Source organism: Acomys minous (assembly GCF_964271855.1).
Source record: "Acomys minous genome assembly, chromosome: 10".
In the NCBI taxonomy this organism is placed as follows: Eukaryota; Metazoa; Chordata; class Mammalia; order Rodentia; family Muridae; genus Acomys; species Acomys minous.
The window spans coordinates 73,183,964-73,327,332 of NC_140491.1; the positions used below are offsets into that span (position 1 = coordinate 73,183,964).

A 143,369-nucleotide genomic window follows, 5' to 3' on the forward strand; every position below is an offset into this window, starting at 1 on the left:
GCTATAAGATAATAGACCCTTAGTTCTGTTTCTCCAAGCCATGCTTTGTACCCCTTATATGATAGACTTTATGTTTATCCAGACCTGCTTCAAGATTGGAACAGTTACAAGAAGAAGGGGGGAAATAAAGGAATCCGGCCCCCTACTGGAGAACCTCCATTAAGGTTTCTAAATTTCCACTGCTGCAGGCTGTTTCAACTTCCCCTCCCTACCAGTAAGTAGAATGTTAAAAACAATTCCAGGAAAAAACCACACTAATAACTGACCCCGACCACCCACCCCCAGGGCAAAAAGCCCCAGAGCAAGTCCCTGTCTTAGAGATTTAGAAATGCACTCTTTAGACTAGCCAATAGATTTTTAAAAAAGATTTATTTACTTATTCACTTACTTACTTATTGTATATGAGTGCTTTATCTGCAGAAGAGGGCACCAGATCCCATTGTAGATGGCTGATGAGCCACCATGTGGTTGCTGGGAACTGAACTCAGGACCTCTGTAAGAGCAGGCAGTGCTCTTAACCTCTGAGCCATCTCTCCAGCCCCCTAGCCAATAGATTTAAAAGTCAACCTGACCTATCAATAACAACGTGATGACTCGCTGATGCTTACACACTGCTGCTTAAGTCTGTCTGTCTGTAAAAGTATAAAAACTGTGCAACTTTGCTGTTCAGGAGTCGCTTCTCCTTAGGGTGCAGGACAACCCCAATGCATTGGAACAATAAAGCCCCTTGTTTTTGCATTGATCCAGTCTCCGTCGCTCATCTGGGGCTTCCAAGAATAGACTCTCCCGACTAGAGCCTTACAGTCACCATGCCTAATGTGTTGGCTGGTTTTGTGTCAACTTTACACGAGCTACAGTCACTTGGGAAGATGGAAGCTCAACTAAGAAAATGCCTTAGCCAAAACCACCTGTGAGCAAGCAAGCCTGTGGGGCAGTTTCTTGGCGGATGGTTGATATGGAATGGCTCAGTCCACTGTGGGTAGGTACCCCTCCTGGGCTGGTGGCCCTGAGTGGTATAAGAAAGCAAGCTGAGCAATCCATAGAGAGCAAGCCACTAAACATCACTCCTCCATGGCCTGTGCTCCAGTTCCTGCCTACCTTGAGTTCATGCCATGACCTCCGCCAATGATGCGTGACATGGAACTATAAGATGAAATAAACCTTTCTCTCTCCAAGTTGTTTTGGCCATGGTGTTTGTCACAGCAATAGAAACCCCAACTGAAGTCTAAGACATTACATCTCAATGTTTCTGCTTCGCGAAGGCTCCAGTTGGCCCGCTCTGGTGGAGGTGGGCATCTATGCTGCAGGTGGCTGCGTCTGTATATGGCAGTCACTTATGCTATCAGCAAGCACGGGTAAAGGACCTGTGAATTGCTGCAGGATATTTGATCCCATTCTGATCCCCGAGATTGAGCTGTAAATCCCTGTTTCTTGTGGTTGAGCCCTAACATATCTTTAATCCAAGAACTTTCAGTTCATTATAAGCAGGTGATTAAGGTGTGGCTCAGCCAGCCTTACACACACCTTTAAGCGAAGAGCTATCTGTACACAGGATTTAGTAAAATTAGCCCTAGGTTAAAAAGTGGAGCAAGAAACCAGCTGACAGGGATTAAAGCATAGGACAGACTTTGAGTTGAGGAGTATTTAAGACAGCATGGAGAAGGAGAAGGGGGCCTTTGGTACTTCGCTGGGCTTGGAATTTTAGCTTGAGCTTTTTAAGCTCTTGAACTCATTGGCCTTTGGTTTTTTGGGGGGGCTTTGAGCTAGCAAGCCTTTGGCCTTGGGTTTGTTTTTTTGGACTTCTCCTCCCGGGCTGTCAGTTGAGCTAGTGAGCCTTTTGGGACATGAGCTGAGTAGGAAGGTCAACTGGGTGCTTTCTCTGCCTCTCTGAGCTAGCAGGTTTTTAATCCACAACATCTGGCTCCTGTGTTTTTATTGGTAAAATAGAAAAATCTGGGATTTTTCAATTAAAACTACAGTGGATGGGCAATAACAATGTCTCTGGATGAACCTGGCCGCAGGATGTGATGGTTACAGTGCCACACAGGGTTAGGATGTGAGTGCGTGCAGAGACCACCCCTGCAAGATTCTCTAGTGCACTTATCCCTCCATCGTCCTGACTAGGAAGATTCTCAGTGGTCCATCCCGCATTGCTCTGGATCACCATGTAACTAGACGGCACACAAATTGCTCGCCCCTAACTAACAGTGGCTGTGTAAGAGGACCCAAAATTTTCTCCTGCGTGTGCAAGGTCATTGATACTCAATAATTAAATCCTTTCAAAATTATCTGTCCATAAACAGTTCTCTCTTTAAGTGAAGTCTGAACGTTTCAGTGCCCTGACAGATTGAGGCACCGATGCCAGAAGTGGAGGCATAGACAACGTAGAGATAGAATTGCTTGCCAGGCCTGGCTTACATCTAGACGTAACTAAAATACAATGTCAGCACTCAGGAATAGGCATTTAGCACCCTGTGGAATATAGCAGAAAGGAGCTGATTAGATTAGCTCTGAGACAGGGGGGCCTACACAAACTACTGTACCAACCAAGGACAGTGCATGCAGTAAACCTAGACCCCCCCTATTCAGATCTAGCCAATGGACAGCGCGTACATTCTCCACAGTTGTGTGGAGAGTGGGGACTGACTCTGTCATGAACTCTGGCGCCCCCTATTTGACTACTTCCCCTTGGTGGGGAGGCCTGGTGGCACTCAGAGGAAGGGGAAGCAGGCATTCCGGATGAGACCTGATAGGCTGTGATCACATGGTAGGGGAGGAGGTCCCCTTCTGTCACAGACCTAGGAGAGAGGAATGGGGTGAAAGAGGGAGGGAGGGGGGAATGGGAGGATACAATGAGGGATAACAATCAAGACATAATCTGAATAAATTGTTTTTTAAAACTTAGCTCTAAGAAGCTATATGTGGTAGCGCATACCTGTAATCCAATCCCAGCACTTGCAAGGTTGAGGCAGAAGGGTTGCTGCAGTAATTTAAGGCAAGCCTGGACTACAATTATGAATTGTAGGCTAGTCTGGCTACAGAGTAAGTCTCTGTCTTTAAAAAAAAAAAAAGACATCTTTGAAATCACAGAATAAATTGCAATTGGAAGCCAAAGATCTTGAGAGTAATTTGGGCTCCCACAGTGAAAATGCACAGTAGTGATGAGGACATACTGATGACGGTGACAGTCACTCTTCCTGTGACATTTTGCATGTGCCAGGCACTGCTCTCAGCACTCTCTATAATGAAATAAATATTATAAAGAAAGCAAGGAGCAGGGCTGGAGCACTTGTTTTCCTAGAGGACCTGGAGGGCATGGTAGCTACCAACTGACTGGAATTCCACTTCCAGAGGATCCAACAGCCTCTTCTGGCCTCTTTTGGCACTCAATGAACATGGTGCACATACGTACATGCAGGCAAAATGCCTATGTACATAAAACAAGAACAAATCTTTTAAAAAAGGTAAACAGATAGGCTGGCAGTTTAAACGGTATGCTATACTGGAACGCTTAAAGAAAAACTCAAATCTGAAATCAAGTCTTCCTTGTGAGTCTAGCTTGCACTGGGCAGCTTTGGTCCTTAGGACAGTGAGTTATCACTGGTGGCCCTGCATTCTGACCCTTTTGTGCCTCTTAAATTTGTGGTCCACCATAGCATCAGTGTCTTTGATATTATTGCAGTAATTTCATCATCTTTGTAATCAATCGTAGCCTAGAAACTCCTTGTTTTAAAGACCCAGATGCCGTGATTAGCTCCTAATACACTAAATAAACAATACAAAATTTAAAAATAAAGGCAGGCTGCAGGGGCTATCCTCTCTCACCTCTGTTCTCTCCTTGCCCCCCTCTCCGTGTTCGCTGAAAAGCCAGAGGGCAAGGCCGACAGCAACATCTTCATGCCTTCTTCCTATTGTAACCCCTCCTTCATGCAAGCAAGGTCAGCCTCAGTCACACCCAGCAGAGGCCATGTAATGGCGGCCACAGCTGTTTATCCTCTCATCCCATATGTGCTATTTTGATATATTCTTTAGATCATCAGCCACTTTAGGGGCATCCCCGTATTCTCATAGCCAGCCCCCTTCATCAAGAAGCCATGCCATCTGCATCACATAAAGATGTTCACTCTGGAATCTCTCCCCAGAGTCATGGGCACTCCTCCTCTGTCTCAGCTGTATATCTTATTATCTACAGTAGGGGACAGCAAAAAGGCAGATCACCATATACTGCCTACCACATGGAAGTTGGATATATATATATATATATATATATATATATATATATATATATATATATATATATATATATATCAGAATAGTCCCTGAAGACACTCCACTCTCAGATGGCTCAGCCTCAGCTGCATGTATTAGCCGCCATAACAGAAGCCACACAACTGCCCCTCCAAGGCCCATCCTTGGTTCTGTTGTATCTCTGTCACAGAACCAAGTATTATATGACTTTTCCTACAAAATCTGTGTGTATGCGTCCCAGATAAAGGAGGCAAGAACAGACCAAAGAAATGTCTTTCTTAGTGAGTCGAAGAGTTTATTGTTGTTACTTATAGATGTGTGGGTAACTTACACTGACAAAAAGCCTCTTTTATTTTCAGCAATCATTAACCATTTATGTACCTTCAGGGAGGCTGGGGGCGCCTCATGACTCTAGGGCAGCCTTCCTTCCTCCTAAGAGGGAGTGTTGATGGGCCCTATTTTGTGAGGGTCTCAAAAATGACCATAGCTTCTCTGATTCAAGATAGCAATGACAAGCCAAGCATGGTGGCGCACGCCTTTAATCCCAGCACTCAGGAGGCAGAGGTAGGTGGATCACTGTGAGTTCGAGGCCAGCCTGGTCTACAAAGCGAGACCAGGACAGCCAAGGCTAACACAGAGAGATTCTGTCTCCAAAAGCCAACCCACCAACCAACCAAACAAGATAGCAATGACTACATTCAAACTGAAGAAAGTAACCCCAAGACATTCAGCTCTCATCACCTGGCATAGATAAGGTTTCCTTTTCTACTTCCGGAATCTATTCTCTCTGTGAGCTACCATTATATTTGCAACAGTCTCGTGCAAGATGTGAAATTCCCACCTGCCTATCTGCTTTCAGCGAACTCGCTGTGACCTGCAGCTCCTTTATTGCATCATTCGGAATGAACCGGAGGATGAGTTCTCCGCTGCTGGGCTTGCCACTTGGTAACGACTTGTTTATTGTTAAAACGTGCCAGGTGCTAGTTTTCCAAGGAAATTGATCCTCTTCAATTCAGAAACTCAAGGAAGGGCTAGAAACTTACACCGACCTTCTAAGAAGTTCATAATACTTAACCTCCCAAGAGAGTTTAACAGTCTGAATATCAGGAGTCTTATCCTGACGGGAATCCCAGCAGAACTCTGGCGACAAGAGTTTAGTGGGTCTATGGAGAAAGAAATACTTGTTTAAATGGCTCTCATCATGCCAAACAGCTTCAACGTTTTTTCTCTTGTCATTCATAATTCCTTCCGCACACTCCTTGGTAATCTTGAGGACCTCTGCGGGCGTACCTCCAAAAACAGCGGCATGGTAATAAAAATCCCCTTTGCCCTCTGGTATGTACGCCTCTGAGGATTCATTTCTCTCATAAGGTACAGTGTTTGGACTTTCCTTATACCAATAGGCATGTAACTGGGCTACAGAGTCTCCCAGAGTCTCCAAACCATAGTTGGCTTTGAATACTTGATCCACATCCATGCAGAAGACATAGTCGACCTCGTACCGTATGTGATCCACGATGTGCTCGCTGATGATCTTCATGCGCATCATGCTGATGTCTTGCCACCTCCTCTCTTGTTTAATTTTAAAAATCTTCACTGTCCGGTAGCGATTCAGATTTATCCATGGCACATAGTAGAAATCATCCAACATGATATAAATGATGACCCTCTGGTTGACCATGAAAAACGTGTTAGCAGAATTCAGGAAGTTACCCAAGTAGAGCCACAGGTACCTGCAAAATAAATAGGCAGCGGCTGAGTTCCAGCGTCCAGGTTCAGGGGAACACACACAGTCTCAACCGCCTGGGTATGGCTTCTCCGGCAACGCAACTCCGCAAGCAGAGAGCCGCTGTTGTCCTTGAGCAGAGCGGGAGAAAGTGAAGCCATCTACTCTCTTTTCCTTAGCAGGGTCTACAGATCGTGGAATGGAAAAGGGGCTCTTCGGGAAAAGGAATGGAAATTAGTGAGGTAAGGAGGCTCGTTTTTGAGCCCTGTGCAAAATGGAAGCCGGAGTTCGCGGTTGTCCAGGCAACCCAGGAGGAAAGGCAAGGGGCCTCTGTACAGGCTTCGGCTGCTGTTTGTGCGTTTTGGTGTAGTGGCTGGTACGGTTGCTTGAGTTGTTTTGTATTGTGAGCCTTATGATGGTAGCAGAACCGCTGGGCTGGAGATCCACATCTCCTCCTTGGAACCCAGTAAGAGATTCTCGGGGTAATGGATAGACTCAGGTGAAGTTTGAAAGAGGAAAGGGCGCGACTTCAATAGCGCTTATGTAATCCTTAGTGATAAGTCCTGGACGTTGACCTACATTTTGAGAAACAGGCTAATGATAAATCATAACTACTGGTCAGGAGAAAATGCTGTAATTCATCAAATCAAGTATTACTTGTGAATGATGCAAAGTTATCACTGAAGTCCTGGCTCTGAGCTGGATGCTGTCACTCGAATCCAAGGAAGTGAACGTTGCCGACATTTCTTTTTGTGGCATGTTTCAGAAATCTTTGTCTCCCTAGTGAAAATATTCTCTCACATCTTGTATTAGCTTTATTCTTTTGCCATTTGCCCATTATCTGTCTGCATTAAGTTTTACACATGAAATGGTACAGAACGTTTTTTAAAAAAGGGGGTCTGTTTAATTAATCATTAAAAAATTTGACATGGAACACATGAATTAAGAAGAAGTTGTAGTGGCCCAGTCTCATAAGTAACTACACACTGAAAGTGGAGTCACACAATTAGTGACAGTCTTGAGGTCACGTGTACATGATGTCGGCCCCGTCTCCCTGGGATCTTGGCCAGTGTGTTTTTTGATATCACTGCCTCATAGGAACCTCAAAAAAATTGTGTTTTTTTTTTCAGCAACCAAACTGTCTTTGTCATTTACGCCTACAGCCATATTAATTTTACCCCAGACACATCTTGTCCTCTCATATGTATATCTCCTCTCTTTGTATAACAAGTGGTTTTCAGTAAGGCAGGACTTTCTATTTTTTGAATGTTACTAAATTTACAGAACAGGTTCCCTGTGATACTAGAGCGCTCCCATGCATATGTCATCCAGCCACTGCCGGCATCCTCTGGAGGCAATGTGCTTTTGTCAAAGTGTGGAGACCGTAGGCTGTCACGTGCTACTAGCTAAACTAGAGATTTCATTTCGGTTTATCTCGAGTCACCTCAGTTGCCATGACTCAGCCCAGGATACACAATGGGCTTCGTCCTGGCTGACGCTTGCTCCCTTCCAGCCTGCATCAGCGTCTCTGTGACTCATGACACTGGCGGTTCTGAAGGGTCCTTATCAGGATGTTTCCTAATCTGTTTCTTTTTTTTTTTTTTTTTTTTCAGAGTTTGTCGATTTGATTGACCTTTTGTAAAGGATCAATTTTGGTTTTAATTTTATTTATCTTCACCCCAATGTTTTATTCATCTTGTTTGTCTTAGGTTGTTTGCTCTCCTCTATCCAGTCCCTTAAGATGAAGGTTAGGGTATGTATTCCTATCCACATGTGTGTGTGCATGTGTGCTATGTACATGAGGTGTGTGTGTGTGTGTGTGCATACGCGGTATGTATGTGCGCATGTGTGGTATGTATGTGTGCATATGTGGCGTATATGTGCACATGTGTGGCTCCAGAGTTCAAGCCCAAAGACTCACAAGAAGTAGAGAATCCCTCTTTTTTTTTTAAAACCTGAGATAGACTCACATGTAACCCAGGCTAGCCTCAAACTTGCTGTATAGCCAAGGATGACCTTGAACTTCGAATCTGTCTGTCTCCACATCCTCAGTACTGGGATGACAGCTGTGAGCCACCAGTGACCTGTTCCTGAAGTGCTGGAGGTCACCTAGGGCCTTGTGCCCTCCAGGTAAGCACACTGCTACCTGAGCAGCATCTCCAGTCTTGACCTATTGGGTGTTTAAGAGGGTGTCATTCGGGGCTGGAGAGATGGCTCAGCGGTTGAGAGCACTGAGTGCTCTTCCAAAGGACCCAGGTTCAATTCCCAGCACCCACATGGCAACTCACAACTGCCTGTAACACCAAGATCTGACGCCCTCACACAGACATACACGCAGGCAAAACACCAATGCACATAAAATAAAAATAAATAAAAATAATAAAAAAAAAGAATGTGCCATTCAGGTGAGTGAGTAAAGAAATGTAGTAAAGTTGGATATAGTGGTGCACACTTGAGACGATTTGGAAAGAACAGAAGGGCTAATGGGAGGAGAGAGGGGGAAAGAGGAGGGACAGTGGAGAGGAAAGATAAGTATGGCGTGTTTTATTTCACGCGCAGAATTAGAGTATAGTGGGGTAGGATGGCAAAATAGAATAATGAGATGTAACTATGAGCATAGGACAGTGTGGCGTACGTGTGTGAAAATGTCACAGCGAAATCCGTATTTTGTATGCTAAGTTTAAAAAAAAAAAGTTGTCCTGTTCAAAACAATGGTCACGTTTTCCTCGTTTTACCCTATAATTGATTTTTCTAATATTTATTTTAAATATGACCATAGAAGACATTTAGTTCAATTTCGGCTTTATCGTTTATCTCAACTCTTGTGACCTAAGCGTGGTCTACCACAGAGAATGATCCAGGCACATGGCGAGAACGTCTGGTGGGTGGACTGTGTGCTATGTGTGTTTCTGCGATGTTAAATGTGTACACCGGGAAAGCGCTGTATGAAGGCAGAGGGAGGCACCGCTAGTCACAGCACCGGTGAGAACCCTGCTGACGGGCCGTCTCCCATGCGCAGCCCTGACAGGGCCGAGTGGCGCAGCTCAGCAGCACAGCTCAGCGGCTACCTCTGCGCTCCCCTGGCAGCATCCAACTCTCCTCACATTTTGGATATTTGGAACACACTCTGAAGTCTGCAGATTGCATACATGTGCCCAACGTGATGTCTCCCTACACTTGGTTCACATTTTGTATCTGGCGAATAGTCTTCAAAGTTTCCTGTTTGATTTGCGATATGTCCTGATTGTACTGAACTCAGTGGTTTCTATCTCTTTTTTTGGGTCAATGTTCATTGTCTGCGGCATTTTAGAGGACAGAAAATCAGTGCAGTGTCCACCCCCTCTATCTTTAGGTGGAAATATTTTCCATTTGTTTCTCTTTTTGAATAGCTGACTTTTATGGTTTTGGCTTTCTATCCAATTAGGAATTCAGCATAGATTTACTATGGTTTTAAAAGTACTGGCTGATTTTTTTTTTTTTGGTTTTTTTTTTTTTTTTTTTTTTTTTGGTTTTTCGAGACAGGGTTTCTCTGTGTAGCCTTGGCCATCCTGGACTCACTTTGTAGACCAGGCTGGCCTCGAACTCACAGTGATCCGCCTGCCTCTGCCTCCCGAGTGCTAGGATTAAAGGCGTGCGCCACCACACCCAGCTCTGGCTGATTTTTATATGCTTGCTTTTTAAAAAAAAAATATTTGCTTGTTTATTTATTTATTTATTTAGTATTCTGTCTGCATGCCTGAAGAGGGCACCAGATCTCATGTGTAGATGGTTGTGAGGCACCCATGGTTGCTGGGAATTGAACTCAGGACCTTTGAAAGAGCAGCCAGTGCTCTTAACCTCTGAGACATCTCTCCAGTCCTGTATGCTCATTTCTTAACATTATGATTAATGGTCAGAAAATGTAGCGCATAAAAATCCTGCTGCATATAATTGCAGCTACCTTATTTTGTTATGTTCCTCTGACAGCCAATATGTATAGCTTAGTGGGATTTTTCTAAAAGCAGTTACTTATCACTTGGGGGGGCATGCATAGGAGGTAGAAAAATACCGGATTAAATACAGAAGTAATGAAGAGTGGTATACACTGTATTGATATGGTTAGGGAAAGACCCATGAAACGAAGTTAGTATTGGGGGGAAGACTGTGAAAATCAAATTATAGAATGACACTGAGAAACTGGGAGGTTTTTGTGGGCACCAAACGGGTGTTGCTACCTTGAATTATGGCAAGAAGCGGCTTAGGAAGAACAATTATAAAGCAGACTTGGTAGATTATCTATTTTCTGCAATGAAAAGCCCGAACTTAAAAGACACTCGACACCATTACCTACCTCCCCAGTGCAAACACAATCAACCCCACGGTAACGCGATGCCTTTCATAATACTTTGCCAAGACTGATGCGTTGTAAGTATCGCTCCACACAATTGGGGCCGACCAGCTAGTAGATCTCAGGCGCACGTGTGTTGAATCTGCTGCGTATCTGTAAGAAAGACAGAATTTTAAAGTAAAATGCATTATCCTACGCCATCAGGAGAAATGCCGCTGACGGGTCAAGCCTTGTCTTAAGGCAGCGTCCCATTACAGCCAACCCAAAGTCTTGACAGTTCTGCTAACCTAGGGAACCGTCGTATCAGAAAGGACCGTATCGAACAGTCGGGAAGGTGAGACAACTGTGAGTTCAAGGTCAGTGTAGACTAGGTTTTCTCAAGGAAATAAAGCCGAGCGTAGTGGCGCACGCCTTTAAATCCCACAGAGGCAGGCAGATCGCTGTGAGTTCGAGGCCAGCCTGGTCTATAAAGTGAGTCCAGGGCAGCCAAGGCTACACAGAGAAACCCTGTCTTGAAAAAAAAAAAAAACCAAAAGAGAGAGAGAGAGAGAGATAAGAAAGAAGCCAGCAAACAAATGTATGTCAATGAAAAAAAGGAAAGAAAGAAAAGAAAGGAGTAGAGCGATAGTTCAGCCATTAGGAGTGTACACTGCTCTTGCAGAGGACCGCCACTTAGTTTCCAGTACTAGGATGGATGTCTCACAGCCTTCACAACTCCAGCTCCAAGGGATCCAGCGCCCTCTTCAGGCCTTAATGGTTCCTGCACTCACATGTACAATTTGCATATAATTAAAAATTATATATATAATATATTCCATATATGTTAGGAAAGAATATTATATATTATAATTTACAAATATGTACATATATGTAAAAAATACAAAGTGTTTTCATTTCTTTCATTTTTAATTACTTCATTATCATTCTCCCCTTTATAGCCTCCCGGATTCCTCTTCTCACTTTCTCTAAATCATGGCCTCTTTTGCTATTAATTGTTTTTGCATACATATAAGTATCAAGATGCTTATATGTATTCATAACTACACAAATGTAACTTAATAATATATATATATATATATATATATATATATATATATATATATATATATTAGGGAAGAAGGCGGCAGGCCAGTCCGTTACATAAGTAGGCTCCTACAGGTAAGTAGAAAACATGGACGAAAAGCCAGGGAATGCTCATGCGCAGATTTACCCCCATCCTCAGGGTCAGAGCTGCATCTAAGCCCTTTTCCCTGGGGATGAAATCTTCCTCAGACTTAGAGCAGAATTTCCTGGTGACCCTAATCCTCTTCCTTGTTGGAGTACATGGCTTGGAGTACAAAGTCTTTGGACACATCAGGTTTCTTGTGCTCAGAACAAGGAACCCAGTATAAATAGCAACAGAGCCTTGGGCCTGAAAAAGGCCACTATTACTAATGATCATATTTTGGGTGACAACAGCTTGGTGTTTTCCTGGCTTTACATTTCAGGAGACTTGTACTCTGGAAGGACAGCAGCACGCAGGGAAGTGAGGAGTAACCAACCCAGGAGGCCTTCTATATGGTAGTTTCCCTTCTTGATGTAAAATTTGCATCTTTAATTTTTTTTAATTTTTTTTTTTAGTTAGACCTCTTAGAAGCTTAGGAAGCAGGATTAACGATCACAAATAGGCATATTACTCTATGTATAAGTGTGTTTCATATATACAGTAGCAAATATGTTTGTTTCAGTTGATGCAAACAGTTATTGGTCAAGTTTTAAATAGCAGGGTTGCCCAAAGTTGGGACTAGGGAGACGACGGCTCAGTGGTTAAGAGCACTTGAAGCTCCAGCCGAAGGGTCCAGTTCAGTTCCCAGCGCCCACATCGGTGTCACACAGCCATCTTTGACTCCAGTTCCTCAAGATTCAGTGCCCTCTTCTGGCCTCCTTGGCACCATGCATGCATGCACACACTCCCGACGGTGTCGCTGGTACCATCTGTCAGCATTCATGTAATTAACCCCACAGAGGGAGGAGCTGCATTCTTCTTACGTGGCATTAAACCAGGTTGGTAGCTGTAGTTCTGGCTGGTTTTTCAGAGACCTAAAAGAAAGACATAAGAAGATAGAAAATTCACAGTGAGCAATACTGATGAAAGCCGATGGTGAGAGCAAGGAAACGGCTACCCAGCAGCCTTCACGGCGTTTGTAGTTCCCTCACAGAGTCACCTGCTTCCGAGAGAATTGAAAGCTCCTGAGACTTTCCTGCCATCTCAATCTCCCTTCCAAATGTACTGTGGATTCTTTGGTGTTTTGTTCGAGACAGGGGCTTTCCATGTAGCTCTGGCTAGCCTCGAACTCACAGAAATCTGGCTGCCTCAGCCTTGCCCTAGCTGTGTTTTTGTTTTGCTGTGTTTGTTGTAACAGTGGAAAGAGATGCTATTTTCTTTGCTAGGTGAGCATTAAATATCTTATTTGCCGAGGAGTCTTCATATGAGCTGTGGCAACAGCTTTTATGGGGGTTTCTCTGACACCCGTTTCTCCGCATTTTCTTAGCACTCTCCAGTGGCTAAACTCCCCAGGTTTTTTTCATACGATTTGGACTTCCCCAGGAATCCTTGAATATTCTACTGCTTTCTGCAGGTCTTGGGGTTTTAGATGCCACCGGGTGAAGGTGGTTAGTGCTGAAGTCATCATCTCACCTCCAAGTCCCTCCTCTCGTAGCTGCGTGCACTGACAAGGCACAGCAGTAGCCGCTCTCCCCTCGGGAGCCCCCTGGAAGCTCGGCATCAAACCCTATGGGCTTCAAAATGTCTCTCAAGTCTACTGCCTAACTCCACCCCCTGCTTCAAGCTGCCAGCATCTCTTTCTGGGTCATGGCGGCAGGTTCCTAATTGACCTCACTGTGTGTCTGTGCATGCATATGTGCGTGTGTGTGTGTGTGTGTGTGTGTGTGTGTGTGTGTGTCTGTGTGTGTGTGTGTGTGTGTGTGTCTGTCTGTCTGTCTGTCTGTCTGTCTGTCTGTCTGTGCACGCGTGTTTGGTTTAGTGCTGGGGAGTGTTCCCACGGCTGCATGCTTACTAAATAAGCACTCCCACTTGAGCTAGATCCCCAACCTGGAAGACTTAAAAGTCTTCATAGGATGAAAAGTTTAAAACTCTCAAAGGAAGCACATGGTCTTCTATGCACCCATCTCCCAGAATTGGCTCTTGGCGCCCTTTCCTGTCATTCTCCGGACTCCTGCTTGGCCTCTCATGTTGTGCGTCAGAAGCCCCGACCTTACCATGTCGTCATTGTTTCACAGTGTTCATGTCCGCACTCCTCAGACAGCCACACACTTCCCAGGATCCATTGTTTGTTTGTTTGTTTGTTTTTTGACACAGGGTCTCTCTGTGTAGCCTTGGCTGTCCTGAACTCACCTTGTAGTCCAGGCTGTCCTCGAACTCACAGCAATCCATCTGCCTCTGCTTCCCAATTGCTAGGATTAAAGGCACGGCCACCACCACCTCCTGGCTCCCGGATCCATCTTTTATACTGTTCCAGTCACATCTCTTATTTCCGTATAAGCTGCTGAAAGCTACTGTCCCCTAGTAGCCGTTGCTATTGAGATAGGTTATTGTATATCCCAGATTGGCCTTAAACTCACCATGAAGCAAGCACCACTGCGCACCAACTCAACTTTTTTGTTGTTGTTGTTGTTGTTGTTTGTTTTGTTTTGTTTTGTTTTTTGAGACAAGGTTTCTCTGTGTAATAGCTCTGGCTGTCCTGAAACTCACTCTATAGTCCAGGCTGGCCTCGAACTCATAGAGATCCGCCTGCCTCTGCCTCCCAAGTGCTGGGATTAAAGGCGTGCGCCACCACTGCCTGGCTCAACTCCTTTTTAATATATTACTTTCACACATGGCCCAGGTAGACCCAGTTCCTCTTGGGATGTTATAAGTGACAGAATCATCAGGAGACACAGCACCTGGGCCCAGAAAACATCAGAAAGTAAAGCTGCTGTTGGCCACCGTGGACTCCCACAACAATCTTCTCTGAAGCCATGATTGTGTGGCCACTGCAACCTCCTGACAGCCTTTGCTTGCTGCTTATTTTATTTTTGAGATTATATGATAATGAAATCATTGCACCCCGCCCCTTCCTTCCTTCTAACCTTCCCATACGCCTCCCTCCTGGTGTATTTCAAATCCGTGGCTTTGTTCATATGTTTTTAGGGCTGACCACTTGATATCAGAAAACCAGCTGCTGTGCTCTTCCCTGGGGAAAACGATTTCTCCGTTCTCCGAGTTTCTAAGCTGTGTGTGGTTCTTTGTGCCGGGTTGAGTGATTGTGATTTCGCCTCCCCTGCCACCCACTCTGCCTCGTCCATCCGTGTCACTCTTCTTCCACTCATGTTTGGGCAGTCTTACAGGTGAGACTCAGTGGGTGTGGCTCCTGATGGTCGGTCAGCCAAGTCTTGTACCTGTGTGCCAGCCCAGAACTTCCAAGGAGGCAAGGTTTGTAGAGCCTAAGCTCTGTCACCTGTTAATATGCTTCTCCTGGGCTGGAGAGATGGCTCAGAGGTTAAGGGCACTACCGGCTCTTCCAAAGGTCCTGAGTTCAATTCCCAGCAACCACATGGTAGTTCACAACCATCTATAATGAGATCTTGTGCCCTCTTCTGGCTTGCAGGTGTGCATTCAGACAAAACATTGTATACAAAACAAATAAATAAAATCTTTAAAAAAAAAAAAAGAGCCCTTTGTTTAAAATATAAAATTAAATTAAATTAAAATTAAAAAAAAAAAATGCTTCTCCTAGGCCATTCCCACCCCTCCATCAAATACGGCTCTCTATCCATCTGCTTTTCTTTGATTCCTAGCATTCCAACTTTAGTTTTTACCAAGATGTGTTCGTAAAAATGGTGCTGGTGTAATGTGACTGCAGGAAGCGTGGACTCATGGGTACTCCAAGCCCTTTAAGCAGTTTTGTCCTCAAAGGACAAGTCATACCATATTTGTAAATAAAAACTTACCAGCATTGATATGTCATCTGCAGCTTCTTTGTGCTTAGGAGAAAAAAAAAGCACTATATTACTTTGAAATGTATACAAAGGGTTTCCATAAGTCATTGATCTCTTTTATTAACTAATGTTTCAAAATATACTATTGAAAGTACATTATCGATTGTATATATAATGTAGTAAACATGATAAAGATTATTAAATTAGAGCCTCATGTCCTATACATTCATTGTTTTGTTGTTTGTTTGGTTGGTTTTTTTTCCTTGTCGTGCTGTAGACTGAACTCAGGGTCTTGTTCATTCTGGGCAGTGTTCCACCACCAAACTAAAATTTCCCAACCCTTCCCTACATCTTAGGAAACACCTCCACCTCCTAATAATTCTTAGAGAAAAATAAATACAATTAATACCATTAGCAGAAACTTGTTAGTTACCTAGGAAGACTTTTTATTTACTTCACATTTATGGAGTGAATGCATTTTGTATTGAAAGACACCAACAGTAAAGATGTCTCCTGCTTCCAAATGGCAGTTTCTCTTTAACATCTTTTTATGAGCATTATGCTGCCCACAGTAAGTGGTAGCTTCACACTGCTTCTCCTACAGCTTTCCCTGCCCCCCAAAACAGGGTTTCTCTATATAGCCCTGACTACGCTGCCTCGAACTCACTCTGTAGACCAGGCTGGCCTCAGACTTAGAGACCTGCCTGCTTCTGCCTTCCAAGTGCTGGGACTAAAGGCATATACTACCATATCTTGCCTATAGAATAAAAGAAAAAAACCTTTGATATCATTAAAAACAAAGGACTGGGACAGAGGGCTCTATTTATGCAGACCTACTGGGGTATCATTCATATATATTTGAACTAATGCATTTGGTTGGATTATTTAAGGAGCAATCTATTAAATTTATGACTCATCATATTTTGTTTGTTTGTTTGTTTCTCGAGACAGGGTCTCTCTGTGTAGCCTTGGCTGTCTGGACTTTCTTTGCAGACCAGGCTGGCTTTGAACTCACAGCAATCCACCTGCCTCAGCCTCCCAAGTGCTGGGATTAAAGGCGTGCGCCACCACGTCTGGCAGGACTCATCAGATTCTTACCAAGAATACAACAGTAAGTTTTCAGTTACCTGAAATAGTATTCAGTATACTGGGCATACAGAGCCAATAAGATCAATAGCAACAGGATTAATATTTTGTATCTCATTCTCTTCCTGGAAGAAAAAGAAAAAGAGGAAAGTTGACTAAGTTTCTACAGAGTAAGCCGTGGGAACCCCTGTTTCTCTGTGACTTCACCCTAGTGACACTGACTAGACATTAAGGAACTGTGGCTCCTTGATTGTTAAAATTCTACTTCTCTCCGGGCATGGTGGCACACGCCTCTAATTCCAGCACTTGTGAGGCAGAGGCAGGCGGACTGCTGTGAGTTCGAGGCTAGCCTGGTCTACAAAGTGAGTCCAGGACAGCCAGGGCTACACAGAGAAACCCTGTCTCGAAAAAAACCAAACCAAACTAAAACAAAAATTCTACTTCTCAGCTTAAGCTACATTGTGGGATATGAGTCAAAAGAGTTACTTATGAAAACACGCATATTAGGTTTGGGCTAAGGGCTGCTCGGGCCACAGCCATCCTCAGCAGCCACTTTCTGTTTCTACTTTCTCAGCTTCTGTAAATGAAATAACCAACACAGTGACTGTGAGTCTATAATCTTCACTCATCAAGAGAAGTTTACCAAGTACCCTTAGCTATTAGTAGCTATGGGTGGAATAAACCATAGGATGGGTCCACATTAGCCAATGGCCAAACTCCTTTCCTTTCTCTTTCCACCTAGAGATCAGAGGCAACCTGACTATGCCCACATATTATAGGCTACTCATCATTGATGCCATTCCATAGGACCCCTGAAACCTATAAAGGGGACCCCTACATTGCTATGTGGGCCCGAGCTCACGTCAAAGTCCTCACTGGGCATTTACAACTATCCTTTACCTCAAAGTCCTCCTTGAACCCCAAATCCTGAGACTTTCCAACTTTGACTCTAAAGACCTCTATACTAATAAAAGAAATTGTTAATTCTTTTGAGTAATATGCTATTGTCATGATCACAGTAAGAACAGTAACAGGACTAACAGCAGTGTAAGACTTAAGCTTTCTCTAGACTAATTGAAAAAAAAAACCCAGCTTTGTATGCTGTCTGGGGGCTCTACCATATCGCTTGCATTATCTGTATGCTCACCTTGGACTTTTAGCCATGCAGTTTACAAAGTCTAGCCAAGCATGCAAGGTTTCCCTTATATCTCAGTGCTCACAGAGGCAGACATGAGAGTGACAGTGCAAGCTTGAGGTCAGACTGGAACCCACAGCAAGAGCTTAGCTCAAAAATAAACAGGACCAGACCCGAGTTCGATTCCCCAATACAAACATGGAGGAAGGAAAGAACCATTTCTCCTACATTGTCTTCTGATCTTCACACACACACACACACAACACACACACACACACACACACACACACACACACACACACACACACACTACAAATTTCTCTCTCTCTCTCTTTTTTTTAAAAAGAGTTTTACTATGTAGCCCTGGATGGCCAGCAACTCACTATGTAAACCAGAGTGGCCTAGAACTCACAGAGATCCCTCTGCCTCTGCTTCCTGAGTTCTAGGATTAAAGACATGTGCCATTATAGCCAGTGTAATGTCTTTTTTAAAGTTACAAAATCGTGTTATTTAATCCACCCCAAATGAAATGGTCTGTGTATGAGAAAAAGGGCTAGACGTTACTCAGCTCAGCTGGCATGAAGAACAACCTCTCCTGTGGTTTCCCCCACATCATGAAGGAACTCCTCTCAGGCCTTCATCACAGACCCTTCCCATCCTTGGTACAGTGGCTGGAGAAGACAGAACCTTAAAAGGGAGGACAGTTTGAAATGCTTGAAAGCTAATCCAATGTGTTGGTGTTCTGCCACCCCACATTTTTGTGATTTTATTATTCTAGGTTTTTTTTTGTGTGTGTGTGGATGGTAATGTCATCAGAGTCTCTTGAAGGTAAAAGAATCTGATGGTTCTGATCTTAGCAATTCGTATGCTGGAATTTACTTTTCACAAGTAGAAGGCCAGATTTTGACTTTTTATCTAGATGTATTTGTTGAGCGTTCCATGCATGACTCCTGTGTTTACATCATTTCCCCTCCTCTAATGCCTTCTGTGTCTCCCTCCACATTCCCTCTCAAATTTATAATAGCTTCTATAAGTAAATATATATTCACACACACATGCATATATATACATACGTATGTATGTATGTATGTATGTATGTATGTATGTATTCCACTGAGTCCATTTAGTGTTGTTTATGTGTACATGTGTTTAGAGATGAGGAGTTAGAATTGGATAACCTAACAGGGTGCTCATCCATGCCAAACAACAACAACAACAGAGAAACAAACACCAGATTCTTCCTCTCATACCAGCTATTATTTGCCTATTATTTGACTTTATTCTAGGGGTGGGCTTTGTAACATATTTGATTACACTGTGAACCCCATGTTTTTAAAATATATTTTAATTTAATTTTTAAGTTTCTGTGCACTGGTGTGAGGATATCAGGCCTTGGGGTCACAGACAGCCATGAGCTGCCATGTGGGAATTGAACCTGGGACCTCTGGAAGAGCAGACAGAGCTCTCAACCACTGAGCCAACTCTCCAGCCCCCGAACCCCATGTTTTTAGTTGTGGTGTGGTTCAGCCTTAGCATATACCTTTAATCCAAGAATTTTTCTGTAAACAGGATTAAATAAAGTTAACCCTAGGTCAAGAGGCAGAGCAAGTAACCAGTTGACAGGAAATGAACATAAGAAAAAAAAAAAAACCATAGAGAGTGAGAAGAAGTCCGGAGGATGGATGGAGAGACCCACAGGAAGTAGTAAGGAGGGATATTGAATTAAAGAGTATTTAAGGTATCACGGAGAAGGATATGGGGCTTTTTCCTGAGTAGGAGCGGCTTTTTCTTTCTGTGAAGTCCGCTGAGTAGGAAGGTCAGCTCGGTGCTCTCTCTGGCCCTCTGAGCTAGTGGGCTCTCGCCCCAGCATCTGGCTCCCGAGTCTTCAGTGGTAAAATGGAATGATTGGGCTTCTGTGTTTTAAAAACAACACCCACACATAATGGAACGCTGACTGGTCTTGTCACTATACATACAAGCATACTATTGTGATTTTATGCGCACAGCTTCCCTGTCATGTCTAGAAGACAGTTGTCTTAGAAGCAGACATCCCAATCCTCTGACTCTTCTCATTTTCCTGCCCCCTCTTCCCATGAAGTTCCCTGAGTCCTAGGCAGACCAGTCGGGGCTGGGCACCATGGTCTGGGTTGTGACCACCTGTGGATCTCTGTGACAACCACCTGTTCAAGAAAGGAGTTTCTTCGATGAGGGGTGTGAGCTACGCTTGTCTATGGGTTGTAAGGATATGTATTGGGAATCCAGTTAGAAATTAGATTGGCTTAGGAAGAAATGGCAGTAGTGGGGGTTTTCTCAAGGGTCTATGACCTCCCTGGTCACAGGTTTCTAGAACCAGGCGTGAACTCCCTCCTACTGAAGAGGCCTTACGTCCAACTAGACAGCTGTTGATTGTGTTGGCCTTCTGGTTTGGATGGAAGGGTGTCCTGGGTGGGGCTCAGGAGCCAGGAACCACACAGCTCTGAGAGGAGGCCTCCTCAGCAGAGGCACTGCAGCTCCCAGGGGAGGATACTCCCAGCTGAGCTCAGGAGCCTTAGCCCAGCTCCACTCCTCTTCATTGTTTCTTGGCTTCTTCCAATGAGAGAGTCACACCAGGCAGAAAATCTCTAAAGGTGATTTGTTGGGAGGGTCCGGGGTATGAACGGACAAATTCAGAGTTGGCTGCCCTTGCTCCTGGGAGAGGCCAGCAGGGAACTGAGCAGACACAGCCTTTATATAGGACTTCTTAGGGGGCGGAGCTTTCTAGGGCAAAGATTTCCAGGGTGAGGATTGGTGGGATCTCAGGTCCTGAGCTTGAGGGAGCTCAGGGATGAGAGGGTCTTCCTGTTTGGAAATTGATGGATTTTTCCTGCTCAGGGATTGGTGGATTTCTGTGAGAAGCTCAAGGATTGGTAGATTTTCCTGCTCAGGGGTTGGTGGCTTTTTGTTCAGACTTTTCACCGGAAGTTAGCATAGTCTAGGAAGGGTCCTATTGAAGGGCTGGAGATAACCTTTGTGACAGTTACAGAGGCTGGAAGCACTGTTATGGCAGAGAAGTCTGGGGGAGGGGCCTGGCTGCCGAAGCTGCTCAGGCAGAAGAGGCCTGGCCACTTTCCTGCCTTGAGGGTTTGCCAAGTTTACAAAGTGTACAAAGTTTACAAAGAACACAAAGTTTCCAAAGGGAGTCCACAATCCCTGTGGCTTGAGTCTGCCAACTGTTGGTATCCCTACCCCTCCAATGGAAGTCTTGCTTGGTTACAGGAAGTCTGACTCTGTTGCCGGTTCGCGTTCCATTTCCCCCAGCATCACCCTCATAGATGGCTGGGAGTTTCCATTTTCCTAGATTTCTAGCCTGGCCCAGAGATAGCCTCCAACTGATTCTGGTTCCCTCAGTTCTACGGATGATCTCCCCACAATTGATCCCTCCCCGTCCCCTCTCTCATAGAGCTCAGCGGCTCCAGGAATCTTGTAGAAGGATGGAAAGAGGCGGAGAGGTCAAGGACACCACAAGAAAACCTACAGAATCAACTACCCTGGCCCCATAAGGACTCACAGAGACTGACCCATGAAGGAGAGATAAACCTGTTTTTTAGGATTCCAAGTGCGGGATCGGAACGGTCTCATGAGAGAACAGGTGAGGTTAATTCACTAGAAGAGCAACCACCTCGTGCAGGAGCTTAATTGTTGCCAGCTGAAAAGATCCCGTGAACAGACTCTGGGAGGAGATATATAAATGAGCCAGAACTGGAGGTGGAGTTTTTTGTTGTTGTTGTTGTTGGTTTTGGTGGGGGGACACTTGGGATAGATTTGGTTGTTCATCGCTGCACTTCAAGACGCTCCTAGAGAGAACCGCTCGAGAGAAGGCTTCGGGGCTCCAGCTCATCCGGAGGTTCTGGGTTCTGGTTACCCCAGGTTCCAGCATAAGAAATCCTGCGGCTCACGCCCGGGGAATCGTTCCTCGGAACTGATATCCTTAAGGTTTTGTTATTGTGTCCATTAATCCTCATTTCCTATTGTTGTGGTTAGTCCGTTTGGTTATAAGTGATGTATGCTCGGTCGCTAAGTTGTAAATAAAATATATTGGTTAGGAAAATTGAGCCTACAGACCCACCAACCAGAGAGCAGGCATGGGAAGGGCCTGGGCCCCCTACACACACGTAACAAATGTACAGCTTGGTGCTCGTGTGGGGCCTCTCTAACAGCAGGCGCAGGGGCTGTCTCTGACTCCTCTGCCTGCCTTTGGATCGCTTTCCTCTTACTGGACAGCCTTGTCTAACCTCAATAGAAGGAGCGTTACTACAAGGTATGCAAAGGCGGGTTGATATCCATGGTGGGGGGGGGCTCCCTTTCTCTGAGAAGAGGGGGGGGTGGGGGAAGAGGAGGTGAAAGGGAGGGACTGGGAGGAGAAGAGGGAAAGGAAGCTCTGATCAGGATGTAAAGTACATAAATTAATGGAATGAATGGGGGGAGGGGAGGAAATTCTTAACAAAATCCAAACAATAAAAACACAAAACCAAAACCAAAACAAAAGCCACACACAAAGACCATATTGTCCTAATGTAATGGCAGCGGTCCCCAAGCTTCCCAGAACAACTGAATCACACCGAAAGATTTTAAAACCCCTGACGTCCAAGTCCCACCCAAGCCAGCTGGACGGCAGCAACCTTTGGGATGAGACCCAGATGTGAATATTCTCAATCCAGAAGATCCCAAAGTGCAGCCAAGTTTGTAAACAAATGCTGGGTCCCCAGACACTAAGAAAGACCCAAAGTCCCCTGGGCTGCCTTTGGATTCCTGAGACAGTGTTCCATCGGCGTGAATGTCCGGCAGCCTCCTGTCCACCTGATAAATATAAGAAGCAGTGAGCTTCCCCTGGACGGGAGGTCTTCAGCTGGTCCAGGCTACCGGCATGGTACCTTCCCCAGTGGATGCTGATGACAAGCATTGCCTACATGGCTGAGTAGCTTTGAGATGGATGGGATAGGTCACTGAAGGCTGTAGCTCACCTTGACAGGCCACTTGGAGCAAGGGCCACTGAATTCCAGGCTACTTCTTCAGTGCTCCCTTCTCAGTGCGTGTCGTGTTGCGACCACACAATACTGGTGGCTGGGTTCTTTACAAAGGAAAAAAAAAAAAAGATTTTTGTGGCTTCCAGTTCCAGAAGCCCAAGAGCGTGCCACCAGAATCCACGTTGCTTCTGGTGGAAACCTTGTGGCAGGTGGACCCACAGCAGTAAGCCAGAAGTGCTTTGTGCACAGGAGCCTAGCGTTGAGAGGGGGAGGGGAGGGGCCAGCCTTGCTAACAACTGTGTCACAGAAGCCCGTCTCCAGAGTAACAGCTCATTCACAGAAAGGCCTAACACAACGCTGCCCACTGGGCCCAAACTTCAATGTGAACTTCAGCGGGGAGAATCATATTCAAACCGTAGCAGCCTTTGGACAGACAACCAATGTCTGTCCTTTAAATCAGCGTTTGGATTGCCCTCTGTGCCCTTTTTATCCATCGTAGTATATTTAGGGGTGACTTAAGCTTACTGTTTATCTCGCAAACTGCCCACAACACACCTACGTCCTGTCACAGCAGGGACGCAGATACTCTAAAGAGACACAAACGTCCCTGCCCTTGACCATCACAGTGCTGAGACAATGCCCTACAAGGAACTGGCGTTTCCTCCGTAGGAATCTCGTGTTGATGAAATGAGAGGCTGAAGACTGGTATGCACCAGAGGATGGGCCTGTCTCCTGGGAAGAGACCTCACATGGTTCCCAAAGCTTGTCATCCAGCCCTTCAGGACAGACTGGAGCTGGGACGCCGACTGTGACAAAGCCCGGCCTGGCCAGGACTGCCTAGTTATGCATACCTCTTGCTTCCTACTTATGCCTCTTATTTTCTACCTTAACATGTGTCGTGCCAGAACTCTGAACAAGAAGGGCTTGGGGCGGCGTCACTGGGCCACTTTATTTCTTCCTCTTCCAATCGTGGCCGCATTGAATAAATCTCCTTTTTGTGTTTTTCACCATGGCCTGTTTTTTTTTTTTTTTAAATTAGCTTAGTTGGGGATGTGTGGCCAAGCTTAGCTAGTTAGAGCTGCCAGGGCCCAAACTCTGACCCTAAAAACTCCAATAACAGTCAGACGGGTTGTAGAGCCCAAAGAAGCAATGGTTAAATACTCTAAGAAACCCAGCACTCTGCCAGGAATGGTGGCGCAAGCCTTTAATCCCAGCACTTGGGAGGCAGAGGCAGGCGGATCTTTGTGAGTTTGAGGCCAGCCTGGTCTACAAAGCAAGTCCAGTACAGCCAAGGCTACACAGAAAAGCCCTGTCTCAACAAACAAAGAAACCCAGCACCCTGATATATCTGCAAATGCCCCCATGTCCTGCTGCGAGAGGGAGCTATGCTGAAGCGTTGCAGGGCAACTCTGGACCATGCATGGTGGGAAGATGGATGCATTTTTGAGGTGTGGGAAGGATGTCTGGGTTTGCAGCGTCCACCGTTTTCAGCTGTTGAGATCCTCCACGTCCTTGGTTCTTGCTCATAATCATGTTATGGTGATGTTCTTATGAATTGGTCACAAGTGATAAAAAAAAAAAAGGATGATTAAAAAAGAGAAGGGGGGGAGAAGTACTGTGGCCTAGGGTCTCGCTGATTTCTGTGCGTGCTGCAAACGCCACAGTGATGCCATTGAACACACAGCTGGGGAACACGCTCCCACAAGCGAGCTTGTTAGTCATATCTTCCTCGGCTTCTGTAGAGCTCTGCATCAGCCCTCCATTAAGCACCCATGGGGCTTAGACAGATCAAGGCTGCTCCTCGTCTCCATAAGGGAGCTGTTTAACCAAGCCTGGAACTTCTTTCCCTCAGGGCAGTTACAGGCAAGTCGCTGGGAGTGTTCTGATTTCGCATAACTCTCCACGACCCCATCCCTTAAACCTCAGAGCCAACTCCATTTATGTGCAGAACTAACACCTTTCTACAAATACGAAGCCTCCAATCCCGCCAAGGAGAAAGTTTTAAATCACGTCACAAACTGGTTATCTTTGGAACGCCTGCCCTCTAGTGTCCACTCAAGGGAACTCCTTTGTCTGAACTCGGGGTTCTTGGGAGGAGGAAGTTGGGCTTTTGAATTTCCCACACAAACAAATGTTTCTAATGGAGAAATCTGAAAGAATGTGACACCAGTCATCCCCCCCCCCAAGGTTGGCACTAATGACATTTCTTGAAATGGGGTGAGGTTTGCCACCCTGCGTGCTGTTAGTCATTTAGCAGTGTTCCTTGTGCCTACCCACTAAATGCCAGTAGCACCCACACTCACACACCAGTTATGACAAGAAAAATATGCATACACTGCCAAATGGCTGCATGGGTGGGGTGGGGATGGGGTGGAGGGAGGACTCCCAAGCTGAGAGCCACTGTTGTGCTGCTGGGACAAAAGCAGGCCAGGCCTTACTGCCTTCCAAGCAGCACCAAACCCTGCCAGCCACAGCACTGGCTTAAGAGCCTCAGGCTGAACACAAACTGAAACCCCTGAGCTCCTAGCTTGTGAATCACAGGAAGAAGGCTCCGACCACTGTGAAGAAGGAGGGGCAGTGTAATGTCCCAAGTTGTGAGACCGCTCTGCCCCCCAAGACCATCAGGAATCAGCTGGATGCAAATCACAGTCTCGTTTTTTAATCAAGCTCTGATCCCCCCAGCCCAGGCTCTGAGCTTGGTAAATAAATGAGACTCTTTGTGACGGTCTTCAGTCGGGGGGGTCTCACAACTTGGGCATTATATTAGCAGGGCCTTGAGGGAGCTGGTCACACTGCACCTACAGTCAGGAAGCAGGGAGAAACACTGGTGCTCTGTCTGCTTTCTGTCTTGGACCCCATATTGACTGGTGCCATCCAGTTAGAGTGGGTCTTGTGACCTCTGATCTTGTGACCAATCTAGTAACGCCTTTATACACAAGCCCCGTGTCTTTCACATTGGGAGGGCTTGGGGACCGTGCCTGGGCTGGAAAGATGGCTCAGTGGATAAAGTGTCTGCCACATAAGCATAAATTTGATTCCTGAAAACCAAATTAAATAGGGGTGAGGGCATTAGGCTGTAACCCCAACACTGGCGAGGTAGAGACAACAGACCCCTACCTGGATGTGCGTGCTTTGTAAAGGATATTTCCAGGTCAGAACGGCTTTTCTGAGCTGAGGCCCTAAAATTTCGTATGACCATAGACAATCAAAATTGATACTTTTGAACATCTTCGGGAGAAAAACCACATAATCCACGGCCAGACCAGAATATACTGAGAAAATAATTTATTCAGTTGTAAGCCAGAATTTTTATTCTAAAAATGTTTAAACATTACCTTTAATAAAATCCTAACTTTACTCATTAAGGATTTAAAATTAGATGAACTTTTTTTAAAAAATCAAGAAATCAATCCCCTCAAAATTCCTCCGGCCTTTTTCTACACTTTCAGAATAGAGTGACAGCTCGTGAGTGACAGAGGCAGAGTTCCTAACGGATGTGTGGTCTTCGCTTGCGATGCTAACCAACTGAGGAATCCTGTGAGAGTTGACTCAGTGTAGGCAAACGTAAGATCCTTTTTCATTGAAGCCCTCAAGACAGAGCAAGGGCTTTTTAAATAAACCACCTGGAAGTGGAGCCAGATGGCCGAAACTGGAAGACAAACACGGTATAAATACACGCAAACACAGAAACATAGACCGACAACCCCCTTTACGTTGATTTGTTTTTAAGTTACCACACATAGAGCCAGTGGCTCTCAGCCTTCCCGGTGCTGCGACCCTTTAATAACAGTTCCTCATGTTATGGTGAGCGCGCCCCCTCACCATAGAATTATTTTCATTGCTACTTCATAACTGTAGTTTTGCTACTGCTATGAATCATAATGCAAAGATCTGTGCTGTCCAATGGTCTTAGGAGACAATAATTTGGCTCCGCCCCCCACATGCCAAGGGGTCACGACCCACAGGTTGAGAAACACTGGCATAGACCTGCTACCCAGTACATTTGGCCGGCTGCTGCACTTGCATGGTGCAGATGGGGGGAGGGGGGGAGGTCACGTGACGGAGGGCTTCCTCACCAGTCCGCTCGTTCTTGTCGGTCCTCCATGTTGGAACGCGATGGGCTGAGGAGCCTTGAGGTTCAGAGAAGGTGGTAAGATCAGACAGTGACAGATTTATCTTCTGTTGAAAACCAGGTCCTTCTTGTTCCACTGGTGGCGCCCTCCTTCCCAAAAGCACCCTTTACCCTCTCTGCAGAACTCAACGCACAAGGCCAACGGCCTGAATGCACCTGCCGTTCATTTCCTGCTGTTAGTCATAGATAAGAAAAGCTGTATTTCCAACTCAAGTCAAGCACCAACGCCACGCCGTGTGTCCCTCCGGCACAGCACTGCCTCTAAGTGGTCAGTCTCGTAATTTCCTCTGAACGCGTGGCCATCAAGGTACCCATTGGCACCCTCTGCCTTCTTTATGCACAGAAGGCCAACAACGGCCTAATGGGGCCTGGCCTGCCAGCAGCTGCAAAGCCTATCTGTGTTACTTTAGAATCAGCGTAGGCAGGAAGGAGACGAAGCCAAGGCAACAGCGCTCCCCCCTGACCCAGGCCCTCTTGTTGCCAACACCCCATTCTCTAGTGTGCTATCTGACATACTGGGCAGAACGTTCCAGAGTTTTCTTTACCTATGGCAAATTAATTTTGATATCAGCCTATATAGTATTTCCCCCAAAAAACCAGCATATACGAGAAATCACTGAGAATTTACACCTGATTACTTACCACAGCCTCGTTCTCCCATATTACAGGGCTCAAGGTTATAAGGAGAAATAGTATGTGTTTGCCACATTGATGGGCTTTGTCTTTGTTTCCTTAAGTTAAAATGAAGTGTTATTACTTTTTTTTTTTTTTTTTTGAGGAATTAGCCGGAATAATGCTGTCAGATTTAGAAATCTGCCGTCACCATTTTGAAGTCAGACATTATTTCTAACCAAATTATACTCTTTTGTCTGCCAAGCTATCTTGACACTTTTAATATCTGAAGGCAGCCCTATCTGATAGTCCCAGCAATACTCTGGAGAGAGGATTTTTGTGGGTTTGTTGAAAAGGAAATACTTGTTGAGGTGGCTCTCATCGTGCCACTCTGCCTCGATGTCATTCTTCTTGTCCTGAAGGATCCCCTTAAAGCACTCCCGGGTGAGATTGAGAATATGAATGGGCGTCCCTCCAAAAATGGCAGCGTGGTAATAAAAATCCCCCTGTCCAAACGGGATGTACGCCGCCGACAGCTCCCGCCTCTCATAGGTGAACTCATCAGGGCTGGCCTTGTACCACCAGGCCTGGAGCTGAGCTACCAATTGGCCCAGGGTTTCTACACCAAAATTGTCTTGGAAGACCTGATCCACGTCCATACAGAAGACGAAGTCGACCTCGTGCTGTATGTGGGCCAGGATGTGCTCGCTGATGGTGTGCATGCGCATCATGCTGATGTCCTGCCACCGCTTCTGGGATCTGATCTCGAACACTTGTATCGAATGCAGAGGGCCCAGATGTACCAAAGGCATTTTGGAGGCGTCGTCTATCATGACGTAAAAGATGACCCTGTGGCCAACCATGAAGTACCTGTTTGCGGACTCCAGAAAGTCTTCCAAGTAATGCTCAATGTACCTGAAACAGAGAGGGCCATGTTTAGCCACGTGCTACAACGCTCAAATGATCTGTGTTGGCATGTACACATGGTAGCGTAGCACGCTGGCCACTCTCCACTAGCTGGTCACTCGGTCCTTGGAGAAAGTGGAATAGTTTCTCCCACTACCACCTTGGCTAAGGACCGCGCAGGAGCAGGCCCAGCCCTGTTCCTCTTCCTCTTGGGAGCTGGCCAGCCTGAGAGACAGGCATCTCAACTACTCTGCTTCGCAGCCAAGCCTCATGCTAAGGCTCTGTCCTCATATTTAGAAGCCTGCTGTCAAAGAAGGAACTAGCTCTTGAATATCCCCACCCCCAAAAGGCCAGTGTTACTACGGCCAAGCCAAACACAGCAAGAGTATGTTGCCGGAGTCCACTGAGCGTTCATAATTCACCTCCCCCCCCCCCCCCCCCGAGACAAGGTTTCTCTGTGTAGCCTTGGCTATCCTAGACTTGCTTTGTAGACCAGGCTGGCCTCGAACTTACAGAGGATGGCGCACAGGATGCAGATCTACTTCCACACTGCATGGCCATTCCACAAGCCTCCCATGGGCTGCCTCAAATGCCACTGTACCGTCTAGATGAATAGAATGTTATGAATCCACCCAAATACTAAACAATCTTGGATTTTACCTTATTTTAACTTTTTTTTTTTGAGACAAGAGTATCATGACCAAGAAGAGACTTGATACCCTATGAGCATATACAGGGGGAGGAAATCTCCCTCAGGCACAGTCATAGGGGAGGAGAGTAAGGGGAAAATGGGAGGGAGGGAAGAATGGGAGGTTACAAGGATGGGATAACCATTGAGATGTAACAAGAATAAATTAATAATTAAAAAAATTAAAGAAAAAAAAAGAGTATCATGAACACCATGCTGGTTTCGAACTCACGATGCAGCCAAGGGTGGCCTTGAACTTCTCTTGCTCCTGCTTAGGATTCCAAGGCCACGCCACCACATCTGCAGTTTGTGTGGTGCCTAAGAACAAGCCTAGAGCATCACACATACTAATCAGTCATCTAAGCTACGGTGCAGCTCTGTTTGAACTTTTTTTGTGTGACTTTTTAAAAATAGCATTCTTTGGGGCTGGAGAGATGGTTCCATGGTTAAGAGCACTGGTTGCTCGTAACTAGAGGTCCTCGGTCCCCAGCACCTACATGGCCGCTCACAACCATCCAGTTCCAGGAGATCCAACACCCTCTCACAGACACACATGCAGACAAAACAGCGATACACATAAAATTAAAAATAAATTTAAAAAAGTTTAAATAGCATCCTTTAGAATAATTCTGAATTCTGAGCAAACCCGAGCTTGAAGTATTGGGAGCACCCACACACCTCCGGTCTGGACATATGAACAGCCTTCCCAGGCGGCAGCTTTGTGACAGTTGGCACACACTTACACTGATATAGGGCACATCATTTACACTAACGCTCACTTTGGAAAGTGTGCATAGTGTCAGGTATATCTGCCACTTTTGTATCACTCAGAAGACTTTTGCTGCCTTGAAAATCTTCTAGGCTCTTCTTTCCTCCTCCCTTCTTCCCCCCTCCCCTCCCCCCCCCCAGCTCCTCACAGTCAAAATTCTTTCCCTGAAACTATAGTTTTGCCTCTTCCGGAACCAGAATCCGAAGTGGAACGGTGTGGACCTGTCCTGCTCAGGGGCCCCTTGCTCTGACGGGACACCAAGACCAAAAGCAACCTCGCAAAGGAAGGGTTTACTCAGCTTACCCTTCCACATTGCTGTTCATCATTGAAAGAAGTCAGGACAGGAACTCAAGAAGGGAAGAACCCGGAAGCGGGAGCTGACACAGTGGGCTAGGACCCTCCCCCATCAAGCACTAAGAAAATGACCTACAGGCTTGCCTACAGCTGGATCGTATGAAGGCGCTTTCTCAGCTGAGGCTCTCTCCTCTGGGATGACTCGAGCTTGTGTCAAGTTGACGTAAAACTAGCCAGCACAGGAACCTTTCCAGATTGGGTTCTTCATGTAGTGACAAGTGACAAAAAGTCTTCCTTGTTTTCTGTGGCTTTAGAGCTCACTTTTGTAGCGATGAATAATATCCTATTGTTTGACTTGAGCAGTTTATTTTTCCGTTTGCCTTGCTTGCTTCCAAGTTTTAGCCGTTATGAATAACGTTTCTAAAAATATCTATGCAGGTTTTTGTGTAGACATGTTCTCAACTCGCTTGGGTCAATTCCAAGGAATTTGATCGCTAGATTATGATAAGAGCATGTTTAGTTTTGCAGGGAGCTGCCAAAATTTCTTCCAAAGTGGCTGCGCCATTTTGTACTCCCAACATGAACAAGGGTTCCTGTTACTTCATATGTTTTCCAACATTTGATATCATCAGGTTTTTTTTTTTGTTTTTTGTTTTTGGCCATTCTAATAAATAGCTCATGTCAATTTGACTATTTGATGTCTTTTACAAGCTCAAGTTCCAGCCTGCCTTCCAAATCACACTAAGGTGACTGCAGTATGAGAGAGAAGTCAGAGAGTCTTTTTCCAAACCTTGAACTTACACAGAGAATATGACGGGTCATAGTCAGTTTACTGAGCACACAAGTAGCCAATCACGATGTTCCGGATGCAATAGTGACTGGTATTCTGTTTTTTGTTTTTCTCTTGTTGTTGTTTTGTTTTTCTTGATGCTCGGGTGGTTCGTGTGTGAAATAAATTGCACTGTTGCTGTTGGTGTCAGGAAGCCCAAGTGTTTCTAGTATTGATTCTTGAGATGGGGTAGATACATCTGAGTAGTACAAAGGCCCTCTGACAAGACTCCATGGCAAGAAGTCAGGACAGACTTCTGTACTCTGATCTTTAAGAAAAACCAGTGTGCCCTGAAGTTTAGGAAACAATTCTTGTGTGTGTGGGTGGTGGTGGTGGTGGTGGTGGTGGGGTGGTGACACTGTGACATCTAATGAAAAGTTTAAAAGGTTAACTTTTTTTTTTTTAATTCAAGTAGCTCCAGGCAATGTCATAAAAAAGACAAAGCAAGCTGCCACGCCTCCCTCAAGGTCCAGATGTACTAAGTGCATTCTAAGTGGTTTTGCTATTGTTGATGATGTCTTATGGGTTTTGGAGCCTGAGTTTCTATGTGTAGCCCTGTTGCAGAGTTGCCTAGCTGGAAGCACAGCTTTCACTAGGATGTGGGAGGGACTCCCAGGGCCTTTTGTTGCCGTTCTGTTTTCTGGCTTTCTGCAGAGTTGTGATCGGACGATTGATAGCACTGTGGGACAGTGGGTAACGTTCTGTTCCTTTGCGGGAAACACCAGGATCAAATCAATGTGCAGAGTGGCTGTCTTATCTGTGCCTACACGGTTTGCTGAGCTGGGCCCTGACTCCAATCCCTAAACAATACAAATTCCTCTAGTGAAAGGTCAGGGAGTCAGCACACTGAGCAAAGTCAGGACTTCCCAAAGACAAGGACATCTGAGCAATTGTGTGGGGGGTTCCTGTGATCTCATCACAGTGTCTTCTTTTAGGTCCTATCTTATCAAAGCTCAAAGTCAGGGCAACGTGCTCCTACCCCTTTTGTACATGGGAGTTTTTGAGACTGGGTTTCTCTGTGTAGCCTTGGCTGTCCTGGACTCTCTCTGTAGTCCAGGCTGGCCTTGAACTCACAGCGATCTGCCTCCCTCTGCCTCCCAAGTGCTGGGATTGAATACGTGCGCCACCACACCCGGCACTTAGCCTTTCTTAAAACAAACCCGGCGGTGGTGGCACACACCTTTAATCCCAGCACTTGGGAAGCAGAGGTAGTTCAAGGCCAGCCTGGTCAACAGTGAGTTCTAGGACAGCCAGTGTTAGCATATTGCCCCCGAGCTGCCTATCAACCTATGATGTCATTACCTGCCAGCCACTAGGTGTGCCTCTTCCCAGGATTATAAAATGGGCCAACTCCCCTCCTCCCAGCCTCCTCCCCCCACGCCCTCTCTCTTTTTCCTCTCTTCCTGTCTCTCTTGCTCTCTCTTCCTTTTCCTCTCTCTTTCTCTCTCTCTGTCCCTCTGGGGTGCCCCCTTCCCTCTCTCTCCATGCCTCTAACAATAAATCTTATGCCATGTATGTTGTGTGGTTCATATTTCATATTTAAAAGCCAGGGCTACACAGAAAAATCCTGTCTTGAAAAACAAAAATGAAGAAACAACAACAACAACAAAAAAGCCATCTCCTTGAAAATGCAACTCTGACTCAAATAAATAAATGAAAGAAAAAGAAAAAAAGAAGAGGAAAGGAAACTTAACGTTTTATTTTGGGGTAAGCACTTCATTCAGTAAGGAAACAAAAACAGGTTATGCTTTATAACCAATAACATAGCTTGACCTTCAAGTACGAATGAGTACAATTTTCCTTCATGAAATGCTCTGAAGAAGGAAGTGGGAGTTACTGTAACCAGTCTTAGCAGCTGGCATTTGGGGACTCCCCAGGAAAGCCCTGTAGGCCAGGGAGGAAAGAGTGGCAGGTGTGCGGTTAGTTCTGGGTTCTGGTGGCATTGAAGACCCTTTACCTCCTCTCTGTGGTAGGAATGGGTAGGCTTACCTACTGTTGATTTTTCTCCCCTCGGCCTTCATCAGAAAGGAGGGAGAAATCTCCTGTCTAGTAACTCAGACTACAGCCTCTGTGGGGCCACGGATCCCCCTCACAAATACCTTGACTGTAGAACGAGAAAAAGTTCAAGGGCAAGACGCTTACTTTCCCACAGCAAAGACTGTGAGCCCCACGGTGATTTTCTGTCTGGCATAATACTTTTCCAGCAGAGCTGTGTCGTAAGTGCCTTCCCACACAACTGGCGCCTTCCACGGGGTCACAGTCAAAACCTCCGGGCGGTTCCTGGTGACAAAACATACAACGCCATGAGTCACAACACTTATGCTAAGGTGAGAGACTGGCTAAGGAAAAAGAGGCCAGGCAAGATCTCTCCGTGGCAACCATCCATGGCTCCTGATTCTATCTCCATCCCAAATGCCTGAGCAGGAATGGCACTTGTAGCGGAAGCACCGGGCCCAGGCACCGCGGAGGGCTGCCCAGGCACCATCTTGGATTCTCGTTTAGTGATACCATGAGGCACGGCTTATTCATGTAGCCCAGGCTGTCTCAACCTCCCTTTGTAGCCAAGGATCACCCTGAACTTCTGACTCTCCTTCCTCCATCTTCCAAGAGCTGAGGTTACAGGCATGAACCACCATACCCCCTTTATGAAGAGCTGTGAATCCAACTCGGGGTTTCATGTACGCTAGGTAGGCACTCTACCAAAAACCCACATCCCCGACACCTTTGCTTTTCTCTCCAGTCTGTGACTGACATACTTGGGTTGTTACTTATCCCTGAGAATACCACCAAAGCTTAAGAAGCCCCTAAGAGGTGACGCAGGGTGGGTGAGAGAACGAAGTCAGAGCCGAGAGAGAAAAGGCTCTTCCTGTCTGCCTTTGGCTGGAAAAGAGCCCCAGACTAAGGGGCTGCTGGCGTCACTGGCAGTGAAGACACTCTAAGGACATGCCTATGCCCTTCCCAGAACTTCCCCAGCTGTCTGACGCTGAGGCCTGGTACCAGCTAAGCGGGGTAGTGGGGGGGGGGTGGGCGGACTTGTCTTCCTAGTAAGGGGTCTCACATAGTTCTACCAACTTGTGAAACCACACTGAAGGACAGACTGCTGTGGTGGCAAGGATGGGCCAGTGGTGGGCAGGACCACACACTTAACGGATAGTTACGGACACCTCTTGCTTGGTACTTAAACCTAAATGGCCATCTGTGCCCCAAAGATAGAATTATAAGACCTCTATTTGTTACTCTTGCCAATGTGGACACACCAAATAACCTCCTTCCTCCTATTTTCACTATTCTCTCGTCGCCGTCGTCATCATCATCATCATCATCATCATCACTATTATCCAGTGCTCTGCCTGGGTGTACATAGGCAGGCCAGAAAGGGGCATCACATTGTAGATGGTTGTGAGCCACCATGTGGTTGCTGGGAATTGAACTCAGGACCTCTGGAAGAGCTCTTAACCTCTGAGCCATCTCTCCAGCCTCTCTCTCTCATCTTTAGAACTTGTAAAACATCTGCATGTGTGTTATGCACACTGGCACGTATGTGACTGCAGTGTGTGCGCACACTCAGGGCCGCTGTTGGGACTCTTCGCTGAGACGGGAACTCAGGTTTGCATAGCAGAGTGAGAGCTTTGTAGCCATGCGCTGTCTCTCCAGCCCCACTCCTGGTCTCTTAGTGTGTTATAAGGGCTGCCCCGGGGTAACACTCATGACACCAGTGCCATTTTACAGATAGGGATGTAGAAGTGCCCAGAAAGGAAGGGACTCCGTGGAGCACAGCACAGCCATGGCTGGAAAGCAAGGCTCTGGCAAGACACCCCGCTTGCCCCCGCCCGCCGCCTGCCCCACCCCCACAGACACACAGACACACAGACACACACACACACACACACACACACACACACACTGCCCACATTTGTCTCTTCACTAGGAACATAAAAGGGACGAGGAGTCTTTTTCCATTACTCAGAATGCTTGAATGAGACCGAGCACACCAACACAGGGAGCCAGACAGGTAGCAACAGTGACTGCAGTTAAAACAGGAAGCAGCAGAGCCCAGCAGGGGTGGAGTCTAGGCAGGAGCGAGGCAAAGACTCATCCTGGACCTCCAGCTCATGTGGAACAGACATAGGTGCTGGGTGGGTGGACCATTCCTTGACCATGCTCACTTCGCTTTGCCCAGCATTTGCCTGGTATTGAACCTAAGCCTCCCTGGCTCCCAGAGCTGAAGTCCTGCCCTTGGATGGCCCTGGCCCTGACTTGGCCTTTGCCTGTGCTTCACAGGCACCCAACTGGGGGTGCAAGCAGGGCTGCAAGGAGACTGGGGCACACCCTGGATCTCGGTGGTTGCACACACAGCCCTGCCGCTGCTGCAAGGAGCCAGGAGAAATGTTGCCTGCACCTTTCATGGTAGCCGGAGGGCAGGGTAGCTGGCACAAACCTGGGCCTGTCATTAGCAAAGCAGCTACAGGGAGCCTGCTGGGGAGAGTGGGCAGCTGCCCACTCCCAGGCTCTGCTCTCTAACTCTTGAGGTGCCTTCCATCTCCCATCCCAGTCTGTATTGCCTCTGGCTGGCCTCTCTTTCTTCCTGCAACAGCTGGAAGGCCCTCCACTTGGTGTCCTGGCAGGGCAGGGAAAGACCTATTGGCCACCTGCTCTCCTGGCCACCTGGTGCCTCGTGCCAGCTTGCTTGAGACCTCAGAGTGAGTCTCGGCTCCATCTCTAGCATACCAGGCGTGCCTGCTGCAGGGTGGGCACAGGTCTTCGGGGCTCCCCTCAGCCATGAGAGATGCTGTAGGGGACTCTGTACCAACCCTAGGCAAGCTTGTCCTTATCACAGGCCTGTGACACGTTGTCTCCATTATCCAGGTATGAGAAGCAAGGCTCAGGAAAACTTACTAGTGTGTCCAAAGCCATTATCACTGGTCATGGATGCTGACAATTACATAGATGAACATGGGGCACTTCCTAGGAGACTTGGTTACCAAAGAAGGTTCTTTCTTCTGAGACAGGGTCACTGCTGAAGTCAACTGTATCCCCTCTGTCATTAAAGCAGTCTTAAGTGCCAGTGCTCTGAGCAGGAGTACAGGACATTACATTATGTCAGCGCCATGTGCAAGTAACCAACTGTTTCCTATTTAACCAATTAGGAGCCTGCAACAGGGAGGTTAAGTAATTTGCCTGCAGCCACACAGCTACTAAGGGGGAACGGTGGGACTTGACCCCAAGAGAGTCTTTCTCTGGGGTCTAGTGCTTTGAGCTCCAGTTCCTGCTGTTCCTTAAGTGGACATTCATTGCCCTATTGATAAAAATCTGGTGAAACCCCAGATTTTGCCTTGGTCCACTCTGCAGGTACCGAGGCATGTCGTCAGCGCTGAACTATGACAAGGGTTTGTGCCGCTGGTGTTGGGAGCTCACAGGAGCCAGCTCTGTGGGTTGCTCACCTGTAGAGCGTTATCCTGCTGCACTCCGGCTTTATCGGGGGACTCGTTTCAAAACAAAAAGGGAAAAATAAATAAGCATACACAGATTCCATTTCTCAAAACCTGCGGTCCGTGAACGTGTTCTCCCTCACCTACCACAGCCTCATTTGCTGCGTTGTTGATTCTGCCTGTCAAGGACGCCTCAGTAGCTGGAACCGAGCCAACTCCTTTGGTCGTGCTTGTTGTATAGGAGCAGGCAGCATTGCACTGTTTCAGTAAAAAGAGGGACTAGGCCTAAATGTAATGTTTTGTGTATACAGGAGCTAACTACAGGCCTTTCACTCCTGCATTTAATGTCCTCAGCAGCCACGGCCAGCACCCACTGTCATGTCCAGTGAGGCTACAGAAGGGGACTGAGCCACTGGTTGCTTAATTTATTTATACAAAGAGCCAAACTGAAGTTAAGCCCTGGCCCAGGGAGATGACATCCAGTTCTTCCCCTTGAGAGCCCCTCAAATCCCGTGGGTGCTCAACCCACCAGCCACTCCTTAGCTGCATGACCCCTCAGGCCCTGACTGGAAGAAATCCACTGTCCACTTTGGTCACTTGAAATGAAGAGCTTCTTTTGAGCCTGAAGACAAAACAGCACTATTAAAAATTAAAGCTAAATTAAAAGTTGAAGCGTCCCGTTTGCCAGCAGTTAATTGTTCAGTTCCACTGACAATTATAGCATGTCCGTGACCCTTGACTGAGAAACCAGACAACAGCTTGGAAGTGCAGGTGTGAGCAAGGGGGTGGGGGTGGGGGGAGTGAGAGGAGGGGGGCCCTGTGCCTGAAGCCAGCACAGTCATCAAAGCCCACAACCTCATCCCCCCAAAGAAGCCACTGTGATACCGTCAACTGCCTTAGCCAGCATCACCATGATGCGGTTCGAGAAGGAAGGAGGAAGAGATGGCAGGCAAGGCCCTCAAAGCCTTTCCTTCTGAATGGGGCACTCAACGCTGTGACCTTAGCATGCTCACATCCACCACACAGGGTGAAAGCTTCAAGGAAAAAAAAAATCACAGACCTCCTGAAGTAAAGCTTTACCGGGGGTTTGTTCTCGGCTGAATGTCTCTACGCACAGGTACATTAGTGGTATCCAAGGGCCAGCTAGAGCAAGTATTAAAATTCTGTGAATGAGGCCGGCAAGATGGCTCAGCAGGCAAAGGCCCTTGCGTGAGACCTGACAGCCAGAGTTTGATCCCAGACTCCCACCCAGAGGAAGAACCAACTCCCACAGGTTGTCCTCTGACTTACACAGGAGCGCCTTGTCACACACAAATAAATGAATCAATATTTAAAATTCTTATGGATCACATAGGAGACTGGGTACTCATTCTGTAGTAACCCATGAAAGAGCCGAGGGCAGCACGAATGGGGGGAGGGGTGGCTGTGGAGTGGAGAGAGCGTGTGTTAAGAATCTGAGAGCAAGAATTGATAAAAGAATTAGCCTATAAGTGGACAAAGACAAAAAAAAAATTCTCCCAGACTCGGAGTGAACTATTTACCGAGATGAAAAGTGAGAAAGAACAGGGCTGGGTCAAAATTGAGAAATCCATGTGGGTCCTGTGATCTGGGCAAAGAGAGATGGCAGCAGGCAGGTTGATACAAGTCAGGGCTCAGAAGCACGTGTGCCAAAGACACAGCCGTGAGAGCCAGGCTCTCCGTGCTGTCTTACGCCAGGAGACGGGCTGGGGCAAAATGGAAAGTAGACTACAACGAAGAAGAGGACGTGATGCGTCAGTGCCCAGACACTCCTGTGGTAGGAAGAGGGACAAGTGAGAACGGATAATGGCCAGGAGTGACCAAGACAGAAAGCAGAGGCCACGGTGTGGAAACATGCACACTCTACACTGGACTGGATCTGTGGTGGTTCACAGGAAAGGCTACACTGATACACAATTTTTTAAAAAGTGGTATTTAGTTACTTATTCAGTCACTTATTCAAGAAACATATTTTGGTACCTTGAGAAGGCTTTTTGTTTGTTTGCTTGTTTTGGTTTTGGTTTTGGGATTTTTGTTGTTGTTGTTTTTTGTTTTGTTTTGTTTTGTTTTGTTTTGTTGGTTTTTCAAGACAGGGTTTCTCTGTGTAGCCTTGGCTGTCCTGGACTCACTTTGTAGACCAGGCTGGCCTCGAACTCACAGTGATCCACCTGCCTCTGCCTCTGCCTCCCAAGTGCTGGGATTAAAGGCATGAGCCACCACGCCCCGTTCTGGAGAAGGCTTTTAATGTGATGGTAGTTAAAACCAGTATCTGTGTGTGTGCATGTGTAGGTGTGTGTGTGCATGTGTAGGTGTGTGTGTGCATGTGTAGGTGTGTGTGTGTGTGCGCGCACACTCAAAGTGGAGACTAGAGGGCACTCTTGGGTGTTGTTTCTCAGGTGCCCGTCATTCATGTGTATGGAGAGAGGTGGGGGGGGGCAGGGAGGGAGTTTCTCACTGGTCTAAAACTCACAAATTAGGATACAGTGGCTGCCCAGGGCTACACTGATCCACCTGCCCCCATATTCCAGTGTGAAATTGCAAGTGAATTCCCCTACATCTGGGTTTTGGGGTGTGTGTGTGTGTGTGTGTGTGTGTGTGTGTGTGTGTGTGTGTGTGTGTGTGTGTGTGTTTTAATGCATTCTGGGGATTAAGCTTGGGTTCTCAGGCTTGCAAGGCAAGCACATTATTGACTAAGACGTCTCCATAGCCCACAAAGCCATACATATTTTGGTTTGTTTGTTTTTTGAGACAGGGTTTCTCTATATGGCCTTGGCTATCCTGAATTCACTTTGTAGACCAGGCTGGCCTTGAACTCACAGAGATCCTGCCTCTGCCTCCCAGAGTGCTGGGATTTCAGGCATGCGCCATCGCACCTGGCTCCAAGCCATATTCTTTTTACATTTGTTTGCTATTCATTTCCAAGGGAAGCTGAGTAGGGCATGAGGTGGCTGTGGCCTGTTTCTTCCCTCTGCCCACAGTAACTCATTCACGGTGCAAATGCCACGGTAAGACTGTCGCATCCTCTTCAAGAAGGTGCTCAGGGGCCACCTCTATCTGTCCAGGCCCCTGGACCTCATCCCCATCGAAGAGGCTTTGCAAAGCTGCAGTGCTCCCAACTTTTTACACTCATAGTCTCTCCCAGGCAGCTGCCCCACTGCCTAGCCTATCACAGGACAGAGGCGGGATAGACCCCCGACTCTGGCACAGTGGCAAGAGTCTCCTATCCTGAGAAATAAGTGGACCTGCCAGAACACATCCAGTTTCTCCAGGGCCCAAGATCCCTCCTGAAGGATGAGGCAGTGCGCTCTCTCTCTCTGTCTCTCTGTCTCTCTCTGTCTCTCTGTCTCTGTCTCTCTCTGTTTCTCTCTCTCTCTCTGTCTCTCTGTCTCTCTGTCTCTCTCTCTCTGTGTCTCTGTCTCTGTCTCTCTCTCTCTCTCTTTCTCTCTCTCTCTCTCTCTCTCTCTCTCTCTCTCTCTCTCTCTCTCCTTCCTCTACAGCTGTTCCTGCTTCCCTGAGGGTTCTTTTTCTCCTCCAGCTCCTCCATCATTGAGACAGAACACATCAGGTCCCCCACCCGGATGCCCTCATCTACAGATCTCCCTGCTGCCTGTACTTTGATGGCACCTCATCCTCCATCTCCAGCCAAGCTGGTGAGCACCTGAGTCCCTCCACCCAGGAGCTCCTTGACACCTGCACCACACAGTGCCACCTCCCAGCTGCCAAGCCTCTGTCTGCTCCTCTCATCCCTTTCCTAGTAATGCCATGCCACCACCACTCACAAGTCCATCACCCTGGGCGGTTCTGTTCTTAGTTGCTAAACCACATATTTCTAGTCAGTTGATCACATGACCTCAGTAACTGTGTCAAATACTAGTTTCACATCAACTGTCCTATAGGACTATGAATCCCCCCCACTTCCTCCCCCTCTTCCCTACCTCCTCCCTTTTCCTTCCTCCTCCTCGTCTTCTTTATGCATTGGTCTTCACACATGATAAGCACATACTTTGCTACCGAGCTACACAACCCCAGCTCAAGGTCAGGAACTTCTTACGTGTACCACATTGTCCCCAACGCAATACCTACCATAGTGTTTTCTAAAGCCATAATTCCTGCTGAGAAATATAGATTTGGTTGTGATCAAATGAATAAATAGTTTATATTACATCCAAATACATACACATCCATAGAAACAAAATTCCACTTATGAATACTCATCTTGAGTGTGATGCACTTTGATAGTCTATTCTATTTCAGTCTCATGTGTGCATGTGTGCATGTGGTATGTATGGAGTGTGTAGGCATACACATTCCACGGCACACACGTAGAGGTCAGACAGGTGACTGTCCTCACGCCCCACCATGTCTGAGGCAGGGTTTCTTGTTCCTACTTCCTACACCAGCCTGGCTGTCTGTGTTTCCACTTCGATGCAGGTACCCGGTCACCACTGCATGTGCGTGCCATCGCGGCTGGCTTTGCACGGCTCCCCAGGGGGCTGCCCTCCAGTCCTCACACGAGCACTCTACCCACTGTGCCAACTCCCTAGCTCTTGGTTTGTTTTCTATAGCCAGTTTAGGCTCAATGCTTTGGGCTAGTGTCTGAAAACATGAGTCCGCAGGGAGCAGCGGTATGGCAAATAACCAACTAATAAATCCTAGTTCCTGATAAGCATTTGTGTAAAGGGTGAATTCATGGCCCAATAAATCTCTCAGCTCGTAATGTCTACTTCACAAATACGTTAACTGAATCTAGAGAGAGTTTTCTTGGCCCACTCCAGATCCTGTGGATTTCCACAGTGTTCTATGTCACGTGTAAGGCTCTTTTTGTTCAGTGTTTTGTGCTTCACCTACCACTGGCCATTTCCTGTCGCAGTTACCACAGTGCTCAGTCTGTTTGGTTCAACGTACCCAGATCTCAGCTTCTTAGCCATAATAGACGCTAAGACACCCCACTCCTGCGGGCACCATGCTCAGCATCCCCCACGCGGCCTGCACTGGCCCCACCTCCAGCCAGCTCCTGTGGTGAGAATACTCTCTGCTCTTACTTCGGATTGAACCAGTCCCACAGCGGAGGCTCTTGAATACTGTTTTCATGTTTTTCCTTTTCTTTCCCTCTTTCTACATCCTCTTCTTGATAACTGTGGGTCCTGTGTACAAAGAGAAAACAAGATTGGTAAGCACAGGTATCTGGGCAGTATGGGACTCTTTTATGCTTCGTGTCTCAAGGTAGAGAATGCACGAGTCTCGTGGTACTGGGTGGACTGGAGGATCCATGGCACTGGGTGGACTGGGGCATCCATGGCACTGAGCACTGATTCCTAGGCATTGTGGGTAAAAAGTGCAGGGTTTGCCTCTTTGGCCACCATGCTGGTCAGAGGTTAGACCTTGTAACCTTCTGTTATTTCAGAAGTAGGAGAGACTTTTTAGAAAAGCCCTCCAAGGGACATTTCTGTTGTTTGTCTATTCTGAAATTTAAACTTCAGCTTGATCTTTCACACACACACACACACACACACACACACACACACACACACACAGAGACAACATCTATTTATTTATTTATTTATTTATTTATTTATTGTTTTTTGAGACAGGGTTTCTCTTGTAGTCCTGGCTGTTCTAGCCTCACTTTGTAGGCCAGGCTGGCCTCGAACTCACAGAGGTCTGTCTGCCTCTGCCTCCTGAGTGCTGGGATTAAAGGCCTGCGCCACCATGCCTGATCTTCAACCCTTAACTGGAGAAAGAAAAGGCCACCGGAAGAAGGGAGGGAGGGAGGAGAAGAGAGAGGGGAGATCCTCAGAACTCCACTTGTAAGGTAGATTCCTCCGAACTGGTGAGATGGCTCATACAGTAAAACTGCTTGCCGTGAAAGCCTGACCATCTGAGTTTGATTCCCAGAACCCACAGCGGAAAGACAGACAGAGTTGTCTCCCAAAAGGTGTCTTCTGAGCTCAACATGTGTGCTGTGGTATGCATGCACCTGCAATCAGATATACACCGTACACACATACACACAACTACACACACAATAGCAATAGAAATTAAGAACAACAACTACAACAACAGAAAAGAGATTCCTTGGATGAGTTCAGTAAGGCAGGAGTGCGTGAGGAGGCCATGGATCCTCTGCCAGCGTCATGGATGAATGAACCCATCCGGATCCCTTACTCATTGTTAATCCAGCCTGTGGTCCACACACACCCCGTGTAAGCCCCAGCTTTCTCCTCTGAAAAGGATGGTCGATGACCACCATTCCATGGAGGGTTTGGAATGCCCAGTGAGCAGCACACATGGGAGAGCTTGGTGAGCTTGAACGTGGCTGTGATGAAGGTGAACTTAATTAAAATAATGCACCTTCCTAACAATGAGTGCAGGTGTGTAATGTCGGAGGAAAATTCCAGTTGCCCAATCAGTGACGACTTCTGGAACTGTGAAGATTGCCCAAGGGGATGTTAGAAAACTAGTTATAAGTCCAGGACAGACGAGGCTACACAGAGCAACCCTGTCTAGAAAAAGAAAGAAAAGAAAAGAAAGGAAAAGGGGGGGGGGGAAGAAAGAAAGACTACTAGTTATAAAAGCTCTTAGGCCCGACTTGAGATAATTTGGTCTCTTGGATGAAAGGGGTGGGGCTGGATACGGTGACAAGGTAACTCTAGGCGCACAGCGTTAGGGATGTCGTTTTCAGATGGGATCTTGGCACGTAGTTCAGGGTGGTCTCGAGCTCACTAGCTCAGCTGTCCTTCCACTTGGCCCCTGGCTGCAATGACAGGCACACTGTGGCACACCTGGCTAAGAAACCCACTCTAGAGGTCATCTGCCTCCGGAAGCACCTGAGTGGTGAATGGCACAATGGTGTGGTTATACTAATTGTGAAAGATGATGATAATAATAATAATAATAATAATAATAATAATAATAATAATAATAATAATTCCACAAGGAACAGAAAAAGAAAGGCCAGCAAGATGTCTCTGTGGGTAAAAAGGTACTTGCCACCAAGTCTGATGACCTGAGTTCAATTCCTGGAACCCATAGAGTAGAAGGAAAGAACCAAATTATCCACCACATTTACATACACACATACACACACACACACACACACACACACGCTCACATGCACACAGTAGGTAAAGTGCTTGTTTCTAAAGGGTGAGGGCCTGAGTTTAGATCTGCAGCATTCACTCACAAGTCAGACGGCTAGAATCCCAGCACTTAGGTGGGGCGCAGGGGCGGGCGATGGAAACAAAAGGATCCTGGGAATGGCTGCCCAGCCAGTGTAGGCAAAAATGATGGTACCTGGCTTCAGAAAGAGACTCTGTCTCCAAAATTAAGGCAGAGAATAACAGGGGAAGATACTAAAGTCGACCTCTGACACACACACAAAGGCAAGCACAACTACAGATGCATGCGCGCCCACGTGCACATCCCACACACCAAGAAAAACACCACTGATTTGGTAACCCCAGTGTGCCCTTTCACATGACCTTGGCAATCCCAAAGAAAAGCTTCACACTGATTCTCATTTTTATGGCTAAAATACAGGCTTAGGGTAGCTTTGAGCAGGATGCCAAGGTCCCTCAGCCGGGCCAGGTGTAACCTCAGGGAATGAATTACACTCAAGGGAAGGCTAAGGTGATCTGAAAGCTCTTAGGAAGAATGATTTGTTCAGAGCTTCCCGAAACTAGAGCTTAACATGGCTCTTCCCTCAGCCCCTCCAGCATTGCCTGGGCAGCACCGGCTCCCTGGGTTCTTTCATAGTCAGCCAGGAGTAATCCCCATGACCCCATGCAGAGTCCCCAACCAGAACCCAGGGCAAAAAAAAAAACGAGTCACCGTTCTATAAAGACCAGTCTGGGGACTGGCGGATACAGCTCTGACCTCGGGGCCCTAGGGGTCCAGCTATCTCTCCTGGCCTCTCTCCTCCCCACACTATGGCCAGAGCATCCCTCTTTGGAGTGTGTAGAGAGAGATAGAGGGGACTGAGGAGATGGAGACGTCCAATAGACACAGAGTTCAGAGCACTTACTTTGTGTGGTAAATCCACAAGAAAGAGCCTTCTTGGCTAAAGGCAAACAAATAAAAACATGTCATTACACTTTAATTCGCAGGGGATTCCCACAGGCATCACTGAGGAAAGGAAGGGAGCATCCAAACACTCTCAATTCCTGTTCTCATTTTGGGGATTTTTCTCCCTTCTCTCCCTCTCTTTCAGAGTCAGCCAGCTGTTCGGTGACAGGAAGTCCCCCTCTGCCACATTCTCAGACGCTGGGCAATGAGGAGGCTGGGGAAGGTGAAAAGACTGTGGCCTACCGGCCCACACACTGAGGATTTAATCTTCCTGCCAGGAAACAGCTTGGCACATTCGGCTCAGATCCCTTTGGCAAAGCAGACCCCAAGGCTGTTGCTTTAACCAGCACCCAAAAGGCTAGGCCAGGGAGAGCGACTTCCCCTCTAGTCAGTCGTTATATTAACTTTTAATACTTCTTCCAGCTCTAGAATGACATTTTATTTCCAAAAACCTTCTAATCAAATGCTTTCCTGGGTCATGGTCTATTATTATTATTATTGTTATTATTATTATTACTATTACTACTACTACTACTATTATGCATATAGGTGTTTTGCCTGCATGTATGATGATGATGATGATGATGACGATGATGCAGCATATAGATGTTTTGCCTGCATGTACATCTGTGCATCACTTTTGTGCCTGATCCCTTGGAGACCAGAAGAGGGCATTAGATCCCCTGAAACTAGAGTTACAAATGATTGTAAGCCACCATTTGGGTGTTGAGATTCAAATCAGGGTTCCTCCAAAGAAGCAACAAGTGCTCTTAACCACTGAGCCAGAGCCATCTCTCCAACCCCTATTATTATTTTTTTGACACAGGGTCTCACTGTAGCCCTGACTGGCCCAGAAGGCAATGTTATTTTTAAATGATTTATTTACTATTTGTTGGATATATTCACTTAGTTACATTAAATCCCTTTGAACACAGTGTCACCTGCCTCTCTAGAGTGAACACCCTTGGTCAGCCTCAGGTCATTGCATGGCCCGTTTGGACAGTAGCAGAGACCTGTTCCCTCTGGGAACTCTTGCAGAAAATCAAGTGATCTCATGAGTCAGAAAACAATGTATCTAGAGTTTCAGCATCAAACAACTACCCTGAAGCAGCCAGACTTGACCCAGGGCTCGAGTCTTAAAGCAAATATAGCACTTCTTCTGAGTAGCCACGCCTATATGGGCTCTTGAGCCTTCAGTGTGTGTGTGTGTGTGTGTGTGTGTGTGTGTGTGTGTGTGTGTGTGTGTGTGTGTAAGAGAGAGGGGGCAGGTGGAGAGAAAGAGGGGGAAGGGGGGAAGAAGGGAAATGCCCCATGTGTGCAGTACCTATGGAGGCCAGAAGAGGGCACTGGATCCCCTGGAGCTGGAGTTACTGGCAGCTGCGACCTGCCGCCCAATGAGGGTGCTAAGAAACTGAACCCAGGTTCTCCAAAAAAGCAGCAAACACTCTTAACCAGTGAGCCAGCTCTTTAAGTCATCATCTCTTCATTCTGTGAGCCACTCAAAAGACAGAGGCACAGTTCTAATTAGACAACACCAAAGTTGTCTAAGCAAACTCAGCTCACGGCTTGATGGCCACCCAAACAAGTGCTCCAGCCTTGGAGGGCACTTCCTCTCTTGGACAATCCCAGCCCTTGGAGTAATTTCTTCCATCTGCCACGATCCTGATGCCATGTTTTGCCCCTTGGGGCATACCTGCTACTGTGCAGTGAATGTGGCCACCCTGTGTCTATTGAAACCCTGTCCCCAACATGTGGCACTTGGAGGTGGGTGTCTGAAAAATAACTAGGTTTAAATAGGCATATAAGGATGGGACCACATGATGCAGTTAGTGTTTTGTTGTTGTTGTTTGTTTGTTTGTTTTTTTAATAAGAAAAGGAAACAATTCCAAGTTGCTTCTTCTCCATCACGTTTGGGTCTGGGGAGAAGGTGTCTGTCTGCAAGCCAAGGAGAAAGCTTCACCTGGGATCTGACAAGGACGGCATCTTCATCTGAGACTCTCTGGCCTTGAGAACACAGAGGTAAGTTCCTGCTGTTGAAGCCGCCCACGTTGTGGTACCTGGCTATGGTGACAGAGATGACTAAGGTGAAGGTGATGGCGACAGGGGGAGCTTTCTTGTTTGCTCATCTGTGGTGTGGAGATGGAACCTGGGCCCTTGTACAAGCCAGGAAGAGCTCTACCACTGAGCTATGATTTCTGCTGTTTGTTTTTAGAGTGGGGTGTGTGTGTGTGTGTGTGTGTGTGTGTGTGTGTTGACAGAGTCTCATTCCGTAGTTCAGGCTGGCCTTAACCTTACTGTGTAACCCAGGTTGGCTTCAACTCAAAGTGATCCTCCTGCCTCAGCCACTCAAGCGTGGGGACAGCAGGCATGATCCGCCGCACTTGGGACAGTACCCTCATTTTCAAAGGTGGAGAACTGAAGACCGGGACAGCTGAGGAACTTGGCCAAGGTCACACAGGCAGTAAAAGAAGCCCAGGACCAACCAAGCGGTATAGCTTGATGGTCTGGCCAGGATGCTCTATCAGCCCCCAAGAGCCCAAGGGTGGCCACACCTGACTAGCTTCCTCAATTCCAATGTCCTAGTTTCCAGACCTTTGTAGTCAGTCACGCCTTAACTAGTCATGCTTTTTCTCAAAACCAGCTATTCAGAAGGAAACAGCTTAACATTCTAGAAGTGGCTTTACGTTTGCCACCCTTTGAACCGTGTGTCTTCTGCCACTCCTAGTCCTTCCTGTACCTAAGGAGACCGTTTCGGTTTCTTGTAACCAAGGGAGTTCCTGTGAGTCATCCTCCAACTCTGAAATTCAAAATTCTGAAAGAGATAAATCAGATGTCAACCCAGATCACAGAACCCGCAGGCCACTAAAAACCTGCGCCACTGTGGAAACGGTAATCTACTGTGACTGCTCTCCGGCTAGCTCTGGACTTGCTCAAGTGGAACAGCGCACTCAGACGGTGTCCCTTCTTTAGGGGCCGGCGGGGACTTTGCTGTGGAGACATATCTCTCCCTGAGGCCAGACACTGGAGCTTCCAGAAGCAGAGGCAGCACAGAGATCTTAATTCACAGATGCCTTTGACAACAGGGAAACATTCATTCACTCTGCTTTCCAAAGCTGAGCGGAGGAAAAAGGGGGGGGTTGAGGGGAGTTGGGGAAAGTGCTTCAGCCAGGCACAAATGAATCACTAGGAAAACTTAATATTTTTGCAGCAAAACCCAACAACTTGGATGGCTCCTTTAAACCTACAAATATCTTAGGACTGCAGGGCTTTGGGCTGTTTTCTCATGGGATTCTTACCTGCTTTTTATTTATGTCTCTTTTCCCCTTTATTCTTATTATTTTGTGAATTTTATGTGTATGAGTGTTTTGCCTGCGTGTATGGATGTGCTCCATTTGTGTTTCTGGTGCCCATGGAGTCTAGAAAACAAGGAACTGGAGTTACAGGTGTTTGTGAGGCATCATGTGGGGGCTGGGAATCAAACCTGGGTCCTCTGAAAGAGCAGCTGAAGGCTGTCTTCCTATGAGTTTCTTACTTAGCCTTCCTTCTGGGGGGATGCGGAGTGGCCTTTGGAACACCACGCCAGTGATACTGAGAGTGGGAAGTTGGGGCTTTCCAGAACGTTAGGACAGAGCAGGCCAAAGCCGCCTCTCCAGTCCCATTTTATTTTATTATTTTATTTTATTTTATTTTATTTTATTGACAGTCTCCCTGTAAGGCTATAGCTGGCCTGGAAGTCACTATGTGGACAAGCCTGGTCTTACACTTGTTGGATCCTCTTGCCTCTGCCTCCCAAAAAACAAGGATTCCATGTATGCACCACCCAGCCCGGCTTGGAGTTTCTGGTCTCTGCTTATACAAATTACTTGAGATTGTGCTTTTGGCTTCATGTGCCTTCTCTCTAGGTCTAGGCTACAGATATGGCGAGAAGGGAGATTATTACTCAGAAGTCACCTAGACCGTCTGTGGTTTTAATGACCATCCAGGGCTCGAGGCACAGGAAGGGTGACTCCTGTTTAGGGCTCAGCTCCTCATGTCTGCCCTGCTTGGTCAGTCAGCCGGCACCATTCACACAGGATGAAAACGGCTGTTCCATCCCCATCACTCTAGCTGGCTTCATAATTACCTGTTGACATATTCCCAAAACACGACGACCACAGTTGAGACAACCAGCGTCGACAGGATTACTTTTCCCTTGACATTCATTATTTTCTCCTGTGGAGGCGGGGAGAAAAAGAGGGGAAAATAGATTAAATAAAATGGAGAGATGGCTTCTGGGGCTGGAGAAACAGCTCGGTGGTTTAAACAGGTCAGTGGAACACTTGCTGACTTCAGTTCCCAGCATGCACAAGGCAGCTCACAGCCTTAGGGAACACCCTTCCTCTTCTGGCCTCCACGGCCACCAGACACACAGGTGGCGCACATAAATACATGTAGGTAAAACACTCACACATATAAAATAATTTAAATGATGCAAATGACGAAAGACCTCTGCCCACAGCGTCTCTAAGGGGATACACTTATGTGTAATTCTGTAATTCACTGGAACCTGAGGCATGTCTGTCCCCCTCCCCCAACGCCTCAAGAGCACAAATCAGCCACGGCCAATTAGACCAGTGCAGTTAATGAGGCTGCGTGTGCCAAGGAGGATGCTGAGCTCTTCCATGTGGGCTAAGAATCCTAGTTACCTCTGACCCTGGGGGAGGCAAGCTCCCATTCACCAGCTCTGTTGTCCTGGGTACTGAGGACGCGTTCTAATGGCTCTTTATAATCTAGGCTTCACCCACCTTTCAGCCCCACCCACAACACACACAAGCAAGCAAGCCACTGGAACTACAGAAGGGGGTCCACGGGTGTTCTTAAAGCGCTGCCTAAGATGGTGCAAGAAGGGACGGGGTGCCAGGTGGGGGTGACTAACAGGGTAATCAGGGAAGGCACCACCCTGTGGAAGGGACACGAAAGGGGAGCGTCGGAGGTAAAGACAAGTGGTACCACCACGATAGAGAGGTGAGAGCCTCTGGGGAGCAACATCCACAATGCAGAAGGGCATAAAAACCAAAACTCACCTCAGAGTGTTTGCACAAGAAAGAAGGGGAGGGGTGGACAGAGCTCTCAGTGATGCATGGGGAGTTGGGGAGGAGGAGCCTTTGGGGTAGAGATGAAGATTCTGAGTTCAGAGGGCCTGCCCACCTGCTGGGGGCTTGGGGGAAGAGTACGAGAACCCCAACATTAGTGAGGAGAGTCACAGACTAGTCTAATGGCTGAAGAGAGGAAACACCTGTAGAGCGCATTTGCACGTGGCTGTGCCTATATTAGGGAGTTCTGACGTTAACATTTTGATCCCTCACTGCATTCTCCTCCCCGGGGAGGAATTGTTCCTCAAGACTTGCTGGCTCTTAGAGATTCCAGGAGCTCAGACAGGACATGGCTCTGAGCCACAGATGACCCAGCCACTCTGGAGCCAGGCCTTGTCTATCTGGCCCAAGCACCTCACAAGGCAATGAGTGCCGGGCCTTATCGCCCAGAACATCAGACACCTAGAGACCAGGCTTGCCAAAAGGACGCTAAGTAGATCCTAACTGCTCTGTCCTAACGTTCTGGAAACCCCCAACTTCCCACTCTCAGTATCACTGGCGTGGTGTTCCAAAGGCCACTCCACATCCCCCCAGAAGGAAGGCTAAGTAAGAAACTCATAAGAAGACAGGCTGAGCAAGCCATGGAAAGCAAGCCAGAGCACATGCCTCCACGGCCTCTGCATCTGCTCCTGCCTCCAGGTTCCTGCCTTGAGCTCCTGACTTCCCTCGGTGACAGGAGTGCAACCTGAGATCTGTAAGGAAAATAAACCCTTTCCTTCCCGGGTAGCTTTTGGTTATGGTGTTTATCATAGCAACAGAAATCCTGACTAAGACTGTGTGCTCCGGGGATTGAACTCAGGTCCTCAGGCTTGGCAGCAAGTGCCTTTACCTGCTAAGCTATCTCACTTTCCTTTTTGTTTTAGGTAGTAGCTAAGAATAAGAGGCATTTTGTGGAGCTGGCTTCTCCCCGCCCCCCGCCCCCCCTCCCAGGACAGGGTTTCTCTATGTTATCTTAGCGGTGCTGGACTCACTTTGTAGACCAGGCTGGCCTCGAACTCACGGCGATCTGCCTGCCTCTTCCTCCCGAGTGCTGGGATTAAAGGCGTGCACCACCACGCCTGGCTCTCGGAGCTGGCTTCTTAATGAGCTAAACAAAGACAGAAGCTGTGACCTTCTCTCAGAAGGAAGAGGCATCTGCAAAGTAGCAGAAGGCCTCCAGGTTAATTCTAGACGTGAGCACAGAGCATGTCAATCAGCTGAGTTCAGTTTCGAAGCCTTCCGCCTGCATGTGAGTACCAGGCTGGGCCTTGAGAGAACAGGGTCTATTTAATATAGTCCATTTACTAAGTTTAGCCCAGAGGCTGTGGATTTTAAAAGGCCCTGAGTGACCAGGACGACAGCTGACCCCTAGTCCTTGCTCCCCTCGCTTCCTAAGCCTACTTCTCCTACCTTACCTCCCACCCAGAGACCTGAGCCAGTCAGAAGCCTAGACTCCCTGGTTTTCTACAGCTGGAGCTCATCAGTGCTGGGGACAGAAAGCCCCAGGCAAGGCCAGGTTGGCCGCTCATCTTCTGGTCCCTTCCTTGCTTTTCAGGGGGCTGCTCTTCTACCTCTGAGAAGCTTTGTTTGCTCTTCTGTGAGCGCCTCATTCTGTGTGTGACGTAAGGAACCCCGACCCTCTCCCCCCCCCACCCCCCAACCCCCCGGGCCAGGGACTTGGGTGACCACTGATATTCCCAAGCCTTAGTTCTCTGAGCCAAGCCCACCTACACCAAGTTGACCCCACTGCACTTAAGGACACCCCACAACAGACTCAGAGCCAGAAGCCTCAGGTGTGAGATGACAAGAATCTGAGGCCGCGGCCTCGGATTAGGGTTTGAGTTTTAACATTACACAAGAAACTGGAGTTCCTTGGCCCTCATCCACATCTCTAAAGGCCTTGGAAAAGCAAAAACAAACAACAACAACAACAAAAAAAAAACTTTGTAATTCACGGGGCATCACAGCCTCTTGTAATCTCTATTCCATTTGAACATTTCTTCGCACAAACATTAACGTGTCCTGTTACTTGGTCCAGCTGCGTGAGAATGCTACACCTTAGATGCCCAGAGTCTGAATTCACCTATCTGAGGCCAGATTAGGCACCAGGGACCCTACAAGAGTAAGTTCAACTAGTGCTCTTGTTTTGACAATGGGGATAAGAAGAGTGATGCGGGGAAAGTCACATTTGAGGCCAGCCTGGGCTACACACAGCAAGACTCTATCTCAACTGAGACATAAGGGTGAGTAAGATGGCTCTAGGTGTAAGCCAGCTTTCTGGGAAAGCCTATGGCCCGAGCCTGATGCCCAAAATATGCCATGGAGGGGACAGCTGACTCTGACCACCGTATGTGCATTCTGGCATATGAGACAACACGCACGCATGCCTTTAATTCCAGAACTCAGGAGGCAGGAGCAGGAAGATGACAGCGCATTCTAGGCCGTCCAGGGTTACATAGTAAGACTCTGCCTCAGGAGGGAGGGGAGGAAGAGGAAGAGGGAGAGGGAGAGGGAGAGAGAGCTAATGATTTCAGAGCAATGCCTTTTGGAAACAGCCTTCATTACCGATGTTCAGAAAGGCTGCTGCTGGGAAGGTCTGCTGAAAATGAGGGCTGGCACTTAGAAGTGCTCAAAACGTTTGGAGGAGGGAGACCTCTAGAATACAGCTTCTACAACTGACGCAAAGGAGGGGCATTCAAGGCTTCATCATCTGCCTGAGCAGATGCAAAGGGAGACTAGCTTTAATTTCTCTAATCAAGTCCTAGGATGCCCTGTGCTTGCTGAGAGGCAAAGGCAAATCCCGGCTTCCAGGCTCAGCTGCACCAACCCCACTCACCTAGCACCAAATGCAAAGCCTCTCCTGAGTGGAAGGGATGTGACGTGGAGCAGCATCGTGGCCTGTGCCACCAGAGCCAGTCCTGGCCAGCGCTCCTGACCACCCCCCTCTTCCACAGCCCGGTTAGGTGAGCGTGACTTTTGTAGATTTCAGAAATTCACATCAGAGGCGATGCTCCAAGCATATTTCTGTCTTGGCTTCACTGATGGCTTGGAACCATGTGCCCCATGTTTGTGGCTCATCGCGCCTCAGGCAAGAGCCTTGCAAGCAGAAAGCTGTGGGAGCGAAGCGGCAGAAATAGGCACAGCATGCTCCCTAGAATCTGGAACCCACGTGCCCTGGGGAGGAAGGACTGGCAGGATGGCCAATTAGTCTTTTACAACCTTTTTGGTTTTCTCTCTGGACCAAATGAGATATTTGGCAGCCAGCATGGTCTAAAAGTCCTTCAAACTGCAGTTCTGAAGAGTCATGGATGGCCGTCTTCCCTACCGGGTAAGAAATGAATTTGGCTTTTTTTGGATCTTGGCTCCAAGATGACAATGACAATAATAATAATAATAATAATAATAACAACAACAACAACAGAAGGAGGAGGAGGAGGAAGAAAAACGACAACAAACAAATAAACAAACAAACATACAATGATCACACCAAGGAGAGCCGAGGGCCCATGTGCCCTGCACAAACTGTGCCTGGTACACGCCCAAGGACAAGGCCATTAAGAAATTCTTCATTCTGAAAATTGTAGAGGCTGCTGCTGTCAGGAGCAGATCCAAAACAAATGTCTTCGATGCTCACACACTTCCCAAACCCCGAGTCAAGCTGCACACTGAGTGAGCTGTGCCATCCATAGCAAGGCGGTCACAGCAAGGTCATGAAGCCCGCTCTGAAGGACCACCGTGATTTCCACCTGCGGATGCTGCCACATGACCTCCACCACAGCCTGTGAAGAGGTGGCTTCAGGTGAACAGAAGAAAAAAGCCATCTGGGGAAAATAAAAATAGAAGTTATACTTTTAAAGAAAGGAAGGCAGGGCATGGTGGCCCATACCTTTAATCCCAGCACTCCAGAGGCAAAGGCATGAGGATCTCCGAGTTCGAGGCCAGCCTGGTTTACAGAGCGAGTTCCAGCACCGCCAAGGCTACACAGAGAAACCCTGTCTTGGAAAAACAAAACAAAACAAAAGACAGAGAGAGGGAGGAAGGGAGGAAGGGAGGGAGAAATGGAGACAGAGACACAGAGAGACAGACAGAAACAGAGAGATAGCTAGAGACAGAGAGACGGGCAGTGAAATGAGTTTGAATCACACAGGAGACCCCTGGGTGATCTTAGGCCACCCAGTGGTTCAATCTGTGATGGTGTGGAGCCCTTCTGCCACCTCTGAGACCCTGTGACTCAATGCTCTTGTCATCTGTCTCTAACTCCATTCTCTGGCCACTCCCAGGCTCAACCTTGCCAAGGCTGGCCCCTGCATGGGTTCTCAGACGAACCTGCACCCCAACTCCTGGGACATGTGCCAATGCCAGTGACATCTCACAAGGTAGAGCCACGCTGGGAAGTCTCCACCTTCCAGGCTCCACCTCAGGGTTCAATGGACACCCCTCACAGACCCTCCCAGATCCAACAACCAGATGGAAACATTCCTTGCAAACAGTTCCTCTCTGGAGGGAATACTGGGCAGTCCTGTTTTCTCCATCTCAGTTCAGGGCAAAAGGTAAACCTCAGCTGGAGGCTGGATGCACAAGGGCCCTGGAAAAGCCATTAGCACCATCATCATCGTGGAGAGCAGGGGACAGGCAGAGAGAAAGCACTTGCCAAAGAAACTAAATCTCCTAGAAAGTGCTCTCGGCCTGTGGCAGAATCCTAATACTCCTACCTGCAAACCTGCCGCCATGGCCTGGAGCCTACTCCCCTTCCTCAAGGAACAGCCAGGCACGATGGGTCCAGATTGGCACAGTCCACCCTGACCCATCAACCGCCATGGACCAGACTACTGGGTACCAGTGGGTTCTTGAAAACAGAGACACATCCATAAACAAGGCCACCATGGAGCTTCCATTCCAGAGAGATAGGCAGAAAGTTAAACAGACCACAGAATGTCCAGTAGTGACCACTTGCCTATTGACTGCGCATGCGCTCTCTGTCTCTGTCTCTATCTCTGTCTCTGTCTCTCTCCATATTTCTCCCTCTCCCTCCTTTTCTCTCTCTCTCCCCTCTCTCACATGTGTGCAAGCACATACACACACATGCTACTGGTGATGGGACTCTGCACACCAGACATGCTAAGGAAGACTTCACCACTGTCCTAATCTTCTGCTTAAGAAGGCAGCCTTTGGGTCCCCCAAACCCTCAATTATAACCAAGAGTGTTTTAATCCAGCACTACAGGGAAAAATTAGACTAGGTGAAGACTCTGGCCCCAGCAGAGTCCCAAAGGTGTCCCCTGGGGAAACTGCTTTAAGCTGAGGTTCTGTCTCATATATAATATGGACACACAAACATCTTCCTTGAGGCTCTGCAAAGCACAGAAGTAGACCGTGCCTACAAGGTACACTGCGCCAGGCAATCAGCGTGTACTCCACAAATGGCAGCCGTAACCATGGCAATGCTCTTTAGGGAGAGAGGTTCCCATCATGGATGCAGAGCTGTGTGTGCACCAGAGACAAGAATGTCAGGCCCATATGACACCCTGTGACAGAGAAGTTGGGATGAGCCCAAGACCCCAGTACACCCAATCTGAGGCAAGGCTGCAGCCAAGCAACCTTGCGGCCTCTCATAGGTGCCCACATGAAGCATTTGCCAACATCAGACAGGAAAGCGGCAGAGGCCATCCTTCTCAAAGACCAAGGGTCAGTGTCCTATCCTGGAAGCAGAATTTCACAGTCCAGAAAGAAGTCATTTGTACCAGCCTTCTCCCAGCTGTCTCCACTTAGAGAAATCAGCCCCAGGGCTTACCCCTTAGGCACAAGAGCTCACTCTGCTGCCATGAGCCACGTGGATGACAGCCAACCAACATATCCTCAGCCCTATAAAGCTTGGGCCTTTGGATCCCCTCATAAGACGGAGTTTTAGGTGCCTGGAGAGATGGCTCAGTTGGCTGCTCTTCCAGAGGTCCTGAGTTCAATTCCCAGCAACCACATGGTGGCTCACATATACATAAAATAAATAAATCTTAAAAAAAAAAAAAAAAAAAGATGGAGTTTTATTCACACCAGAATACAGATAGGAGAAAACTCAAGCACTTTCTAAAGCAGAAAGAGTCCCCTAGAGTCTGGAAAAATCCCTGTCTAGCTCTGGCAGCTGTCTGAAGCTGGGGGGGTATGGGGGGGCAGGAGCAGGGGGGAGGGGGTATGGGGGGGGTGGGAGCATGGGGGAGGGGAACCCTGCTTATTCACCCACCGGGATCCCAGAACCTTGTATAGCACCCAGGACCCACCTTCTCCCAGCTCAGGGGTCACAAAGGGCCGGGCCTGCAGGGCCTCTCCAAACTGACACCCAGGTGGAGCTGCCCTGTTCTGCTGCCTCTCAAGGAACAAAGTCTACCCTCTCTGAGGATCTGCCTAAAGCCACCTGAGCAGGAAGCTGTCCAGACCATCCCAGTTATGACACCGCTAACAACAAACTATGGGACCCAAAGCAGTTCTGCCCAGTGCTCAGCAGTAAGCAATAACCACTTGTGAACTACACCGGAGACCAAGTGACCTGATCAGTCTTTTGGTTTCTTTTCTTTTTCTTTTTCTTTTTTCTTTTCTTTTTCTTTTTTTTTTTCCCCTCTTTTTCTTTCTTTTGCCTCTCTCATGACTTCCACCCCTGGGTCCTGGGGTCTTACATGATGTCAAGAAGTGACTCCTGCAAGCTGTCCTCTGACCTCCACATGCACGCATGCACGCACGCACGCTCACACACACATGCATCCTCCTCCCCAACACATGCTAAGTACATGTAATTTAAAACAACACTAGGACATCAGCTCTCAATCCGCAGATCTCGACCCCTTTTCACAGACCCCCCCCTCCCAGAAAGCACAGATATTTGCATTATGATTCATAATAGTAACAAAAGGAAATAGCCACAAAGATAATTTTATGGCTGGGGACTACCACAACGCGAGGAACCGTATTGGAGGGTCACAGCGTTGGGAAGGTTGAGAACCACTGGTCTAGACTATCTTGTCAGGATTCCGATGGGGTGGGAGTCTGCAGCCCTGAGGCTGGAGAGATGGTTCAGCAGGTAGGAGTGAAACTGCTCACAACCACTGTGACCCCAGGGACTCGCACACCTGGACTCACGCACACACTGCACACTCACACAGACACACATGCGTGGACATGACTAAAAGCAATAAAAATATTTTTTTAAATTTGCATCCAAAATGTAGCAAGTGTATCACGCACCTCCACACATCTCATCCCCCCATTTTCCATTTTCCCCCCATCATTTTCTTGTTTTCTGAATGCTGCATTTGAAGGACTTGGCCTTTTCACCTACTGTGACATCCCTTCTCATAGTCTGCCCATTTACTTCCCTGCCTGATTCTGTATCTACAACTTTAAATTCTTTTTCTTAAAGCACCCTGCCCCCCCCACCCCACCCCCCATTGAGTCAGCTTATACCTGCTTCCTTCCTGAGCCAAGCCTGGGCTAAGCCTTTCTCCAGCTGTCTTTCAGTTCTGTCTCAACAACCCTGGGCATAACTGTATTATTAATCCCATTATGCAGACCTGAAAACAGGTTCAGAAATACTAAGCGCCTTGCCAATGTGCTCAGCACACAGCGCTGGAGCTGGGATTCCAACGCGAGAGTTGGCCTCCAGGGCCCTGTCAGCCACTCAGGATTGCCACGTTGTGACTTGACCCCCCCCCCTTTCCCCCCTCAACTGGCCAAGCACTAGCTAGGGTCAGCTTTTCCTCAGACCAACTGGGGAGCCTGATGGGCCACTTTGCTGCCACTAGCAAGCTACCTCCTGTGTGTGCCTCATGTGGCTTTGCTTTCTGGCTGAGAGCAAGCGTGAGTGAGGGGGCAGCTGGCATGAGGTTACTGAATGCTCGCGGAAGTAATGGATTTTAAGGTCAGAACATCATCCAGCCCTACGTTTTGTTATTGGCAGTGGGGCAATGTCAGGATGGGGGGAGGCATTTTATTAGAAGATTCCCCATGCTGAGAAAAATGATACAATTGATAGGGGCAGTTAAGAAGGAAGGTTGGAATCTGGACCGGGCCTGGTGTGTAAGCGGACTTTCTGCTTACAGGGGGGCTGCAGCTTGGTTGCCCAGCACCCACATCAAGGCTCACAACTTCCTGTAACTGGCCTCTGGGCCCACAAATGTACATGAGCATGCGCACACGCGCGCGCGCACACACACACACACACACACACACACACAGAATATTAATAACAATAGGGTCAAAATAAACACAGATTCAAGAAAGTGAGACCCAGGTCTCTGATTAGATCAACTGTCACTCCGCCAGCTGTCGCACACCATCACAGGCCGCACAACCTGTTCCGAGGAGCCACCTTACTGTCTCTGCTTCAGTCTCCTCAAGAAACCCAAAGCCGGATGCAGCCACCATTTTTCCTGGCTGCCCCAGGAGCCACCATCAAAGCGTTTTGTACAGCAGAGACATGCTAGTGAGAGGACTGGCTGTCCTGAGAAGGCTCAGCAGCACCCTCCCACAATGCTCTGCCCAAGACTCAGCCCCTGCCCCTGCACTGTCAGCCCAGAGAACTCCAGGCTGCAGCCTTGACTGGCCCAGCCAAGAGATTTGGAATGCCAAAGTGGCTGAGCCAGCATTCCACCAGCCCCTGCTTCCAGAGCCACTGGGTAAAGGACAACAAAACCACAGAAGGGACCAAGAAAAGGTTAGGGAGAGAACGAGGATCCTCCCTCAGGTGGGACCATTTGGTGGCCTAACAGTAGCTCCTGGTGACCCAAGGCTGGAAGGCGCAAGTCCTTTGACCAATGCACATACCTCATCGTCTGCTGCGGTCCCTTCAGAGCAAACAGCAAAGCAAGGGAGTTCTATTGAGCTCCGGCCTGCCGAAGGAGGCACAGCTCAGAGGAAAGGAAGGTGCCGTGTTCCAGCTCCTGTCAAAAGAGTAAACAGCTGTTTCAGGAAGAGGGGGGTGGGCAGACAGATCCCTCTACAGCAGTCACAGGCTTTGTTCCCTTGGCCCCAGGAAATGGGCTGGTTATCAGGACTGTTGACTCAGGTCTACATGCCAAGGCAGAATAGAGGCTCTGGGCTGGTCCTCTGACTCCCTTGCCAAGAGGAAAAACCAAATCAGGCTAGGAGTCACAAGAGAGGAGGCCACTGGCCTCCACATCACTCACGGGGAGCCGTGTGGGGGTGCAAACAACCTCAAGTGGTACCTCCCAGGAACAACCAATGGAGAAGTGAGAGGTGAGCAGACAAGGCACTTTGATGATGAGGTGCCTAAATATGGTTCTGAGGCAAGCTCTCCTCCACAGCCCAGCTCTTGGAAGTAGCGCTGCTCTGTGGAACACTGCGCTTTAGAAAATGTGAGAGCTGGATGTGGTGGTGCACCCCCTTTAATCCCAACACTCGGGAGGCAGAGGCAGGAGGATCTCTGTGTGTTCAAGGCCAGCCTGGTTTACAAAGTGAGTCCAGGACAGCCAAGGCTACACAGAGAAACTCTGTCTCAAAAAAGAAAAAGAAAAAAAGAAAAAAGAAAGAAAGAAAGAAAGAAAGAAAGAAAGAAAAGGAAAATGATGTGACTCTCCATATAGAAACACTATATGAACTTGGAAAGGCTGCAGAGGCCGACACCTGTTCCTGAAGGGACAAGGTCTTACCCCTTCCCACTTTCCTGCCCCCCCCCCCCCTTTTAAGACAGGGTTTTGGAGTAGTCCATGAACTCAGTGTATAACCAAGGACGACCTAGGACTTCTGACCTTGACACCCCATCAACAGCACTAGGAGGATAGGTGTGCACTCCCATCCAGTTACATGGTGTGAGGGATGGAACCCAGGCTATGTGCATGCTAGGCAAGCGTGCTACCAACAGCCGAGCTTTCCAAAAGGCCTATTGTTCTTAGAAGCAGCTAGAAGCAGCGTTGCGCATGGCATACGTTGGCTCAAGCAGGGAGGTGACACTAAAGGCCCCCCTGCCCCAACCCTCCACAAGTGGCTGGGGCACTGCCGGGAAGTCTGGGAACCCTAGACAGCTGGGAAGGGGCCCGTGCCAGACAGGAAGGAGCCAAGGCCTGGCTCCAGGTCACTCCGCCTGGAATCTAGCCCTTTCCTCCTGTTCTCAGAAGGAAGTTCCATGGCTTCCTCCTCTGAGGGCAGGAACCAGTGGATCGTAACCTTCAGGGACTGGAAGCTCTTCCTAACGGCTTGCTTAAATCCTATCTGATGGCATCCATCCATCCATCCATCCAACCCATGGGGACACATGCCGGTGACACAGGCATTCTTCTCCCAAACTCTGTTTCCAAGGCATGAGCATCTGAAGGTGGCACACCCCACACTGGACCCCAAGGCCCAGCAGCAGCAGTAAGTTGCCACCAAGTGCCACAACAGCATCCTATGTGCAGCAGTGGGAGCAGGCAAGCTACAGGCACAGCACATCGGCTAGAGGGACCTCAACTTTCAGCACTCAGCAAAAGGAGCCAGACCCAAAAGGACACACTCTAGGTTAGCCATGGTGGTGCATGCCCACGATCCCTGCTCTGGGAAGGGTGGGGCAGGCGGGCAGGGCTCCAAGGCCAGGCTTGACCCCATAGTGAGCTTGAGGCCAACTTGAGATAAATGCAACCTTGTCTTAAAAGGGGGGAAGGGAGGGAGCATGAGCTGTACGCCTCCACATAAGATTCTGTGCTGGGAGCCGGGTGTGGTGGCGCGCGCCCTTAAGCCCAGCACTCGGGAGGCAGAGGCAGGTGGATCGCTGTGAGTTCAAGGCTAGCCTGGTCTACAAAGCGAGTCTAGGACAGCCAAGGCTACACAGAGAAACCCTGTCTTGAAAAACCAAAAAAACAAAAACAAAAAACAACAAAAAAAAACCAACAATAAAAAACAAAACTAAACAAATAAAAAACAAACAAAGAAACAAACAAGATTCTGTGCAGGTAAAATTAACCTCTGGTGTTAGAGGTGGGGATGGTGAGCTCCCTAGGGGTACCAAGTTTTGGTCTGGTTGGCGATTACACAGACCTGTTTGGCGATTACACAGACCTGTCTATTTGACTAGAACACACAAGTGGACCTCATTAACAGGGCTTTCCCATGTGTACATTAGGGATAGAAAATTCCAGGAAAGTGCCTGATGGAAGCTCCGTGTACTCTCAGGCACCACCAAGCCCCACCCAGCCCCGCCTCACTCTCTAGGGCTCCCCTCCCCCATAGGAGGTCCTGCCTCTTCCTTCTCCTGGATTCCTCAGGCAGACTGAATTCCTTAGGAGTGCGCAGCTGAGGGGTTCACTATGGGACCAAGGCCGCTGCGGGAGGGAGAGGAGCAGGATGGAGTTGAAGGGCTATGCTAAACCAAGCAGGGGCTCTTTAAATGTTTGCAGCACTGGCAACGGAACACTGGGCTTCCTGCATGCCTTACCCCAGCTCCTCACGGAGTTTCTGTGACATCCCAACTCCCCCAGGCCCGACCCCAGAACACAGAAAGTACTCTCCCTCCTTTTCCTCAGCGAACCCTCACTACTGCCCTCCAATTGGCCGGCTTGCAAGACGTCCTCCACCATTTTCACTGATGAAGAGAGAAGCTCTGAGGGTCAGGGTATCCAGCTGGGATACTCCCCAGATGCATCCCGGAACTGTCCTTCCTCCCTGGGGACCTGGGGGTGGGGGACTCTCCTGGTCAGCTGTTGAGCCACCCTCACCTTGGGTCTGTCCGCACTGTCCAGCCTGAGACGCCGCCGCAGCTGCGGGCCCCACAGTAAGGGGCCCTGGCTGTGTTTCCAGTCACCTCTAGCTAGGAAACACGGAGGCCTCCAGTCCCACCCGCTTACCTCTGTGGGAATGCAGGGATTAAGTGTTCTTGGCAGAGAGTGCTACTAACACAAAGCTCGCTAGTTGCCATTGCTTCAGTCTGTCCGGGATGGTCACTAAAGGCAGGCTTGCCGAGCAAGGGGGTAAAGTGGTGGCTGTCTCATCCTGGGTGATGAGGGTGATCGTGTCTCGGGGTGATGCTGAGTAATCAATCTGGGGTCTGGATGCCCAGTCATGGCTCTGACCAGTGGGCCTCGCTATCCTGGGAGACTTACTTGACTGCCTCTGTGCCTGCACTGTTCCATCTGTACAGTGGGGGGGCATGGACGCATCTGGATGGAGGCTAGCACCTAGTGACGGCCACATACAGAGAGAGAATGTCAAGAGCTAAACGGGTGGGGCTGGGGAGATGGCTCAGGGGTTAAGGGCACCGGCTGCTCTCCCAAAGGACCTGGGTTTGGTTCCCAGCACCCAGCACCCAGCACCCAGCACCACTGAGCTCCTGCAGCCTTCAGTTTCACCAATGCTGCCAACTCACTCAGTTTCCCATTGTGTGTGAAGACCGTGCGTGACCTGATCAGCAGTGGGGAGAGATTCCTAGAAAGATGCTCCCATGGCTATGAGAACTGAGTCACCAAGAAGAAGGAACCTCAATTAAGAAACTGCCTCCCTCCATTAGCCTGGCCTCAAGGGATGTCTTGATTGCTGATCAACTCGGGAGGGCCCCGCCCAGTGTGGCAGTGCTATCCCTGACTAGACAAGAAAGCTGAGCAAGGCTGAGGACAGCAAGCCGGTAAGCAGTTCCCCTCCATGGTCTCTACGTTCCTGCCTCCAAGGACTACAAGCTGTACGATGAATGAACTTTTTCCTCCCCAAATTGCTTATGGTCATGGCCTTGATCATGGCAGCCCCCGGAAGTACCCTGGTCACGAGCATAAGCTCCCATGAGTCTCCCAGAGAGGACATTCACCCCTCACAGGGAAAATGGGATCAGTCTCAGTCTCTCTCTCTCTCTCTCTCTCTCTCTCTCTCTCTCTCTCTCTCTCTCTCTCTGGGTTGGTTTGGTTTTTCAAGACAGGGTTTCTCTCTGTAGCCTTGGCTGTCCTAGACTCACTTTGTAGACCAGGCTGGCCTCAAACTCACAGCAATCCACTTGCCTCTGCCTCCCGAGTGCTGGGATTAAAGGTGTGCGCCACCACCGTCCGGCTTTTCCCTCAGTTTTTAAAAATTACATTTGAGTAATGGTGGCACACACCTTTAATGTCAGCACTCACGAGGTAAGCAGGTTTCTGAGTTCGTGGCCAGCCTGATCTACGAAGTGAGTTACAGGACAGCCAAAGCTACACAGAGAAACTCTGTCTCAAAAAGGCGCCCTCCCCCACCCCACGCAAAAAAGAAAAAGTGGGGGAAAATTACACTTGTTTGTTCGTATGTGTGTATATTTGGAGGGTACACAGCACACATGATTAAAGGACAACTTTTGAGAGTTTGTTTTCTCCTTTTACTGTGTGAGAACCAGGTATCAAACTCTGGTCATTGGGCTTGGCAGCCAGCCCCTTTAGCCACTGAGCCATCTCACTGGCCCCCACTGCTGAGTCTTCTCAAGCCATACACAGCCAAACCTCTTGAACACTGCCTGTCCAGTCTGGCTCTAAGACAGACCTCCCGCTGTGGCCCCCAGAGTTAATCTAACCCCGCATGCTGTAAGGAAGAGGCTGGTCCTGTTGCCACCTTAGAGAGGTGTGATCTCTAGGCTCCACAGGGAAAATATGCGGGCAGGTCTGCAACACCAGCTCTGTCCCAGCTCTCACTTCCACGCCACTGAGCGACCTGTGTCTAGTGTGCCTGCTCGGCTCCCCATCGGCACTAGGAAGTGAGGAGCTAGAGCAATTATTAATAGGAAATGTATTAGAAGCTTCAGATTTTCATAAAAGGCCTCAGGTAAATAGTAGGAGCTTATAGAAAAGTTCTTCTATAACCTGGCAACAAGCCAAGGAAATAGTTTAAAGATTTGTCCTACTTGCCCTTTGTATAATCAAGTTCCATTACTTGCTGGAAATAACCCTAAAGTTACCCCCCACCCCCGAAAAATGAAATTTGGCAGATGGACGGGTTTCCTTTTGCAGAGGTTTGAAAACTAAAGTTTGCACATCATACAGTTGATACCTATTCAGGATCCCATGGGCTTAGGCCTTGAATTCTCAAAAGGCTGATTCAGTAATTACACATTTAACGGGAGTGATGGCTATCATGGGGCTACCATTACAAATTAAAACTGATGATGCTTCGGCACATGTATCTTGTGAAATGAAGCAATTTTTTTACATATCATAACACAAAACATAATGCAGGCATACCATACAATCCTACAGGTCAAAGACGACCTAACTGTGCTTTAAAGAAGATGCTCATAAAGCAGACGGGGGACGTGAGATCCTGAGAGATCAGTTACACAATGTCTTATTACCTTCAGTTTTTTAGGATGACAGTGAGACATGTAGCACAGCTGCTGAAAAACACTGGATTTTGGAGAGGATTGCTGAATTAGATCAATACTTTAAGGATGTGTTAACCTCAGAATGGAAGACAGGAAACGTGTTGCCTTAGGGAAGAGGCCACGCCTTTATTTCCACAGGAAACAAAGGAAAGCATCAGATTCTTTTAAGGCTAGTAAAGATTTGACCAAAGGAGGCCTTTCTGAAAAAATCTTAGCTGTTGACAGGGAAGGTGAGAAGGAAGAGACCCAGAACCGTTAAAAAAAAAAAAAAAAAGCAGGTGACACAAATGCTGATCCGCCTATGGGAACAGCTAGCGAGACTGAATGGCTGAAGGAGAGGTGATGGTTCGGTTCATCAAACTAAAAAGCCTTCCAATGCAGCAAGCCTATTCCTGGTTATGGTTTCTACGGTAACTATACAGGTAACAAGGTTCAAAACTTTTATTCCAAACCCTCCGACTATAAAGAAGAGTAAGTTGAGGAGACATGGATGTCTCTGCAGGAGCCAGGCAATCTTTTTGGCTTCCTGGTCCTTGTGACTTATTACACGCCATCCTTTCACATGGCATGGATGGGGATACATAGCCCCCATCACAGCTTGGTTACGCAGTCCAAACTGACTTACAAAGACTGACAGGTGCTTTTCACCTGCTCGTGCTTAGAGCAGAGAAACAGCATTAGCCGATTTGTGCACATTGCACATTTCATACGTGTGCTAATACAAAATCTCCCTACAATGCTACTTTTAAAAGTTTGTACAAGCAGGGTGTGGTGGCGCACGCCTGTAATCCCAGCACTCTGAGAGGCAGAGGCAGGCAGATCTCTGTGAGTTCAAGGCCAGCCTGGTCTACAAAATGAGTCCAGGACAGGTAAGGCTACACAGAGAAACCCAGTCTTGAGGGAGAAAAAAGGTTGTGTGTTTTAAAAGCAAAACAACCCGACACCAGTGAAGTTAAAGTGCCCCTGACCCTTGAGGATGCAAAACCGATTCTGAGATGCTAACTATCTATCAGCTCCATCACCCTGCCAGGTCCAGGCGGTCCCTCAAAATCTGCATCCAGAACAGCTTCAAAGGTGGCTAGCCCCAGGTGGTCCAGCCTCACAGACTGCTTCAGCTAGGTCTTCCCACTTTCCTAGCCCAAGATGGTCCCACAGAGCCTGGACCACAACTGACACAACCAGCTTTCCCAAGACTTGGCCAGCATCCCAGTTTTCTTAAGGTTCTCCAAAGATGTTGTTGATCCTAGACAGCCAGGAAGCAGTCTAAAGAACACAGCACCTTCATTGGCACCTCACCATCATCCCTTCCTAGTTCCTCATTTTTAATTAAAGAAAAAGAGAAGAATGTTAGTGCACAGGCAACTCCACTGGTCTTCTCTCAGGGACCTAGCAGCTGCTCAAGTCATCACCTGCCACCTCCAGATGCTCCAGGTGTGCACTGCAGATAAATGGACCTCAGCCACCCCAGATATCTCCCTCCCTCCCTCCCTCCCTCCCTCCCTCCCTCCCTCTCTCTCTCTCTCTCTCTCTCTCTCCCCCCCCCATGTACAAGGCGCTATTTTCCCACTCTTTACTCATTTATTTCTGATTTCTTTGTAATGTATACTACCCCCCCAATCTTAATATTATATTGTGAAGTCTTTTTTAAGAATTTGTAACTTGTTCATTGGGTAAGGCTTAAAATCTATATAATCTACAACAAAATTTGGCTTTAAACTTTTAACAAAGAGCTTATAATTAAATCTATACATGAGTATCTATCTATCTATGCATCTATATCTATACACACACACACACACACACACACACACACACACACACACACACACTAAAAAACGGTTTTAAATACCAACCATGTGGCTCTCCTTCATCTTGGCTAGTGACCTCCTGGACGTAGGTGGCCACTTTGCTTGCAGAATGACCTCATGGTACAAAGCAACAATTGTAAAACTTCCTAGCCTCAATGAACTCTCTGTTTATTACTGTATTTCCTTTTTGACTAAGCAACAACTCTCAAATATTTTTGCTTGGTATGGACTTTTATGTGATGATAGAAATGTAAGGGTATATTTGTTACAATACACTGTATATGTGATTCAACTCTGGTTTAGAATATGCTACATATGAAATTTTAAGGTTATGAAGATCAACTCAGATTAACAAAAGCTAATTTAAAATGTATATCTAACTACTTACATCTTTGCTAATTGCTCAATACCAAGCAGGTAGAAAATTTAGATAAGTAACATGTTAGAAAAGCAAGGTTATTAATCTATATTCTTTGTCTTTAATCAAGATTTATAAATTCCTAATGTCTACTCAGGTTCACAGTAATGTTTACCTAACTTCTTTATCTTTTAAGCATTATCTGTTTGGATAAATTGTCATAGTGGCCAAGATGGAACACTATAAAAAAGTCAGTAAGTTGCCAGTCTCTCTATGGACATTTATTTGTTTGTTTGTTTGTTTGTTTATAATTTTTGGTTTTTTAAGATAGAGTTTCTCTGTGTAATGGTCATGGCTGTTCTGGAACTCTCTTTGTAGACTAGGCTGGCTTTGAACTCAGAGATCCACCTGCCTCAGCCTCCATGACTGCTGGGACTAAAGGTGTGCATCACCATGCCCGGTTATGAACTGCATTTATGATTAAAAATTTTGTTTTTATAACAGAAGAGCCTCTATTCAAAATTGTAATTTTTAAAGGTTAAGCCTAAAGTCCTAGTCTTATAAAAGCTACTATTGTAAACTGTTAAGGATAATTAAGAAATGCAAGTTGATAGTCAGTCACTTTTTTGTTTGTTTGTTTGTTTCGATACAGGGCTTCTCTATGTAGCCTTGGCTGTCTTGGACTCACTTTGTAGACCAGGCTGGCCTTGAACTCACAGCAATCCACCTGCCTCTGCCTCCCTGAGTACCCCCCCAAACCCTAACCCTAACCCTAACCCTAACCCTAACCCTAACCCTAACCCTAACCCCTGGGATTAAAGGCATGCTCCACCACTGCCCGACCATCAGTCACCTTTTCATCTATTCAGATATATAGTGGTCCTCAAACACTTCAGAGATCTGCAGAATATGACATTTAAAATGTTTTAATAAAAAAAAAAGCTGTTTGTGATAGACAGGCACATTGGCTCCTGGGAGCACGCCGATCTCCAAAGAAGATGATGGGCACAGAAGCCCCTCCACCTGGAGTGTGCTTTAAATGTGGCAAAGCTAGCCACTGGGCAATAAGCTGCCTTTATCTCAACTGCTGACAGCACACTGTCCAACTGTGGGCAGGCAGGACACTGGGGAGTCAATTGCCCCACTGTGCCGAGACAAGACAGGGCAGTCCCCCCTAAGGTCCTTCTCCACAGGGAAGTCTGTCAGATCTTCTGGGCATGGTGGCCAAAGACTGATGTCTCCACCAAACACAGAGGAACCCAGGGTGGCTGTCCAGATACCTGGTAAGTCTGTGTCATGTTTAATAGATTCAGAAGTTGCTTGCTCTGCATTTCCTGTTTACTCAGGTGCAATTTATCCTTCTCAGATCTCTGATGGTTTTGAAGATTAGACCAATAACAGAATTATGAGCTTAAGAGCAGAAACCAAGGCTTAAGCTGCCTTCTCAGTTCTCTCTATGTATAAAAAGCAGGCCATGGGCCTCACTCTCCTAGAGCCGCTACTCCTAGGTCTAGACACAGTCTACCTTGTTAGCAGTGTACATAAAGTCTGAGGCTACAGAAGTGTAAGTTGTGAGGATCTAAGAAGGTCTTTTAGGCTCTAGGATGGTGTTTTAGGGTTGCTACATGAAAGTTGGAGGGCATGAAAACTTAGCTAGTGATAAGAAAGTGGTTTAAGGTATTAAAAGGAATGGAAAAAAATGCTTTAGATTCCTTTTCCCTGACTATGCTACTGCTGTATTGAAACTTCAAAAATTCAGAGCTTTAATATTCATCAATGGGTCTCTGATGATACTGTCAGAGCCACGAGCTGAAGATCGTAAATTTCCTTTGGTTGTCTAAGTATTACTCAACAGGACTTTTCATTGTGTGGAGCCCTTTCTCCAAAGTAGCCAACCACAATCGGACTGGACATTGTATATAATTCTTACCCTGACAGTCCTCATAATTCTTCTTATTGTATATAGTTTACTGATGTTAACGATAAAGCCATTTCTTAGACAAAGAGGGGGAGAAACTGGGGTGACCTACCCCCCCCCACACACACACATATTGCGTCAACTGGTTACGAAGTTGTGTCCTTGTATTCTCAATTGTTAATTGCTGGAAGGATATATATAGCATTGTCACTCTATAGCCCATAATACCCACTCCCTATACGGAAATGTTTGTCGCTTCCCCACCTGCCCAAGATGATGATTATCTGAGATTATCATGTTAAAAGCAAGCTGAGGTAGGGGAGGTCTTCTAGCCCTCAATCTGGGCAAAAGGGACCACTAAGAAAGGGACGAGGGGGCGTGGTCCTGCTGCTGACTGGGTCAGAGTGGGTAAGCCATGGAACCTCTCCCAATATGCTATCAGCTTTTTTTGTATGAGAAAGGAGTGTGGCCTTTGTTAAATAAAAAGCTGGTGGCTGTGGCTGGAGCTGGGGCAAGGGGACAGGAGCAGAACAGGAACAGGACAGGGAAGTTAGGTGGTCTGGGTGGGTAGCTGTGGGACCCGCCCCAGAAACAGGCTCACAGCCGTACTGTACAGATGTCTCCAACTCTTTACTGTGGCTGGTCACAACCGCAGATAGGAATGCCAGTGCTCAGCTAGATTTCTCCTCTTTTTTTTTTTTTAAAGGGAGATTTGTTTTTATTGTTTTTTTAATATATTTTTTATTTATTATGTATACAGTGCTCTGCCTGCATGTACATCTGCAGGCAGAGGAGGACATCTGATTACATTATAGATGGTTGTGAGCCACCATGTGGTTGCTGGGAATTGAACTCAGGACCTCTGGAAAAGCAGACAGTGCTTTTAACCTCTGAGCCATCTCTCCAGCCCCATGTTTTTATTGTTTTTAACTCTGTGTGTGTGTGTGCAAGCACACGCAGATATTGCCAGAGGGCAGAGGTGGCAGGTCCCTGTGGAGCTGGAGTTACAAGCTGTTTGTGGGTCAGCCAACATGGGTCCTGGAAACTAAAGCCATGTTCTCTGTTAGAGCAGTATGTACTCTTAGTCACTGAGCCACCCAGCCCCTACTTTCTCCTCTGTGTTCAGTCCAAGTCACAAGCCCACAGTTAGGGTAGCTCTTTCCCTGCCCAGTTCAACCTTTCTGGGAACATTCCCCTCCTAGATATAATCACAGGTACATTTCCATAGTGATTTTAAGTCTCATCAAGCTGGTAGTCACAATTTTCCATCATCAGCCAGGCATGATGGCACACACCTTTAATCCCAGTTTAGAGAGGCACAGACCATCAGATCACTGAGTTTGAGGCCATCCTGGTCTACACAGTGAGATCTTGGCTTGTACGAGTCCAGGTGGCCTGAACTCAGCAGTAACATTAGCTAAGCAATGTAACATTCCAGGTGGCTTGGACTTAGCCATCATTAGAGTGGAGTTGTTAGCTGAGCAAAGCAAGTTAAGAATTGCAGGCCAGTAACAAGGGCAAACAAAGTAACAGCAAACTGAGAAAAACAAGTTAAAAATTCTCCACTAGCCTCCATTTCAACCCTGCACCCAGAATTTACTGCCCCACCTCACCCTACTTAGAATTTGCTACCTCAGACCCCCATTCACCTAAAAGGTCACCGCGGCTTATCTGGTCTCTTGTATGTGTTGTTCTGTCGCTTTTTTACATTGGGTATTGTCTAACAGCAACTTGCTGGGCAGTAGTTTTTAATTCCACCATCACTGGGGTTTGTTGGGTGGACTCTCCCATTCCTGCGGTTTGGGCCCAGGCTTGGGGAAAGGTGTAAGTCCAATAGTCCATGTCTTGGCCACCCTGGCTTTTACCAGGGGATTCAAAGAGTTTGTATTTATCATCTAATCTGAGAGCTAGCACATGGATTGGATCATCAGTGGGTCCTCGGATTTGGGGTCCCCCTGAAAGGAAATGGATTTGAGCCCCCATCTTATTGAGGAGATCCCTCCCCAATAGCTGGTAGGGGCAATCTGGAATTACCATGAATGAGTGGGATACCTGTCCCATTCCAAGGTCCACCGTTCTCCGGGTAGTCCATGAGTATTGTTTGGTTCTAATGGCTCCCTGGACCCAAGACTTTTTATTTGACATTTTACCTTCCACTGTCAGAAGAACTGAATGTTGGGCCCCAGTGTCTACCAGGAAGGAGACAGGTTTCCCCTCCACAGTGAGCGTTACCCTGGATTCGGGGAGGAGCTCCGAACTCCGTCATCCAGATTCAGAGGAAAGAGGAAAGCGACAGAACAACACAGACAAGAGACCAGATAAGCCGTGGTGGTACCTGTTATTCCTTATTCCTCGACCGACTCTGGTCCTCAAGGGGCTTCAGATCCCAGTGGGACCTGCAAATGCTAGACTCAGATCGTTGGAGTCTATCCCTGGAAGCCCAATTCAGAGTCAGAGTTCAGAGTCAATGCAAAAGCAAAGGAATTTTATTGAGCCGGTGCGCCGGGGTCCACCAAACTCCGAGGAGATGGAAGATCCCATTCTGCAAGAGTCAGGGATTAGTATGCCATATACACAAGCAGAGCTTAGTGACAATGGTTAGTGATAGGCTAACATTAGGTGAATGGGGGTCTGAGGTAGCAAATTCTAAGCAGGGTGAGGTAAGGGCAGTTAATTCTGGGGGCAGGGTTGAAATGGAGGCTACCGGGCATCCGCCAAGAAGGCACAAATCTGTCAATGAGTGGTAAAATACCTGAGGTATCTTCTGAAGGCTAGGCAGAGATGGTTGTCAAAAGCCAAAAAACAGACCATTTTAAACCTGCCAAGCCTAACAACACCTAAACAGTTGAGGGAGTTCCTGGGAACAGATGGCTTCTGCCGCCTATGGATACCGGACTTCGCTGAGATGGCTGCCCCCCTTTATCCTTTAACTAAGGGTAGCCAGCCTTTTCACTGGACTGAGACTGAACAGGGTGCCTTTGTAGCACTCAAACAAGCTCTGTTGAGTGCCCCAGCATTGGGACTGCCTGACTTAACTAAGCCCTTCCATTTATACGTGGCTGAGAATAATGGGATTGTAAAGGGAGTCCTCACACAACAATTGGGCCCTTGGAAACGGCCAGTGGCCTACCTGTCCAAAAAGCTAGATCCAGTGGCATCAAGGTGGCCTCCTTGTTTGAGGTTTATAGCTGCAAATGGCCCAACTTGCCAAAGATGCTGACAAGCTAACCTTGGGCCAATGACTAATGGTCACTACCCCCCATGCCCTTGAGAATGTAATCCACCAATCTCCAGACAGATGGCTCACTAATGTCAGAATGACTCAGTACCAGATGTTGTTGTTAAATCCTGACCAGGTATCTTTCTCCTCGCCCTCAGTCCTCAACCCAGCCACTTTGCTACCAGACCCTGACATCGAGATAACAGATCATGACTGTCTATAGATCCTGGCTGAAGTTCACGGATGGAGAAAGGACGTATTGGACACCCCGCTACCAGACACCGAGGTAACTTGGTACACTGATGGAAGTAGCTTCTTACAGACCAAAGCAGCAGTAGTAGACGACAACAGTGTTATCTGGGCTAAAGGGCTCCAGCCAGGAATGTCGTCGGCTCAAAGAGCCGAACTCATCGCCTTAACCGAGGCCTTCCAGCTGGGAAAGGACAAAAAAGATAAATATTTACAGAGACAGCAGATATGCTTTTGCTACCGTGCATGTTCATGGGGCCATTTATCAACAATGTGGACCCCTGACCTCAGACAAAAAAAAAAGAGATTAAAAATAAACAAAAAATCCTGGACCTCCTGCAGGCTTTACACCTGCCCAAAACAACGAGTGTCATCCATTTCCTGGGCCACCAGAAAGGCAGCAATCTGGTGGCCCGCGGGGATAACCGGGCAGACCAGTCTGCAAAAGAGATGGCCCAACAACATGTGGTCAGTTTAAATGCTCTGATTGCCAAAGTCAGGCTGCCTCTATCTTCTAATGTCGGGTCGGCCACCTACCAGCTTCTAAATAACTGAACAAAAGGATGGCCCCACATATTCAACTCCAAAGAAGATGAGGACCTAATTAAAGGATAATACTCTAATTACTACTTATTTTAAAAAGACAATGAAAAGTTATTTAAAAAAAAAGTCATTCTTCCCCAGGAACAGGCTATGGACTGGATCTCTTAGATGCACCGCTGGACTCACTGAGGCCAAGACAAGTTAATACAGGCTGTAAAGGCCTCTTCCATGTTTGTTCTAAGGCTGTGGGAAATAGTCAAAGAGATAGTACAAGCCTGTAAGTACTGCCATCTGGTCAACAGTTGAGAATGACACAGCCAACAGGGAAAGAGATTCAGGGGCAACAGGCCAGGAGTCTACTGAGGCCAGGAAAGTACGGCTACAGATATGTGCTAGTCTTTATAGACACTTTTCCCGGATGAGTAGAGGCCTGTCCTATGAAGCAGGAAACTGCCAACGTGGTAGCCAAGAAGATCCTGGCAGAAACCCTCCTCCGATTCAGACCACCCAAGGTAATAGTGTCAGATAACGGACCTGCCTTTGTCTCGCAGGTAAGTCAGGGACTGGTTTCTGTACTGGGGGCCAATTGGGATTTACATGGTGCGTACCACCCCCAGAGCTCAGACATGGTGCGTACCACCCCCAGAGCTCAGACATGGTGCGTACCACCCCCAGAGCTCAGACATGGTGCTACCACCCCCAGAGCTCAGACATGGTGCGTACCACCCCCAGAGCTCAGGCATGGTGTGTACCACCCCCAGAGCTCAGACATGGTGCTACCACCCCCAGAGCTCAGGCATGGTGTGTACCACCCCCAGAGCTCAGACATGGTGCGTACCACCCCCAGAGCTCAGACATGGTGCGTACCACCCCCAGAGCTCAGACATGGTGCGTACCACCCCCAGAGCTCAGACATGGTGCGTACCACCCCCAGAGCTCAGACATGGTGCTACCACCCCCAGAGCTCAGGCATGGTGTGTACCACCCCCAGAGCTCAGACATGGTGTGTACCACCCCCAGAGCTCAGACATGGTGTGTACCACCCCCAGAGCTCAGACATGGTGTGTACCACCCCCAGAGCTCAGACATGGTGCGTACCACCCCCAGAGCGCAGGCATGGTGCGTACCACCCCCAGAGCTCAGACATGGTGTGTACCACCCCTACACCTCAGGACAGGTAATTAGAATTAACAGAACAATAAAAGAGATCTTAACCAAATCGACCTTAAAGACTGGCGCAGACTGGGTGATGCTCCTTCCTATGGCCTTTTCCGTGTAAGACACTCCCCCTACAAGCTGGGACTAACCTCTTTCGAAATAATCTATGAGGGCCCTTCTCCCCTAGTGGCAACGGGCCCTGACTTTAACCTATCCAAGGATCTTCCTTCTGATATCATGGCCTGCCTGTTAGCCCTACAAAGTATACACAGTGAAATATGATCTCAATTGTCTGTTCTTTATGCCCCAGGGACACCTGACGTCCCTCACAAGCCACCAAGCCACTTCCCTAGAACGACGGTGGAAAAGACCTCATACTGTCCTATTGACGGCCCCCATTGCTGTCAAGGTAGATGGAATCGCTGCCTGGATCCACACTTCCCATGTGTCAAGGCAGCCCCGAAAGTAGCTCTGGATCCAATTGAGCCAGCGTAGAACCTTCAAAAGACTGACAACCCCCTAAAAATCAAGCTCAAGAGGACAGCCGTCGTCCCACCATGAGAACTCTGATCTTACTCCTGACTGTATGTACTATTTGAAGAAATTCCCAGCCTTCGCCCCATGTGCCTATGCAACTGACCTGGTCTATCCCGTCCAGATCAGGAGATACTGTATGGTCCATAGCGGAAGATCACCCCCCTTTCTCCTGGTGGCCAGACCTTTACCCTGACTTCTGCAAGCTCGCAGCAGGCTCAGTCCTTGACATCCTACACTTATACCCCTCCCAGCCAGCCTCACTGATTATCACCGACAGGAAAGGGTACAGAAAGCTTAGGCTGGACGCTGGCTATTTTGGATGTGCTACCACCTTCGGAAGAAAACGCCTCCAAACCCTTACTTTTGTCTACCCTAGAAATCACCAAAAAAAAAAGTCACAGGCAGCTAAATGCGGAGGGTCCTCTCATTACTGTGGTCAGGCATGGGGTTGTGAAACTACTGGAAACACTTACTAGAAGCCATCTTCCTCATGGGATTTAATCACGGTACAAGCTAACTATACTGTGCCTTCCCATGTAGATCAACAGCTCCAACATAATTGCTGGGGCTGGTGTCACCCCCTTTTAATAAGATTCACCCCCCACCCCTGGGCAAATTAGATAAATCTTGGGCCAAGGGACATACATGGCGCCTGCATCTCTATAAAGAACGTGGTGATGATGGCTTATTATTCATCATAAAATTTACTATGCTCAGAAAAACCGTACACAGTAGGATCCCATCTTGGCCCCCAAACCATCACCTCCAACTACCCCCATACCAAGGCTATCAACTAAAGATCCATTGTTCCAATTTACCCTGGGTTCTCCTTCGTCCAACCCGGACCCCCTACTACAGCTAGTTTCTAAAACTTTCTCAGTCCTCAATGAGTCCAGACCGAAGCTGACTGAGTCTTGTTGGCTCTGTCTCCACCCCGTACACCCTCCATACTATAAAGCCTCTGCCATAAACTCCTCCCTTCAAGCCAATGTCACTGATCCCCAATGGTGCAGGTGGCATCAGATACAAGATGCCCAGGTATCTCTCCAATCTGTCACAACACAGGGTCAGTGCATTGACAAAATCACCGGTGGGTGAGTTTACAGGACTATGTATTTCTACACTATAAAAAAGTCTGGGCCAGACCCAAGGGTGTACTACGTGGCTCTGGAGAATACATGGTAGGCCTGCTCATCAGGAGTTACTCCCTGTGTCTACTCAAAAGCCCTAAATAAAAATTTCCGCATGTTGGTTCAGTTAGTGCCCCGTATCAACTACAGCATGTACGAGTCCCTCCTAGATATCTGGGATGTAAAAAACCCTGGACTCCCATGGGAACTCATAACCTGACTAACAGTATCCACATTGTTGGGACTGGGAGTACTTGCAGCTAAAACAGGGGCATCTGCCTTGGTGATCCAAAGCCATAATTACCAGGACCTGAGGGTGGCTATAGATAAGGACATAAAACACCTCAAACAATCTATATCCCACCTAGAAGACCCCCTGTCCTCCCTATCTGAAGTGGTGTTACAGAACAGGAGGGGGCTAGATTTACTTTTCTTACAACAAGGGGGTCTCTGTGCAGCCCTTAAAGAGGAAATGTTGCTTTTATGCTAACCATTCTGGAGTCATAAAGGACTCTATGGCCAAGGTCCGAGAGGGCCTAGCCAAACGCAAACAAGAATGAGAAGCCAGTCTAGGGTGGTTTGAGTCTTGGTACAATTCATCTCCCTGGCTCACCGCCCTAATTTCCACCCTCCTAGGTCCCCTCCTCATCCTCATGATCCTTCTAACCTTTGGCCCATGTAGTCTTGCTGACTTTCATCCCGGGAGAGAATAAATACTGTCCAAATAATGATGCTAAGACAACAATATGCTTGCTTAGATAAGGGGGCCACCCTAGCGGAGCATGAACTGTAATCAGACTATTTCAAGATTGGGATAGTTACAAGGAAGAGGGGGAGTGTAAGATTCCAGGTGGCCTGAGCTCAGCCATCATAACAGTAACATTGTTAGCTAAGCAATGGAAGATTCCAGGTGGCTTGGACTTAGCCTTAGTAGCAATAGCTTTGTCAGCTGAGCAAAGCAAGAATTGCAGGCCGATAACAAGGGCAAACAATGTAACAGTGAACTGAGAAGAACAAGTTAAAAATTCTCCACTAGCCTCCATCTCATCCCTGGCCCCCAGAATTTACTGCCCCATCTCATCCTACTCAGACCCCCATTCACCTAAAAGGTCACCTATTGTTAGCCTATCACACGTTAACTAACTAACCTTTGTCACTAAGTTCCGCATCTGTATATGGTATATTAATCCCTGACTCTTGCAGAATGGGGTCTTCCATCTCCTCGGAACTTGGTGGACCCCGGTGCATCAGCTCAATAAAATTCCTTTGCTTTTGCATTGACTCTGTACTCTGTCAATTGTGTTTCTGGGAATAGACTCTGACGATCTGAGTCCAGCAGGATCAAAAGTGAGGAGCGCTAACCGAGCAAGTGCCCTCCTCCCTCATTCCTCCTTGCACCTTGGCTGTTCTTGTGACTTCTGGAACTTGCCTGATTTGATGCCTGAAAGGGGGAGACAAACAAACGTGTATTCAAATCTAAGAATTTACTGGAAAATTCTAAGATTGTTCCATCTAGGATTTTGTTTTTGTTTTTGTTTTTGTTTTCCTCCTATTCTATTTTGTTCAATTTCTTATAACAAATTAACGCAAGCATAAAAATGCTTTCAGGAAGTCATGTCTAATAGAAGAGGTTATAGCAGAAAATTAAAACAAAAACAAAAACAAAAAAACCCAAAACTCCCAATCAGATAAACAAAATAGCTAGTTCAAGGCCACCGGGGAAGTGTTTTTTTCTGTCTGTCCTTGGAATGAGACAGCTCTTGTTCAAGTACCACAACATTTCTTGCCCTATGACCCTCTCTGGACATCAACTTCCTTGAGTCTCAGCTTACTCACCTATTAAACAGGGGGAGTGTGCTGAGATGTTTATTTGCCTGGCAAGGGTGAGGTCTTGAGTTGGCTCCCTGGCACTACAGAGGGGGAGGGGGAGGGGGTGCTTTAGCCAAGCTCTGTGGCCCAAGTCTATAGTCACACCAGCTAAGGAAAACAATTTGAGCAAGACATCATTTTTAAAATATTATTTAGCCTTTGAATTATCAAGAAGAGCAACAAACACACCGGTAAAGTTCGTGGAATCTAGAATGCACTTAGGAAACAGCTACTAGTCTTACTGACTGTCCTAGGAACAAACTGGCTCCACCTCCCTATAGGTCATGAACCTAAATCTACGGGCGAGCCTTGGGTGTTGACTGAATGAATGGCTTCAGGTGAGTTGAGCTTTTAAAGACTTGGTTTCTGCGACCTGTAAAATGAGAATAGCAAAGCCTCTCTCTCTCTCAGAGTCATAAAGAGATGGCACCCATAAAGTACTTGGCCAAAGGCCTGTATTAACAAGTTCCCAATAAATAACAGTTTTTCAGTGCGTATAGATGAGTATTCCAGAGCTCTCTCCACAGGCTCTGGCACCATTTGCTGTTTGTCCAGAGCCACCGTGTACCCGTGGCCTAAAACCAGCTAACCCAGCCATGGCATGGACTGAGCAATTCCCAGAACCCTTCTAAATCATCTTTCCTACCCCAGCCTTGACAGCAGCCTTGGAGGCGGGGCCTTGGTACCCTTAGCAGGAAAGGTCAAGGACTCCGGTGGCTTGTCCCAAGTGACTTGGTGGGAATGGATGCCAGGTTCAGGCAAAGCCAAGAGCTCTTTCTTACTGCCCAATATCTCATAAGAAGTCTGCAAACGGAAGTAGCAAAATGGCTTAGTTGGTTAGGGCACTTGCCACCATGCCTGAGTTTACAGTGGTAGAAGAAGAAAGTTAGCCCCCACAGGTTCTCCCCTACTGCATACACACACACACACACACACACACACACACACACACACACACACACACACACTTACACACACATACATACATACACACAGGCACACAGACACACAGCACCACCACCACCATCACCACCACCACCCCACACAAATATATTTAATCTGCAAGAAGCCTAGTGTTAGAGCTCAGTGGTAAAGCACTTGTCTAGCAAATAGTACTTTAAAAACAAAAACAAACAAACAAACAAACACTCGAGGTCTTCAAAAGCCTCAGAGACATACAGAATATGGTATTTAAAGATGTGTTTATTATTATTATTATTATTTTAAAGACTCTTTGACAACAAGACAGGTAATCTCCTGGCAACACCCAGTCTACCTCAAAGAAGATGATGAATATCAGAAAACCTCCTTATGGAGATAGCGTCAAATGTGCAAACAGGCCACTGGGCAAAATGTCCTCATTTCTGCCAAAGACAGAATTCTGCCTAAAAATGGGCAAGCTGGGATGCAGGCAGAGCTGACGGCCAAACTCTGCCAGGACAGGGTAAGCAAATCCTCAATAGTTCCTGCTTCACAAATATGTCTGTCAGATACACTGGGCCAGAAGGCTGAAGCTGATGCTCCAATGTTATAGAGAGTTTTGAGTGACTATCTCTGCCGTTTTTTCATTTTGGAAGCTGCTGACCTGCACTTCCAGTTCACTTAAGTAATTAAGTTTTATTCTTTCTCAGGTCTCTGATGGAGTTGAAGACCAGATAGTTTAGTCTTACAATTAAGCTTAGTTGTATAGGAGTTAAGATGTTTTTAGTTCTAGATGGATATTTTAAGTTGATAGAGATGAGATATGACAGATATTGAGTAACATTCAGAATTTTAGATGCACCAAGATAGGAAAGATGTTTTCTTCAAGTTTGCCAAATACCAATCATCAAAATACTGTGAATGTACATACATATAATTCCTGATTGCTTAGTGGTTCTTCCTACTGTATGTAGTTTATTTATGTGTAATAACATAAATATACATGTAAAAAAAGAAATATAATTTTTTTAAAAATGAAAAAAAAAAACCCACCCTGTAAGCCACTGGTCCAAACCAGAGGAAGCTGGGTGTTCATCTGCTTACTCATTTGTGAGGTAAAGATCAGCATGTGGTGGGTGCCAGGCATTGTGTGGGCCTCCAGTGGCACAGCACGTGGATCCTGCGGACATCGGAGTTCAGTGGGAAGATGGACCACGAAGCCAACCACTTCCTTGCTTGGGGGAGTGTCCTGAGATGTCCACAGTAGAAGCTCCACTTTCAAACCCGATAGATTTCTAGAGAATTTTGAGGCTAACTTGAAGGCCTCCCCTCTGGATTTCTTCCCTGCTTAAGCATGGCCCCAATATTCTGAGCTACACCACTTTACAGGTGAGGAAACTGAGGCACCAGGAAAGGAAATGGCACAAGCATGATTTAAAGAAGCTGGCTGAGCTGGGCGTGATGGCGCACACACTCAGGAGACAGAGGCAGGCGGATCACTGTGAGTTCGAGGCCAGCCTGGTCTACAAAGTGAGTCCAGGACAGCCAAGGCTACACAGAGAAACCCTGTCTCAAAAAAGAAAAAAGAAAGAAAGAAAGAAAGAAAGAAGAAGAAGAAGAAGAAGAAGAAGAAGAAGAAGAAGAAGAAGAAGAAGCTGCTGCTGAAGTTGGCTGAGACCCAAGCTGCCCCATGAGACAGCGCAGGAAACCACAGAGATCAAGGAAGGGGCTGGAGACTGTTGTCTGCTGTTGTCTTCCTAAACAAGCTCAACTGCGTGTGAAAACACTCCAGCAATAGCCAGACTGCTCATGCGCACGTGCGCGAGACACACACACACACACACCTGTTCTGGGCTCTCTGATGAAAACACAGGCCACTGCCAAGATGAGCTTCACCCTCCATGAGACGTGGATGAGGCAGTGAGGCGCTGCACTGAGAGACCAGTCAGCCCACGCAAGAAACACCTCAGACACACAGCAAGAAACCCAAAGAGGTGTTCCATTCACCAACCACAGCAGAGCGGGACCTACAGGACCATATAGAAACCAGCTCCATCTCCGTGCTTCCGACTTCCCTATAGGCCCCTCTTAGCGGGTACCGTTGCCCCTGCACGGTCACCTCCTTCTATCCACGCCTCCCTCCCGGCTTCAGGCTTCTGTTCCTCTAGAGCCATCAGCAGACAGCCCTCGGATAAATTCTCTTTCTCTGCTGAGAAGCAGTGTTGGGGTTATCTTCTCTGGTTGTGGTTTCCGGTTTCTCAGCCTTCAGAGTAAGCCCACAGGCTTTGGACCAGGGGTGCCGGGGTGGGGGGTGGGGGTGGGGTGGGAGGCTGTTGTCAGCAAGCTTGGGACAAACGATAGTTTTTACTGTTGTTTAACTAGGTATCTAAAGGAGTTGCTTGGCTAAGGTCGTATAGCACACGAACCGGCCAGGGCTTGCTTTCTTTGTGTCAGGGAACAGATTCAAGATTCGCCTGGCTCCTTGAATGAGCCCCCAGCTGACCCAGGATGATTGCCGACTGAGGGAGGGTCAGGTCACCTAAAGCCCCCGTGAGGCACATTCTATTAGCCCCATCGTACAGAGCGGGAATCAAGTTCAGAGCTGGATTTCCTCCATCAGGGTCAAAGTCAGAACCAAAGGCGCCCGGGCATGTGACTCTCACTTCATTCCACTATTTGTTTTCGATGAGGTGGAAGATAAGGGGTCTCAGCCCATTTTACAGGTGGGTACCCAGCTCACGTCTACCATGCCGAGAGGCACCCTCAAGAAGGTGAGGTGGCCAGGCGGTGGTGGCATACACCTTTAATCCCAGCACTTGGGAAGCAGAGGCGGGCGGATCGATGTGAGTTCAAGGCCAGCCTGGTCTACAAAGCGAGTCCAAGCTAGTCAAGGCTACACAGAGAAACCCTGTCTTGAGAAACAAAAACAAAACAAAAGAAGAAAAAGAAGAAGAAGAAGAAGAGGAGGAGGAGGAGGAGGAGGAGGAGGAGGAAGAGGAAGAAGAAGAGAAGGAGGCAGAAGAAGAGGAGGAGGAGAAATGAGGGCTGGAGAGATGGCTCAGAGGTTAAGGGCACTGACTGCTCTTTCAGAGGTCCTGAGTTCAAATCCCAGCAACCACATGGTGGCTCACAACCATCTATAATGAGATCTGATGCCCTCTTCTGGCCTGCAGGTGTACATGCAGGCAGAGCGCTGTATACATAACAATAAATAAATCTTTAAAATAAAACAAAAATTTAAAAAAGGTGAAGTGAGAAGATATGGGACCACAGAAGGAGGGAAGAGTCTCAGCCTGTAGAAGGATGGTCCGTACTTCCGCTCTGCCTCTCTGCAGAACCAGCTGGGCCTGGTCAGCACGGCGGCTTCAATTACCCCTACACGGTTCTCTTTCGGCCAAGAGGAAACTTCCCTGTCTCCGAACTTCCCTTTGGCTGGGCGTCTCTTCAAGCATCTGTTATTTCTTCCCTCAGCGACTACCAGGCCTATCCGTCTCCTCCCTCATTTCAGGTGGTAACCATCTTAAGGCCAAGGATCTGTAGCTCATACAATCACATTCATTTTGATGATTCCGGTAACAGCAGCCATTGCAAATGTTCATCACTGTAAGACTCGGATTCCGCCAGGCAGGGGTCCTGGGCACCCGACTCTCACTTCACTCCTATTGATTTTCAACGAGGTAAGTACTGAGATCAGCCCATTTTCCAGATGGGACCGGCTCAGTTCTACCATGCTGAGAGGCACCGTCAAGAATCAATTCTTTCATCTCATACTGAGGCTTCAGTAGGCCTCAGCTCTTCTCTTCGCCTGCTTTAAACTGATACTAATAAATATAAGTTTATAGAAATAAAACTTTATATTTATGACAAAGCGATGTCAGAAGAGGCCCGCCAGCTTTCTCAGACACCAAAGGAGCCCAAGGCACATGAAGGAGTCTGTCCTCTTTCCACTCATAGAATCGGGGTGTCCCTGTCTGCCCCAGGGTAAATGACTCTTTGGTCATCCCTACACAATAGTGGAGAGTGGGGCCAGTGGGGCGGCGCGGTGGGTGAGAGCGCTCGCTGCCAAGCCTGCCGACCTGAGCTCTATGCCTGGACCCATACAGTGGAGGGAGAACTGACGCCAGCAAGTTGTCCTCTGACCCCTACGTGCATGCATACCATGGTGCCTGCATTTGTGTACATGTCCGCGCGCGCGCGCGCACACACACACACACACACACACACACACACACACAGAGTGAAAAATAAATGTTTTCCCCACCATAGAGCAGTATAACAATTACACCTAGAGTTTACAAGTAAAAAGACTAGGATACACAGTTCAGTTCAAGACAGGGTCTCTCTGTGTAGCCTTAGCTGTCTTGGACTCACTTTGTACACCAGGCTGGCCTCAATTCAGAGATCCACCTGCCTCTGCCTCCCGAGTGCTGGGATTACAGGCATGTGCCACCACCACCTTTACCTTTATTTTATTTATTTACTTACTTACTTACTTACTTACTTACTTATTTGAGACAGGTCTCACTCTGTAGCCCTGGCTAGCCTGGAACCCACTACATAGACTCGGCTGACCTCAAACTCACCTCTGCCTTCTGAGTGCTAGGATCAAAGGCGTGTGCCACCATGCCGGGCTTGAAAACAACTTGTAAAGAGCAGGGCCTCTTACACCAGCCCTTGCACAGTGGGGCCGACCTTGAACTTCAGCGACATATTCCATTTGTAACACTCATCACAATTAACACGTTCCATATTTCTCCAATAAAAGCCTCAATTTCAGTATCCAGCGAGCACCAGTTGCTAATTCAATCATGGGCTAAGGGGATGGCTTACAGCAGTCACTTCGCTACACAATCCTGGCAGAGCCCATCTTGAAGTATGCATCCTTGCAGACAGGGAGGCTTATGTTTTAGCATCCGAGTGCTGGCTTAGCCCTGGTGGCACTCAAAATGCTAACTGCCCCATGTGCTTTATACTGAACTTATATAAACTGCAGGTGCCCAAACAGAAATGCGGAATCTCAGGCCAGCAGCACTCTGTGAATATTGGAGAACCCTTGGCTGTGACCATGTGCACCGCCCCCCCCCCCCCACTCTCACCCCGCCAATCTCATCAGATAGCTGCTGGACTTGTTAGAAAATCAGTGCTGACAGCTGAGTCCCAAGACCCTCTGTACCTAGGGGACCACGTGACCTCCCACACCTGCCTATCTGGGCTTTTCTGTTCTCCAAATACTGGACATGTACTGGATCCAGTTACAATCAAAGTATCTACTGTGTTGTGAGTCTGGCCCTGTGGGAGATGCGGAGATTGGACAAATGCCTCAGGTCTTAGCCTAAAATGCTAACATTGTAACAAGACAGGGAAGCCTGGAAGCAAAAGAAACTGAACGGAAGAGGATGAGGGGAGAAGGCAGGGGGCCACAGAAGGAGGAGGGCGTCTCACCTGCGGAAGGATGGCCAGTGCCTCTCTGCATTTGCATGGTCTACGATGAGAATCTATGACTTTTATAACCCGACCAAAATGTGCTTAAGTAAGGTAGGCAGTTCTCTGACACTCAAAAGATTAAAAAAAAATAATAACAACAACAACAACACTGTTGACTTTGCAACAATGTAACTCGTATTTTCCTGTACAAAAGGAGCCGAGTGTAAGGACGCCAAGTGAAGTGCAGGCCACACTGCCTGCCGCAGGGAACACGGTCTTCCTTTCTAAGCCCTCCGGGTCTTGCCTGTATTTAAGTAAATTTCAAGTAAAAATGGAAACAAAATAAATCTTCTAATGAGCCTCCTCAGAACCAGTCTGGTTGGGAAAGCTCAACCCAAGAGAAAAGAGGAGATACAGCGACCGGGTACCAATGGGGACTACTTGTCCCCTGCCCCTGCAGGACATAAGCCTCTGCAGCTTGGAATACCACTCTGTTGGTAACTTTCTGTCCCTTCTGCTTCTGTGTGGGGTGGGACCCCAGATCCAGAGCAGCCTCCCCGCCTCCAGCCTGCTCCACTGTGGGGACTAAATCTTGGGATATTCCTTTGAAACATACTCTTCGCTGGTGACCAGGGGGAGGGAGGGCCGCCAAAATGGGAGTCAGCAATGGGTGTCAAGGTTATAGGAAGACAGTAAAACAAGGGCCTGACGTGAGAACCGCATACACGCTCCTGAGCCTTGGCTCAAGGAGAGAGGCCTGCAGGCCCTTCCCGGATCCAGCTCATGTGTTGACTTGCCAGCAACCTTCTTGGAGGCCTCTGACTGGTCAGCCAATTCCTGGAGGCTCAAGGACCCATTCAAGGTCACAGTTAAGAGACAGCTGGCCTCAGGGATTTTCGGGGTGTGTGTGTGTGCGCGCACGCGCGTGCTAGTGTAAGACACTGCCTTGCATGTATTCTATGTCGGCTCTACCTCCCTCGCCTTGCTTTAGGACTTGGAGCGGCAGTTTTTGGTACCGCAGCCCTTCCAGCAGCTGCCCTTTAGATACGTGACTACATCCCGCCTCTTCCTGAAGTCAAAGTGAGGGAAGCAGGTGAGCACCAAAGGCTCCAGTGGGGCCTGATTTCTTATCTGAAAGTGCAGCAGGTGGTAAGAGACAGCTATCTTGTCCCCAGTCGCCTCCCCCTTGGCCCTCAGGTCCCCAGCCAATCCCTGCCTGGACTTACTTGCTGGGTTACTCCCTCTTATAGCACCCTCTTCTCCTTTAGGGCTCTGGCTACTGTTTGGACACCTGTAAGGGACTGTTTGCTTGACGTTCGTTTCCAGTGTAAGAGAGAAACTGCTCCTCGGCCATCAGTGAGCAGAGAAGGCTTCCAGTGTTTGCTGTGTGCTGGTCTGAAAATAATTTGTTCTCCTCCATGCCCCGACGGAGCCCTGTGCCCACCTCAGCTCCTCAGCTATGGGATGTGGAGAAGAGGACCCCTCTGACATTTGTATAATCTCACATCATATTCATAATTCATGACCTCTGGCAAGCTGTGAGCCAGGGCAGTTCTCACGTGCTTTTGACCTGCCTCAGTTTACCTATCTATGAAAGGAAGGTTTAGACTGTTTTAGGCTCTATCCACCTCCAACTGGTACAAGTTTGGTAAGGAGGCTCTACCCAACCACTCACCTGTCACCCAAAGTTCCACTTGGGTCCCAACAGCAAACCGGAAAGGTGACATTGAGCAGCAGGCAAGCAGCCTGTGGCTGGCCCTGTGACATTTATGCTGCCTGAAAGGGAGGAAAGAGTTTCTGCTAAAGCAAGGCCTCAGGCCACTGTCTTCCTCTTCGGGGCGCCCTGGCCACCCCACTTCACCCACTCATAGGAAGCTAGTAGCACAGAACAGATCAAAAGCCACTGGTGCAACGATGACCAAAGCAGATGCGGTGAGGGGCTCAGCACAGTGAGCTATCTGGCTCCTGTGACCTCAGAGGCCCCGCCCTCTGAGGCCCCGCCCCACACGGTATCTTCAGTGAAGAATAAGTACTGGTAAACATGAGCTATAGAGTAGTAACCTGGCTCCTGGACCACCTCCCTCTCCCAGCTTGCCCATGTCCAAATGGGGTGAGCAGAGCTCAGGCAGTGGAGACCATGTCCCAGGGGGCCATCGCTCTCAGAAAGCAAAGCTGAGCGTCAAGCCCAGCCTGGCAGGAAAAGGAAACTAGATGGGAAGAGAGGCAGGAATTCTTCCTAGACACTGCCCCAAAGCAGAAGGATCATGGGACTGGTCACTGGGCATGGGAGACAGCTGCCGTGGAAGCTTCTAGAAGCTTGCTCTGGAAGGCAGAGTGACTTCAAGCTGCTGAAGTGCTGCTTCCAGATGTGTTTCCATTCCTACAGCTCTGCCCCAAACCACTCCCAGCAGAATGGACACCAGCCAGCAGCCTCTGTCTGGAAGGGGCCATGTCACACCTCTAGGGCAAGGGAGGTTAGGATCAGCCACGCTGTCTCTCTGCTTTTCAAAAGGAGTCTGCAGTTGTGCTGACCCCTGCATCTCCCTTGCAGAATGGGGAGCCTCCATTCCAGAAGCTTCTGGACTTTCTGAGGGGAGATGTGCCATTAGAAACCACAGTTTTCATTTCAGATTTGGATCATTTCTAGGTTAATAATATAAAATACTCTATCATGACACTGGGCAGTGGCTGGACCATAATCTTGAATCAAAAAGCCAAGCCCCTACACATACTACATGTATGACACTAAGCCAGGTGTGTTCCTCCAGCTAGGTGCACTCCACGAATTTTCAATTTATGATACTTCTTTTCAAATCACTATGAGGGTTTGCCGCAGCGCAGCCCCGCCGGAAGTCAGGCATAGCTGTACCTGTTCCACCAATGGATGAGAAAATGAAGGTGAAGACTCTCCCAGGGCAGTGCCTCTCAGTGCGTGGCCTTGAGTCATTTTACTGTATATGACCAAAATACCAGTCCCCTGAATACTACTGGGGATGGGCGGAGGCAGCACTGTGCTAAGGGATGTGTAAAGTGGTATGCAAATGAGGAGTGGTGCTGTGTTCTGACTCCTGGTGACACACCACTGGGTCCCAGCAGGTTCTGTGTCCATCCATGCATGCATGCATACATACATACATACATACATACATACATACATACATACATTCTGGGGCCAGGCACCCAGGTTAGTCCCCTTCACCTGACCCTAACACGTCTTCCCTAGCAACAAAGGAAAGAGCCTCACGTTTTCAGCGGGCTCCAAGGAAGGCACGCTCAGCACTGTTCAGAGGGTCGGCTCCCTCTGAGCGCAGTGCAGAAAGCTGGGCCTAGACTATCGACACCAGAGGGAAGCCATTTTGAATTCAGTCTGCAATAGCAGCCCAGCTGAAGAAAGAGGAAAATGGTCAGACCTGAGAATCAGTACACCCCTGCTCCATCTGTGAGGTCACTCAGTTGTGGATCGGTGCCTCGCTGTGTGGACGCAGGGGGCGAAGGACCTGTTTCTTCCTGGGGGCACTGCTTTCCGCTATACTGCAGGCATTTTTTTCTGCCGTTCCTGTACCTGAAAACCAAAGACCTGTTAACCAGCCAGACTCCCTTCTGTCACATCAGCCTCCTTGAGGGCTCCGCGGCATCGACTGTAGCCCGGCTCCTGGAAGGACAGCCTCAACCAGGGTTGTTTGAAGCAGCCTGTTACTTGACCTTTTGCCAGCACAAGCCTTGATTAACTCTAGATAACACTGTAACCATTTCCTGGTAAGCCAGATGTGGAGCCTGTCTCATGGTGTTCTATAGAGCACATGGCTTCTTAAGCTGTGGTTTGTGGGCCCCCTAGAGCGGCGTGTTACCGAATGAATGAGCCGCAAAACCTTTGCAACGATGCAAAGCTACGAACATGCAATGCCCCAAAACCCAATTTAAAACCAAACATCAGTGAACCGGAGGTGCTCACCCATCTTAAATCCGGCCCGTTCTGAACACACGACCGGCAGTTTGCAGTGGTCACACCATCACACCACTTGCCCACTCACCCCTGCCTACTGTGGCTGCTCAGCTGTCACATGCTGAAGTAAACAAAAGTGAAAAAGCACACCAGCAAAGAGCTTTCTTTTTCTTTGGCAGAAAAACTGAGGCTTAAGGAAAGATGCACCTCATAGCAAAGGTGGGGAGGGCGAGAAGTCGGGAAGGCTCCTTCCTTCCCTAAGCCCATTCCATCAACCAAACCACAATCTTGAGAAGCCTACAAGGTGCAGGGCAGGGCCCAGCTTAGCCTGGGATTCAGAGGTGAAGCCAGCAGGCAAACTGTCTCTCCTCGGGCCGCTAACATCCCATTTGGCAAGTGTTAACTTTCTGCCCCGGAAACAGTAATGGGGATATTCCGCTCATAAAGACAAATGGTTTTGTTCATGCTTTTTGGAATGTCAATACAGAGTTGATGGCCTCTTGCTTTGGAGACCTGGCAGTACTTTATGTCCTAAAAGAATGTCACTTATGCCATGGCCAGGAAGCAGAGAAGAGGAGGAGGAGAAAGAAAAAGGAAGAGAAGCCAGTCCAGATAATGCTAGACTCAGGTTGTCTGAGTCTATCCTTGGAAGCCCAATTGAGAGACGCAGTCCAGAGTTGATGCAAAAGCCAAGGAATTTTATTGAGCCGAGGCACCAGGGTCCACCAAGCTCCCAGGAGATGGAAGACCCCGCCTGCAAAAGTCAGGCATTAATATACCATATACAGAAGTGGAACTTAGCTGCAAAGGTTAGTTAACGAGTGACAGGCTAACAATAGGGGACTGAGGCAGTAAATTCTAAGTAGGGTGAGGTAAGGGCAGTAAATTCTAAGTAGGGTGAGGTAGGGGCAGTAAATTCTAAATGGGATGGGGTAGGGGCAGTAAATTCTAAGTAGAGTGAGGTAGGGACAGTAAATTCAGAGGGCAGAGAGAATTTTTAACCTGTCCTTCCCAGTTTATCTCGCGTTGCTCACCTAACAACGCGATAGCTATTTCCAAGCCGCCTGGAATCTTACAATAGCATGTACTTAAGATCCTAGCATGGATGGAACGGAGTCAGGAACACAGCAACTCAATAGCAGCCTTGGATACCTAGCGGGTTTTAGAACAGCCTGGGCTACGGGGGTGGGGGGTGGGGTTGGGGAGGCTGGGGGGGGAGTAGTCGGGAGGGTTCTTGCTGCTCTTGTCAAAATTTGGTTCCCAGTCCCGACACCAGGTGCTCAGAACTAGCTGTAACCCCAGCTCCAGGGGATCTGATGGCCTCTTCTGGCCTCCCTGGGCACTCTCACATACACGCCCACACACACATGAACACACCTGACGACAATTCCTTTCATCTCAAACAGAAGACAGAGAAAAGAGTCAAGTGAAAGGACACTAGCCACTCGAGCATGTGGCTCCGGCAGGTGCCACCACGGTCTGGTTCCTTATTTGGCCACGTCCTCCTCCTGAGGCCCGCCCACCAAGGTCCAGCTATCAAAGCCCCCCTTCCTGCTCACCTAATTACCACACCCAATCATCTTATGGTGTTTCCCCCTTGACTTTTATAAACGGCCATTTGCCTACAGGCCACGTCTGTCTCCACCTCTCTCTCCAGAGGCAAGCCTTTGTCATGGTTCCCCCAGCCCCCTGCCCCTGGGACAAATACTGCCCCCCCAGCCTTGATCCCTTCCCCCTCTCCTACCCTTTCCCCTCCTATCTTTAACTCATTCCCTGCCCTCTGTCTCTTTGGGGTAAATACATCTTGTGTCCTGAGCTGGTACTTTTCCTTTCATCTAGGAACCCACTGCTCTGTCAAGTGCACACTTCCAGGGGACCTGAGACGTCCATCTGGGCCCTGCTTCTCAGAGTTCTCACTGTGGGATTGGAGTGGACGAGTGGACATAGAGGGATGGTTAGGAGCCAACCTAAAGAGATAAACAAGCTAATACAGGAAGCAGGGAGTGTCAAGAGGGTTATAGAGTCGGGCATGGTGGCACACGCCACCTTTAATCCCAGCACTCCAAAGGCAGAGGCAGGCAGATCTCAGGTCTACAGAGTGAGGCCAGGACAGTCAAGGCTACACAGAGAAACCCTGTCTCAACCCTCCCCCCACCCCAAAAGAGGGATTATATAGCAAATGAAATGTATGAGTGTGGCGCGCGTGTGTGTGTGTGTGTGTGTGTGTGTGTATGTGTGTGTGTGTGTGTGTGTGTGTGTGTAGACAGGGCCCCGTATAAGCCAGTCTGGCCCCTAATGTTGGTGAGGATGGCTTTAGACTCCTGATCTTCCTCTCCCCACCCCCACCCCGCCACCTCCCAAGGGCTGGTGTGTTTATCACCTCTGCTTCCACTCCAGGCTCAACCAAAAGATCTAGACAAAGTGACTCAGGATGCGGGAGGGTCTAATCCGGAAGCTCTCTCAACACAGGCACCTCAGTTAGGGGAGGCCCCACTAGGTGAGCCTGTGCCCAGCAGTCAGCCCCAAACACATATACTAAATGAACTCCGTAGTTTCTTTTTATATGTCTATGTGGCAAAAAAAAAAAAAAAAGAAATAAGAAGCCATTAAAAAAAAAAAAAGATACCAGAGCTCATTTAGACACATTTACAAGGCTTAATGAGTCATACTGAGAACAAAGGCCACAGCAACTCATCCTTTCTGACCATCGTGTTAAGTTATCCTCTGGGTTCACATTTATCAACTGAACAACCAACGTAGGCAGAGTGGAAAATACCACAGCACTGTGGCGTCCCCTGCACCTTTCCTCGGTTCCGCAGGCAGCACTGGAAATGGACAGGGTGGAAACATTTGCACTGTGGAAATTGGCAAACACCACACAGCAAGGTGTTATGTTTGGAAGAACCAGTCACCAAACATCTGCCGACACCACAGTGCCTCCAAGCCGCCTGCGACTGTGAGAGGCCATGTTTTCCTGTGGGTGAGGTAGGAGTCCCTAAACCACCCCACCCTCAAGGTGGTAGCCTGCCCTCAACCATTTTGGGTAGGCGGTTTGGGTGGCTTGCTATATCTATTTGTTTAAAAGAAGATGGTTCTTTTTTATGGGAGTGGTGGCTCACCCCTTTAACCCCAGCACCCAGGAGACAGAGGTAGACAGATACCTGAGATGGGGGTCAGCCTGCTCTACAAAGCAAGTTCCAGGCCAGCCAGGGCTCCACAGGGAAATTCCATCTCACAGGGGGTGGGGGTAGGGGTGAGAGGAACTTCTTTCTTCAAAAACTTACATCAAAGGTGTAAGATGATGAAGACCATGTTTGTTTGTTTCTGTGACCAGGTCTCCAGTAAGTATCCTAGGCCAGCTATGTAGCCAATGGTGACCTTGAGCTTCTGATCCTCCTGCCTCCGCCTCTGAAGTGCTTAGCAGGCCTGCACCACCATTACTCGCTTTATGCTGTGCTGGTAGCAGAAGCCACGTCTTCATACATGCTTGGCAAGTGCAGGTACTCCACGCACAGTCTCCACCTCTCCCCACAGGAAGCCCTTGGGGGTTGGTCTGGTGCTTTGCACTCTAATGCTAATTAATGGCCTCCCAAGATCAGATTGCTATTCACCATTGTTGGGTAAAACTTGTTCTACCTAATTTAAAGTTGATAGGTTGGTAAAGTTGCTGAAGGCTGTAACTGGGCAAAAGAGAAGCAGGCGGAGCCAGGCCTGAGGGCCCTCAGGAAGAACATGAGGCTGACAGGAAGGAGAAGGGAAAATGGAGAAGGAGGAGAGGAAGCTGGAGAGAAAGAAATCGCCATGGGGCAGTAGGAACCATGAGCAGGTGGCCACGGCCTGATGGAACAGAAGCCGCCCCGGTAGGTACAACTGTAGCAAGTAACTTGGGAGTTTGTAGCTGGGAAATAGAAAAATCACTTAAAGGGTTGTTATCTGCCTAGTTATGGTGCCTTAAAGCGCTTATAAATCCAAGACGTCTCTGTCTTCATTATTTGGGAACTTAGTAAGTGCTCCAGCAACCCTGAATGAATGAGCAAACTCAAGAATGGATTGAGGCAGGCTGGAGCGATGGCTCAGAGGTTAAGAGGCCCTGAGTTCAGTTCCCAGCAACCACATGGTGGTTCACAACCATCTATAATGTGATCTGGTGCCCTCTACTAGCGTGTAGCTGTACATACAGACACAACATTATATACATAATAAATAAATCTCTTTAAAAAAAAAAAAAAGAAGACGAAGAAGAATGGATTGAGGGTAGCTGTTTGAGTGTTGCACAGCTGACAGAGTCACAGTGACTTTCTGGGCAGGTGACGTCCTGATATTTATATAGGCAAGAGCAAGTTGACGCTAACACGGGTTCCTCTGGGAAGAATGTGTTCTTCCTCTGTAGGTTTTGCTTTGAGGACTCATTTCCTGTGGTTCAGACTCCTTTCCTTGGTCTTCTGCTTAGCAGTGGATATGCAAGGTGGATGTTCAAGGAGATCATGTGATCAATCTGTGTCCTGTGCTGGTTGGCTGGCAAGGAAACTGAGGCCTCCACAACGCTACATCCAGCAGGACTAGCACTAGGTGGGACATGGCCACCTCACTTTCAGCCCACAGCCCCCCTGCAGCACTAGCACTAGGTGGGACATGGCCACCTCACTTTCAGCCCACAGCCCCTACCCCCGCAGCACTAGCACAAGGTGGGACATGGCCACCTCACTTTCAGCCCACAGCCCCCTTTGTGGCCTAGCCAGAGAGCAACCCAAACCAAGCAAGGGATCTAGATCAGAAGTTCTCAACCTCCCCAGTGCTGTGACCCTTTAACACATGCTGTGGTGAGCCTCAATGTAAATATCTGTGTTCTAATGGTCTCAGGTGACCCCTGTAAAAGGGTTTTCACCCCCACAGAAGTCTCAACCCACAGGCTGAGAACTACTGACCTACTAAGGCAAAGCTCCTGAGAGGGACCCACAGACTCCAATGAAAGAATCTTGTTAATAGCCAATCCTGGGCTGGAGAAATGGCTCAGAGGTTAGGAGCACTGGGTGCACTTTCAGAGGACCTGAGGACCTGCGTTCAATTCCCAGGACCCACATGGCAGCTCACAACTGTCTGTAACTTCAGTTTCAGGAGACCTGACACCCTTACACAGACATACATACAGTCAAAACACCAATGCACATAAAAATTTAAAAAACAAAACAAAACAAGTCCTAGGGTCAGGGATGTACCTAGCTCAGTTAGTAGTTTGCCCAATATCCAGGAGGACTTCAGTAAACTGTCAGCACCTTATAAACTAGGTATAGAGGCCTGTAAACAGGCAAGAACATGGAGAGAGAGAGAGAGAGAGAGAGAGAGAGAGAGAGAGAGAGAGAGAGAGAGAGAGAGAGAGAGAGATTAGTTGTAAGCCCTCATCCCCCCTTCTCCCCAGCATTTCCAGCAGCTGCCTCTGTATCTCTCTGTGTGTCTGTCTCTGTCTCTGTAGGTGTGTGTGTCTGTCTGTCTGTCTGTGTCTGTCTGTCTGTTTCTGTGTGTGTCTGTCTGTCTCTGTATGTGTGTGTGTGTGTGTGTGTGTGTGTGTCTGTCTGTCTGTCTGTCTCTGTGTGTGTGTCTCTGCCTCTGTCTCTGCCTCTCTCTCTGCCCCAAGCAAGAGCCTTCTCCACTTCCCAATGACCCATCAGCTGCCTCCAGAACACCTTCCCCTTGGAGCTACCAAAGGCTCCAAGGCACACTGTGGGAATTCAAGATCTAGCCTGCATGACTCAATTCTCCCAATTCATTCTTCGTTCTTGGCCCAGACATTAGCACTCTAAGCCTCAGTTTACCTATGGGTAAAGTGGAGAAGTTATGCCCATTCTGCTCCCTTCCCAGGATCACACACTCTGGCACTTCTCAAACTGACCATTTGCAGACAGTTCGACTCTGAGACTCTGAGACTCCTTCTCGATTTCCCCTAAGGTCTTATGCTCAGCCCATAGTCAGGTAAGGTCCTCACTCCAGAGCCTCTAAGAAGTGCCAAGCCCTCCCTTCCTTCAGCTTCCAGGCCTCTCTTTCCCCCTCCTCCTCCTCCATCTCAGCTCGCTCCACAGGAAATTCCCACAGCCTCTCTCACTTCTGCACCCCAAAGCTCTGCAGACTCCACGTGGCCAGCGCTGGCCAGAGACCTAGACAATCTATTCTTCCTCTTTTTAGATGTGGGAGGATTCTCAGAAATAATTCTGGGTAAAGAAGCATGCCAAGTGGTAACCTGCTTGGCAGCTACCGGCTGTCTGAGCCCCAGTTCCAGAGGGCCCAATACCCTCTTCTGTGCTTCAGAGGCACCAGACACACGGTGCACATACATTCACGTGGGCAAACACTCTGACATGTAATTACTTTAGTCATAAACATCTTTAAAAAGTTAAAAGACCATACATCATGACCAATCGGTTTCATCCCATGTGTTTGATCAGTATATGCAAATCAATAAATATGATCATCACATAAATAGACATAAGGGGGAAATCACATGATCATCTTGATAGGTACAGAAAGACACTTGACCAAGTTCAATATGCCTTCATAAGAAGTCTGATAGGAACTGGGAAGAGACAGAACATACTTCAACACAATAAACAAACATTGCCAAGATTAGACACAGGAAAATTGGCCATTTCCTCTGAATGCTGGAGTTAGACAAGGGCACCCACTCTCTCTGCTCACACTCAAGGGCACCCACTCTCTCTGCTCACACTCAAGGGCACCCACTCTCTCTCTCTCTGCTCACACTCAGGGACACCCACTCTCTGCTCGCACTCAAGGGCACCCACCCTCTCTCTGCTCACACTCAAGGGCACCCACTCTCTCTGCTCACACTCAAGGGCACCCACTCTCTCTCTCTCTGCTCACACTCAGGGGCACCCACTCTCTGCTCGCACTCAAGGACACCCACCCTCTCTCTGCTCACACTCAAGGGCACCCACTCTCTCTCTTTCTCTCTGCTCACACTCAGGGACACCCACTCTCTGCTCGCACTCAAGGGCACCCACCCTCTCTCTGCTCACACTCAAGGGCACCCACTCTCTCTGCTCACACTCAAGGGCACCCACTCTCTCTCTGCTCACACTCAAGGGCACCCACCCTCTCTCTGCTCACACTCAAGGGCACCCACTCTCTCTGCTCACACTCAAGGGCACCCACTCTCTCTCTGCTCACACTCAAGGGCACCCACCCTCTCTCTGCTCACACTCAGGGGCACCCACTCTCTGCTCGCACTCAAGGGCACCCACCCTCTCTCTGCTCACACTCAAGGGCACCCACTCTCTCTGCTCACACTCAAGGGCACCCACTCTCTCTCTGCTCACACTCAAGGGCACCCACCCTCTCTCTGCTCACACTCAAGGGCACCCACTCTCTCTGCTCATACTCAAGGGCACCCACCCTCTCTCTGCTCACTCTCAAGGGCACCCACTCTCTCTGCTCACACTCAAGGGCACCCACTCTCTCTGCTCACACTCAAGGGCACCCACTCTCTCTCTGCTCACACTCAAGGGCACCCACCCTCTCTCTGCTCACATGCAAGGGCACCCACCCTCTCTCTGCTCACACGCAAGGGCACCCACTCTCTCTCTGCTCACATTCAGTATAGTGCTCCAGGTCTTAGCTAGAGCTCTCAGACAAGAGGAGGGCATGAACAGAGTGAAAGTGGAAAAGAAGAAGTCAAAATGTTCCCACTTTCGGTTGACAAGATCCTACACTTAAAACACACCTAGCAGTTGTGACTCGTGCCATTAGTTTCAGCACTCAGGAGGCAGAGGCCAGCCTGGTCTACAGAAGTGAGTTCCAGGACAGCCCGGGCTATACAAAGAAACCCTGTCTCAACAAACAACCCGCAGCAGATTCCACCAGAAATCTTTTAGATCTGATAAACATTTTAAGTAAAGTTGCAAGATATAAAAGCCACTAGCTTTTATATATACCAAAAATGAACTTGCTGAGAAAGGAATTTGGAGGAATATTCCATTCTTAATAGATTCAAGAGAAATATATAAACATACAATAAGCCTAGAAATAAAACTAACAAAGGAGTTGAAAACTTCTACAATGAAAACATTAAGGCACTGAAAAATAAATTGAAGGGGCTGGAGATATAGCTCAGAGGTTAAAAGCACTGGCTGCTCTTCCAAAGGTCCTGAGTTTAATTCCCAGCAACCACATGGTGGCTCATAACCATCTATAATGAGATCTGGTGCCCTCTTCTGGCATGCACTGTATACATGAAAGAAAGAAAGAAAGAAAGAAAATATATAAATAGAAAAAGTGCTCATAATTTGGCAGTATTGAAAATATCTGAACTTTATTATGAGTGTAGAAAATCTACAAATTCAGTGCAATCCCTATCAAAACTTCAATGACATTTTTGATGGAGCTAGAAAAAAAATCATCTGAAAATTCATATGCAAGCACAAAAGACCACAGACCATCAACTCAATACTAGGCAGAGAGAAAACTGCTGGAGGAATCGCAATACTTGCTTCTACTGAGCCGTAGTGGCAAGGACAGCCTGGGGGAGGCACCAACACCGAGATGTACAGCAACGGACAGGAATAATTCACAGCTGTGGCCACTACATTTTGATAAAGTGTCGACATCACACACTGGAAAAATCCTACTCAGCAAAAGATGCTAGGAAAAAAATGAATGCTGCAGAAGAATAATATTTCTAAATACATACACACACACACACACACACACACACACACACCAATTCAACGCAGATCAAAGACTACTTTAAAAGCTGAAACTCACTGTGCTAAGGAGAAACACTTCAACATATAGGTACAGTGAGAGGTTCCTGAGTGGAAGGAACCCCACTAGCACAGGAAAGAGCCCCCAAATGGACAAACAATCAGCCAGTTAAAGAGAAGGCCCGAAGCAGTTACTATCTAGTCTATATAAAGAACAGGGAAAATAAAAACAAAACAAAACAAAAACAAAAACAAACAAACAAAAAAAAAAAACTAAGCACGTCAAAAAACCCTGATGAGCTGAGCTGGCCTCAAAGGAAGAAACACAAAAAGGCCAATGTTTATTTTAACCTGTTCAATATACTCAAACCATCAGGAAACACAAATTAAAGTGGCTTTGAGAGTCCATGCCACCCTGGTCGGAATAGCCACCATCAAGCCAGCCAATGAGAACAAATGCAAACGAGGACGCGAGGTAAGAGGGGCCCTTGCTCACTGCTGGCGGGAACAGAAATCTGTGCCGAGGTTTCTCACAAAACTTAAAAACAAAGCTGCCACAAGACCCCCCCTCCACCATTCCTGAACTCTGATCCCACCACAGCGACCCTTACCTGCCCGTGGTGACTGCTGCTGTATTCAGAATAGCAAAGAAGTGGAATCCCTCCTCTCCCCCCCCCTCCCCCCCCCGCTGCAGGAAAATGGGCAAAACTGGGAAACATTATATTGAGGTGCCCAGGCTCAGAAAGGTACATAGCCCACATTCTCCCTCACACGCTGATCCTAGCCTCTAATATTTATGTATGCGTAGCTATGTGGTTATGTGTTAGTTATGTAAGTGTGAGCGGAGGTTAGGAAACCAGCAAAGAGGCCCAAGAATGGAAAGCTTAAGAGACGGGAGTGCGGAAGGTGACAGAACACATGTGGCATGAATGCGAAAGGGGGAAAACTGGATGACCTTACTACTCTGTGTGCTAATTAAAAACTAAGGGGCTGGGGAGACGGATCAGCAATTAAGAGTGTTTTTTGGCTGCAGGCGGGCACAGTGGTGCCCGCCTGTAATCCCAGCACTTGGGAGGCAGAGGCAGGTGGATCTCTGTGAGTTCGAGGCCAGCCTGGTCTACAAAGTGAGTGCAGGACAGTCAAGGCTAACACAGAGAGACCCTGTCTTGAAAGACCAGAAAATAAATAAAAATTTAAAAATGTTGAGCATCCTAACTACAGAAAGAGACTGAAGCTAATCTGGGCTACATAGACTACATAGAAAAACCCTGTCTCAAAAAAAAAAAATGACTTCTTGGACTGGACATGGCGTCCTTAATCCCAGAACTCAGGAGGCAGAGATATATCTGTTAGTTCAAGGCCAGCCTGGTCTACGTATCGACTTCTAGGCCAGCCAGGACTATGTAAGGAAACTGTCTAAAAGCAAACTTCCTTGGGCTGGCCGGTTAGCTGAGCAGGTTCCAGCACTTGCCAGTGGGCTTGCCCATCTGAGCTCAACTCCCAGGAACCTCATGGTGGGAAGAAAGAACCAAGTCCTACAAACCGCTCACTGACCTCCACGCATGCGCCGTGGTGTGCATGTGCCCGCACACATGCACATACGATAGGCTGTAATAAAAAGCATCAATGCTTCTGGCTGGCTGAGCTTTCGTGGCTCCCTCGCCTTTCACTCTCATTGTATGCTGGTTATCTGTTTGCCCAGTGGAACCTCTCAGCCCGGTCCATCCTGCCCCCATCACCCCGCAGAACTGTTCTGCACCCCTTAACAAGGAACCCATTCCCTTCCCTGCCCCTCTAGCAGCACCCATGACAGAGACGCTGTAAGAAAATGGATTCTAGAGCTGGGTGTAGTGGGTGCACGCCTTTAGTCCCAGCACTCCTGAGGCAGAGGCAGGCGGATCTCTGTGAGTTCGAGGACAGTCTGTTGTACAAAGTGAGTCCAGGACAGTCAAGGCTACACAGAGAAACCCTGTCTCAAAAAAAAAAAAAGAAAGAAAGACAATGGATTCTGTTCTGGACTTGTTGAGTATTGCAGTACCAGAGATATCCAGAACTATCCACTTAAACACTGAAGATAAGGCAAATGCTTTAGATATTATATTTAAAGCCAGAACCATTCTTGAATTTACCTAGATTATCAGGGACAAGAACCAAGTCTGAGCACCCCAGTTTTTAACACAGAATATGCTAGAGCCCAGGAAGTTCTGCATAAGGCCACCACTGAAAGGCAGCCAAGCACAGGAAAATAGGTTAGTACCCAATAATGCACTTAACAGCCACACACGTACTACATACACACCCCTCTCCAATGTCCCCAGCAGCCTTAGAAACCTGTTGCAAGGACTGGAGAGATGGCTCAGAGGTTAAGCACACTGACTGCTCTTCCTGAGGTCCTGAGTTCAATTCCCAGCAACCACATGGTGGCTCACAACCATCTATAATGTGATCTGATGCCCTCTTCTGGCTTGTAGGTGTACATGAAGACAGCACTGTATACATAATAATAAAAAAATAAACTCTTAAAAAGAAAGAAAGAAAGATAGAAAGAAATCCATTGCAAATAACTTACCAGTATAGCCTAGGGTGCAAATAATTGACACAGTGAGATTATAGTGTATTTTTAAAGATGCAATCACTACACCAGGCAGAATCTAAACTACTCTAATCCTGTGGCCTCAAAACCTACATATATACCAATAACTTGCCAATCTAATGACTCCTGGGGTGGCTTTTTCCCAATTGTCACCAGTCCGGATACCAGCTCTTCCAACCTCCTCTTGGAAGCTCCGCCTTCCACTTCCTGTCCTTCTGCCCAGCTGATTGGCCAAACAGCACTTTATTGACAACTGCTCCATCTACTCAAGACATTCCTCTATAATTCCCCTTTTAAGTCTAATAAGAAGCCCTCCTTTACTCTCTACCAACTTAAAAACATCTTAACACCTAAACAACTAAGCTTAATTGTAAACTAAACTATCTGTCTTCAATCCTATCAGACACTTTAGAAGGAATAAAATTAATTACCTGAATAAACAGGAAGTGTAGATTAGCAGGTTCCAAAATGAAAAAAAAAATGACAGAGATAGTTTGCTGTCTGAACAGTCACTCATGCTTGCCCATTTCAGGCCCCATTTTGTCTGTGGCAGAAAATGAGAACATTTTTGCCCAGTGGCTGGTGTGCCACATCTGAAGCCATCTCCATAAGGACGTTCTTCAATGCTCATCACCTTCTTTGAGGCAGGCTGGGTGCTGCCAGAAATTAACCTGCCTCCTCACAGAGCAGGTGTGGTGGCGCATGCCTTTAATCCCAGCACTTGGGAGGCAGAGGCAGGCAGAGTGCTGTGAGTTCAAGGCCAGCCTGGTCTACAAAATGAGACTAGGACAGCCAAGGCTACACAGACAAACCCTATCTCAAAACAACAACAACAACAACAAAATCCTCGAAACAATAAATATATGTTTAAATGCCATATTCTGTAGGTCTCTGAGGTTTTTGAAGACTTTATCTATTTTACCTTATCTATCTATTGAATCATATCTGTTAAACCTAGGATGTATATTCTTGTGATAAAAATAGAGAAGTATTTGACATGACCACGAATTGATCAACTTAACAATTAACTTGTACTACTAATTATCCTAAACAGCCTACAATAGCATTTTCAAAATATTGGAAATAAATCCTGTGTCATAATTGAGTTGATTGGGTATAATACCTCATATTAGGGTAGAAATATATACATGTGTGAAGAATAATCTTAAATTTGAATTCTATACCAATGTATCAAAATTAAACTTATTTTATATCAATATACAAAATTCTACACCAATGAATTAAAAATAACCTGAGTAACAGTTAAGGCCTTAAGTTGAAGAGTAGATTCACTAATCTACTTTTTGTCCTATCATCCCTATATATTCCTATATTCTCCCTTCTTTCTTTTAAACTCCTATCTCCATACCTAAGAAAGACAAAAGAAAACAGAGAAATCCCTGAGTCCACTTTAGTTTTCTCTCTGAATAAGACCAATAATAACATAACCAACTCCCAATGAAAATAAGCATCCATAGCCCAAGAAACAACCAAAAGCTTACCCAACCCCCCTTAAGGGAAATGGGGCATCACTCTCTTTTTAAGGCCTCTTCTGACTGATTTGGGATGGATAATACCTTCATAGCAGAAAAAAAAATTGGGAAAATGGTTAAACAAGCTAGAGATAGCATTTGTGGTCCAGTCTCTAAATGTTGAGAAATTCCAGGCTTAATAGAATTCCTGTGAGGAACAGTCTGAGATGTTGGACCAATTGGAATCAGGAGATTTTTTTCAAAGCTGTCCTGGGAGCTGTCCTGTCTGGTGAGGAACAGCAACCGAAGCACTTGGTGCTGGAACATGAAGGATGCAGGATGTCAGCATCTCAGCATGCTGGAGGATGAATCCTGTCAGGTCTGATCCAGCATCAGTGTCTGGTTCTTTTGTTCTGAAAACATGTAATTTCTCAGAAGCATTACACAGTCCTAAAACTATAAATGTATGAGGTGTGCAGGATGCACAGAACAATCAAAGCAGGTTCTCTGATCTTTGTATGAGCAGAAGAAAGACATGTAAATTTTGATTCATGCCATACAGAGAACGGCATGCAATAATACGTCACGGGCATTCTGTAACTAACAAGAAGCAGTAGCTGTGCACAGACATTCATGTCTCAGCCAGTTTCAGGGTTATCCTCATGTAAAGGGGTAACAATACAGGTCAGCTGCTGGTTCTACAGTTTGCATTCATGTACGTATAGACTGACTTAAGTTAGCAGTCTCCCTTTCATCCAGGTCTGCTTCATTTTGACCTCTTTCAAAGAGGAAGCATAATATCACCATTACCAAGGAATATACAGTCATTATCTAATTAAAATCAAACCAAGATTGTATAGTTCTAAACATCCTTCTCTAGGCTCTGTAGTGCCTGATGTATAGGCCAGACCACTACTGTTTCCCAAGAGAAAGCATCCCGTTTAGAGACAAGCTGGTTGCCCTCAGCAAAAGAAAAAGTATTAAGCTTTAAATAAACTTATGTATACCCTAGGCATCTTGTACCTGGGTTTTTACATTTGTTGCGGGTGTTTTTCTCTCACTCCTCTCCATAGGGGATGGACACTTCCACCTTTTAAGCACATGAATTATAGCCTTTGAGTTTCTGGGACCTAACTAGGCTGCCATGTGCTTTGTCACCTCTAAGTCCTCTGTGTCTCTGCATCAGGCATGACCACCATGTGTCCACTCTGAAAGTGGCTCACATTTAGAAGGATAAGCCAGACACCAGAGCAGGGACACCTCAACTCAGTCAGCATCAACAGAACATATCTCTCAGACCAATTACCCTTTGGCACCACTTGTCCCGTGGAAGCTCCACTTTCAAGGAGATTGGCTGGCCTTTTTAGAGCAGTGACATCATTTTTCCTTACATAAACCTAAAATTGATGTGTATCCATCCTTTAGATCAGTAAGGACCTATAATCCATTATTAAGAAAAAGGAACTTACATAATAATTTTAAGGAAAAAAAATCTGGCATTTTAATAACTCCTAGACAGTCTCTGCAAGTAATTTATCTTAGCAGCAGGGAGGTCACGCCCTGACTTACTGTGGAGACCAGGAAGGGTCTAGAACTCACAGAGACCCACCTGTCTTTGTCTCCACCGTGTTAGGATTCAGAGTGTGTGGCACCACTGCCCTGCACAAATATCTCATCTCAATTCAGGAGTCTCAAGCAAAAATCAAGCCAACAAAAAAACTTCTATGTCTTGGGTCAGTTGTGTCAATTTAGGCTTCAGTAAGCAAAGCCCTGTCCGTCATTTCTTGGAATGTACTTATTGCTAATTCCCATAGGTGGACCCTCTCCACCTATGGGCTGAAAGAGCTGACAAACACCTTGCAGCTGAGGAGCTCTGAATTCCAGCCGCTATCAACTCTATGGAGAAGAGTTCTGTATCTTCTTCCCTTCTCGTTGGTAAATTAGCCTCGCATCTCTGAGCTTTCTGCCTTTCTCCCAGAACTTTCTTAGAGAGTACACGGAGAAGCGTGACTATCACTAAGCACATTGCAAACAAATACGTAACAATAAAAGCCAAAACAAAGCCAAAAAGGATCAGGGAGCCTTCTGCCATAGCGACTTGGAGAAGGGCCATAGCAGCCTCTATTTTATTATTTTTCTAAGTGGTTAACTCCATTCTCAATGTTGGGTTAGAAGACTGCCAACCTCCTAGTTCTGCCTCTCCAACCTGCCGTGTGTGTGTGTGTGTGTGTGTGTGTGTGTGTGTGTGTGTGTGTGTGTATATAGCTATCTCTGCTCTGTGAGAGCTGAGCCCCCAGGCAGTGAGGAGCAGCGCCCGTGAAATGCTCTGGCCCAGGGATGCACGTGTATTAAGATATGGGGAAACAAAACAAAACAAAAAAAACAAACACCATTGCTAAGGAACCATTCAAAAGGCAGTCGGCTCTGCTTTGTCAAGTCTGCTCAGTTTGTCTCCTGTCCGCCCGTAGAAGATTTTAAGCTTAGGTTCTCTCTCTGGGAGCAATTTCCCTCCTGCCCCACCCCAGCCCGACCCTCCCACCCACCACCACCGTGCCTCCCCCCCCCCCCCCCCCCCCCCGCCAAACTATGATTTTTCAAGGGCATGGCTACATTAAATGCATTGGGCAACAATTTGTTGTAAATTACTTATCAAAATGGCCTAGGGTGCAAGTAATTGACACAGTGAGATTGTAGTGTATTTTAAAGACGCAACCACTATGCAGGGAAGAATGTAAACTATTCTAATCCTATGGTCTCAAAAACCTACATATATACTAATAATTTGTCAATCTAATGACTCTTAGGGCGGCTTCTTTCCCAACTGGCAACTGTCCAGCTACCAGCTCTTCCAATCTCCTCTCAGAAGCTCCGCTTTCCACTTCCTGTCCGTCTGGCCAGCTGATTGGCCAAACAGCGCTTTATTGACAACTGCTACATCCACTCAAGGCATTCCTCCACAGAGACCCGGCAACCCTCCACCTGCATCAAGCTACAGAAGTTTCCCCAACCCTGGCAACAATGAACTTGTGACAACTTCTATCCAGATACAGGAAGAATAGAACTGCCGATCCAACTTGAACAGCTTTCAGATACACAAGTAATAAGACAAACCCATGCCCTCTAGCAACCTTTTAGGGAAAATGCCCTAGATGTACACATGATTAAAATCAGAGACATTATAGGGAAGGGCATGTGCAATAAGAAAAATCAGACCTAAGTGTAAATCAAACTAGAGACACCCAGATTTCGCCTATTGGTAACTCAATCCCTCCTTCCCTTGAATGACGTAAAAGGAAGCCCTCAACAAAAATAGGGCCTTTAAATGTCCTCATATAAGTCTCTCCACCCCCATGTTTTATATTTTTATTTTTAATTATGTATACATGCCGCACGGAGGAGGGGGTTGTGCACATAAGTGCAGGTACCCAAGGAGTCCAGAAGAGGGCAGTGGATCCCTGGAGCTACAGCTATGGGCATTTGTGAACTACCTATTGTGGATGTGGGAATGGCAGAAACAGCAAGTGCTCTTCAACAGCTGAGCCATCTCTCCAGGGGCCTCCTACCACCCCAGCCCAGCCCCACCGTCAGCCGTATCTCAATAAAGTTTTCTTGATTCTTTTGTAAATCTATCAACTCTGTTTTTGGCTTGTATTGTTTATAACAGCGTCTCACAGTGCAGTACTGGCTGGCCTGAAAACTCATAATGATCCACCTATCTCTGCCTCCCAAGCTCTGGGTTTGAAGGTATGAAAGTGTGTGCCACCATGCCAAACAAAAGGTAGAGGTTCTGATTTTGCTTTGTTTCACTTGTGTTTTATTTCGGTTTTTTGTTTTGTTTTGTTTTGTTCTGTTTTGTTTTGTTTTGTTGAGACAAGGTCTTACTATGTAGTCCTGGCTAGCCTGGAACTTACTATATAGCCCAGGCTAGCCTCAAACTCACAGAGATGCACTTGTGAACCCTCATTTTTGTTGTTGTTGTTGTTGCTGTTTTTGGTTTGGTTTGATTTTTTTCAAGAAAGGTTTCTCTGTGTAGCCTTGGCTGTCCTGGAGTCACTTTGTAGACCAAGCTGGCCTCGAAATCATAGAGATCCACCTGTCTCTACCTCCCTGAGTGCTGGGATTACCGGCACCACCTGCACCACAGTGCCCGGCTCCTCATTTTCAATTCTTTAGATAAGAGTTGTCGAGAACCTGAAAACACCCAGCCTGGGCCCTGCCTACCAACAACAACTAGTCAACCCCCACTTGGTCCCTTCCCTTCCAAACCCCAGCCCATAGTGGGCCTGCATGTCACCCGCTGATTGTATAGTGTACCCCTGCTCATGGTCTCATCTTCAAAACCCAAAGTTCAACAGAAAAAACAAGCAAGCAAGCAAACAAACAAGGCAGCAAGGCAGTGACACTGTCAAACAGCCACTCACATGGCTAAAATAAAAAAAGACCATCAGTGTTAATATTGTCACCAACTCTAGTTCACACACACACACACACACACACACATTTCAACAGCTCGTTGACACACACACCCATCTCAGCTCTAGCTCTTACACAGACGTGTGCACACACATCTCAACAACTCAAGATCTCATACACACACACACATATTGTGCATGTGCTTTTGCATGCTCATGAACACGTGCATGTGCTTGTGCATACATATATCTCAACAACTCCAGGTCTCATCCACTCCTGGGTGAACACCAACGTTCTAAGGTTTTAACAAGAATGCTTGCATGCTAGCTCCAAACTAGGATGGACTACCTGGTCATTAATGAGAGAAGAGATAAACAAATGGTGGCAACAGAATGTGACTTAACAATAGCAAGACTCAAATTGCTCAGATGCACACTGCAATTGCATCTCAACACATTGTGTGAGTGAAATAAACCAGATACATTCGGTTCTGTTTACACGAAGTCCAGGATTGGGCTAGATCAATCAGTGAGCAATAAACCCAGGAAATGGTTGCTTGGCCATAGGGTGGGGGTGGGGGTGAGGGTGGGGTGGGGGTGGTCCTATGGGTGTGATGAAACACCATGACCAAAAAGCAAGTTGGGGAGGAAAGAGGTTTATTCAGTTTACACTTTCAGATCATAGTTCATCACTGGAAATCAGGGCAGGAACCTGGAGGCAGAAGCCGATGCAGAGGCCAAGGAAGAGTGTTACTCCCTGGCCTCCTGCCCATGGTTTGCTCAGCCTGCTTTCTTTCTTTTCTGGGTTGTTTTTCAAGACAGGGTTTCTCTGTGTAGCTTTGACTGTCCTGGACTCACTTTGTAGACCAGGCTGGCCTCGAACTCACAGCGATCCGCCGGCCTCTGCCTCCCGAGCACTGGGATTAAAGGCGTGCACCACCACCGCCAGGTTTGTTTCTAAATTCTTTTATCAACAAGACTAAGACCCTGCAGAAGAGAACCCTGATTCTCTGGTGACATATTTGTCCTGTGAGGAATCATAAACAAGGACAAAACGGGTGACCAGATCTTGCAACCCAGGGAAGCTCCTACAGCGGCCCCTCAGTGCCTGCTCTTTGGCTGTCCTTTCAATTTGATTTTCCAGCTTTATCTGTCTATGACCATGGCTCTTAAGGCCTTTGCTTGATGGTAGCAGGCATTTCTTGGAGAGGGAAGTATCTGTAACACCGTGAGGTGATTCTTCAGGTCTTGAGACATTTTACCTAATGTGCCAACCTGTGTCCTGAAGGAAACTGAGATTTCCCCGGAGCCATAGCCTCCAATACACAGGCTAGGATAAAAGCTCCTTAAGAATTGCCTCCTGGCCACTCTAATTCTTCCGGGAAAGAAAGTAAAGCCATAGCTAAGAGGCAATTATATCTTTACTCTGTGTGTGTGTGTGTGTGTGTGTGTGTGTGTGTGTGTGTATGGGTGGTGTAAGAGAGAGAATCTCTGTGTGTGTGTGAGTGTGCGACAGTGGCTGTGTATATATAAGTGTGTGTGAGAGTATCTGAGTGTGTGTGAGTGTGTGTATGAGAGAATGTTTGTGTGTGTTTTGTATGTGTGAGTCTCTGTGTGAACGTATGAGAGAGAGAGTATATGTGTGTCTTATGTGTGTGTGATTGTGTGTGTGTGTAAACCTTGGTCCCCACTGATCAAAGGAACATGTGGATCCTGACCATCACCAGTTAGTGAACTTAGACCCTAGTAACCAAGGCACTTCAGGAGCATGTACCCCAATTCCCAGTAAACATCTGCACCTTTTTTCTCACCAACCAATGCAACCCAGTTGTCAATTACCCACAGGGTCTTAACCATCCAGCAGGGAAGTACAGCCAACAAGTCAAATAACTGGTGAAAATACAAGATAAAACTGATGGCTAGACTTAAAAGGGATGAGTCCGGCCTTAGAAGCCTCCATGGGCTACTGGCACACCGGGAAGGCCAGGCAGAGCTAAGGACTCTCAGCTTTTCCTGACCATAAACAAAACGCTGTATCCTGTGTGTCTGTGTATCCTGTCAGGTGGCACATCAGCTTTCCACACGTCTACAAACCAGACTCAGGCCGCCGAGACGGTGTCCAGATTTCCGTGGTGGAAATGAGTTCTGTCTGTTATGACCTTAGCAACAATCCTGTTGAGCTCAGGGGCTACGTGACTGTACCTCTTGCCTTCTGGCCTGGAGCCACCCTCAAATGGACTTTCTCCTATCTGGGTCCCCGGATTATTCCAGTGCTAAAAATCAACAAGTGTGGAGATGCTAAACCCTTCAATGCCTCCATTTCAGATGGAAGTACCCAGATCCACTAGGCATCCAGCTCCTAAACCTTAGGTCTCAACTCCTTTTTTTTTTTTTTTTTTTTTGTTTTGTTTTTCTCTTGTAGTCCTGGCTGTCCTGGCCTTCTGTAGACCAGCCTGGCCTTGACCTCACAGAGATCCGCCTGCCTCTACCTCCTGGGATTAAAGGCGTGCACCACTGCACCCCGCCTGGTCTCAACTCTTGAGGAGGAAATATTAGTTAGCTAGACAACCATTAACAAGCATGGGAGCCACTGAAGATGGTCTTCTCCCCCAGATGTGGGGGTGTGAGGACTGTGTGGGGCCAGTTAAGGGAACACTCATTTCTCTAAGTCAAGAATGGAATCTAAGCCCTATCTATGGCCTTGGGAGACATGACATTCTTCCCCCGCGCACGCCAGAGACAGGTTTCTCTGTGTAGCATCCTTGGCTGTCCCAGAACTCAGTTTGTAGACCAGGCTGCCCTGGAACTCACAGAGATCCACCTGCCTCTGCTTGCCATGGGCTGAGATTAAAGGCATGTGCCACTGCCACTGTCAAGTGACCTGGAATCTGGAATTACCAGAGATTTACCAGAGAGTGACCATTCTTTCTTAACAAGGTGACATAAACTCCTAGGGACGTTGTGCAGAGAAAGGTTCACTTCTTTTTGTTGTTGTTGTTGTTTTGGTTTGTTTTCGTTTTTTTTTCAAGACAGGGTTTCTCTGTGTAGCCTTGGCTGTCCTGGACTTAGTTTGTAGACCAGGCTGGCCTCGAACTCACAGTGAACCACCTGCCTCTGCCTCCCAAGTGCTGGGATTAATGGCATGTGCCACCATGCCGGGCCTTTTTTTTTTTTTTTAATTAAGGTTTGGGGATCAAATTTGTCGTAACCATAGAGACAGCACCTGATAGGTGAATGAGCGCAGGGATTAAAGGTGTGTCCCACTATGCCCAGCTACGTTCTGATCAGTCCCAAAGATTACAATAATATTACGCAATATTTTCCTCTCCCTTAAAATTGTTCCAGCCGGGCCTGTCAATCAACTGGATCTCTGCCTGGCGGTGGTGGTGGTGGCGGTGGCAGCGGCGGCGGTGGCGGGGCACGCCTTTAATCCCAGGACTCGGGAGGCAGAGGCAGGAGGATCTCCATGAGTTCGAGGCCAGCCTGGTCTACAAAGTGAGTCCAGGACAGCCACGGCTATTAACATAGGGAGACTGTGTCTTGAAAAACAAACAAACAAACAAAATCAACTGGATCTCTGCTCCCATAGGTAACCCCTTCCGCATAGTCCCATAAGTAGCCCCAGTGAAGCTCATTGGTTCACCAAACTGGACTCCGATGCTATTCATATTTTGGTCTGTCCTGGATTCCCTATCTGGGTGACTAGATGCTCCATCCCACTTCACAGGAATTGATCAACCTGGACCAGATATAAGGGCTGTCTGTCCAAAACATTCCAATTCATTAAACCAAGAAACCAGTTCATTAAACCAAGAAATGCTTATGACTTGTGGACTTTAGCGTATATAAATTACAGTGCAATTAAAAATTATTAAACAACCCAGCACTTGGGAGGCAGAGGCAGGCGGATCTTTGTGAGTTCGAGGCCAGCCTGGTCTACAAATGGGAGTCCAGGACAGCCAAGGCTACACAGAGAAACCCTGTCTCAAAACAAACAAACAAACAAACAAAAACAAAAATAGTAAACAAGGCTTAAATACCCAAAACAAGCAGAAAGCATATTCACTTCAAACAAAATAATATTTATATCCGGCTGCACCTGTGTAATTGCTCAGCCCCCAGCCCTTGCAGCCTTCTCTTCCACTCACCCCCCCAGCCCCTCCCCCACAGCCACAGCCTGTTCCTTAGCCATTTTCTAGACAAGATGGGCAACTGGCCAGAATGCATTCCCATCTCAGAGTCGATTTAATCCCCTGGTGCCCATAAACCAGTTACTTGGCTTTTCTAGAAAACCTGGGAGACTCATTTACCCTGAAACTCCCACAAAGACCCAGAAGTGCCTGGGAATAATAACTCGAGATCCGCCCCAGACCCAGAAGTGTCAGAGCCCTGGGGAAATCGCTGCTCGGGGCCTGTGACTTAGGACAGTTTCCTGGCAAAGTTCAGCCACAGGGGGTCAAGATAGTAATCAATTGATCTTCTCACGCCTGAACTCAGGCATTCCAACAACAACAAAAAAAAACTGGCCCTATCAAAGGGGATGGCGACAGGAGGATGAAATACTCTGGGGAGTTCCTAACACTGAGACAATATTGGTTTTACCTAGTAAGCTTGTTGGAGCAGGAGCCACGGCCTCCAGGTACACTTCCTCGGTCTTTTGGGGCCTGAGTCAATGAGGTTCCGGAACCAGGCAGTCCCAAAGGAAGCTTCCAGCAGCCCTGCATTTAATCTCCGGGACACCTGTTACTTGCACCAGCGTCAGCTCAGATCCTCATCTGGCTACCATCCGGAAGGAAGCAACTACTCTCAAAAAATAACTGTGAAGAAAGTGCCTGGTGCCGCCAAAAGGCAGTGGCTACCGCCGTCCCGACGCCCCAATCCCTGGGCACCCCGAGCCATGAGCCAGCCCCCTCGCCTTTGCCTACCCAGAGCCTGAGGAGCGAGGTCTTCAGCAGGCAGTATTTCGCATTCCAAGAAGAGTCTGCCTGGGAAGGTGTCTCCCAGCTAAAGAAAAGGTAAGCCCAGGGCTCCACTCGCAATCTCCGGCCTCCTGAGACACACCTATCTACCTCCAGGCAAAAGAAAGAGGCAGTCGGATCTGTTCTGGGGCCGATAGTGCCCAGACAAGCAAAACCACAAAAATAAGAGTCCCCGGGTCGCCGGTCCTTCCCCCTGGGGGAGGAGCTAGTGGCGCTGACGCCCCCCACCCCACCCCACCCCCGCCCTCCTAACCTCCATCCCGGCCCCGCCACAGAGAAGACAGCAATCTCTCCAGTTGCTTTGCTCCCTTTCTGCGCCCCCAGCCCAGCTATAGTTCCCGCTTTGCTGTTTCTTGGATGATTTTCAAGAGTTTGTGCAATCGCATATGTATGAAAATGCCATAATGCAACGCATTACTTTGTATGCTAACATAAAATAAAATGTGTGTGTGTGTGTGTGTGTGTGCTCTTCTGTTCTGTTGACCAGTTTCCCTGCCATCTTCAAACGCTGGATGGAGTCTCTTTGCAGTACGAACGAGGTAGTTTGGAAAAGTTGGGACGGGATTACCTCCCATCACCCCACACTGCAAAGTTAGTGTCTGAGACTTTGCTCAGGCTTGGTTTTAGCTTGGTCCTTCCTCAGCTGTTAAGAGTCAGCTACCTATCTGTCTCTGTCTCTCGAACTTGGGAGCCCCTCACTTTACCCATACCTGCACCCCTTTCCCACCTTGTCGGGAAGAAGAGCCATCCCGCCCTGCCCTGTCCTACAACACAGGAAAAGACACCTCCCGCCTTTCGAGATTTTCACTGGTTAGTACTGGTGCTCCCAGGACGCCCTGCCCTCCCCTCTCCTCCCCTCCTCTGCCCTGCCCTGCCCCGCCCTGCCTTGTTTCTTGGGTGTCCCGGGGTGGGAGCTACCCCAACAAGCAGACCAGCAGGCCCTGGTCTAGAAGGTTGTATAGATGCAGCGACGCGGTACAGGCTGGGACTGAGGCTCGAGTTCAGAACTGGACACAGAGCAAACGATCAAGAGACCAGGACAAAAGCAAGGACCGTAGAAGGGCTGGGCCGGAGCAGCGGCGCTCCCCGCTCGCTCACACCGCCTCCCCACACGCTGCTCGTGGCTTCAGTGCCCGACACCCCGCGGGACCCACCTGATCTGCAGAACCAGGCCCGGCAGATGCGGTCGGCCGCGCTGTGAACAGGACGGCGCTGGCGGGCGGCGCCCTGCGCTGCAGGAGACCGGGTAGCTGCTCCGCCCGGGTGTGCCGGGCGGGGTGCGCGCCTCCTCCGGGCAGCGCGGCGGCCTAGGGCGCAGGCTAGTGGTTTGCTCCGACCCGGGAGTGAGAGCCTAGTGGGTCCCCGCCCCGGACACAGCGCCCGGCGCGAGTGCACGTGTGTCTGGCTGAGGGAGGGGTGATGTTTGTTTCATCTCCACTCAAGCAGAAAAAAGCCTGAAACCAGCACAAAAAGAAAAGGAAAAAAAAAGAGTCTCCAGTTAGTGTGCCTCTGACCTGCACGTGGTGATAGGGGTCACAAAGGAGGGACAGAGAGGGGCATTTGGTGATGGGGTGGAAGACTGTCACCCTATACAGCAAGGAAGGGCCTCATGGACACTGGCTTACAGCCAGACACCTGGAAGGCTGGAAGGTCTTCGCCACCGCGTGTTTCTTGGGTAAGGAAGAGAGGAGAAACAGCCACAAGCCGCAGGCTAAGGACTGCAATGGATGGTTCCTAGGAGGCTAGGACTCCCGGTGGGGTGAAAGGCTGGCCAGGAGGCACCTAGAGCTTAGCTTGCTTGTGGTCTTCGAGCCAGGGGTGTCCTTTGACAGAACTGTACAGAACCACCGGCACCTTCTGCTGTAGTTATTTAGAAAGGAGCCCAAAATAATGGTGGCAGAGTTTGTTCCTCTATGCCCAATAGGCACGTCTGTGCTCATCTGGTTAGGCTCCACTATCAGACTCAGTCGGATATATTTTATCCGTAAGAAAAATATGATTTAACTTTTGCTAAAATATTCACTATTGAACATAGTTTTCTTTCTTTCTTTCTTTCTTTTTTTCTTTTTTCTTTTTTTTTTTTTTTTTTTTTTTGGATTTTCGAGAGAGGGTTTCTCTGTGCAGCCTTGGCTGTCCTGAACTCACTTTAAAGACCAGGCTGGCCTCGAACTCACAGCAATCTGCCTGCCTCTGCCTTCCACGTTCTGGGATTAAAGGCCTGCGCCACCACACCCGGCCCTTTTACATGTATTTTTAAGGTTTTGGGTTTTTTTTTTTTTTTTTTTAATGTATAAGTGATTTGCCTGCATGTCACGGGTGTGCCAGGGGCCCCAGGGGGCGTTCTTTGGATGCCCTAGATCTGAAGTTCTTTCTCAATTCTTGTCTGATAGGGGAAAGGCCAGCCCATTGTGGGTGGTGCCGTCCCTGAGCAGGTGGTCTCAGATGCTATGGGAAAACAGGCTGAGCGGGCTGAGCAAGCTGGTAAGCAACACTCCTTCATGGCTTGGCATCAGGTCCTGCCTCCAGGTTCCAGCCCTGCTTGAGTTTCTGTCCTGACTTCCTTTGGTGATGTCAAGTGTGAGCCTTTTTCTCATTATAGCATCTTAATACTGACTGGGCCAGCAGCCATTACAATGGACCTAGCACTGTGGTCTTGCAAATGTGCTCCTAGGAGCTCATTAGTAACCACAGTTACAACCGTAAACACAAGGTGTCAAGTGCGCTATTCTCCATTATCATTATCACGTTTGAGAACACGCTGGTTAGATTGCTCTGCCCATTAGGCAGGATAAGATTTTGTTTGCTGTTATGTTTTGTTCTCATTAAAATATTTTTCTTTCAGGCTGGAGAAATGGCTTAGAGGTTAAGAGCACAGCCTGCTCTTCCAAAGGTAAGGTCCTGAGTTCAATTCCCAGCAACCACATGGTGGCCCTCAGCCATCTGTAATGATATCTTGTGCCTTCTTGTGTGAGGGAAGGCACACATTTGGGCAGAATACTGTATAAATAATAAATCTTTTAAAAAATTTTTTTCTTTCTTTTTTCTTTTTCTCTTTCTTTTTTTCTACACACACACACACACACACACACACACACACCCTTGGTTTTTCCAGACAGGGCTTCTCTGTGTAGCCTTGGCTGCCCTGGACTCATAGAGATCCACCTGCCTTTGCCTCCTAGGTGCTGGGGTTACAGGTGTGCACCACCACACCCAGACTAAAAATAATTGTTTTTCATGCACTATATTCTGATCTCGGTTGCCCTCTCTCGAGTCCTCCCTAAGAAAGCGCATTAGTTTCTTGGAGAACGTCTGTGTAGCTCTGGTTGGCTTTGAACTTGTTACATAGCTGTGGCTGACCCTAAACTCTTGCCTCTACCTCACAAGTGTTTAGGGTTACAGGTGAACACTATTGCAGCCTGCTTGAGGGTTTTTTTTTTTTTTTTGAGGGCCAGACATCTATAATCCTGGCATTCATGAGGCGGAGGTGGGAGGATTGCCTCAGAATCAAAACTAGCCCAGTCTATATAGCTAAGAACCCTCGCTCAAAATGAGAAAAGAAGGGCTCTGTGAATACGTCGGCTTGCTACTAAGCCCGAGGACCTGAGTTCAGTCCCCAGAATTTCATGGCAGAAGGAGAGAACCAACTACAGTGAGTTGGGCTCTGACTTCACACATGATCCCCTTCCTCCCGGGGGCCCCCCCCCCCCCGCACTACATAAATAACTGTTAAAGAAAACAATGCTAGTTTTAACAGAAGTTTGAGGAAGTCTCAAAGGAGTTACCACAAGTTACTGGGGAAAATTGATCACCCCTCGTGGGCTCTCTTAGTCTCATTAATAAAAGAATTTAAAGATGGACTCTAAAGGAAATTTGAAGACAATTTTATTAGAGTTAAAAAATAAACAAGAGTCGCTGTTCTGTTGCTGTGAAGAGACATTATAACAAAGGCAGCTGTTAAAAAGAAAGAAAGAAAGAAAGAAAGTGCTTGGATACCAATTGAGTTGTAATCTGAATAAATTAATAAAATTAAAATTTAGAAAAAGATAGAGTGCATTGGTATATTAAATTTTATATTAATATAATATAGCAATATGATGTTTTTTAAAAAGTACCTAATTGGGAGGAGTAGCTGAGAGCTACTTTCTGATCTGTAGACAGATGGGGGGAGGGCACCACTGACTCTAGGCCTGGCATGGGCTTTGAAACCTAAACCCCCACCCACCCCCAGCCCCCTCACCCACATGCCCCAACCCCTTGCCCCCCCCCCCACCTTCTCCAACAAGGCCACACCTCCTAATCCTCCTAACCTATCAGAGAGTTCCACTCCCTGATGGCTAAGCATCCAAATATATGCTGCCTACAGAGGGCCATTCTTCCCCGTGCCCTGCCCCCAGGGTTTCTTTGTATAGCCTTGGCTGTCCTGGACTCTATTTGTAGACCAGGCTGGTTTACACATGATCCACCTGCCTCTGTTTCCCGGAGTGTTGGGATCACAGGTGTGCGCCACCTGTTCCCAACTCAGGGGGGCATTCTTATTCAAACCACAGGAAACCTGGGAATCTCAACAGCTACCTAGATGAGGAAAAGGAGTCTGTCATCTGAAGGTGGGGTGACATGGAGATTAGCCACATGGCAGACGACAGTTACACTGCAAAGAGGGAACTTAGGGAAAAGGGAAGCCCAAAGTACTAGGGAAAGCCTGAACACAGATAGGTGGAAAGACAAACTCCTAAGTGTCTGCGTAATTCAGAGAAGTGGACAGACTTCACAAAGGCTGCGTATCTGCAGCTCTTTGGCTGTTATTGTTTCCAGGGACCTAAGAGGACTGTTCCCCTTTATAGATCCAGGGCGGAAGAAACTCACACCTTGATTAGATTTAAACTTTACTTCATTCAAATAGGAGCTAATATCACGCACCGGTCCAGTAGATTTGTTTTTAACTTTTTGGGGGAAACTCTCAAGTTCTCAAAAGTTAGACTAGCCGTTCTACTGAGCAAATGCCCTCGCCAACTAGAAACCAGGTTTGTTGTGCGGCGCTGTTCCTGGGGAGAGGTCGGCAAACAAGTCACCCCACGTAGGGAGCCAACAGCTGACCAAAGTTAAGGTCACCACTGATCTTGGAGAACCAGTGAGTTTTATTGGGGTTAACTACAGGAGAACGAGTGAGGGGTTACTAACAGCTGCATCACAGAAGCCCACCACTTAACCAGGCGTGGTGGCGCACACCTTTAATCCCAGCACTCAGGAGGCAGAGGCAGGTGGATCTCTGTGAGTTCAAGCCCAGCCTGGTCTACAAAGAGAGTTCTAGGACAGCCAGGGTTACACACAGAGAAACCATGTCTCGAAAAACAAAAACAAAAGTTTTTTTTTTAAAGGGGGGAAAAAGCCCACCACAGCCTGGGGGAACAGCTCACAACATCCCGACACATGGAGGTTGCTTCACAGGTTGTCTCCTGTCCTTTCTGAGTAGCTCAATTGGTCTGAGTTTCTACCTCCCACGTGCAGAAATTATAGGCCCTCACCATCATGCCTAGCTCTGACCTTTTTTTGACCCATTTTTATCTTATTAGTCAGTAACCCAGAACAATGCACCAGAAACTATCTTAAGATTTGTTCACTAAAGAAAATTCTAGATTTAAAAAAAAAAAAAAGTAGACCAAGACAATTTTTTCATTTAATCTTTAAATCACTTGAGCAGTGCAACTTTGAAAGCCACTGATGTTTTCTGGCTTTCAAGTCAGAGTCTTCAGTAGCTGAGGATGGCGGTACCCATTGTGTGGCCAAGGACAGCTTTGAACTCCTGTTCTTCCTGTTTCCACCTTTCAAATACAGGGCTTCTTTATAGTATTTTCTTCTGACAACGGTATGATAAGGTTTGACCTAGTGTCTTAGTTAGGGTTTCTGTTGCTATGATAAAAACACCATGACCACAAGCAACCTGTGTGTGGGGGGAGGGGAGAGGTGCCTTATTTCAGCTCAGGTCATACTCCATCGCTGGGGGAAGTTAAGGCAGGGACTCAAGAACTAATATAGTTTATTTATTTATTTATTTATTTATTTATTTATTTATTTATTTATTATGTATACATTGCTCTGCCTGCTCGTACCCCCTGAAGGCCAGAAGAGGGCATCAGATACACATTATAGATGGTTGTGAGCCACCATGTGGTTGCTGGGAATTGAACTCAGGAACTCTAGGAAGAGCAGTCAGTGATCTCAACCGCTGAGCCATCTCTCCTGCCCCACTTCTCCATGCCTTGCTCAGTCAGCTTTCTTTATACCACCTGCATAGGGGTGGCTCTGCCCACAGTGGGCTGGGCCCTCCCCTATCAATCATCAAGAAAATGCCCCACAGACTTGCCCATAGGCCAATCTGATGGAGGCGTTTTCTCAATTGAGGTTCCCTGCTCGCCAATGAGCCTAGCTTTTCTCAAATTGAAAACAACAAGAAGAAAAACTGACCAAGGCATAAGAGATTATTAACAATACCTGGATGAATCAAAAGAGACAGTTCACTAGTCATGACTGCCCTATAGCTACTTGCGAGGAAGTTCATGCTTAGTTCATAATGTTGGCCCAGTGGCTTGGTGACTGTCTTAGGGTGTGAAGAGACACCATGACCATGCCAACTCTTTATTATTATTGTTGTTGTTTATTTTATGTGTATTTTTGCCTGCATGCATATCTGTGTAAAGGTGTCAACTCTTGGAGTTACAGATAGTTGTGAGCCGGGGGGTGGTGGCGCATGCCTTTAATTCCAGCACTCAAGAGGCAGAGGCAGGCGAATCTCTTTGAGTTCAAGGCCAGCCTGGTCTACAAAGTGAGTCCAGGACAGTCAAGGCTACACAGAGAAACTCTGTCTCGAAAAACCAAAAAAAAAAATAAATAAATAAAAACAAAACAAAAAAACAGAGTTGTGAACTGCCATGTAGGTGAACCTAGGTCCTCTGGAAGAGTAGTCAGTGCTCGTAAACCACTGAGCCACCTCTCCAGCCCCCATGACAACTCTCATTTTTGTTTGTTTGTTTTTTCAGGACAGAGTTTCTCTGTGTAGCCTTGGCTGTCCTGGACTCACTTTGTAAACCAGGCTGACCTATAACTCACAAAGATCTGCCTGCCTTTACCTCCAGAGTGCTGTAATTAAAGGCGTGCGCCACCACGCCTGCCCTTCCATGACATGAGAACTCTTATAAAGGAAAATATTTAACTGCGATTGCCCTATAGTTCAGAGGTTTAGTCCATTATCGTCACGGCAGGTAGCATGGTGCTGGAGGAGCTGAGAGTTCTACATCTGGATCCACAGGCAGCAGAAGGAAGCCATGTGCCACACTGGGCAGAGCTTGAGCAAAGGAGCTCTCAGCGCCCACCTCACAGTGGCACCCTCCCTCCAACAAGGCCACACCTTCTAGTAGTGCCACATCCTATGGGCCAAGCATTCAAACACATGAGTCAACGGGGGCCATTCTTAGTCAAACCTCCACAGTGACCATCCTACTCATTTCCTGTGTGCCCACTTCCTGCAGCATTGATGCCAGTCTCTACACTCCTGTACCCTCTCCTCCTCCCTCTCACTTTTGCTCTCTTGGTTTGTTTTTTGGTGGTTTGTTGTCATTGTTGTTGTTGTTTTCTTTTGGTTTTTTGTTGTTGTTGTTGTTGTTTCTGAGACAGAGTTTCTCTGTGTAGCCTTGGCTGTCCTGGGCTCACTTTGTAGACCAGGCTGGCCTTGAACTCACAGAGATCCACCTGCCTCTGCTTCCCGAGTGCTGGGACTAAAGGCATGTGCCACCGCCGCCTGGCTATCCAGAGGGTTCGCAACCTGAGAAATTACCTCCTATCATCCTTGGTGAGAACCAAAACTAGCCAAAAGATGTGCAGAGTCAACATGCCCAGCGACGGGTGAGCACTTTCTCCCAGAAATACTGAGGGAAGGAAAGCCTAGATTCCCAAACATGGCCAGCTTTACCCTCACGGACAAATGCAGAAGTGAGACCCAAATAGGGAAGTGACTTCTTCAAAACCACAGGCTTGGGGTTTTCAGAGCAAGGATCTGTTCCCGGGCTTTTCCCCTGCTCCTCAGCCAGGCACAGATGGGGAAACTCCCAGGTCCTGCACGAGTTGGGAGGTACTTTAGGAAAGACGCAAAACGCATAGTGTTACTCCATAAAAAGGCAAGGTAAGTGTGAGGCCCACGCCTCGGAAGACATGAGATGAGCACTGGAAAAGGGTGCCAGGCGAGGGGCACTTAGCCATGGTAGCACAGAGGTGGCCTGGGTCCCTTTAGGAGACAATGGAGTATAGCACATGTGAGGAGTCCTGACAGACGTTTACAGGAAGGACCAAGGACTCACATGTTAGCTCATCCCTAGTAAGGTACCCCCAAGAAGGGAGGGTGGGCCCGATGGAGGTTCTGTTTTACCAGGACAATCTCATTCTAACCGTCAGCCATTATTGGAAAGTGACATCAGAAGGGGAGGGGGGAAAGATGAAAGACATAAAGACACAAGAGGAAAAGGGGGAGGGGGGTGATGAGAGAGGGAGGAGGTGGAAAGGAAGGGAAGAGGAGAGTGAGGATGTGAAGAAACCACAGAAAAGAAAGAGACAGAATATGAACGTATCAGACTGAACCAGCTGATAAGTTTCGCCATGCTGTAACTTAGCAGAGTCACCTACAGGCTGGGCCTTGTCCTGAGTGACCCCAATTAACCAGCATCTTACTTGTAGCAATAAGCAGCCACCCTCTAGGCCAGCAGGATGGCTCAGCGGGGAAGAGTGCTTGCCACCAAACCCAAGGACCTGAGTTCAGTGTCTGGGATCCACACAGTGGAAGGAGCAAGCGATGACAAGTTGTCCCCCAATTCCCACATGCATGTGAGCTGGCCCTACATACCTGTCCAGTGCAAATCATGAGGTGCTGAATAAGTATCCTATTTAAACGAGTGAGGCGTGGCCTCCAATGAGCTTATCAAACTGATTCATGAACGTGTGGACACATGGGTGTATCAAAACCACAGCACATAACCCAGGCTCACCACGGGCCTCTTAAAACCAACAGATCAAAGAAAGACGTGATTCCCCTCACATAAACAATAGAAAATAAAGGGAAGTGTGTCAGTCAGGGTTCTCCACAAGAACAGAACTGAATTAACGGGATAAATGTGTGTGTGTGTGTGTGTGTGTGTGTGTGTAAAAGTGTGAGCATCTGTGTGTGTGAGTGTATGTATCTGTGTCTGTGTTTGTGTGTATGTGTGTCTATTAAAAAGACATTTAATGAAAATAATCTAGATGTTTTTTAAAGTTTTTTTTTTTGATGAATACTTTTTATTTTTTATGTGCATTGGTACTTTACTTGCATGTATGTCTATGTGGGGATGTTGGATCCCCTGAAACTGGAGTTACAGGCAGCTATGGGCCGCCATGTGGGTGCTGGGAATTGAACCAGGGTCTTCTGGAAGAGCAGCCAGTGCCTTAACCTCTGAGCCATCTCTCCAGCTCCTGATCTAGATATTTTAATGTAGAGACTTAATCATTCTAATGAGTCTGTGGCTGTGGTCCAAGTAGTCCAACAATGGCTATCTTCCAGCGGATAGGCAAAGAGCTGTTTAGTCTATGAGACTGGGTGTCTAAGAGGTCTCCATCTGGTACAGGAGTTCCAGAAGATTCCTAGAGAACTGCTGGTCTTCATGCTACACTGGCACCCTGAGTAAGTTGATTCTAGTTTTTGCTTCTGAACTTCAGGGGCAGATTTCTGGGGCCTGCTGGGAACAGGACTTCTAAAACGTGACTGTGTCCGGCAGGTTGTGGTGCAAGGCCGTTTTTGCTGGCTACAAGAGAGGCCTCCAGAACCTAAGAAAGCACACAGCTCTTCTTAAAATTGAACGTGTTTATGCCCGGGATGAAACTGAATTCTACTTAGGCAAGAGATGTGCTTATGTGTATAAAGCAAAAAACAACACAGTGGCTCCTGGAGGCAAGCCAAGCAAAACCAGAGTGATCTGGGGAAAAGTAACTCAGGCCCATGGAAACAGTGGCATGGTTCATGCCAAATTCTGAAGCAACCTTCCTGTGAAGGCCATTGGACACAGAATCCGTGTGATGCTGTACGCTTCCCAAATTTAAACTAATGAAAAAGTAAATAAATAAAAGTGGATTTGTGCTCTCATATTTTTTTCCCAAAAAAAAAAAAAAGTTGGTTCTAACACCAGTGAAGGAATGTCTCGGCAACAAGATAGATGAACCTGCCAGCAAGAGCGAAAGCAATCAGGCAAAAGCAAAGGCTTCCATCTTCCACATCCTTTTACGTGTGTTGCCACCAGAAGGTGTGGCCCAGATTCCGGGTGGGTCTGCCCATCTCAAATGTTACTATGGAGAGGATCCCTCACAAGTGTGCCCAGTTGGTTGGGTTTTAGTTGATTCTGGAAGCGGTCAAGTTGACAACCAGGGTCAGCCATCACAGGAAATAACACCGGGGACAACTGCCTGCCAGCTATCATCAGGCCATCTGGTGCAACACAGGATCTACAGATGCGGACACTATGGCTGTTCCCCCTAGGCATGCGTAGTTACCTGCTTGGCATGGCCCACTTGACTTACTATTCATCTGGACACAATAATCCTGGAACCAACCCCCTACCCTGAACCTGTTCTGGTCTCTGGCAGCCTGGTTGCCACAGGTGGTCTGTGAGCTCATGGTTATGTCAATGTTGTGACCTGTGGGGGCTCCCCTGCTTTGTCTGTCCTCTGCTTTTGTCTTCACAGGGCACCCTCGAGCACTTCAGCCCCCTTAGCACGTTCTTAGCCATTCCGTAGCATACATATCACTGTGTGAAGTCGAACATGGAACCTAAGATTTGATATGAACAACTGATTCAGGGCAGGGGAACCTGTGAGCTTGTCAGTGGCCATGAAGGCCGAGTGAAATCCTCAGTGCTTGGTGAACTAAAGCCAATGAAATGGACATCGCTTGCAAATGTGTTGTTCTCGATAAACTTTGGCATCTCGGAGAGACATAAACACATCAATCTAGTTTCCAAACAGGTCACCTAGAGCAATTAATGCTGCCAGCAGGATTCCATCTGTTCAAGAAGGAAGCCAGTGAGTAAACACACTACTGGCAATAATAATAATAATAATAATAATTGGCAATACATGACGTTTCATTTTTTTTTCCAAGTAAAATAAACCATTTGGTGAATAGAGATAACATTTAAAACCCTACCAAAGTTAGCCTCACAGCTCGCATTGCTACCTAATGGCTGGCTCACACTCTAGTGTACTCCAACACTGTTCAGAGTCACACTTGCCTCAGGTGCTGCGTGGAGACGCACATTGATTCATAGGTGCTGGAGGTTAGAGAGCTGGGAAGGCTCCATGCCCTCACTGTGCAGGGCCTCGTCTCTTAAGGAATTGGTTGGCAAAAGAAGTAGGCCCAATCAGCAGAAACAAGCCTCATCATGTATCTGAGATTTCATATATAAGGTGGACTATAGCCAGCCCTAGCGGCACAGACCGTAGTTAGCACTCAGGCAGCTGAGGCAGGAGGATTACTGTGGGTTGAAGGCTAGCCTGGGCTACTTAGTGAATTCAAGATGGGCTTGAACTGACTAGCAAAATTGTGTACACATACATACAATGAAAGAGAAGGAGGAGCTCTATACAGTTATTCTGTGCTGTGCTGAGAGATTATTTCCATAAGCAAGAAAACCAACTAAGGAAAAAAAAAAAACCACCACAAACAAGTCAGGTCTTGGAAGACAGACCTGGCACAGGCTAGGAAGAAGTAGAGACCTTGAAGTGGTCCAGACCTTTGTCCTTCATGGCATCCAAAGAGAAAGAAGTTGAGAGAGAGAGAGAGAGAGAGAGAGAGAGAGAGAGAGAGAGAGAGAGAAGGAGGGAGCAGCACCAGTCCCAAAGACCATAAACTTGGATTTAAAGAATGTTAATAATGTGAGATGCCAAGAGAAAAGGAGGGACATGAACTATTGTTTAAGAGGCTGCCATAAAGTGACCAAGGCAATCACAAGGGCAAACGCACTGCAAATGTTTTGTGACACCGCCCCCACCCCCACCTCCGCCCGGCCTCCCCTACCCTCCCTACCTCTTGCCCAATGCTTCAGAGAGATCTATCCCCAGGTAACATAAAAACCATAGTAACAAGCCAGACGGTGGTGGCACATGCCTTTAATCCCAGCAGTCAGGAGACAGAGGCAGGCAGATCGCTGTGAGTTGGAGGCCAGGCTGGTCTGCAAAGAGAGTCCAGAAAAGCCAAAGCTACACAGAGAAACCCTGTCTCGAAAAGAAAAAAAGAAAAAAACCACCCATGTTAACAATGCAATTGAATACTTGCTGGGACCACAAGGCACCCATCCTGAGGATCTCTAGGATTTTAGGGGTCCCCAGAGAAGCTCTTCGTGGCATGGCCAGCTAAAACTAGAAAAGCAACAATAGATTTTAATCATAGCCGAAGCCAGAGATGTCAGGGATGAGCTGCAGAAACAGAGCACAGGTGTTGAGAGGCTCTGGCACAGATACTGTGGTCCTAAGTGTCTTTGAAATGAACCGGAAAACTCAAGACTAATGCACAAGCTGCTAAGTAAGTCTCAGAGCTAACCCCTCAAACAGAGCTCACTTCTTCTAGGACAGGAAAGGGGTGGGGAGATGGCTCAGTGGATAAGTGCTTGCCGTGGGTATTAGTCACAGTTCTCAAGAGTCACAGAACCTATGGAATGAATATATGTATTCCATATATATATATATATATATATATATATATATATATATATACACACACACACACACACACACATATATACACATACATATATACACATATATGTATATATTCCACATATGTGCTATATACATATGTTCCCTGTATATAAATTCAATATATACATATATATACATTCATATACATATATATGTGTGGAATTTATTAGAATTCCTTATAGGCTGCAGTCCAACAATGGCCAGCTGTGAATGGAAAGTCCAAAGATCTACTAGTTATTTACTCAGCCCCATGAGGCTGGGTGTCTCAGCTGGTCTTCTGTATAAGCTGGAATCCTGGGGAAGTAGGCTCCAATGGAAGTGCTGGCAAAGTGAGTGCAAGCAGGCAAAGAACGAACAACCCCTTCCTTCTCCCATCGTCCTTAGGTAGGCCTCCAGCAGAAGGCGTGCCTCAAGATCTGGATTAAAGGCATGTGTCATCCCACCTCAATATCCAGGTCAAAAGCATGTAGCCTTCCTGCCTCGGGAGATCTAGGAGATCACCGGTCTTCCCTCCATATTTAGATTCTAGTTCATTCCAGATAAGTTGACAACCAAAAATAACCATCACACCAAACCTATAAAAAGTCGGATGGCCATGGTGGCCCATCTGTCATCCCAATATGTGGGAGGCAGAGACAGGTGATCCCTAGGGCAAGCAAGCTAGCTAGACTAGTCAACTGGGGGTGGGGAGGGCGCTGCCTTAAGTTTATCAAAAGACCTTGCCTCAGTATACAAAGTGGAGAATGAGCCAGCATCACTCTCTCACATATACCCACACCAGTGCAGCACACACATGCTCCAATACATATGTGCACATAGCCACACAACACTCAACACACAAAGCCCAGTGTGGTGGTGCACGCCTTTAATCCCAGCACTGGGAGGCAGAGGCAGGCGGATCTCTGTGAGTTCAAGGTCAGACTGGTCTACAAACTGAGTCCAGGACAGTCAGGGCTACACAAAGAAACCCTGTCTCGAAAAACCAAAACACCAAAACCAAACACACACACACACACACACACACACACACACAGAGAGAGAGAGAGAGAGAGAGAGAGAGTTTGGAAAGCAACAACTCTTTACTGTGAACCTACAAAATTTGGAGGTAACTTTAAATGGATGGCTCTAGATCAAGCAAGTACAAACCCCAGAGAGTGGGTCATGACAACAGCAATGTCTGTCGAGCCAGACAAAAGCACTCTTCGGGGTATCAGTCAGCAACAAATGAGTTGAAGGAAGTGTCATTAGGCCAAAGTGGCTCACCTTCAATCCAGCACTTGGGAGGTGGAGGCAGGAGGATCAGGAATTCAAGGTCATCCTTAGCTACATAATAATCAGGCTGGCTGGACTGAAAAGGACTTGTGTCAGAGGAAGAGGAGGAAGGAAAAGGGAGGAGAAGAGAAGAGAGCAGGAGAGAAGAGTGGAGAAAAGGGAGCTCTGTTAACAGATTAACAGCTGTACCACAGCACCCAAGTCTCACTCATGAGTAAACCAGCTGCCAGACCATGCGTGACATATTGCAAACACTTAAATTGTCATCAGAACTGTCTGGCTCACACAGGGTAACTCATGACAAAGCCCTTTCCAACTCAGGGCCATGTACAGGTCAATTATTTATTTCATATTTAACACTAAGGCATGTGTAATACAAATGGCATACCAAGGTGAACATTACTCGCCACGGTAGATTAGTACACACTAAACAGCACATTAAACAGAAGCAACACACCATCCTAAGAATGTAACCCACAAGACAGAGATGGCTTCTGAGGAGGATCTCTTTTTCATTGAATAAATCAACAGAGAAATGTTCCAGCCAGCCATGGTGGCACAAGCCTTTAGTCCCAGGACTGGGTTGCAGAGACAGGAGGATCTCTGTGTTCGAGGCCTGCCTGGTCTACAGAGTGAGTCCAGAACAGCCAAGGCTACACAGAGAAACCCTGTCTGAAAAACACAAAACAACAACAAAAGAAGCATTCCAAATAACACACTTAGAAACAAGCTAGGCATGACAGCTCACTGGAATCCCAGACTAAGGTCTTCTCTAAGTTCAAGCCATCCTGGGATTTATAGTGAGTTCACAGCTAGCCTAGGCTACAGTGGGAGTTCAAGTCTAGCCTTGGCTACAAAGGGAGATCTCATCATTCAGCAAAAATAAAGACTATTAATAGGGGAAGAGGTTAACATGACCCCGCCCCTCTCTGTAGGCAGTTAATGGTTGCTGGTACAGAGGGGAAAACAGTTTAGTCATTAATGCAGTTGCCAGTACAGTACATGTGATCCTGTAAGTAACCCTGATTAAACTCATTGCTACACCAAAAACAATATGAAAGTCGAATGGGGACAAGTTGGGAAGAGAAAGCAGATGATAGGGGGCTCTGTAGTTAAGTGCATTGACTGCCCTTCGGAGGACTTACATACAGTTCCGTTCCCAGCACCCACGTGATAGCTCACAATCATCTGTACCTCCAGGTCTGGGGGATTTTATGCTTTTGTCTGGCTTCCTAAGGTACCGTGCTCACACACAAAGGTACAAAGAGATGTATGCAAGTAAGACGGAAGTACGGAAAAGTTTGAACAGCTATCACATCATAAGTCAAACGCTGGGACTCAGCACTACAACCATACCTCAGGGCAACAATGCTTTGGTTGTCATCAGCTCAGAATTCGGTTTAAACCGGATGTGTGGTGAAGTGGTTTGGATGAGCATGGCCCCCTTGGGCTCATAGATCTGAAGGCGCAGACACCAGGGAGCAGCCCTATTTGAAAGGATTAGGAAGTGTGGCCCGGTTAGAGATGGGCTTTGTTTGAGGTTTCGGAAGCCTAAGCCAAGCCTAGAATCTCTTCCTGCTGCCTGCAGATCCAGATGTAGAGCTCTCAGCTCCTCCTCCAGCACCACGTCGGCCTCGTGCTGCCATGCTTCCCGCCATGACAATAATGGACTAAGCCTGTGAAACTGTAAGCTAAGACCCCAATAAAATGCTTTATTTTATAGGAGTCACCCTGGTCATGGCGTCTCTTCACAGCAGTGGAGGAATGACTGAGAAAGAAATTGGCACCATTCTGACCACGTCCCCTGGAGGGGGAGACCTGGTGGCACTCAGAGGAAGGATAGCAGGTTACCAAGAAAAGACTCGATACCCTATGAGCATATATAGGGGGAGGAGGTCCCCCTCAGTCACAGTCATAGGGGAGGGGAGTAGGGGGGAAGCAGGAGGGAGGGAGGAATGGGAGGATACAAGGGATGGGCTAACAATTGAGATGTAATATGAGTAAATTAATTAAATTAAATTTAATTTAATTTTAAAAAAATAAAGAAATTGGCACCAGCAAGTGGGGGTATTGCTGTGACAGCCTGACCATGCTGTCTGTTGGTGAAATGTGGACTTTCGGACTTTGGATTAGGAAAGCAGTTGAACGATTTAAGCAGGGTTTAATGAACCATATTAGCAGGAGCATGGAAGACAGCGCCGAGGGCAATTTCAGCTGTCGGGGCCAAGATCAACAAGTTTCAGAGGGGGAAAATGTTAGCAAGGGGCCTAGAGACTGGTCTTGTGATATTCTGGCAAAGAGATTTTGCCCTTTTTGTTTTTGTCAAAACAAAACAAAAAACCCCCAACCAAATAAACAAAAAAAAAAGCCCTTCCTGAGGGTAAATTGAAGAGTTGTGAATTAATGGCCTTGCCGGAGACTTCAAGACAGCCTACTGTTGCCTGTGTCACCTGGTTACTAGTGGTCACTCTTATGCAGCTCTACAGTGAAAAGAAGCAAATGGGACAAGGAGAAACACAGATTGAACAGTGCAGAGAAAAGGAGCTAAGTGTAGTGGAGCTAAGAGCTAAGTCCAGTGCTCAAGGAGATAAAGTTTGAAGAAAAAACAGATGCCAAATGGAATAAAAGGAGGGGGTGGTAGCCAGGTGTGGTGGCGTATGCCTTTAATCCCAGCACTCGGGAGGCAAAGGAAGCAAATCTCTGAGTTCGAGGCCAGCCTGATCTACAAAGCAAGTCCAGGACAGCCAGGGCTGTTACATAGAGAAACCTTGTCTCAAAAACAAAAACAAACACAAACAAACAAACAAAAAAAAAAACAGAGAGGGGGCAAGGGATGGCCTCAGGGCATGAGGCCACCCAGCTAAGCCTCCATGAAAACAGAAAGCTGAAAATGTCTTTGAAGGAAGGGGCCAGGGGCCAGCTCCAGCAAGCAGCAGAATTTGGCGGTTTCAGTCACATGGTTCTGGCTTAAGAGTCAAGGATACAAGAAAGGGGTTCTAGCATCTTCCTCCATGGCTAAGAAAAGCTGCTGGGCTGGGAGTGTGTCAGGGTATCCCAGAGCCAAGAGAGGCCTTTGTGTGAAGCTGGGAGGGTGAAGCCTGGGTTGCCTCAGAGACACCAAGACGTTGGAGATGTCAGAGCTGTGGGAGCCCTGCTGAGGAGAGCTGCTAACAGGGAGTGGAACCAGCACTTGGGAGGCAGAGGCAGGTGGATAGCTTCGAGTTCAAGGCCAGCCTGGTCTACAAAGCGAGTCTAGGACAGCCAAGGCTACACAGAGAAACCCTATCTCAAAAAAAAACAAAACAAAAACAAAACAAAAACAAAAAATAGAGCCCACAGAACCCACCAGTCTATCCTTAGGCCACTGATGCAAGGCCCACAGGATGCTCAGGGACAAACTCTGTCATAGGGCTTCAGCTTAGCATGACCCCAACATCCACACATTTGTCATTTCTCTGGATCCAGTGAATCTGGGACCAAATCAGTTCCCTTCAACCTGCTCCATGATTTGGGATCCTTATTGGAGAAAAGCTGTGACTAGGCTGCAGTGAGTCTCTTTTCAGCTTCATTAACTCTCCCATATTGCTTTCAGCATGGCTTTGAGATTTTCAGCCTCTTTAACTCTCCCTCTTTTTTAAATGATTTATTTATTTTTATTGCCTTGGTGTGTTTCTGTTGTTATTGCTGTTTTGTTTGTTTTTTTGCCTGCACTTATGTCTGGGTGAGGGTGTCAGATCCACTGGAGCTGGAGTTACAGACAGTTGTGAGCTGGGAATTGAACCCAGGTCCTCTGGAAGAGCAACTGGTACTCTTAGCCTCTGAGCCATCTCTCCTTTCAATCTTTCTCAGCATTCTGTAAACTACATATAATTGTGTGACACGTAACATGTGACTTCGGACTTGATATCAATAGTTAAGACTGGAATAAAAACTCGGGCAAGAAGCCGGGCGTGGTGGCGCACGTCTTTAATCCCAGCACTCGGGACGCAGAGGCAGGCGGATCGCTGTGAGTTCAAGGCCAGCCTGGTCTACAGAGCAAGTCCAGGACAGCCAAGGCGACACAGAGAAACCCTGTCTCAAAAAACCAAAAAAAAAAAAAAAAAAAAACCTCGGGCATGGTAGTTGATGCCTGCAATCACAGCTCTTGAAAGGCTAAGGCAGGAGGATTGCTCTGTATTTAAGGCCAGCCTGGGGGCTACTGTGAGTTCTAGGCTTCCTTGAGCTCCAGAGTGAGACTTTGTCTCTAAAACAACAAATTAGAATAAAAGAATCTACGATGAGTGCCGTGTGAAGCCAGCAGTACCTGGTGAATTAAAGAGGATGACGTTGATGACATTGTGAATTTCCCCGCATTCTAGAAACCCTAGCAATGTGGAAAAAATACAAATATGCAGAGAAAGAGAGCCGGACAACTTGGGACTGGTATCCAACAATTGCTTTTCTTCCAGCTTGACAGTAAATCATACAGAAAGTAATGAGCTGCCTGTCAGCACCTCCAACCCTCACTGCCCTCAGGAAAACGCTGTTCAAGGCATGGCTTCTCTCTTCTTACCTATCTATGACTTGCAAGCCCTTTGTTTTCTAACGATATTAAAGTTTGCCTCTGGTGCTTCCATATATCTAATTTTAAAAGGCAGATACGGGGGAAAAGCCAGCTATTTTTACACTCCTGAGATTCATATAAGAAAAAAAAATTTTTTTTCAGGCTTTCAGGGCCAAGGAATTCTACCACTTGAAATAAAAAGTTTTACCTACGCAACCAAAACCTAAAACGTTGCATTCCTTTCTGTTTTAAATGTCGCTCCTCCTCTTGGCCTTTTAGGAAAGGTCACATAGGGAGTTCAACTCACTTGAGTAGAGGGAACATGATTCTAGATTGTTCTTTTGTACAAATGTTATTATTTAATTCTTTTTTAAAGATTTATTTATTTTATTTATTGCATATGAGTGCTTTACAGAAGAGGCCAGCAGATCTCATTATAGGTGGTTGTGAGCCACCATGTGGTTGCTGGGAATTGAACTCAGGACCTCTTAAAGAGCAGGTGGCGCTCTTAACCAGTGAGCCATCTCTCCAGCCCCTATTATTTAATTCTTAAATTAAGTGCACAATATTTAAAAGCACAAATACAAAATGTGAGTAGGTGCAAGAGTTAGTGTGCCCAGCTGCTGTGTGGTGGCGCACGTCTTTAATCCCAGCACTCCAGAGGCAGAGGCAGATGGATCTCTGTGAATTCGAGGCCAGCCTGGTTCTACAAAGCGAGTCCAGGACAGCCAGGGCTACACACAGAAACCCTGTCTCAGGAAACAAACAAACATCATGGTCTTAGAAATAGATACAGCAGATCGGGCATAGCACTTAGGAGACAGAGGCAGGAGGATCAGGAGTTCAAAGTCACCCTTGGCTACTTAGCAAGTTTAAGGCCAGCCTGAGTTACATGGGAGCCTCTTTTTCTTTTATCAAACACCACTACCACCAGGGTGTCACTCTAAAAGGATGACCTGGGACCTCTTTATCATCCTGACTCTACCTCCCAGCCTTTAGATTTACACCGTGACTGCTGTAAGTGGAGCCAGGTAAACCAAACACTCATGTTTCACTTTCTCATAATCACTGTCAACTCCTACTTTGTTTTAGACTCTTCACTCATCTGTTATCAAGTGGACCTCTGTCTTTTTTCCTCTCGCTCAGGATTGTGTAGCCTGAGCGGTGCAAGGAGCCAAGAGCAGCATGAGGAGAATGTCACTAGCCAACATCTCCATCCTCAGGGCTTGGGAGGTTATAGACAACAAAGGAAATGAGAAAACAGAGCCCTAATGCAGAGCTTGGTGTAGTGGATACAAACATGGTTTGCTTTGATCCCCCAAGTGTGGGACGTGAAACAGACTTGTGTGAGTGTGCGGAAGAGGACCTGCCTCTGGCGGGGGCATGATCTTTGCCAGCTGATAAACAATCTGCTATGGACTCTGAGAGGAGATAAACATGAGCCCCAAAGCAGAGGTTTGGCTTTTGCCTTTTGCGTTGCTCCCAGTCACTTGGCTGTTCACTGCTTCACTTTGAAATGTTCCTAGAGAGAAACACTCCAGAGAACACTTCAAGGTTCTGGGTTGCTAGCTGCTAACGTTGCGGACACTTTCACTGAATTTCTAGTTTGCTGTTTAATGGGTCTTCTGGAATTCTGAGATTAAAGAATGGAATTGTTGCAAGGAACTGCGTCTAAAAAGGTCTACCTCTCCTGTCCCTATTAACTGTTCTTCTCCCCTGTCCAGGGTAGGGTAGGTGGGTTGGAAGGGATATAGAGGCATTAAAGAACACCAAATAAAGAAAGTTTTAAGGCATGGTGCCACATGCCTTTAATTCCAGCGCTCAGGAAGCAGAGGCAGGTGGATCACCACTGTGAGTTCGAGCAAGTCCACGACGGCCAAGGCTATTACACAGAGAAACCCTGTCTTGAAAAACAAAAAACAAAGCAAAACAAAAAAAGGTTTTTAAAAATCAAAGGAGCCAGGCGATGGTGGTGAACGCCTTTAATCCCAGCACTCGGGAGGCAGAGGCAGGTGGATGTCGGTAAATTCAAGCCAGCCTGGTCTACAGAGCTAGCTCCAGGATAGATAAGGCTATACAGAGAAACCCTGCCTCAAAAGACAAAAACAAAAAGAGAAATCAAAGGCTACAGGTGACGCCCAATGTGGACATTGACATAATGGATAACTTAAATTCTAATGCTATAGAGAAAACTGCAGGCTTTGAAGGGATAAAAATACTATTTTCAAGATGTCAACAAAATGGCATCTGTTGCCACAGGGTTCCCTCCTGCCTGGCACGCAGAGGGGGTTTTATGTTTTTGTTTCATTGTCTGCCTATATTCCATTTTTTTAAAAAGGTTAGAAAAATGACTGAGCAATTAGAGAAATTACCAATTGATAAAGAGGGGTCTGAAGAACAAAAAGAGGGTGACAGAGGAAAGTCAGAAGGTCCACACACTTCTCTCCTGCTGGGAAGGATTACAAAATTAGCTGGGCAACAAGAGAATTTGTGGGTAAAGTTTGAAATGCTTGAGAAAAAAATGCCAGAGAGAGGAGAGAATTCGGGCCTCAAGTCTGAGGGTGGGAATTTACAGCAGGATGGAAGAGGGAAATTACCAGGCTGGAAGGAAAATTGCCCCACCTAGAGAGAAACGCTCCAGAGAACGCTTCTCGGTTCCAGGCACCGGCTGCTGCGGTTGCGGTTGGTCGATTTTGTTGAATTGCTGGTTTGCTGTTTAACACGTCTTCTGTAATCCTGACAACAAAGAGTAGAATCACTCCAAGGAACTGAGTCTTTAAAAAGGCCTACTTCTCCTGTCCCTATGAACCTTCTTTCTCTCCTATCTAAGGTAGGTGGGTTGGAAGGGAGATAGAGGCATTAAAGAACACCGAATAAAGAAGGTTTTATAAAAATCAAAACCTAGCCAGGCATGGTGGCGGCACACGCCTTTAATCCCAGCACTCGGGAGGCAGAGTCTACAAAGTGAGTCCAGGGCAGCCAAGACTGTATCGAAAAACTTGAAAAAAATAAATAAATAAAAACCTACAGCTTGAGAGGTTATAGACAACAAAAGAAACAAGAAAACAGAGCTCTAATGTCTAGTGTCTGGCCAGCCTGGGCTGCACAGTGAAACTCTTTCTAAACGTCTAGAGCACAGGGTGCTCTGCAAGGAACAGCAGCGGTGCCCCCAGATGCTCCCACAGCCTCCACTGGCTCTGTGAACTGAAGTCCCACAAAAAGCCCACATCTGTGCAGGGAATCTGGCATAGCGAGTGGCTGGAAGTTCCGTCGTCACAGAGATTTGAAATGTTTTATATAGAGAGATAAAATTGTTCTGGGCTGTCCTACATCCATTGCGGTTTACCGGCAACATCCTTTTGACACTCCAGTGAGAATTCCAGAATGCACTCCTAGAAATAATAACCTGGTTTTTTTTGGGTTTGTTTGTTTGTTTGTTTGTTTGTTTGTTTTGTCTCCCTCTGTGTATGTAAAAGTTCTGAGAACCACTCCAAGGGTGGATGATGTCATTCAGGGTAACCTGGACCCATGGTCTGGGGTCACAGTCAATCACATTTGGCTCACTATAAACCCTCTGTAGCTGTAGCAAGAGTTGTGTTTTGCAGTGACAGCTTCTTTTTGGTTCTTCCTGGTTGTCAACAGCAAATGTCAACTGTTATAAAGCTGAGGGGACATGTCGTTGAGCAAATGCAAGAGATCATAGCAAAGTTCAAAGGTTTCTCTCCAGCCGCCATCTTCCTCCACCCAACAGGTTTGGGCTGGTCCACTGAAGTGGGACTTCTAGCCTTCAAGCATCCTGCGTTCCAAGATAAACAAGGTTACGGCAGGACAGGCTTTCTATGATGTTTTTCTGTAGGCAGCAGAGGAATCGGGGTAAGGTCCTTACAGAGGAGTGCTGGCTTCTTCACACTGAGAGTAGCTCACACCCTTCACACCCACTCTAGACCTCAGGACACATGCCTGGAAGATGGACATTTTACATTTGACATCTTTTACATTCACAACAGAAAACAAAGGCTCAAAAACAACAACAACAAAAAAGTTTCCCCAAGCTGTATAGCCTCCAGTGTCCAAGATGACTCTGCCCAGGTCTGCAAGACCCCTAGGACCCCGGGGAAGATGGCCTCTCCTGCCATAACCAATAGGCACTGTCTTGCCCCTCTCTCCTGTGCCTACCCTCAATGTTGCTACTTTTTGCCCCTGAACTGGGTTCTTTGTCCCTCTCAGAACTGTGAAGGGGAAAAAAACAAGATCAAGTGCCAATCAGGCAGTGAAGGAGACTTTTTATTCTTAGCCAAGAATAGGAGAATGGAGGCAATAAATGTGAAAAACAGCTTCTCAGCCCAAGGGCTTGACGGCTGTAGTTGTGGAGTAAAGAGTGAGGGTCAGAGTGAGGCTAATAAATGGGAGGAATGTTTGTCTGTTTTCTGGGAATGGGCAAAATGTTTCCAGAAATTTGGGCACTGCCTGCCTCTTTTCCACCTTTTATAGTTTCCTCTCCGCCCCACCCCTCTTTTTTTTTTCCAGTTGTTGTCATGGCAATTGTCAACAGACATGGCCTTGAGGGTTATGCCATTTTGAATGTGGATGGGATTCTAAATTAGAGACTGTTTGATGACAGTTGTACAGTCTAATCAGTTTGGGCTAACCCATCTGAAAGGGGGCTTCTAGATGGCCAAGTATCCTGTCCTCAGAGGCAAACTCTGTCGGGGTGGATGGAACAAGATTGAGCCAGCTCTCCTAGCCAGTATTCAGGGGAACATGCGCTGCTCCCTCCCTGCTCCTTCAAATTCTGGTGTTTACTTGTTTGTTTGTTTGTTTGTTTGTTTGTGGCAGGCCAGGGCACTGGAAATCTGAAGACAATTTGCAGGTTCCCTTCTTCCACCATTTGGATTCCAGGGATGAAATTTCAGGCTGTCACCAGACTTGGTGGCAGTCGTCATTACCTACTGATCCATCTTGCTGAGCCTACGGATAGCGTAGATGGGGGCCCCTCCAATCAACATGGTTAAGAGGCTAAGGGAATTGTTCTGGCTCCAGTTGGCCATAGGCCTTTGTTTTGTACACAGTTGTCTTTTTTGTTGTTGTTGTTTGGATGTTTGGGGTTTTATTATTGTTGCTTGGGTGTTTGTTTTTTGTTTTGTTTTGTTTTGTTTTGTTTGTTTTTTTGTTTTTCAAGACAGGGTTTCTCTGTATAGCCTTGGCTGTCCTGGACTCCCTTTGCAGACCAGGCTGACCTCGAACTCAAGAGTGATCCACCTGCCTCTGCCTCCCGAGTGCTGGGATTAAAGGTGTGCTCCACCACTGCCCCCGGTCTACACAGCTGTCTTACACTAGCTAAGGCCCTTTTCCTTTTCTGTTTTTGTTATTGGTTGCTCGGTTGGTTGTGTTTTTGACATAGGGTCTCAGATAGTCCAGGCTGATTCCGAGCTAGCTGTGTAGCCTAGACTGACCTTAAATCTGTTGTCCTCCTGCTAAATATTAGGGTGTTAAAGTGTTTGACGCCGTGTCTCATTTGTAGACTGTTGGGCATCTCACCCAAGCTCATGCTGCATATTGGATAAGCGTTCCACAATTGGGCTAAATCCCTGTCCTCAGGGATATAGGGTATTATAAGAGACATTTTCATCTTTTGAAAGTTATTAGCGTGGGCACCAAAACAAGGCCACGGCCGGCATCCGGCCCCTGCCAGGCTGGGTGCTGCTGGAAGTAAGTAGGTGGTAGGATGAAGAAAGACAAGGAAGTGAGCAAACATGTGATGGAGAAATGGAAGATGAGAAGATGTGAGTCACCCAGACTCCCAGAGCTACATCCTAACCCAGGAAGAAGAGCAGGACCTGTGCAGGGGAGACTCACAACTGTCTCATCATATTCTGCTGTGTTTATGTCTCATCACTGGCTGATCTGCTAATCTCTCTAGTTGGTTGTGGTGGCTGTTCAGCCACGAGACTGGATGACTCTATGTTGAGTTACAGTCTTTCTGTGCTGTGTTTAACTTTAGCCAGAGATGTAGTTCCTTTGGAATTTTAGGGTTGGACAACTATTTGAAAAGAGACCCTGCTATGTGGCCTGCAGCTCAAGTCACTACAACATTCAATATAGGGGGGAAAGATGGGAGAGAAAGGAAAGTGGAAAGGCTTGAGCACTATGAAGAGAGGCAGAACTGAAGACGTGAGGGTGTGGAAACACAGCCATATGTGAGCAGCCTCTGAAGCCCCCGGAGGCCACGGTGAGGTCCTGGCCTGTGCTGCCGCTGAGGGCCATGCAGCACCAGGGGTCTGTGTTGATGTCCATGGCCCAAATTACCACCAAAGGCCATCTGGACATCTCTGGTCTGATTGCTGCCTGGGACCATGTTGCTATCCAGGTACCCAAGGGCTGCACAAAGATGGCCCCACCTTCCACTGGCTGCAGCACCACCTTACTCAGGCAGCACAGTAGAGCTGGCGCTGGTGGTGGGGAACACAAAAAAAGCCTGAGGGCATGAGGAGGGAGAGCTGTCCCTGCCCCTCACTCAGGAGAGCAGGGCCCAGGTGGTAGGAGCATGGTAAGTGGACCCTGGTCCCAGGGCATGAGAACAAAACAGGCCCCACCCCTTCCTGGCTACAGCACTGGGCAAGCTGGGGTAGTGCTGAAGAGCGTGTCCTTGGTGGTGAGGAGGGTGTGGGAGAGCAAGCGGGCTGACCAACTCAGCTACCTCCCAGGCCCAGATCCAGGCCTGAGTTGGCTCGCACTAACATCTACCCCATTGATGAGCTGCTGGAGCCCATTAGGGGCTGGTCCTACAGATCCAAAGCTGCAGGATCTCCACGACACAGGGCAACAACAGGACAGCTGAGAGGAGTCCTGATAAGGATTCAGTTTTGACTGTGTAGCAGAAGCCAGCGGCCTTGAACCAGACCAATGACTCATTGCAATGAACATTTGCAAGTGAAGGCGTAAGGACAAAAGGGAATACTGTCTGACATATTCTGACACATGTACAGCTTCCAAGACATGATGGTTTCTTTTCTTTTCTTTTTTTTTTTTTTCTCTTTTGAGGGAGGTTACAAAGAGGGATTGGGGTGCAAGATATGAAATTTACGAAGAATCAATAAAAAAGTGTTTGTTTGTTTTTTCTTTTTGGTTTTTCGAGACAGGGTTTCTCTGTGTAGCTTTGGCTATCTTGGACTCACTCTGTAGACTAGGCTGGCCTCAAACTTACAGAGATCTGCCTGCTTCTACCTCCCAAGTGCTGGGATTAAAGGCAAGTGCCACCACACCTGGCTCTCCGCCCCCCCCCCATCTCTTTTTTTTTTTTTTTTTTTTTTTTTTTTTTGAGTCAGGGTGACAGGTCTTAGTAGGTGAATTGTCCGGGCAGGGAAAAGCACTTGCCACCAAGCCTGCTGGCCTGAATTTGGTTCCCAGGGCCTACATGGTAGAAGAAGAGGACCAAATGCTGAAAGTTCACACTCACACCACAGCATGCACACTCAAGTACATGTACACGCACACAAACTAGATAAAAATATTAAAATGCAACTTAAAATATTAATTAGAAAATGTAAAGCAGTGGCCTTTTTTTTACCAGCCAAATTCTACTTTCAGCATTTTACCCTAATTCTAGTAACCCATGGCCCGTTGAGTGGGGCTCTGGTGTTTTCATTTTAACTCCTGAATACCGCTGGTTGGTATTTTCTCATTACATGATCTCAGGGTTGCATAGAACTTAATATGCATCTACTTTCTCTCCAGTTTGCTAAGTCATATAGCACGTGACAACATCTGGTCCACAATGGGCCAAGTGGGTGACAGTATCTATGACAGTACAGGCTAGGCATGGTCAAGCTTTGTACAAGGATGCTCTGTGTTTGTACAACAAAGTCACCAAACAATGCACTTCATGGAATGTGTGTCTCCGTCATGAAGTGACACCAGGCTGGCCTTGAATCTCTTCTCTATTTTCTTTTTTGTTTTTGTTTTTGTTTTTGTTTTATTTATTTTTGGTTTTTCGAGACAAGGTTTCTCTGTGTAGCCTTGGCTGTCCTGGACTCACTTTGTAGACCAGGCTGGCCTCGAACTCACAGCGATCCACCTGCCTCTGCCTCCCAAGTGCTGGGACTAAAGGTCTGCGCCACCACCGCCTGGCCTCTTGTCTATTTTCAAGTTGTGTCTATTGTGTTCAGCCCACACACTAAGCTCTAGCCCCGCACAGTCTACTCTCACTCTCTAACTTGGGCAAGACCTGCACTAGCATTGTTCTCTCTCACTAACTCAAATACTTGTTTTCACTTTGTAAAAATTATTTATTTATTGGTCTTGTCATGTAGCCCTTGCCTGGCCTGGGACTTGCTATGTAGACTGCACTGGCCTTACACTCACAGAGATCCACCTGCCTCTATCTCCTGAGTACTGGGATTAAAAGTGTGAGCCAATACATTTGTTACTGTTTCCTTTTCTAAAATATTTCTGTTAGCTCTTGAGAGTTTCATATATACATACAATGTATTTTGATTGTATTTACATTCCACTTCTCCCTGTAGCTATAGCCAGATCTACCCCAGCCCTCATCCACTCCAACCCTGACCAAATCCTCCTGGGTGGAAGGCTGTCCACTGGAGCATGTTCAACCTACTAGGGTTAAGAAAACTGATTCTCAGCCGGGCGTGGTGGCGCACCCCTTTAATCCCAGCACTCAGGAGGCAGAGCCCAGAGGATCGCTGTGAGTTCAGGGCCAGCCGGGTCTACAAAGCGAGTCCAGGATAGCAAAGACTACAGAGAGAAACCCTGTCTCAAAAAAACAAAAAACAAAAACAACCAAAAAACTGATTCTCCTTCGACCAGTAATTATGGGCAGTCAATAGCTCCTCAGAAAAGGGTGGGGACTCATAAACCCCTACCCTTCCCATGCTGGGCTGTTGCCTGGCTTCATCTTGTTTGGGTCTTGTGTAAGTAGCTTACAGCTCTTATGATTGATGAGCACAATGGGCCAGGTATGACCAAAAGAGTTTGTTTTCTTTTTTGAGGCAGGGTCTCTTGTGTAGTGCAAGATGGCCTCAGTAACTCATGTTACTGAGGCTGGCCTCGAACACCTGATCCTCCTGCCTCAACCTCAAAAGTGCTTGAAAGGGCAGTTTGGTGGCCTCTGAAAATTGTTCACGGCCTTTGTCGCCGCAGCCATTCTGCGTCGGTGATACTGTCTTCATCCACACACAACTTCAGCCTGCCTTATAAAATGATGTGCAGGAAGTACAAAAAAACAAGGCCTAGGCTGGGCGGTGGTGGCGCACTCCTCTAATTCCAGCGCTCGGGAGGCAGAGGCAGGCAGATCGCTGTGAGTTCGAGGCCACCCTGGTCTACAAAGCGAGTCCAGGACAGCCAAGGCTACACAGAGAAACCCTGTCTCAAAACACCAAAACAAAACAAAAAAAATAAAAAAAAAAAACAAGGCCGAACCAGTCTGGAATTCTCAGATGGAGTGCTCGCAGAGCATACACAAGGTCTTGGGTTCCATTCCCAGCACTGTCAATCGAAGATGAAGCCATGGCCACCAAGATGGCTTACTAGGTAAAAGCCTGAGTGTGATCCCCAGAACCCAGGATAGAAGGAAAGAATCACTTGCAGACATGTACCACCATGTGGCTAGTAGGGGGATTTAAAAAACAAAATAAAGCTGGGGGGGTGGGGGCGAGACACGCCTTTACTCCCAGCACTCAGGAGGGAGGCAGAGGCAGGTGTGTCTCTGTGAGTTCCAGGCCAGCCTGGTCTACAGAGCGAGTTCCAAGACAGCCAGAGCTGTTAAACAGAGAAACTCTGTTTAAAAAAAAAAAAAAAGAACAAAACAAACAAACAAACAAACAGAAATAAAAAGGGAAAGAATGGGCATAACTGTTCCTAGGTATGGTGGGGGAGAAAGTTTATTATAGACAAAGGGGAACGTGTCAGTAGAGGCAGGGACATCTGGGAGAACCCAGGGCGGACAAAAAGGGGCTAGTAACCAAACTAGCTGCTGCTCTTGCTGCTTCCTCCTCCTCCTCTTCCTCCTCCTTCTTTTCCTCTTCCTCCCCCTCCTCTTCCTCCCCTTCCTCCTCCTGCCTTTTCTTAACTGCTAATTGACGTGGGAGGGCCTGGGCTGTTTAAGAAAAGTAACCCAGCCAGGCAAAGGAAGTAAGCCTTAGTAAGCAGCCACTGGTCCCTGTATTTGTTTTTTGCTGTAAGCTCCAGTCTTGAGTTCCTTCCATGATAAACTGTAATTTATAAGAGGAAGTGAACTCTCTCTTCCCAAAGGTGCTTCTGGCCAGTGTTTTATCACAGCCAGAAAAAATAAAAAAATAAAAAAAGTAATTAGGATGTATAGCGAGCCAGGGGAGGAACTTAGCAGTATTCATTCATTGAGAGAGAGACAGAGAGGAGGCACATGAGGCACCTGGAAATACCTGTGATTAGGATTGGGCCCCTGAGGAATGAGCTCAAAGGTGGATGGACCCTTAGGACTTCTAACTGGCCTCGGGGAAAGTACAATGGGTAGATGGGCCGCATCTCTGATCGGACTGTGGGCAACAGCCAATGCCTCACACCCAAGATCTGGCCTTGAGTTTTTTACCCAGGAAGACGTGGACAGCCTTCACCTTGAATGCAACAGTAGGGATGCTCTCCCCTGCCATCCACTGTCTAAGACAGAAGGGACCCTGGTTATTTCTGGAAGATCTTGGAGGTTTAGTGTTGCTGTGTAGCTTCACCCCTGCCTCAAACCGTTGATCCTCCTGCCTCTGGTTCCCGAATGCTGGGAGTGTGCTAGCACTCCCAACTATGGCTTCTTTCCCTCCAGGAGTATGTGAGCCCTACCAAATGCCAGAAGATCTGTACTGGGTGCAGTAAGTTCCACCATTTCTGCCCCTTTCCCCATGTTCCCTTGCTGTGCCTTGTGATGGGGCGCTGTGTGGGTGGACCTATGCTGTGTGTTCCAGGCATGAATATCAGTAGCCGAGTTGGTGCATTTGATCACTGAGGACAGGTTTTGGGGTGTGTGGCTGCAGCCTGAGTGTGCAGAATAGAGTGTTACATGCTCATTCCTGGGTGCATGTTTCTGGGCATGCCTGCAAGCATGCATGCATACTGTGTGTATGTGGGGGGGGGGGACGCAGTGAGTGTACCTTGGAGCTTGCATGCACACGGTGCAAGCAGGCTCTGGGTTTGTTTTTCCCGCTGAGTTGGGAAGCCTCTTCGTCAGTGGGTCCCCTCAGGGCTCCAGCGGCCTAACAGCCACCTCATCCATCCAGCTGTTTCTGCTTCCTTTCGAGGACCCATAGACGCATGACCTCAAGAGTTTAGCGGAAGTTTGTCAGCGTCCTTGACACCGCTGGGAATCTTGGAAGTAGGTGGTGGGGAGAGACCACTATTCCAAGGAAGGTTCTCAGTTCAGTCTCTGACACTATTGTGAAAGGTGGCTCCATCCTGGTTAAATGGTGACAATTTTTCCCAAAGCACACCGATTAGCCTTTCCGGACTTGTTTTCCTAGATGCAGAAGCCCTGATAATGGCCGGCCTTAGGGAATGTTTGTCAATCACATGGCATTCCGTTACTCACCACTCACCTTTCTTTGGTCACTCCTAGCAATGTGCAAAGTCGGCCAAAAAAGGAAAGTTCAACCTTCCTCCCGGGCTCTCCTTCTCACCCTGCAACTACCCCAGCTGGTAACTGGATGCACGTTCATTCTTTTAGAATCTCTCACAAGGTTTTCTCCCAAATCAGGGCCTACACTGTCTTAAGCCCAAGTTCCTCCTCAGATGTCTTTCCTTCTGAGGACTGACTGTTCCCGCCCCCATCCCAGGTCCCCTGCTGTACAGCAGGAGGTGGCCACTTCCTAGCGTGGTGAGCTTGGAAGAATACAATGGGTGAGAGACCCTGAGGCAGACCACCCAGGTAGAGGTCTTGCTTCTGTCCCCATCCCTGCCCCCATGGCAGACAAGGATTGAGCAGTCACTGAATGACTCCTCCGACATCAAGGCAGAAACCTTCTGACGCCAAGTAAGGCAAGCCACAGCTAAATTCTTGGTCATTTGTACTAGACGCTGTGGGAGCCCAATCCAGGTCAGTCTCTGCCGTGACTGGCCTAACCAGTTGTTGCCAGCCTCCAGAAGCACTGGATTCTAATGTCACAGCTTTCTACACCCTAAATCGATGCTACCCCAGCCCCCTTTTATGAATTCAGGCCTTAATATACATCCAGGCTAGCCTTGAACTCAGTCTCCTGGAGTACTAGGATTATAGGCCTGTGCCAATGTCGAGTCCCCACCAAAAAAGGAACCAGAAAACACACGAACCCGCTGTAAAATACAAAAGGAATCTTTTATTCAGCTCTGAGCTGGGTCACACCCAATCCCCCCAAATGCTAGGTCTCAGGAGCACCCCACAGCCGTGATCTTTGGTTCTTTTATCCTCCCAATGTCCTTTAAGCAGAAAAGGGTGCCAAGACCACTCACGGCTAACTTGGCTAACTTCTTTTGTTCAGACGGGATGGATCGGTTGCTAGGTAATGCTATCTCTGATGGGCAGGAAGGAGTGTGGCCATAAAACTAGGTCTCTTATCAACTCTATCTCCGGTGGGACCCTTCGGGTCAGTCCCTAGACAATGCTATCTCTAGTGGGGCTGCTCTTTGCAGCTGGCCAGATTATCTACTGTAGGCCTATTTCTTAACCTTTGCCCCAGTTACCCTGGAATCTATTTTTTTTTCCCAAGACAGAGTTTCTCTGTGTAGCCTTGGCTGTCCTGGACTCACTCTGTAGACCAGGCTGGCCTCGAACTCACAGCGATCCGCCTGCCTCTGCCTCCCGAGTGCTGGGATTAAAGGCGTGTGCCACCAGGCTCGGCTCCTGAAATCCAATTTTAGCTCTTCTGGTATCTCATCACCATTTTCATTTTCTCCCCCCACCTCCCTCCCTCTGTTTTTCAAGACAGGGTTTCTCTGTGTGGCTGCCTTGGGCGGCCTTTATAGACTAGGCTGAACTTGAATTCACAGCTATCCACCTGTCTCTGCTTCCCTGAGTTCTGGGATTAAAGGGGTGTACCAACGAGTCCCCCTGTGCCACCATTCTCAATTCAACAAATACTCCTGTGCTTGTCAAAGCAGCTCAACAAATACGAGCACCAGCCACCAAGCCTGACAACCCACGACTGCAGAGGGAGAAAGTGAGTCTTCCGAGTTGTCCCTCTGGTCTCCATATTGCACGCCATGGCCCGTGTCTGTACGCACACTCACGTGTGCTCACAAAGACACACAAACTATACATACTAGGTTTTTGTTTTCTTTTGAGACAAGATGTCACTACGTAGCCCTGGCTGACCTGGAACTCACAGAAAGCCGCCTGCCTCTGCCTTCTAAGTGCTGGGATTGAATAAAGGTGTGGAGCAGCGTCTTTACACATTTTTAAAAAAATAAGAATTCCATAATGACTTGCTATGTAATGACAGCAAGATGAAGGTTGGTGGTGGAAGAAACGCCGAAACCCAGCCTTGGGAATTTCAAAATGCAACCATGAGTGGTGTGGAAAGGCAGGCACGGGGAGCTGTAAGGGGCTGTGAGGAAAAGCTAGAACAGTCTGAGAGAACGGAGGAGCTTTTGCTGGGGGCCTGCCGACTCAAGTGACCGACAAAGAATAAGGGAAAATGTCACAAAGGGGACGAGAGAGAGAGAGAGAGAGAGAGAGAGAGAGAGAGAGAAAGAAGAGAAGAGAAGAGGAGAGGAGAGGAGAGGAGAGGAGAGAGAGAGAGGGAGAGAGAAGCATTAAAGAAACCAAGAACAGCAATGTACAAATGTCTGTGGCACACAGCAATGGATCGGTCCACGGAACTGCCAAGAAATGCTGAGACAGAAGCTAAAGGGGAAAGGTCTGGAGGAAGCCCCAGTGGAGTATGTCCCCTCCATCACCCCCAGACCAGTGAAGGCCTGAGAGTGGTTTCCAAAGTTCCTCTTTCACTCCCGGTACCAGGGCTTCAACTTGCCTTTCCCCACCCGGCTGTGACATTGTCTTGCTCCCAGCATTCTTGGGCTTGCCCTAGCAGGCCCTTTGGTGTGCCCCTCCATGTGAGGTGGTGACTCAGGGAGACACACCCAAGGGTGACTGCCGGCTCTGCAAACTGCAACTCCCTGGGTCTCATCCACAAAACAAACAAACAATGAAGCAATTTTTGCGTATGTGCTCTCAAGAAGCACACCATGGCGAAGTCTGAGAGCAGCTTCCGGGAGTCAGTTCTCTATTTCCACCTGGTCCCTCGGGCTTGGTGGCAAGCTGTCACGCCTTTACATGTTAGGACACCTTTCCGGTGCCCTGAGGGGGTGATCTTGATTGTCAACTTGACTCAATTTGGAATCCACTTGGAAACACACCCACCTCTGGGTGTGTCCAGAAAAAGCTTCCAAAAAAGAAGAGAGAGACCCACCCTGGCTGTGAGTGACACCACTTTATAGGCTGGGATTCTCAGAGCAACTACAAAGGAGAACACATGAGCTGCACCCCTGCATTCATCTCTGATTGCCACAGAATTTACGGAACCAGTGTCCTTGTGCTCCTGTCTGTTGTACTCTCCCTACAGTGACAAATCCCCCTTCCTTCCTTCACTAAGTTGCTTCTTGACAGATAGCTAAGGGCTGGAGAGGTGGCTCGGTGGCTAAGAGCACTGGATGCTCTTCCAGAGGACCTGGGTTCAACTCCCAAACTCCCAGCACCCTCGTGGCAGCACACAACTATTTGTAACTCTTGTTCTGGGCGGGTCTAACACACTCTGACTTCTGTGGGTACCAGGGGCACAAGTGGTGCACAGACATTTGTGCAGACAAATTACCTCTAAATAATGTTGGGAAATTGACAGGGGAGCCTAGGGGGACAGAAAAGTGCGCATTTCTAACAGAGGAACCCACCTGAGAAGCCTGGATGCCTCTCTGGCCCCACTCATCATCTGCACAGACACACTTAATAAGAGAACCCAAGCCAGCACGCCCAGAATTGCAGCACTCCGGATGTTAGCATACCTCAGCCTAGCAACCTAAGACATCATAACCTGCCTGCCAGTAGGCGTGCCCACGTCCAGGAAGGTATAAAAGGACAAACCCATCTCTCCTCCCTCTCTCTCTCTCTCTCTCTCTCTCTCTCTCTCTCTCTCTCTCTCTCTCTCTTCCCCCCCTCCCTCCCCCTCTCTCTCCCTCCCCTCCCCCTGGCTGTTTCTATCTCTCTGTCTTTCTCTCTCTCTTCCTCTCTGGGGTACCCTTCCCATATAATAAACTTCTCAATATTATATCCATTGTGTGGCACGTATTTTGTATTTCACTGGGAGACAGAGGCAGGAGGATCACTGTGAGTTCAAGGCCAGCCTGGTCTATAAAGTAAGGCCAGGACAGCCAGGGCTACACAGAGAAACCTTGTCTCAGAAAACCAAAGACAGAGACAGAGACAGAGACAGACAGACAGACACACACACACAGAGAAAGAGAGAGAGAGAGAGAGAGAGAGAGAGAGAGAGAGAGAGAGAGAGAGAGAGAACCCGAAGTTTGGTCTGTTCAGGGAGGGGTGGGGGTGGTTCTGCTTTGTCTGAGAGGAGGAAGAGGACACAGCTGCAGGGGCTGAGGGGGAAGGAGGCTTTGGAAGGCAAATGGGTCTGTGGGGGCACTGACCAGGCAATGCTTACATCAGCTCTACCTGCCTTGCCTTCTCCCCACTTCCTGCCTGGGGCTGAGGTTAGGGGGTTTGGTGGTGGTGGGGAAGCAAGGGCTGAACTCCCAACATGCCTTGCAACGAAACCTGCTGGATAATGAGATTTTGGCTGATGACTAAGGCATGTTAACGCAGTAGATTTTATAATCTCGTTCCCACGCTTTATGCACATTCACAGGGAGACGAAGAACTAATTCACAATCAGAT

General features: G+C 47.6%; 2 protein-coding genes and 1 pseudogene across 14 annotated transcripts; 1 reads left to right on the plus strand and 2 right to left on the minus strand.

Moving 5' to 3' along the window:
• Window positions 1–4,300: 4,300 nt before the first annotated feature.
• Window positions 4,301–22,939, minus strand: LOC311606749 (N-acetyllactosaminide alpha-1,3-galactosyltransferase-like). Of its 2 annotated transcripts, none has more exons than XM_084798153.1 (6): window positions 22,500–22,939; window positions 16,406–16,489; window positions 15,291–15,323; window positions 12,330–12,380; window positions 10,305–10,454; window positions 4,301–5,981 (listed from the first exon to the last, which is right to left on the minus strand). In XM_084798153.1, exons 2-6 carry the CDS (start codon window positions 16,480–16,482, stop codon window positions 5,288–5,290), a joined length of 1,005 nt encoding a protein of 334 aa, XP_084654279.1. In that variant the 5' UTR covers window positions 16,483–16,489; window positions 22,500–22,939; the 3' UTR covers window positions 4,301–5,287. The 2 variants fall into 2 exon arrangements, with proteins under 2 accessions (XP_084654279.1, XP_084654280.1); XM_084798154.1 differs by lacking the exon at window positions 22,500–22,939 and adding an exon at window positions 21,076–21,745.
• A 2,833-nt stretch (window positions 22,940–25,772) lies between these two features.
• Window positions 25,773–110,223, minus strand: GGTA1 (glycoprotein alpha-galactosyltransferase 1 (inactive)). 11 transcript variants are annotated; one of them, XM_084798148.1, is made up of 8 exons: window positions 108,841–108,990; window positions 58,162–58,277; window positions 50,347–50,462; window positions 48,367–48,455; window positions 44,203–44,238; window positions 41,222–41,323; window positions 32,875–33,012; window positions 25,773–28,161 (listed from the first exon to the last, which is right to left on the minus strand). In XM_084798148.1, the coding sequence occupies exons 4-8, from the start codon at window positions 48,444–48,446 to the stop codon at window positions 27,468–27,470; spliced, it is 1,050 nt and encodes a 349-aa protein (XP_084654274.1). In that variant the 5' UTR covers window positions 48,447–48,455; window positions 50,347–50,462; window positions 58,162–58,277; window positions 108,841–108,990; the 3' UTR covers window positions 25,773–27,467. The 11 variants fall into 11 exon arrangements, with proteins under 11 accessions (XP_084654274.1, XP_084654271.1, XP_084654268.1 ...); XM_084798145.1 differs by lacking the exons at window positions 50,347–50,462; window positions 108,841–108,990 and adding an exon at window positions 110,049–110,219; XM_084798142.1 differs by lacking the exon at window positions 50,347–50,462.
• A 209-nt stretch (window positions 110,224–110,432) lies between these two features.
• On the plus strand, window positions 110,433–120,476 carry LOC311606751 (large ribosomal subunit protein eL33-like; annotated as a pseudogene). The gene is made up of 5 exons (XR_014783671.1): window positions 110,433–110,569; window positions 111,737–111,784; window positions 116,578–116,790; window positions 118,539–118,594; window positions 118,689–120,476. The product of XR_014783671.1 is annotated as a large ribosomal subunit protein eL33-like (transcript).
• The last annotated feature ends 22,893 nt before the right edge of the window (window positions 120,477–143,369 follow it).

Bases quoted from the DNA above. Each gene is read 5' to 3' on its own strand.
- LOC311606749 (XM_084798153.1), bottom strand. From the start codon at position 16,482: ATGAGATACAAAATATTAATCCTGTTGCTATTGATCTTATTGGCTCTG. The intron at 12,381-15,290 runs GTAAGTTTTTAT...TCTTTCTTTTAG, and splicing joins CAGATGACATATCAATGCTG to GTCTCTGAAAAACCAGCCAG. The intron at 10,455-12,329 runs GTAAGAAGAATG...TCTTTCTTACAG, and splicing joins CCAACCTGGTTTAATGCCAC to ATACGCAGCAGATTCAACAC.
- GGTA1 (XM_084798149.1), bottom strand. From the start codon at position 48,446: ATGAATGTCAAGGGAAAAGTAATCCTGTCGACGCTGGTTGTCTCAACT. The intron at 41,324-44,202 runs GTAAGTGCTCTG...CTTTGTACACAG, and splicing joins TTGTGGATTTACCACACAAA to GACCCACAGTTATCAAGAAG. The intron at 33,013-41,221 runs GTAAGAGCAGAG...TTTTGTCACCAG, and splicing joins TGGGACTGGTTCAATCCGAA to GAACCGCCCGGAGGTTTTGA.